We start from the raw sequence: 120,721 nt of genomic DNA on the forward strand, positions 1-120,721 counted from the left end.
CTATTTTCTGCACATTCCAGCACATAAAATAAAAATATTTTTTTTTGTGTTTACACTCACTCTTTCAAATAGATGCAAGGAAAATACAGCAGAAAATAAATAAAGTCAAAGACTAGCGGTCCTTTGGCTCTATTTTCACCTGTAAAGCAGGAGTAGCGTAGGCGGAGGTTTACCCTGGTGCAGGTGTGCTGCAGCGGTCAGTTGAAGAATCCGCGAGTTTCTCTGTGAATTTCACATTACGTCGTTGGGCACTCGGTGCTTGGGAAGTTAAGGGGTTTTTTTCGCTGTAAAAAGAAGTTTTCTTCCCACGCAGTGATCAGCGGACGCTAATGTTTTTGTCACTTTTTATGGAATCAAACTAAAAGTAAGGTCAGTACTTCCACGCTTTAAACGCTGCACGCTCATACTCTCTCCCGCACTCGATATATTATCCATTTTTGATCTGCACACAGCTGTTGCCACTAGTGATGGGATTTCCGGCTCTTTTTAGATTTCCGGCTCTTTTTAGAGATCCGGCTCTTTCGGTTCGGCTCACTAAAAAGAGCCGGCTCTTTCGGGTCCGAACCGGCTCTTCAGGTTATTTTGTTGCTTTAATTAATTTATTATTAACAATAATATAAAATTATGCACAAAAGGAATTACTAACGTAAAAAAAAGTGGTTTTATTTATATATGTTTATATATAAACACACCAAATCCGGTCGTTGGTACTTGCTGGCTTGTGTAGCCACTAGGTAACAAAAGCTCAACACTGCGCCCAGCATCCTGGAGCACTTCTGTTTCTTTTGTACGTGTTTTGAGTTTTTACGTGCTTCAGAGTTTGTACGTGCTTCGGAGTTTGTACGTGCTTCGGAGTTTGTACGTGCTTTGGAGTTTGTATGTGTTTTTACGTGTTTTGGAGTTTGTACGTGATTTGAAGTTTGTATGTGCTTTGTCTCTAGGGGCCACAGTAAATATACTTTTATTTATTCACTCCACATAAAATGTAATAAATAAATCATATAATCAAAAATCAACTATTCACATTTCAAATTTTAACTATTTAAATTTTCAGCTTTTTCCTTTTACAAATTTAAAGTGAAACAACACAAAACACTGCAAACCACAACACAATTAAATATAAATTAAAATATGAAAACAAAAAGAAGATGCATATTCTCTGTCATATGGGCTTGCATGAATAAACTTTCTGAATCCTTTATCATTTGCAACCGAAAATAGTTGTGGATGATTACTATACCTTTCTAATGTGACGTTGTTGTCCCTGGCTCTCTTTCTTTCTCTCTCCCTCCGGATCTGTTCCTGTGCTACTGAGTGTAACTACCGCCCCTCCCCCCTCTGCCCAGCGTAAAGCACAAGGCTTGCGTGCGGAGTGAAGCGGAAAAAAAGTGCGAGAGAGAGGCTGAGAGAAAGAAAAAAAAAAAACCCACGTGACGGCTCGCGATAAGGAGTCGGCTCTCGTCGTTCACGTCAAAGAGTCGGCTCTAAGAGTCATTTCGTTCGCGAACGACCCATCACTAGTTGCCACTAGGGTTGCCAACCGTCCCTTAAAAAACGGAATCGTCCCGTATTTAGAAACAAAAGTACACGTCCCGTATTGAGCTGAAAAGGGACGCACTTTGTCCCGTAATACAGTGAGAATCAAAAGTAGTCTATAAGTTTTAATGTAATTAACACTTTGTTTGAAAACATAATTCCCAGCCCCGCTCCTGCTTTGTGACCAATGAGCTGACAGCACACTTATGACAATTCGAGTATGACAATTCAGATTACCGCTCATCTCATTGGTTGAGGAAAGGTCGCTTGCAGAGAAAATACCGGAAGACAACAGATGACCACAACAAAAAGCATGGCCAACAGGGAAACAAACGCCGACACTGCGGTCTCAGACGACAGTACACCTGAAGCTGGGCAAACACTGTGCGATTTTCAAACTGCACGATTGGCTCGCATGGGTTATAAGTTCGTAGGTCACGATGCAGGGTCTCACACTATACCGCCCGATGCTCTGATGCGACCTGAGTGCTCACACTGTGCCTCCATAAAATGAAGGTTATAACAGAAAATCTGTCACACAGACACACACCACCATCAACTTTGCTAAATTGCTAATGAAAAACACTGATCAGGCAGCTGTGATTGAGCAGCAATGTAAATCCGACTATTTTCACGGTTGTTGTGGTCGTGATAATTTGGTGATGCCACTTCGAAAAGGCTCGGATGAGCTTTCCAAAGTTCTACAAGTTGTGCCTCCATCGCTTGTGTCCAGATCACACGCCGCACAGCCGTGCTGCTCCGTCTTTTTCACCGACGTTTACGTGTTTGCGTGTGAGCAGTGTGAGCGGCTGCGGTGACACCCTCACGAGCTATTGATGATCGGGAGCTGGTCGTGAGGTGTTAATCGCTTTTCGTTACCCCACGTATACTACACGATGCACGATGAAGGCCAAAATCGGGCCGATCACCAAATTGGTCGCACGACTCAAAAATCGGCTCAAAATGGGCCACAAATCGCACAGTGTAAGCCCAGCATTAGACCAGCAATGTTTGTTCCTCTCAGAGAAAGAAAAAAAGGCTACAAAAGTACAGGAAAGAATGGGAAAAGGAAAACACCTGGCTGGAAAAGTGCAAGATAACACCAATAAAGCGCACTGCACTGTGTGCCGGCGCACTTTTTCCATAGGCATGCTTGTAATGGTGGGCACATGAAGAACATGAGGGGCGTGAAAGCTCGGGGAACCCTTAACCAATTTTTGTCCACCAGGCCACGGCAGAAGCAGATATGGTATGTAAACACTGGTTTGTTTGTTTTTAAACCCTCTGGTTAAGGTTAAAATGGGCAGACTAGAGTCAGAGAGGCGGAAGTGACAGTCAAGGTAAGCGACTAATGTTGTAACTGACGTCAGACGCCGGAGATTTTGGCGGAAAATTAAAGCAAATGGTAGTTTAGATTTGAACAAATTTCTTTAAGCTTCAGTATTACCAAATACACTTATCAATTGTCTCATAACTAACAATATTTGTCTAAATTATCTCCAACACCCTGGAGAACAACGGGGAGAGTTTAGACGCTCTCCAAGATTATATTGATCAGTGCTTTCAGGATCTCGTGATGAAGAAGGCCCAGAGTACAGCTTCCCCGGCCAAATCTGAGACACCGTCGTCGAAAAGACAACGCCCGGCAGATTCCCCCGGCACAACATCGCCAGCTGGCAAAGATATTGCCGACATACTGGAGTCAATCGACAAGCGATTGTCCAGTTTCGACGCAAGGCTGTCCCTGGTGGAGATTCTTCACCGGGAATTTAAATGCTTGCGAGAATCCCTGGAGTTCAGCCAGCAGCAAGTGGAAACGCTCGCTGCTGAAAATGCCACGCTAAGGGAGTCGGTGAAATCTCTCACAGAAAATGTTACTCAGCTAAATAGAGAAAATAAAAAAATAAAAGAAACGGTTATTGATCTACAAGCTCGTAGCATGCGTGATAATCTAGTATTTTCTGGTATTCCAGAAGCCGCTGGAGAGGACGCGGAGACCACGGTAAAAAGCTTCATCAAAACCCACCTGAAGCTGCCGGAGGACATGGTGAAGAACATCGTCTTCGATAGGGTGCATCGCCTCGGCCCCATTCGGGCTACGGCCGGGAGACCACGTCCTATCGTGGCCAAATTCGGCCACTTCAAACAAAAACAACATGTGAAAAGCCGCGGCAGGGAATTAAAAGGAACGGACTTCAGCGTGAACGATCAGTTCCCCAAAGAGATCCTGGAACGACGCAGGGTCCTCTTCCCACTTCGACGCGGCTTCATCCAGAAAGGCTCCCGCGCTGTCATCGCTGTGGACCGGCTGTACGTGGACGGACAGCTCCACCGCGACCCCAACATCACTCCGTGGCTGTATTAACTTCAGACCAGATAAGAATCCGCTACACCCTTTCCCTATCCACTCACACTAACTTGGATTAACATTTGTTTAACTTACCGGTATCAAATCACATCTTAAGTGTGATTTCATAGCAATATTAACACCGTCACTCTCCGTCAGTGATTTAATTGGAATGTTTACGTTTTCTTTTCTCTCTTCTCGTTTTTTTTTTTTTTCCTCTCTTTTCCCCCTCTTGTTGTTATGCTGCTCACCCTCGTCCTTGGTTTCTTTCTTTATTTCTTTCACTGCTTCGATCACCTGCTTCCACACTCTTCCACAAACAACATCATTTATTTCGACACTTACTCACTGCACGATCACGCACAGTCATGCGCTCAACGGCAGCACATTTACATCAGTCAGACAGCGCACACAGACCTACAGGATACACACACTTAAGCCAAGCATACTCATATTAGTAAATATGCAAACACATAGTCAGACTCGGGGAGCATCTCGCCACACATTTTTTCTCTCTCTCCCTCTCCTTATTTATGAACAAGTGATATATTCTCTCCACCTGTCTAAGCGACACACACAGAGTACACCCCTAGTTATGCACAGACATCTATGGGTGCACTAAGATTCGTTACATGGAATGTAAATGGAGCTGGCTCCAGAGAAAAGAGGTTAAAAATATTTAACCAACTCAAAAAACTACAGGCAGATGTTGTCCTTTTACAAGAGACCCACAGACCTCTTAGAGGTTCGAATGAACTTAAAACACCTGAGTTTCCTAATGTGTTCTCAGCCTGTTATAATTCTAGACAAAGGGGAGTAGCAATTTTAATTCATAAAAAAATTAATTTCACAGTACTCGATACAGTTATAGATCCAGAGGGCAGATTCTTAATCATTAAACTATCTATACTTGATAAAAATCTATGTATTGTAAGTGTATATGGTCCAAATGTTGATGATCCCTCATTCTTTCACGGTTTTTTCAGTGCACTCTCTGAACACTTAGATGGCACACTTGTGCTTGGAGGCGACCTCAACCTTGGACTGAATGAAGAAATGGATAGGCTCAATACAGCAGGAACTCAGCGTAATTGGCAGTCCACAAATATAATCAAACAGTATATGAGCGACTTTGGTCTTTGCGATGCATGGCGCTCCCTTCACCCCACCAGTAAGGAATATACTTTTTTCTCACATGTTTATCACTCCTACTCTCGTCTGGATTATTTTTTGGTCAGCAGCTCACTGCTGAGCGACATTTCAGACATTGAGATTCATCCTATAGCTGTCAGCGATCATGCTCCTGTATCTCTAACACTAATGCACAAGAATAATACTATGCCAAGTAAAAACTGGAGATTTAATACATCACTGCTTAATGATGAAGACTTTATTAAATATTTTAAAAAAGAGTGGACTTCATATTTAGACTTTAATGACACTCCCGGAACATCAGCTTCTGTTTTATGGGAAGCAGGGAAAGCTGTGATGAGAGGTAAAATAATTTCTTTCTCATCACATAAAAAGAAAAAAGAAAACAAAAATATTCAGGAATTAGAAAAAAACATCAAATCACTAGAAGAAGCCTACGCGTCCCACCAAGATCAGGAAACATTGAACAAAATACGCAAAACAAAACTAGAATTAAATGAGATAATTGATAGAAAAACAAAATTCTTAGTACAAAGACTACGCTTACAAAATTATGAACATAGTAATAAATCCGGTAAATTTCTAGCAAACCAGTTAAAAATAAATAAAGAAAAAACAACTATATGTGCTGTTCAAGATTCATCTGGGAACACAATATATGAACCGAAACAAATAAACAACATTTTCAGGGATTTCTATAAAACGTTGTATTCACCACAAATAAACCCATCTAAAAAGGAAATTGATCAATTTTTAGACAACATAACTCTCCCAAAATTATTAGAATCTCAAGCAATGGCACTGGATTCGCCACTGACATCAGGTGAACTCCAGGAAGCCCTGATAAATATGTCCAATAATAAGGCTCCAGGTCCAGACGGCTTTCCTGCAGAATTCTACAAAGAATTCTGGACGATTCTAGCACCAGTTTTTTACAGAACGTTGTTAGAAATCAAAGAAAAGGGCAGACTTCCATCAAATATGAATTCTGCAAACATTAATCTCCTGCTAAAACCAGGCAAAGACCCTGTATATCCCTCAAGCTATCGTCCAATATCCCTTATTAATGTAGACCTCAAAATAATCTGCAAAGCTCTCTCGAAGAGACTAGAGAAAATAACCCCCCTCTTAATTCATCCTGACCAAACTGGTTTCATAAAAGGTAGGCACTCATCAACAAATACACGTAGATTACTTAATTTGATAGACTACTCATACAGTAAAAACCTTGAAACTACAATATTTTCCTTAGATGCAGAAAAAGCGTTTGACAGAGTTAACTGGAAATTTCTATTTGCAACTTTACACAAATTTGGTTTTGGATCTTCTTTCATCAACTGGTTAAAAATATTATATAATTCCCCAACAGCTTGTGTCAGAACAAATGACCAGACATCCTCCAGCTTATGTCTCCTGAGGGGCACCAGGCAGGGATGCCCACTCTCCCCTTCACTGTTTGCAATTTTTATCGAACCACTAGCAGCAGCAATTAGACAGAATTCAGCAATTAAGGGCATAAAATGCAAGAACGTAGAACATAAAATCAGCCTTTATGCTGATGATGTGTTACTCTTTCTCCAAAATTCACAAACCAATATCACTGGGGTGATTGAATTGATAAACTCTTTTGCAAGAATATCAGATTACTCAATTAACTGGTCAAAATCTACAGTCCTTCCTATTAATTGCTGCTTCCATAATTCCTCTTCTACTCCACTGCAATCGGGAAATATAAAATATTTAGGTATTAATATTTCTCCCAAGCTTGCAGATCTAACTAAATTAAACCATACCCCACTTTTAAAGAAAGTAGAAGGTGATCTGGCTAGATGGAAATGTCTACCCATATCACTCATGGGAAGGGTTGCTGCTATAAAAATGATGGTATTACCAAAAATAAATTATTTATTCTCAATGATCCCAACTAAACCGCCGCAAGATTGGTTCAGATCTCTAGATTCATATATGTCCAAATTCCTTTGGAAAAATAAGCCCCCACGTATAAGCTTAAAAACACTACAAAAGACCAAGGATAAAGGAGGATTAGAACTACCTAACTTTCAGCACTACTTCTTAGCCAACAGGCTTCAGTTTATCTCAGGATGGCTAAAACATACCCTCTTAGATGAACCTTGGCTAGATGTAGAACAAGCACTTTGCAATAATCTAGAGATTTCAGATCTACCATTTATCAGCTCAAACATCCAACGACATGAATGCTTCAAAAGCATCAACATCAGCTCTTCTCTGACAGCATGGTGGGAGTTTCTGAAGTTGACAGAGTCTTCATTAATCCCATGCAAACGTACACCTATCTGGAACAACCCTGACATATTACAAAACAATAATATGATAAACTTTTCAGATTGGAATGGTAAAGGAATCAAATATGTAGAACATATACTAGAAGGAACAGAATTTATTTCATTTGACAGACTAGTTACACAATATGGGATCAACAAGAAAAGATTTTTAGAATATCAACAAATTAAATCCATAATAAAAAAGAAATTTAAACTGGGTCAAGTTGAACTACAAACACCACCAAGTGTGGTTCACTTTTTTACTCTTAAAACCCCCAAATTACTATCCAAAATATACAGAATGCTTTCTAAAACAGATGAATCAATATCACTTCCTATTGCAAAATGGGAAGCGGATTTATCAGTTAACTTAGACCAAAACTTCTGGTCTCAGATTTGCTTAAAAACCTTTCATCTAATCAGAAATCCCAGTCTTCAATTGATTCAATACAAAATACTACATAGAGTGCACTATACAGGTCATCGGATGTTCAAGATGGGCTTTGCATCTACCAACAACTGCTCACACTGCCAAACCAATTCACCGGACAATTATATCCACGCTCTTTGGTTCTGTCCACCAGTTCAGAAGTTTTGGCGCGAGATATGTGAAGACTTATCAAAGTGTCTGAAATGTAACATTCCAACTTCCCCCTTAGTGTGTTTGTTGGGCAGCTTAGATAATGTCACTTCAGAAAAGAATATAGCCCATATGGTTTTCACTGCTCTATGCATAGCCAAGAAAACAGTCCTCATGAACTGGAAAAATAAAAACAATCTTAATTCTAACCAATATAGAAATTATCTATTAGATTACATTAGTCTTGATACAGCCTCTGCCACCACATCAGATCAATCGCTCTGGGCTCCTCTGATCAGCTCCATCACCTAGTGGGGGTGGGGGGTCATATTTTGGTCTCGCCTTCACTGTTGTGATTGGTGTGGGGGTAGGGTCAGGCTTGGGGCGTCGGGGGGTTCCCCGGGAGCATCTTCCTTGGGGGGCTCAACCCGGGGTAGCGGTCATGGCCAATTAGGGGCTCTGTTGGCTCTTAGGTGACGGCTTCCTCGTGGCTACGTGCAGCGGGGCTAGGGGAGGGTCTGTGCTGACGGACGGGGATTACTGACCTGGTAGCCTGGCTGCCCCTGGGTGGGTCCGGGACGGGCGTGAGGTTCTGGGGGCGCTCCGGCTCTGGCCTGGGGCCCTGGCCGGGCCTCGGGGGCCTGGGTCCTGGTTGGTGTGTTGCCGGGGTTGTGGGCCGGTGGGTATATGGGGGCCCGCCACTGGCGCAGGGTGCCGCCGGTGCGCCGAGCCAGCTGGGGGGCTCTTCAACTGGTGGGGGGGGGGTTGTCACATCTTGCAGGGGCTTTCCTCTCTCAGGAACTCTCTCTGCAAGAGGGGGAGATACAGGAGAGGTGGAGGAAGATCTCAGCCTGGGCGTCTATTGTCTTATGTAGTCTGGAAGATGAGTGGATGATGGGGTGGGTGCAGTTTTCTCTGTTGTGGGGTTGAGTGGACTGCCCCGGGCTCTGTGGGGCCGGGCGGCGCCGCTGCGCTGGGCCCCGGTTCGGATGGGCCTGGGCCCCCCTTCCCTGGTGGGTCGCGGAGTATGGGGGTGCCTACTGGGGTCAGCGGGGGAGCTGGCCCCAGGGAGGGGTCACTTGCTCCTCCCTTCCTTCCCTCCCCATCTCCAGCTGCCTCCCTCTTCCCGCTCCACCACAACCACCCACACATGCAGGGCCTTGGAGTGGGGGTGTGTCACCAGGGTGCAGAGGAGGTAACCCCCCCCCCTCTGTCCCCTTCTGGCTGCCTCTGCCTCAATTTTATCCCGCAACTTAGACATTCACATTACTCACATTCTCATTACACATAAATATAGGATCTTGGGGGTGGGCACGCTACACGGAATCCCAATTACCATCAGGGTGTACACCTCACCCCCGGCGTCGTTGCCCACCTCTCAATTTTAAATACACGTAGACATTGAGGGCTAGCAGGAGGGACTATGCGCTTACCTGCTGCTCTCTGGCAGGTAGCTCCATGCCCTCCTGGGTTTTAAACGCACCTTAGAACACACATACATCAACACTACAATGAGCGGGTGGAGGGAGGTTAGGAGTCTTCTCTCACCCTCGTTCTCTGCTTTCTGCTGGAGCAGGGGGGCTAGGAGGAGGAGTTGGCCGTCCGACTGGGGTCCGGAGTGTGGGGCCTCCCTGCTGCTGCGGAGTCGGGGCGGTCTGCTTCTCCCCACTGCAGGGAAAAGGGTAACACAACCTGGGTCTGGGTGCAGTTCCCCCCTCCAGGGGCAAGGGTACCTAGACCCGGTTCGTAGAGTACGCTTGGGGAGTGTGATTGTGTGTACAGCGTCTCTTTATGTCTGTCTCCACGTTGGTTGAGTGTGGAGTAAGTGCATATGAGAGCATGAGGGTGGGAATGGATGTTTGTATCTGTGTGTGCCTGTATGTCTGTGTCTGTATGTCAGGTTGGGTATCAGATGCCACCTCTCTGAGGACAGCTCAGGCCCTCCAAGGTTTGGAGGCCTATCTCCCCCCACCACTTCCCCTGCCGGGGGCGGACTCCCTCAGACGTCGGTGCGTTGGTGGTTCTTTGTGTCCGGGGGTGGGCGTCCGGGTACACACCGGCTCACTCCTTGGCGGCTGCTTATCGGGGCCTGGAGCCTGGGGCTCGCTTGGGCCACTTCGGAGGTGGGGTGCCCCCGGCCTCTCGGCCTGGGGCTCGGTCACTCAGGCACAGCTGGCTGCCGGCGGAGCTCACGGGCACGTCACTGCAGCCCCCCCTGGCTTCTGCTCCGTGGCTGCTGGGTGACCCCTCATCTGGGACTCTCCTCAGCTCTTTCTGGGACAGTGGCGCGGCTGCCCCTCTGTTGGTCTTCCTTGGTCTCTTGTGTTCTGGGGGCCTCTGGATGTCTGGGGTTTTGATCTCCTCCATACCTGCTTCATGCCCTGGAGGACGGGGCAGTGGCCCCCCACACCCTCTAGCAGATCATTACATGAGGGAACCTTTTAAGAAAACAAGCGCGTCCATGCTCACAGGTGTACACACGGGTGATCACACACACAAACTACACCCTTTTTGGCTCCTACCTCAATGCACACTGTGCTGTCGATCTTACGTGCTGCACAATAATGTTTAATATTTAGTATTTACTGTCATATTCCCATATATCATTGTGATGTGGTTTATTGTATTACTCTCGTTTTCTTCTGCTTGTTTTCTTTTTTCTTTCTCAACAGGTGATCCAGGTGATCGATATATGTATTTTTTTTTTTTTTTTTTCTTCTGCTTATTCTGTTGGTTTTTGTTTTTTGCCCTTCTCCCTCGTCCCTCTTCTCAACTGTTTTTCTTCCCCTCTTTCTTTCTCCCTTTTCTTTCCCCCAGTCAAGTCTGTCCCGTATTCAGCAAGTGAAAATAAAATAAAGAATAAAAGGTGAATCAAATGGACCATTACGGCAAAGCTGGGATGGTCAATTTGGTAAAGAAAATCCGTTGGGCATCTTTCTTCGCCTTTAGACAATAATTCTGATGGCAAAAGAACCAAACGGGACAGGCCAAAAAAAAAAAAAAAAAAAAAAAAAAAAAAAAAAAAAAAAGGTTAAAATGGGCATGTGCAGTGAATATCAGCGCTATGTGGCCAGAAGTGTGATAATATAATTTATTTTGTGTAATAAACAACTGCAAGGATAGATGATTACAACAAATAGATGTAATCTATTTGTTGTAATCATCTATCCAACAATGATTAGGGTTAGGGTTAGGGGTTAGGGGTTAGGGTTAGGGTTAGAAGTAATAAAAGTATAAAAGTAATAATAGATCATTATTCATACATAGATGAATAATGATGATGAGTTATGATGCGTAATCATGGGAACAAGTGGGTTTACAAACGGGAGCAAAAGCTGAAAAAATGCCTCTACTGAAGCCAATTGCACTAAATGCACTAAATGTGCACTGTTACAAGAATATTTTTCTTTCTATTGTTTTCTATTAATTTATATAATTTTAGGTTAAGCAGGACAGAGTTCTTTTAAAGAAAGATTTACTTTTATTCTCAAAAGTTAAGTATGACAGGCTTCTGTTTAAGAAAGAGACCTGTTTTATTGTGTTAATGTTGTCATTTTGAGCTAAAAAATAAATGGCTAAATGATTTTAGTTTCCCATGTGTTGATATCACAAAGAATATGCATCTACTTAAATCAAATTCAAGTCAAATGGTTAAAAAAATAATTTCACACACAAAAAAAGAGCTAAAAAATTCACCACACTGGGAAGGGTGAAGACAACTGGGTCGCCCGGCCCTGGCCACCAGGTGTCCCTTATTTATTTCTCAGGGAGTTGGCAACCCTAGTTGCCACCAACATGGCACTCGCTTGTCATTGTCATGAGACACTCGCAAGAAAATCATGGTTTTAGTAACGCAGTAACGCAGCGTGCTTACGGGAAAGTAACAGTAATCTAATTACCGTTTTTGCAATATTAATCCCTTATGTTCCTCAAAAAAAGTATTCGGATTACAGTAACGCATTACAAGTAACGCGTTACTGCCCATCTCTGGTTTTCACTGACAGTGGAATACTGTTTGGTTAGACAGACTTGGGGTAGATGAAATCCTCATGTGGAGCTCATGTCATGTCTGTACTGTGCTGGGAACCAGTGTTATTCAACAGTGAGCTTAAGTGTCCTTTGAAAGCCAAGGTCTTCAAATATAAATCCTCCACTGGCTGCTCGAGGAAACCAAGACAATCAGATAAGTCCTTAAAAGATTAGAGAAGAAGTTGCATAAAGCCCTGACTTTGAACCATCATTAAGAGCCCCAAAAAGGATTTAAAGTGAACTGACTCATGGGGTCAAAATTTCTCACACAGAGTCGAAATGAACTTTGGAAGCCAGACGCAGGCATACTTTAAATCTTAAAGTTAGTTCTATTATGTACAGGAAGTCAGTGGAGAGGAGCCAGGGCTGAAGTGATGTGATGCCATCTGCTGAAACCAGTTAAAATCATGCTTATTCCTCTGAAAAAAGAAAGGAAAGATGCTTAGGTCAGTGTGGCCTACACAAAAATGCAAGTTAGCCTAACCAAAGGAACGTTGGTAGGAACTGACTTGCCCATTCTCCCTGTGGTGTTTACCCAGTACATTTCTCTTTGCCAGAATAACAGATCTATAATTTCAATGTACACAAGAATATTAGGAAAGGCTTCATTTCAACTTAGCAGACAAGTGTACAATTATGCCCCTGTAATCCGAATGACACAGCATTCATTTTAAAGAATGCAGTGAGTGAGGGAGATGAGTGGGCGTATTCTTTGTGCTGGTTATGACAGGAAGAGGAAAAGTATAGAAAACATAAAAGAGAAGCAATCAAAATGCTTCTGAGCAATAACTAACACAAGGTCATACACATGCCTGCTCTCTCATTCACGTAAGCCTTTAATCAGACGAAGCCTCCTAACTTCAATCAAACTATGGCATTCCTCAACGGCCTACTCATGACGAGGTTCTCAGACCATCTGACCTCCAGTTTGGCTGCTAATAGAGAATAACTAAGGAGAGGTCATGATCTGGGTTAAAGACTGACTCTGGGCTCTCAAACCCCGGAGGAAGGTCCACAATGCTGCCCTTCTTCACAGACATTCTCTGGGCTCTCTGCCAGTCGATCATAATTCTTGTACTTCCAGAGTTTAGCAGGGCACGCCTGCCCTTGGGCCAGCAGCGGCAGGATGGGCCAAAGCTCTGTCGGAGCAGTAGGTAACCCTGACTCGGGTCATTTCCCTCTGATCTCAGTAGGCATAGAGCTCAGAGCAGGAAACCTTTGATGAGAAACTGAGCAAAGCCCCCAGAGAAAGGCACAGCAGCTCAAGCCAATGAATCGCTTTATTATGATGACCTGGCCTCAGAGGTCAAAGAGCAAAATGTGACACACTCCGATACAGCTTCAGAAGGGCTCAGATGTGTTTGGAATATATTGTGGATTCATTGTGGACACATGCTACGACAGTTTTGGGCTTAGATTTATTCACAGGAGCGCCATCGTAGTATAAAGAGTTTGAAATGATGGATATATTATTTTGCAGTTTGTTTAGTGACCTTAGTATTTATAGTATTGTATTTTATTAAATTATTTTTATAAACATTACATATGTTCATCTCACTGCCCTGATAATTAAATTAACCAGATGGAGAAACACATTTATAAGCCAGAAACACACTATATACACTGATCAGCTACAACATTAAAACCACTGATGGAAAAATCAGGGGGTCACCATCCAGGAATATCTAATTTCATGTCAGTCCCTAGTTGTTGGGATATTTGGCTGGGGATGATCCAACAATCCCACATTATTCTGAGTTTGGCCCATTGGTTTTTTTTTACCCCTCAGGGGCAAAAAATAGACATTTTATGTCAAATCTCAAATAATAAAAATCATGGCACACTATCTTGATCTTCCTCCATAAATAAAGTTTGTTTTCTAGTTCTAAATGGGCATCTACAGGGTGATGATGCACTGATGGAAGATTGGGCCACATATAGTTAAAGCAACAAATCTGTTTTACCTAAAGGTAATTTTGTAAAACCAGTTGTGCAAATTGTAAAATGATTCATGAATAATAAAATTACCCAAAGATAAGCTGCATGTAAAGAAATGGCATCCACAGTATCTGATGTGTGTGTGTATTACGTTGCAGAGTTATTACAGTCCTGGTGATTTTCTTTTGAGTCTAAAACTTTTTTGGGGGTGCCTAATGTGTTGTTTTTTTTTCTGTTTTTTTGAGTGGGAGTTTTTTTATGCAGGAAAATCCCTGCAAAGTAATCCTGGTCCAGATATCCTTCTGGATCCATGGACTCAATTCATGCATGGAGTGGAGGGAATTTTCTGCCTTCATGGAGGTATGCAGTCACAGGCTGATCTTGTTCCCTCAAGCCTCAACAGTTGTGTTGCTAAAAGAGAAGGACACGCTTTTATAAAACTGTCAAGTCCTTTAAAAACAATTCCTCTTCATTTCTTTAGGGATATATTATATTTAACTTATTTGTCATTAACCTTTACAGGGCATTGTAGACTGTTTGGCCCATACAGTCCCTGTAATTTACTGCTTTTTATGTTTGCAGCTCTGAGAAGTTATTTTAAGGCTTTATAGTTCCATTTGTTCCATGTGGGTCAACTGAGGGGATCCGTCTTTCATCCACTTGACCCTCTGCCCCTGTGATGGAAGTTGTTTTGTCTGGTATTGGCCACGGTGCAGGGTGTGAATACTACCAACAGCTGATTCCTAATTGCCTTCGACCTCATAAGCAGTTGTATCTTAGAGCAAAGAGTTTTTGTCCACCCTCAGAACAGCTGAGCCAAACAAAAATAATGTTTAGCAACTCTTTGCTTTCAGTCCCTCTTTTTCCTCTAAGAACTTGTTGACAAACCTGGCAGCAACAACCAACCCCCCTCAGTCTTTTCATCAAATTAAATTATTTTTAATAAAAATCATTGTGTTTGGGAGTGTAACTTCCCAGAAAGCTACTTATTTCCTCAAAAGAACACTTTCTGCTCATTTATAGAGTCAGAAATAATCCTTCTTTCTCTCATTCTGGGTCTTCCTGCAGCCCAGTTCATCAACTGTCTGAAACAAACAGCTTTCGTTTCCCCCTCTTTAAACCAATTTTCTACTGATTAGCTGCCCCTTACAAACAAGAGGTTTGACCAGCAGGTGGATGGGACATATTTGTTTGAGATATTAAGTAGAAAAAAAACAAGTATTAAAAAAGATGAGATTTAAGAGCTGAGCTTTTGGCTCACGTGGATTACTGCAGGTTTCATGCGAACATCATGCAATGGAACAGCAGAAAGCACAACAGGTGCACTTTAAAGCATCACTGGCTAATAATTTTATATGAACAGCTGGTGAAACGTTAACGTTGATTGATACTTGATGCTACGCTCGCTACCTTTTGGAGCATTATTATTTACAGCCTGTCCAACAAGTTTGTACGAGAGGGAAACTGAGTCTTTACTGTAAAACACAAATTTTGTGTGAATGAAACAGGCAGTATGTGTGTGTATGTGTGTGTCCTGGAGCCTGTTTATGATGTGAAGTCGTATGCTTCAGAACACACCATTTCTCCCCAGCTGTGTGCTTTGTCTGATCATCCGTTTCTGCCTCACTAACCTCTTGTTCTCCTCTCTGCTGAGGCTCCTTACCCCGGGGCTATTTTTCTCCCATCCTCTCTCTAAGAGAATAAGGAATTCCAGTGGCAAAAGCAATCAGTGGGCTCCACTTCGAAGCAGTCCCCAGCTGAATTCACTGTCAGATTAAAAGTGATTTCTTCGCTCTCTTTTCTGCATCTTTTCTTCTACCCCCGGCCCCTCATGTGGCATCTCTTTTCTGCTCTACACCTCTCACTGGCTTTGCTTTCTTCTCTGCAAGAGCCCCCTCTTCTTCTCTGATTTTCCTTTTCTTGTGCCACCTTTTCTCCCGCCTCCTCTTTCCTGCTTTATGTTGCCCCTCAGACCTGTTTCTTCAGGGCCGGCCTGCCACTGTTAATTTTGGCCAGTGTACCATCTAACTTTAGAAACTGCGCTGTATGCATTTTGCTGTATGGAGTATCCTTTTTCACCTAACTTTTCAGATGGGATTTTTCCCCCCTCTTTCTTTTGTTCTAAGGAAGGCTGGAGGATTGTGTGTAAAAGTGCAACTACTGAAATAATCCATTATCTTTTCATTAGCAGAGGGGCACACAGACAGTGATGTATGCAGAGGAAAGACAGGGCTTCAAAGCAAAACAAATGCTGCTCCTTTATTATTGAAGCATATTCACTGAAGCTATCACACAGCAGTCTAAAGACACCTTACTTAAAGGCAAAGGAAACAAGTGTGAAGGAAAATTGGTTTAATTTGACACCACATTAACTGTGATGTTATATTTATGCAGAAGAACCTCAGGAGTTTTTTTAACCTGACACAGAGTGTGAAATCTGAATTGAAACATAAGAAGAATAATTTCGAAGACAGAAAGCAGGAACATTTGCACAAGCATTTTCTTTACTTGGTGAAAGTTCTTAACAAAGCCCAGAGAAAATTTATGGATGAAGTACGCAGAAACCTTGAGTTTAATACAACTGTAGATGTAGACTGTCCTTGGGCTGCTTCATTCTCATGTTCTTAGTGTTTTTCCCTTTATGCTGTGTCTGTATCTCCTGTTTGTCTGCGTCGTTGTGCATTTGTGTGATGTCGAATAATTGGAAAACTGAGTTGCAAGCATAAACTATGTAAAATATATACCTTTAAGTACATATACAGTGGGGCAAAAAAGTATTTAGTCAGCCACCGATTGTGCAAGTTCCCCCACTTAAAATGATGACAGAGGTCAGTAATTTGCAATTTATTCGTAAATCAGGGTGGAAAATAAGTATTTGGTCAATAACAAAAATACAACTCAATACTTTGTAACATAACCTTTGTTGGCAATAACAGAGGTCAAACGTTTACTATAGGTCTTTACCAGGTTTGCACACACAGTAGCTGGTATTTTGGCCCATTCCTCCATGCAGATCTTCTCAAGAGCAGTGATGTTTTGGGGCTGTCGCCGAGCAACACGGACTTTCAACTCCCGCCACAGATTTTCTATGGGGTTGAGGTCTGGAGACTGGCTAGGCCACTCCAGGACAGATACAGATGATGAGGTCAAACAGGTGCCATTCATACAGGTAACGAGTGGGGGACAGAAAAGCATCTTACAGAAGACGTTACAGGTCTGTGAGAGCCAGGGATTTTCCTTGTTTGAGATGACCAAATACTTATTTTCCACCCTGATTTACGAATAAATTCTTTACAAATCCTACCATGTGAATTCATGGATTTTTTTTTCACATTCTGTCTCTCACAGTTGAAGTGTACCTCTGGTGCAAATTACTGACCTCTGCCATCATTTTAAGTGGGGGAACTTGCACAATCGGTGGCTGACTAAATACTTTTTTGCCCCACTGTAGCCACTGTGATGTTACCCATCGGTCTTGGACTCCACATTCACAAAGTTTTGGCTCGACCAAGTTGTTTCTTTATTTCTAAAAGTGACCATTTTGGATGAGAGAATGGAGTGCTAACTTACCAGCTAGCCTTGTTAGACAGAGATACCTGCTGATTACTGCTCAGTCGGTTCAAATCAGTTTATTTATATAGCATTTAAACATATAAGACATAAAAACACTGCACAGTAAGTAAAACAAACACAGGATGACAAATTGAAGAAAAATGAATACAATTACAGGCTGAAAATAATACTACAAAATAAAATAAATAAAAAGGATTAATAAAAAAAAAACAGTCAAAGTGGCCGTGCCCCTAATTAACAAACTTTAAACAGGTGGATTAAAGAATATTCTCCTCCATTCTTTGGTTTCTCATATAAACATGTTTAGTTTTGCTGTAAAGTTGGACTCTATGGGTTCTGGGTTTGGTGCATTTAACCGATGAAGATTTCTGAAAGCAAAGAAACTGAATGAAAACCTAGTTGCTGGTTTGCAACTGAGAAAATAGTTGACGTGCGCAAATAGTGAAGTAGACTGTAAGTAACCCTGAAAACCAGTCAGGTTAAAGGAATTACATGGTGGAAATAGTTATCAACATGGTTTAAATGCTGTTTTGTTTCCAGTAAGAATTAAAAGCAACTACATCCCAGGTCCTGGATTGTGACCATCTGAGGAGAAGTTAACTTCAGAGTTAGACTGTTTAAATTTGCTTCCTGTTTTTTGGTAGTGACTTTCTTTGGGCATTTTTTCCTCTTTTCTTTGCCTGTGTTTTTCTTTCTTTGTGATTGCGTGCCCCGTCTTCATTAGTTTTACCTGCGTCCAATCAGTTCTCTGATTGTTTCTCGGTCACTCTGTACTCTTTGCCTGTTTGTTCCTTAATTCTTCAACCTCCTTGTGGTTGTTCAAGTGCTTCCGTTTTGTATCATGAAGTAACCTTTTGGGTTAAAGTCACTGATTGTTCCTGTTGCTCGCTTGATCCTGTGTCTTGATTTGGGCCCTTTAGTGAAAAACCATCATGACTGCTTAAAAAAAAAATCAATCTGGTCTGTTTGGCATTTTGCATAACGTCATGGACAATAATTTAACATTGTATTTAGTAAAATTTATTGAATTTGTTTATTTTACTGAAGGTAGAATAAAAAAGAGAGCACACCAAATTCGATCCTGCCCGTTAAAATCCTTGCTGGATTATATGCTGGACTTCCAGGTTGGTGATGAAAACACCACCTGCAAAAAACTGATATCCTTTAAAACCAACAATTAAATCACTGACAATGAATCATTTTTAGCACAAATTCAACAGACTATGTGAAGTGTGTTAAAAAGTAAAGCTACAGGTCCATTTCTCTTCTTAATTAGTATTTACAGATGTCAAACATCAAATGACATATTTATGAAAATAGCTTAAACCCAATAACCATGTGAGGCATTTATTAAAATGCTCTCATATAGTCTGTATATAAAAGATAGATGCAGCCATGGTGAGGTCACCCATCTGCATGTGTTTGAAGCATCGAATTCATCTTTATAGCTGCCACTTTGGTTTCTAGAGCCAGACGTTGCTGTATTTAAAGATGAAGGTAGACGCAGAAAATAGACACATTAGAGTCTAATGTGTGTCACTTTTTGCACTGAGGGTAAGTATGGCACTGGGGGGTGATTTGTAGGCAGATTCAGGTCCAGCACTTATTCATGTTTCAGGAGATGAGTTGAAATTGCTAGCGAGCTTCACTCCTCTTTCCTTTATTAGTGTCTTCCTGTTTTTCAAATAAGCCGCAGCCCCTAATAATTAAATCTTAGTATGAGTTATACAGGTGACTTATTTACCCCCCCCCCCCCACCCCCAATTTAAGATATATCTGTTTTCAGTAACTTGTATGGATGAATATGTGATAGTGTTTGGTTTCAGGTTTTCTCAAGAACAGTCTGAGAAAATACACAATAAATGAGATGCAGTGTAGCATCACTTTCATGGTCTGTCTCCAGGGAACACAGATCATGTGATTTCAAAGAAGACACAGCAAGCAGATTTAAACAGAAAAAGAGGAGATAGTTTATTTGAAATGTACAAAAGCTATATACACATGCACACACACGCACGCACGCACACACACCCACACACACACACATACCAAGCATAGTAAAAGTGGATGGTAGCATACACACAAACATTTAAAAGGCTACTTTCAGCAATTTCAGCAAACATAATAAAACAGAGGAATTTGCAGACCTAGTTTGCCGATCCTGTCCGAAAACAGGATTTCATTATCAAAGTCTGAGTCCTTTCCTGGACTCTGCAGTTCATTGAGAACCCAGGGGAGAGACAGGGTGCAGTGACGGGGGTATGAATGTCTTAATTAGAGTTGGATCTCTACTGAGAACACACAGAGGTACTTGTATATTCTTTCAGAGAGTGCTCCTCATCAGATGCGCAGGGGTTCATGTGCCCTGATGGACTAACACTGATGCATATCCTTGTCCTTTTCAATCATTTACCCTTGTGAGATGGGACCATGGAGAATGAATGTCTCTGATCCAGAGGGCAAAGAAGGAAATCACATTTCACATCCTCACAATCTCAGATTATGATCAGAAAGCACTTCAGTTCTGTGGATCACATGCCTAACAACCATGTGTTTAAACTAGGGCTGTCAAATATGTTCACTTTGTAAACTGCATTCAGTGAAATTTTATGACACACACACATGTTGGTAACACATTTCAAAACATTTCAGATGGTAAACATTTAGTACCTAAAGACATGTTCCAGCAGACACAGCTTTTATTTCCTCTGCTGCAGGAAGTGCATATATGAACTACAACGGCAATTTATTTTTTTTCAATACTGGCATTTATCAGGGAGCAGAAATACGCTGATATTTACTGGAACTTATTCGACTCCCAGATTCAAATACTCAAATGAGTGCTCGCACATGTAGTAACATGCTAGCTTTACCTGACAACATCTGCACCGAACCTCATTTTTATTTTTGATTTTGTTTAAATTTTGGGATTTCTGTGGTTGTCTTTGGCTTTGCATGTTTCTCCTGTTTGTACAGCAGCATCTAACCTTGTTGTACTACACATGCTTCTGTTATCCAATTATTTTTCATAACTTATTTAACCTGTTTCCATTGTTTAATGGTTGTCAGCAAACAGTTTCTACTGTGGCTACATTACCATGACCTCTGGGAGTATTAGTGTGTTATATATCCACCCAGATTCTGGTAAAGCCAAAGGAAAATATAGTTTAGCATAACCAACTGATTAAAAAAAAGAAAAGAAAATGATAGAAGAAAAAATAATTTAATGACTATTGAAAATCATGACCATCCCTGGTGTATAATTTGGCCTCAGGCTTTTTTAAAAATTTATTTGGTCACTGTGTCAAAGTAGGACTAGACCCTGCCCCCTGATAAGTCATTCCTGTCAACAGGAAGGATGTGTTAGCTAGTTGGGTAGTGATTTTGTTTGGGCCTGCAGGTCCACTTCACACTTACAAACAAACAAAAATGAAAAAAAAAAGTGTTCTTTTTCTGTTCATCCTCCCAGAGATAAGAGAATGGTATGGTATAATACAGCCTGGCCCATTATCGCAATAATACCATATAATCTAGACTCTAAGCTACTGTAGTCCTTAGGCAGCCATTTATTTCTTTTAAGCTCTTTAAGAATGTTTTAAAGTGAGTTTACTCTGGACCACTGTAGTCAAAAAATATTATTTCCACATGCAGTCATTTGTATTTGGTGCTATGGTAGCTCAACATGCCCTCCCATCTACGCGTATTCATGGATGTGAGCAACAGGAAGAGGCACTGAGCATGACACTGATGAAGTCAGACAAAGTATTAGAAGCAATGAGCTGGGACTGGGGTGGGCTAAAAGCAACTTGCAGATGTGTTGAAAATGTAGAGGGTAGAGCTACTTAATCAGATCACCCTGTGTGAGGTTTGCCAGTTAGTCGTAGTAGAGAACCATAGCATGGGCTGAAGAAACTGCTCCACGCTTCCATAATCAGTTTTTGCAACTGCCTATTATCGTTTAGGTAAGTCAATACAAAAGGAATTTATCATTTATAAACTGTTTGACAGCTCTAGTTTAAACATCAAGTGTGTAACATATCTTAGACCAGGTACCATACAGTATCATCTACAAACATAACAGTCTATCCACATATTGTGTCCATTTCCTGATAATTCGGATTTTGTGTCATATTCAGATTCTCACACTTGATGACCTCATCAAGGCACTATGTGAACTGCTATCAGTGCACCACTTTTTAAAAGCCTATTACGCTGGCAAATACTGAATGGCAATTGTTCTTGATCTGTTTATATACCCTGGGCTATCATAGACTTGTAGCTAAAAAGTATGGCTTTTTAACAAATGATAGAAAATGGTCCTTAACCCTATCTATATTTACTATTAACCTTTTAATGTAACATATAATCTGAAACAAATATTACAGGATAAGCATATTACTATGAAGAGTGTAGAAAAAGTTTATGTAATGAGCAGTTTTACATTGTACAATCAGTGCTTTCTTGTATATTCTTGTATATTCCTGATATTCATGGTAAGAATGGATGGATGATGAGGTGTTTGATTGCTCTCAGCTAATCATGTTGAGGAACTTGCTTTCCTCAGCCAGGGCTGTGAGCATAGAGTTCATGTCACCGATGGCCATGTTGCCAATCCCTGCCGGTACAGAAGCGAGGGTGACAGAGTTGCGGGGGGTGGTGAGACGTGAGGAACTCTGAGAGAGGCTCTGCAGAAGGCCTGGACTCAGGGTGCCCGACATTAGGCTTGAGTGGTCTCCGTCATCGAGCATGGTATCAAAGTCGATCTGGGCGTGCTCTGCGGCCCCAGATCCACTGGTGGAAGAATCCACTGTGCTGCTGGAGACCTGGTTGACGCCTGGTGAAGCCATGTTGGCTGCAGAAGTGTTGTTGCTGGAAGGAGCCTGACTGGCACATGGGGACATGGGAGCATCAAAGCTGACAGAAAGTGGCTCAAACATGTGAATCTGACCTGTGTAGAACACAGCGGAGTTTGGATTTTCTGAGTTGCTGTCATGGGCTACTGACCCACTGGGCCGCTTTGGGCTTGCCTCGGAGGTATCATTACCTTGACCGGGGCTAACATCCGATGACTTGAGCAATCGGCTCGGTTGTGTCATGCTAGACCCTCCGTGTGGTCTGGCAGTAGACCTGGGCTCTGTGGGAGGCCTGGGTTGTAACATTCCTCTGCCTCCATTTTGGACATTGTGCTGCTGTTGGGAGATAACGTAATTTTGCTGAGGATCCACTTGGCTGACATAAGAATACACATCCGTCTGTGTCCTTGATCTGTAACTTTGCACCTCTTGATCTGCCATACTGTTGCGCGTAGGTCTCATGCTAGTGCTTCCAGATATAGAACTTGGGATTGCTTCTTGGCCAAACCCTTGCTGAGGACTCATTTGGTTACTAAAGTTCACGCTGTTGCATTGTCTCTGTTGTGGATGCTGCTGTAGAGAGATGTTCATCAGCCTCTGGTTGCTGTGGTTTGCATACCCCTGCATAGATATATTCTGACTCATAGGCACAACTTGCTGGTTGTTGCTCAAGCCCTGACCTTGCGTCTGGAAGGACCCAAAGTTCTGCCTCTGCTGTACAACAGCTAGGTTCCCCCTGAGAGGATGCTGCTGCTGTTTGGGAAGCTTGGCTGTGGTGTCCACTGTTCCTGAACTCACCTCATTCCACTGCACTGGCATGTTATTCTTGTTCATGTTTTCTGATGGTGTTGCAAAAGGCTGCTGAGCACCTCCCGGACCCATCTGGCAGGACTGCACATCCTGATTGGACTGAGCCATCATGGTATCCACCATGGCCATCCTCCTCTGCGCAAAAAATGATGCTGGTGGAGCCACGCCTGTCTGGTAGCCCTGAGTCTGACTGTTGGAATTATAGTCTGTTTGTCCCAAGTTGTGAGTAGAGGGGCCAGAATTCTGTGATCTGAGGTACTGCACCACATCGTCTGGAAGCACCATATCATCCTCTCCACCCTGCTCACCCCCAACCATCATTCCATCTACCGCCATGTTCTCCATGGCTACATTCTCAGAAATGCTTGGTGGTCTGGGGGCAAATGGGTAGCGTTGCAGGCTTCCATCAGAGCGAGTATAGCCCTGCGTAGCCAGTGTCTGGTGACGTTCTGCAGCTGGTGAAGCATTCATAGGGTTCATGCTGCTCATGCTGTTGTAGCGCTGGACCCTTGGAAGGGAGAGAGGGTCCAGTGTCGTACGACGCACTGGATCACTTGCACGGCGTGGCAGATTGGTGGGTACTTCATGGGGCATCATGCTCTGCGTGCCATATCCAATATCACTGCACCGTCTTGGTACAGTTCCAGAGGGTGGCTGATGGAAGGGATGCGATGAGCCTTCTTGGGAGTCGCTGTAGAGTGCCATGCGAGTCCTTAGGCTCATTCGTTCCATGTTGGGAAGAGGAGTAGGTGGTGCTCCACCAATGGCAGCAGCATACTTTGCCTTTAGCCGATAATGTTGTGCTGGTGTAAGACTGAGAAGGCTTGGAAGGCCAGCTCCACCTCCTCCACTGACACCGCCACCTCCGCAGTGGCTGGCCTCACTGGATCGACGAGACAGGTCAGTAGAGATTGGGTCATAGGAGTCAGCTGAACTGATATTGTTGTGGCGATTAGCGCCAAACTGGGATGTCCCACTGGAGCGACGGCTGGAATAGCACGGTGAAATACCGGAGGAGCGCCGGCTTAGGGTGTAAGCAGAGCTGATGGTGCTGGTGGTGCTGTCACGGCGCTCGTTCAGCTGGTTCAATAGCGTCACTTCACATGACAACAGGTCATCCATGCGTTGGGCAGGGTACGAACCAGTTAAGTTACTCATGTTGGAGTTCTCCAGCAGGGACCCTGGCAGATAGAAAGATTAGAATAAATATTATTATATTATAACATTATAAATGCACATGAGTTTATAATTACAGAGGAAGCATTTCTCAGCATCGCTGTCTTTGGTCTTTATAGCTTGTGTCCACCTTCATAACAACTGTACAGACACTGAAAGCTAGAGCACTATCCACTTTGTTACATGTACAGGGAGCTGTAGCTCCTAGCTGTCTGCAAGGCTTAACCTCACCTGATTAAACTCACCATCACTTTTGGAACAAATAATACGGCTGTTGTGTAGTTAACTGTACTGACAGACTGTCCAAGAAGTGTGTGCTCCAGTTTGGGTAGTAAAATTCTGGGATTTTACTGGAATGTACTGAGCATTTATTAGCAGGTTTCTGTGTGACAGACAAGTCTTTGGATGTTCCTTATTAGCGCTAGCATTAGCTTACTGCTCCAACCTTTAATTGAAATATGATCACTTATTTAAGAAAAAACTAAGCAGCACATATAACTAAAGCTTAGGCTTCAAGAATGGTTCATTCCATCTCCATCTCCATCTTCACAGCCTATGACAGTAAAGCCCAATATGAGATGTTTCTTCAACATGTAGTCCTTACCAACTGCAGGTATGGGAGGCAGCTTCATGCTAATGCGTTGGCCCTGCAGCGGCTGTGGCGCAGAGTTAACCCAGGGGCAGGGGTCCCTCACCGTCTTCAGCCTTTCCTTCTTGATGTTTTCCAGCTTGATGGTGACTGCACCACCGTGACCTGTGGCTTTCCTCAACTGAAGCCCCATCCCAGCCTGCTGGCCCCCAGTGGGAACAGTGGAGTCAACCATGGGGCACTCGTCCTGTGCGCTGAGGTCCCCGAAGCTGCCCCCGCTGTGCACGGCCATCTCTACCCCACTGTCGTTGTTGTTGGTGCTGCTGAGAGGCGATGGCTCGCTGCTACATGACGAGTGGCCACCAGGACTGGACTGATACGTCTGGAGGAGGACAGACGAAAGTGTCATGAATCAAAATCCAAGAGGTTAGTAGATCATAGAAATATTCACTTTGCTGTTTGAGTAAATGAAAAAGAAAATAAAAATGATTAAAAAGTAAAATTTAAAAATGAATATAAATGAAAGAAAAATAAAACACAGCCTTGTGCCAAGTTAAAAAAAATCCCATTAGATATTCTTTAATATTAAATAATTACCACAGTTAAAAAATTCTGATTGTGATGGTGTTTTGTAATAACTAATGTAGCCCTATAGCTTCATACTCTCATGAATTATAAAGGAGGTTTATTTATTTAAGAAAACAAGTGGATAATAGAAATGTTCTGTGAGCAGCACACATGCTACACAAGTCCCTGCCTTTCAGTATTAATGTGACAATGACTTTTATTGTTGGTTGAATATTGAGCTCGTAGATATATAAATCCAGTGTAATGGCAGCGTAAGACTGTCTTACATGCAAAGGAGCAAGAAAATATATGAACATGGATGATCATGCAATCTAGATACATTTCCACCATACAGGAATTTGAAAAAAAAAAAGACATTGAAACAGGCTGCGTGCTCACCTCAGTGAAGTCTGTCCATTAGCAGGGTTTCAAAGGAAAGAGAGAAGCAGGTTCAGACAACAAACAGAGAGTGAGTTTGAAAGGACGCATGCAGGTCCAGCAGGGAACCTCTCACTAACAATGTTAGTAAAAATGTAAGATAGCTGTTGTTCCCCTGTTTTAAAGCTCACCCAGAGCCACTGTGTCGTGTAACCGATAAACAGGACTCACCATAGAGTTCTCTGTCTTAATAGATTTGACTTGTAGACAGTCTTCCCCTCCCCTAGAGGTGCTGTTGGCCTCCACCTTGCCATCTACGGCTCTTGCGCTGTGCTTGGAGTTTGCCTCGTTCTCCCCATTGCCTTTGGGTGGCTGTAGCCTTGGGGAAGCGTCACTTCGTTGTTTCTTGGTCACGTGAGCTTCGGGTCCATGGACCGTCTTGACGTGCTTCCTGAGAGAGCTTGGATCCGTGTAGCGCTTGGTACAGCCCGGGATTTTACACACATATGGTTTCTGCCAAGATGGATTCAACATGATTTTTACTGTGGCAAATCTAAATATTAGCTGACCTTTCCGGCTTCTCAGATGACACAGATCCATGTGTGAACTTACCTCATTGGAGTGTGTGCGGTTCTGGTGCTTTGCTCTGTCTGAGGCATTTGAGAAAGCCTTGTTGCAGCCTTCGTGCTCACATACATAGGGTTTCTCCCCAGTGTGGGACCTGAGATGGGTCTTGAGATTCTCCAGGCGGGAGTAAGCTTTAGAACAGCCCTCAAACTGCAGAGAGACAGACAATGGGACAGACGGACAATGAGATTGATGCTTGAGTGCTGTTGTTTTGTCTGCAGCTGGCCAGAGAAAAGAGCCGGAACACAACAACAAAAACAACACGGAAAAGCTCTTTTTGTTCCAGTTTTTAAATGTCATTTACTCTTGGACTCTTGCCCACCTACTGTGGTGTGCCACACAAAAGCAAAGCTCTGCTACACTTTGGTAAAAAAAAAAAGGGCTATTACACAAAATATCCAAACTAAGTGTGAGGTGTGGTAGAGCTCTTTGTCTGGTGCACTTTGTTGAGACAAAGAGAAGTCTGTGTTTAGCCTTTGTATTCACTTATACTGTACAAGCTATAATTTGGTATTCCTTCTGAGCAGTCATTGTGAGTGTAATTGGCTCTGAAATTAAAAGAGAATCAAATTAGAGCAGCCCAGAAAGGGGATGAAAAAGTCAGAAGACTCATCCTTAAAAAGAAAAGACTAAAGGGGAGTTAGGAGAAGATGCATGTGGGATTTGTGTGCAGAATATACAGCTTGGTCTTAATAAGGACCCATGGCCCCCTGCTTGTCTGCAAATTTTAATTACACACCCACACTGTCAATCAGCTTTCTTAACTTTATCCTTCACAAGTGATCTGTTTTAATACATTCATGAGAGGCCCAGAGTGAGCTTTGAAGCCAAGCAAACAGGCCCCTCAATTTGATCTTCACACAGCAAATGAAGGCTTCAGTGAAAGCCCATGATTTATCAAACACGGGAAATATAGTGGTGGTACGCACAAAGAAAATCATATCAAGTTTTTTTGTAAGGCAGTTTTTTCCACAGGCGAAACTGACACACTAAAGGGCTGACATTCTTTGACTGCTAAAGCGGCGGAATAAATTCCAACTTCAACTAGTTGGTTGACATGTTAAAAAGAAGGTTAAAGGGCCTCTCCAGTGTTTTTACACAGATCAATGAACCAACTGTGAGAAGTCAGTGTGTATAACTAGTTGTATCATGTCTGCTGTGGCTCTGCAGGAACTTTAGTGAATCTGAGAGGAGATTTTGTGTCTGCCTTCTCATTGTCATGCACACACACATTGTTAAAAAGCATTTTTGCAGATCACACCTAGGTTTATGGTTTTGGAAACAAAGTTAATACATCATTGCTTGACAGGTGGGTGCCATAACCTATGCCAAATATGTTATGAAAGGAATTCTTCTTCCCCCCTGTTGCATTTTGCTGCTTATAGTGGATCGTTAGGTTTTCTCTGTATGTCTGTATTTCTCTGGATGTCACCAACTATGCCAAATAGCTTGCATTGCAATCCGAGCTGGAAAATGGTGCTGGCTGCATTATGGGAGATGATGGCTTGTGATACCAGTCAGCAAATTACCAAGAACACGAGGCGCTTACCGTGCACTTATGGGGCTTCTCCCCCGTGTGTCGCCTCATATGGACCACCAGCATGTACTGTGCCTTGAAGGGTTTTTGCTCCCGTGAACACTCCTCCCAGCGACACACAAACTCTTTCTTCTCACCGTGGATGTGGTCATTGTTGATATGCTGTAGATACAGATTGATTCCAGTCAATTGTCACAGTTCTATGATACTTTTCCCTAAAGATGAAAATAATGTAACAAAATGCTAAAGAAGAGTCAGCAAATTCTTGTCTTTTTCCCACCAGAATAGGCTTCCGCCTCATGTGTCCATGCATGTTTGACTCACTGACATCACTCTGGAATCCATTATAGCTGACAGTTATTATGCCTTTGTCAATAGGAGACAAAAGCTACAAAGGCTGTGTGTGTGTGTGTGTTTTTTCAGGCTGTGTTTGTGTTCACATTTCTCTCAGAAAAGGAACTACAGCGGATCCTTGTAAAAAGTGATCAAGAAGAGGATTTCCGACTGTATTCCTTCATTTCCTTCATTTTCATGGGTCATGAGGTCAATCGAAACAGTTTCTGTGTGATTTTTTTTTAACTTGCACTTTAAATATGCAGAAAGTCTTCAGACAAATTAGACAGTACTCAGCTTAAATTATCAAAGGCGTGAAGAGAAAAAAGAATGGCATGCTGGAGTCCAGCATACATACAGCCTAGAGCACTTCAAGGCAAAATGTCCTCAGCTACAGCATATTTAGTCAAATGACTTCTGCTGCAGTCAAACATGATTTCTCTGAACAGACACATTTCAAAACACTTGTCCTGTCCACCGCATTCAAATATCCACACACCCAGAGGAACCACCTCATTTCCTGAGGACATCCAAGCCTACAATGCTCCACTTATGTGGCCACTTCTTCACCAGCAGAAAAGGTCTGTGGTTAGCAATTCTACTGAGGGCTATTCTGGGAGGAAGGAGGAAGAGGAGGAGGAATGGAAAAAAGTGTGTGGCCCACGCAGAGGTCTCTATTTTCAGGTTACACACTACTGTGAATCCATAATTTGGAGGCTCTTGAAACAGGATTACTCTGGTCAAACAGAAACCACAAGAAACCCACAGGTGTGTGTGTGTGGTGTGTGTGTGTTTGTTTTGGTCTCTTTTCGCTGATGATGTTTGAACCTCATGTGAAACCCCAGATGTGCTCAGAGAGGTGGTGTTAGAGATCACACCCATGTATTTTATACTTTATAGAAAACAGGAACATAAACGCACTGTTGGCAGTTTGTCAGCACAGTCCTCTACTGGTCCACAGAGTTTGCAAAGTTGTTAAAGGTAACTCTGGTCCTGCATGTAGCAGCTTATAGCGACCTGTCCACCTCCTCCCATTGGTCTGTAGGTCTATGGACCTGACATATGAACCTCCTACTGCTACTCAGAGGTGACTTACTGCCAGTCAGAAAGTGTAGAGAAGAGAAGTTGGCCTGGAAAAAGCGAGGGTGCATAACCCCAAAGTTGCTGGCATGACGATGGATTTATGGCCGGCCCTTTGGGCTTCGGGGGTTGGGGGTGTTGCTGGGAGTAAGAGGTTAGGGGTTAGGGGTCTCTGGGCTTGTGGAGGGGTGGGCACAGCTGCAGGGCTTGGGCTTGAATTTGGCGAGAGCCAGCAGGCTCATTAACATTACGTGTGTCGACCCAACAGAAAGAGACCGGTCACTACTCAGCTTTCTGAGTGGACCCAGTCAGCATGGATTTAATTAGGAGCAGAAGAGGAATCTAAACTTTTAAGTTTTTACACAACAACAGTAGTCTATCCACTGTCATTGCAAACAAAACAGCAGATACTGACAACATAATGAGCAACACAACATAGAACCCTAACAACCACCAGGGATGAAGGAGGGTAGTATGTATTTCTTTAAAGGAATTTCTAGTTGAGCAGTTTTGGTGTTTCCCAACGTTAACTGAGTATTTTTTTTGCAACTCTAAACCATTTTAGAATATATTTTAAATTCATAGATAAGCCCCATGCTCTTATTTTGAAAAAGTTGGTTACTGCTAACAAGGTCCCAAAAAGTTGATTCTGTCCATCTAGACCAGGGGTGTCAAACTCAAATACACAGTGGGCCAAAATTCAAAACTGGAACAAAGTCGCGGGCTAACATTAATATTTATTGAAAAACAAAATCTTCCTCCAGATATGAGAATGAATCTTTTCTTATGGACTCAAACACGTTTTGCTGAAAAACTGAATATGGAACAAGCAAAGCTTAATACTAAACAATATATATATTAGCTGTATAATACCAGTAGGCCAGCTCTAATAGTAATTTGGTATGGCTTTGCGGGCCAAATGTAATTAGGCTGCGGGCCAAATTTGGCCCGCGGGCCAGAGTTTGACACCTATGATCTAGACAGTGTTTTCAGTGTGAGAACAGAATCAGCTTTTTAGGATTTCCTTTCCTTGATGATTAAGACATGCTAACAAGGTCGTTCTTGTTGTGGTCTGTGATGTCTCGTATTGGGACAGACTCTAACTCCATCTTTGGAGTTCCTGTTCTGCTTTTAAAATCTGTTTCTGGATGAGCAGTCCAGAACCTGCAGCAGGTGCAACTGGTTTAAACTGACTGAGGCTGCAGGGCCAGTTCCTGAAGTCTATATTACTTATTAATCTAATTAAGAAAGCTTGCACGTCCCCGTCCACCACTGCAATATAATCTAATCCTGTGGGAATCGCTGGATTTATGTCCTCTGTCTGCTAGCTGGCTGTCATTAAAAAACAAACAAAAAAATCCAGCTGAGTGAAAAAAAGCCATACAGACTCACATGAACGAGTTGGTCTTGGGTATCGTACTCTTTGGAGCAGCCATCCCAGTGGCAGTTGGTTTCATAGATGGCCTCTGGCTCCTGTTTACACTCATCTTTATCCAGATCTTCACTCAGGTCCAGGATCCCCCCACCGTGGTCCTGGAGACAAAGTGTATGATACTTCAGATGTCAAATACGTGCATCCAATTTAAATGAGGTAAAAAAAAAAAAAACTAAAAAAAAAACAAGACTTCAGCTTTCACAAGTCATTAAGAAGCATTCTGCACTATTTTGCATTTCTCTTATCTTATCAACCTCTTTATTACAGAGGAAGAGTTGTAAAAACACACCTCTTGTCACAGATTAAAGCTGCATTTTTATCCATTACTTATAATCAATTAGAGACTAATTAGCAACCTAACTTTAAGGTGCACCACTCTCCCACTTTAAGGAGCTTATTATTTTCTCACCTGAGACGATGGTGAAATGGGCAGTGGACCCTCTGCTTCGGTTTTCACCTTTGACCTCTTTGTGGTCAGTGGGTTGACAGTGCTGCTGACTGCTGGATCTCCACTGGCGTTCTGAAAGACATGAAGGAACAGAGGCATGTGTTTTTAACTGGTTGTCATTTCCTACATTTCTTTTTATTGAAGGAAAATTAGTTAGAATAATTGTTCTTAAAGGGACAGTACACCTAGAAATATTTTATATATATATATATCTTTATATATATATATATATATATATTTTATATATATATAAAAATATATTTACACATTTATCCTTGGGCCACTAGTTTTGCTTGTCAATCTTAATGCCCAGTTTACATCAAGCTTTTGATGTTTTGATGTTTGCCTTCTCTTGAATATAATGGAGCTTACTTTTTGGTGCTTAAAATACATTGATAAATAAACTCAGCAGCAATGTTTCATTTCAGAAATCATGGCCTAAACAAAACAAACAAAAAACACAAATCCCAAATCCTTATTTTTACAGGTTTTGATTTTAACATTTTGAGTTTGTCTCTTTAAATATTCAACCATCCCTTGACACTGGAAATATCTCATTCATAATTTATCAGCATCACCATTCCATTACTCGTAATACAAACCATCCCTAACCATTCATTCATTTGTGGACTATTAATCTTCTCACTCCCTCACCTTTTAATTAAACCAACGACTGAGCACCAGACTCTACTGCTTTCCACACCACAGGGAGCAGAGGGGAGTCACAAAGTTACACTGTGCCGCTGCAAAGAGATGTGACGAGTCCTGGTTGCACCAGGCACCACAGTTCATAAGTCAGACTAGGACCCGCCGCCGAGACTAAACAGTTTAGACTGCTTTATGATCGCCAAAGCCGCAAGGAAATATGAAAGAAGAGGAGTTATTACCCTCGCTACAGATTGGGGGAGGAGGCAGGGTCGGGGCTAGAGGAGTATGTGAGTATATGTGGGGGCGACGAGAGGGCTTTGATCTGCCGACTGATTCTGAAAAGACAAAGACTACGAAGGCCTGTTAAAGCTCTAATGGAGAAGAAAAGAAAGGATAGATATGTGTGTGTGTGTGTGTGTGTTTATTGAGGTTCGTTGGAGGAGGTCCAACAATGGAGAGGGGGGTCTTCTAATCCCACCCAGAACACTACAGTGCACTTCTAGGGGCCTCGATGATTCATTCAGTTGGCTGGAAACCAAGAGGGAAATATGGTTCTGATCACTACAGAAATAAAGCTGTGTGTGTGAGTGTGTGCAGAAAGGTGCAAATATACAGTACACTCCAGCACACTTGGATCCAGCAGACACAGTGCTGAAACAGAGCTGGAGGCAGTGGCGTGTAGTGTGAGATGGAGTGATTCACCAAGTGGGAAGTTTACATTACGAGGGGCTGCGGTGTTGACAGTGGGCTGATAAAGTGGAGCAGAGGAGACAGTGGGAAGTAAGACAGATGGAACTGGGAAGGAGCCTCAAACATTTTTCTGACCTGAGACATCATTTATAAAAATACTTCATGATAACTCATGCAATTAGGCTTTGTTCCAGCACCTCAAATCTATGTCTCGGTTCACTATCTTCTTTTTATGACTATTTGTTGGAGTTTTATAGCTTCTAAAATTATCTAAAAATATCAAAAGAATGTGGAGAAACAGCAGTTTTATTTATATATATTTTTATTTATATTTATATAATTATGTCCAAGATGTCTGCGTATCGTGTTGCAGAGATATCAACTTGTGTTTGGGTTATTTTACTTGTTATGGTTGCTATGTTAGTTTTTTTACATTTTATTTTCATGTGTAATTAAAATGTGTATGCTCTTACATTTGAAGAATTCTTTTCAAAGTATTATTTTACAATTTCTCTTAACTTTATCTACGGTCAAGTTCAAGAGACACTTAAACTCTTTGCAATGTTTTATGTATCAGGACAAAATAAAAACAATCATTTGCTCCTTATTAGGTCTTAAATTTATTTAAAGACAAAACATTAGATGAACAACAACATGTGAAAAATGAGACCGTGGCATTAGTAACAGCGTAAAAACTAAGTACAGCCCAGAAATTCCAAACAAGTCATATTTGTTCAGTCTTTTTCTAATTGTACTGTCATGAACATTAGCATAACAACTGAGGCCTGCAGAATCTGAGGTGTAGCTGCAGAGCATTGCACATTCTGAGCTCAGGGTGAACTTCCCTTCCCTGGGAAGACTGGCAACTGTCTAGGGCAGGGGTGCCAAACTCAAATACACAGTGGGCCAAAATTCAAAACTGGAACAAAGTCGCGGGCTAACATTAATATTTATTGAAAAACAAAATCTTCCTCCAGATATGAGAATGAATCTTTTCTTATGGACTCAAACACGTTTTGCTGAAAAACTGAATATGGAACAAGCAAAGCTTAATACTAAACAATATATATATTAGCTGTATAATACCAGTAGGCCAGCTCTGATAGTAATTTGGTATGGCTTCACGGGCCAAATGTAATTAGGCTGCGGGCCAAATTTGGCCCGCGGGCCAGAGTTTGACACCTATGGTCTAGGGGATAGTGTCCGGTGAATGTTATAAAGGTTTTGCTTGTTGGAGAACCACAAGACTTAAACTTTGTTTATTCTATTAATGTTTGTGTGACCTAGTGATCACAAAACATTAGAATCATGACATAAAAAGTGAAAATTTGGTAATCAGAGAAAATCTGTATTCAAGCTTACATATCCGTATAATGGAATCTGAGGTATAACCTTAAAATATAAAGACATGAATGTTACCTGGTTTGCTTCGGAGTTGGTGCTGTTGTGGGAGGACATAGGTGATGCAGTGAGGGGGTGTTGACGAGCAGAGAACGAAGATGGCGACTGTTGAATGAGAGGAGGCGTGTGGCCAAAGGCATTGAGACTCCTTTGCTGGGACAACAGCTGCTGGTAGGCAACGGGGTTGATGTGATGGGGGAAGCTGAATGTCGGGCTGAGTGAGGGGGTGAGAGGAAAAAAGATATTTTAAGGATAACATGGCTGGAGACTTTTGTCTACTAACATTAAAGCAACTGGAATCATGGTCGCATTGTCCCTCACTACCAAGTGAAAATAGATAAGCTAGCATTCTCCTTTAAAGCAAGGACTATGTAGTGTAACCTGGCACTGCAGGAAAGTCGATTTTACTCTGAATCTAAAATGAAGTCTAAAATGCCTCATGAAGACCAAGTCAACAACTACAGGATTGTTTTTTTGTGTGGTTTCACTCCAAATCCTGGACAAGCCCCCACTTACACTGCACCTTTACTTCCAGTGCAACCTCACACTTTAAGTGATGGTTGTAAAATGCTCACTGATGTATTTTTAATAGTTTTTGGAGAAGAATGTGTCATCTTTTCTTCAAAGCAATCCTGCTTAACTTGAAGCCACCCTGCATGTCTACTGGTTTGTTGTAACAGTATGAATACAATAAATTCGCTCCATTTGTTTTTAATAGCTGTGAATAGAAAATATATACATTTACTAGCCACCCAAAAAAGGAACTTGATTACAATGGATATTTCAAGAAAAAGAATGGTGATTTTTAAAAGTGTGACTAATTAATAACTGTGGTAGATCTGAATCAACAGACGCCCGCAGACTACAGTTGCAGGAAAATATAAATATTCCTGTCATACAGTATTCTTGTATGAACCGCAATTATACCTGATTCCGCCGACTGAAAGGTGCCCATAGGAGCTGCTAGCGGCTGAACTGGAGCGTGAATTGTTGATGTAGGCCACCAGGGAGTTGGGTGAGGTACGAATCATGGTCTGCAAGTCAATGCTAGCATCTGACAGTGGCGAGATGGACAGTGCCCTTTTTCTGCTGAGCCGGGGTGTCAACCTTGGGCTGGAAAAACGGGATACTGGGGGCAGACAACAAGAGACACAAATGCAGAAATGTCACCAATTTTGCCTTTTGATATTTGAGTTTTTTGCCACCAATAAATTAACTGCTTGCAAAATGGACAGCAAAATGCAGACTGTGAGGAAATGACAAAACCACCATTCCCCTAATATATACTGGTTCCTAAAGTGACCGGATCCACATACACGCCAATGTTAAAATTTCTGGCTTTGCAGCAAAAATAAATGCTGCAAAGCCAGAGCACTGAATACACCCAAGCTAGCTAACGGTATCTAACACTCCACACATATTGTCCCAATATGTTTTTTTGGATTTCACGTGGAATGCCTTTAATGTGCAAATTCCTTGTGTAAAAACTATGCACAGCCTCAATAGAAACCAGCAGTTATCCTAGACCATGTTCGAGGAAATGCTGAGCCGCGGGCATCCTAGTGGAGGTCACAGCCATGCTAAGCTAAACCCTATCTCCTGCATCTCTCTCACACAGCTCCCCTGTTTAACATTCGCATCCTCTTATGCATAATGAATCGGGGCCTAATCATTCTCAGTAATTACTCTGATAGGAATCTCTTTCAGCCGCTGTACTTGGGGAAGTTAAATAGAGGCAATTTGAACAAATTGATTTCAGAATCCCATTAAAAAAAGAACAAGGCTGACTCACAAAGGTAGAGTTCATGGCCTCCTGTTAGACCTGCTTCTTGTGCTGTTTTCTCATTCTTTTCAAAAAGAGCACAAGAAAATGACGGGGTTCACTACTTTCCCATGAACTTAAAGAAGGCAATTTGTTTTTCCACACATACTGATGTGTATTTATTTCTTTTAAAGGCATGCAACTCCCACTCCCACATAAGACGGAGACAAATCACTGGTGGGGACCAACAGGTGCTGGTCCCAGTGTGAGGGGACAGAGAGCTGAGTTGAGTGCGTTCAATTACAACTTACAACAGGCATCATCAGAGGTGTGAGAGGCAGGAAACTCATAATAGCCCCATCACGGCTCACCTAAGCACGTGCATAGTGACCTAACACACACACATTTCCTGCATGTCAGCTACACTGCTGGCAATATGTTGCCAATCCCGACTCTTTGCTGGTACAACTCACAACCCCTCCAGCCAAATTAATCCAGGCACCACCATAATCACCGCACCAGACCTGCAGCCATAAAGAAGGGGCTTACTTCCAAAGCTATTATGTTTGGAGGTGGCGAGTCGTAAAGCAGAGGCATATGCACTCAGTTAAAAGGCTCCCAGGAGCTTCAGATGGCAGACAACAGAAGTTAGGGGCCTGGAAAAGGAGAAAAAAGGCTGGTGGAGATGATATAGACATGTATCAAAGAGTTGGCAAAAACAACAAACGCTGCTCAGGAATGCGACTCCGTAGGGTTAATAAATAAACATGTCATCATCTCCCAGCCACACAGAGGAGTGGGAGTGGAGTAAAGGAGGGAGGCGGGAGGATTGAAGCAAAACTGGGATCATGAACGGGGACTTTTTTTTTTTTAAGGTGAACTTGCACCCTTGCCAACAGATTTAATGGGAGATACAGGTATTAATATTCCCCTTTATAAAGCAGGAAACAGGCCTCACAGCCTGGTGCCCTGGTAAGCTGGCGCCAGCCTCACCCTTCTGGGCACGGCGCCCACAGTGCCGCCCTCTACCCCCATCTTTAAACCGCCGCCTTCAATCTGTACATCTAATTCAGCTCAAAAGAATTCTCAGTGCCTCCAGCAACAAATTTTCAACAATGTTTGGTCAGCAAGCTCTTGTTTAGCTCAGTGATCTTTCCTAATTTTACCTGGAACAACTTTCATTTACTCTGAAACTCTCACCACTTGGTAAAGGAGCGTTTTATAGGTGGTGGTTATGACTGAAAGGGTGAACAGGTTCCGGCAGGGAGTGAGAAAACAGATGTTGCGCAGGCTGTGGCGACGCAGCAGTGTGTGGTAACGTGTGTGAGTGTGTTTGTGCGTACATATATGCGAGTGTCTGCATGTGCATCGGTGCTTTGTGGGCCTGAATCCCGGGCTGGTTGTAATTGTGGGATCTGGATTTATATAGAGGCATAATTACAGGCACACACTGATACAGTAAAGAAAAGGAATATTAAAAAAGAACCCGAGTGAGGAGTGTGCGTGATTATTTTAAGCATTTGCTTGTGCCGAAATAGTTTTGTGGAAAATTAAAATGGTCTAATTGGAGGGTTGTGCTGATCTCCAGAAGCTGCTAGCACTCGGTGTCGCTGCAGCCGGAGCCAATGGAGGGTCACTTTGCAGCCCTGCAAAGAATAGGTCTGCAGCTTTTCCTCGTGTAACACTGATAACAAAACAGCAGTGTTTGAAAAATATTTGTATTCATGGCCAATATGTGAGTGAAAACAGTTCTCTGAGAATCCACTGGCCTCTTGATAAGTTCATGGAGACAGTTAAGCTAATGCAGAGTTAGCCAACAGCAGAACGAGGAGTGGTGAGGATTGCAGCTGAGTTGGACCCACAAAGACTGCCAAGAAATTCAGCTCAGTGCCAATAAATCCTCAAACACGTAGTAAGAAATGCAAACCTTCTAACATCCTTGAACGTGTGAACAAACTGTCTCTGCTTTCGGAAAAAAAGGGTTAGCATCTGTTTTGAGTACAGGACAGCAAAGCTAAGCCAAGAACATGCATACTTCACTGTGTTTTACTGCAACTAACTCTGTGGGTCAAAGGTTTTCATTAAGAAATAACATTTATGTTCTCTAAACAATTCTTAAGGGATTTTAGTTTGCATAGTATTCTGCAGATATTCAGCTTTGGACAGTGAGCACCATCATACGAATCTGGAAGATCTATTCACATACACAAGGGAAAAATATCAAGTAAATATCAATTGATCATTGATCATTGATCTTTTTCCCACCATGTTTCTAGGGAAAATGGGGGAAAATAGATCAATGTAAAAACTTGGATTTTGATGGCTAATGGTAAAATAAAATGTGTTCAGTGCAGAGTGGCTTAACTTGTCAGTATTTAATGTGTATAAACAGTAACATCATACAAAAGTAACACAAATCTGCGAACCAAAGCATGCTAGTTTTTCCAAATAAGATTTTCTAATAATGTTTCTGTGCTTTGACAAATCAGCATCAAATTTAAAATCAGCAGATAATCTTGAGCTTACCCACCTTGACCTTGAATAGAGATATAACCACACCACCCACACCACCATTACACCAAAGCTAAGGTTTTGCCAGTCGGCCTCCTCATCTCCATCCACCCCCCAGTCCAGCCTGAGACAGGGACTGTTTATTTTTCCTGTTAAATCGCACTAATACGAACACTGTGAATTTTATTAGCGAGTGGGTTCGCACTGTATCCTCTACGAGCCCCCGGTGTCCAGCCCAAAGCCAGCGTTGTGTTTGCCATCGTGTTTATGCACACACTTCCAACCCATGTGCTCATGAACTAACATATAGTTAAGTGTTTGTGTAAGCAGTCTGAGGGGACCCCCCCCCCCCAATCAACTTCTTCTCTCCTCACCACCACATCGGTACACAAATCTATGGCCCCCACCCCCCACCCCGCTACATCAACACTGAAATCTTTTTCCTCAGGATGGCAGACATTTACTTTGGCTGCTGCTTTTGTCATGGGAGCTTCAAGGTTTTCCCGCAAACTACTCTGATATTTCTCTGCCCACCCACCCCTCACATACCTGTGCATACATATACAAACAGGCTTCTGAAAGCCTCCCAATGTGATACCATAATGTGACTTTATTTGCATCTATAGCAGTGGCGGTGTACCAATGCTAATAACACTTTAAAGTCTGTTCACTAACTAACTTTACTTTCCTTAGTCTTAATTCTACTGGGATTAAGAGGCTAAGTCCAGCTTGGGCAACTGGTTTTATGGGCCCTAGTTTATCTTTTGTAATTTTAATATATTTATTATTTTGTATATTTATTTATTTATTAGTAAGGCTGGGCCATATTATACCTTTCACAGTAATACTGGTACAATGTTAGGCAATGATAAGAAAATCAAATATTGTGATAGAATATGGGTAAAATGCGCATGCGCAGTGCCTTTCTTTTCATACGGACATGGCGGCGGCGGAGAATGAGAAGGGCAAAAGCAGATTGTTGAATGAAACAGATGAACCAGAATTGGTTTGTAAAAATGGTGCAACTTCAGTGACGTGAAACTGGTTTGGTTTTTGTCCGTCAGATAGGCACCAAAGCACAGTTTTTTTGTAGAACATGCAAGCGGGTCATCGTTATTACTGTATTTTTCGGAAGCTAAGGCACTCTTAACCCTGGAGAACACACCTGTTAAGAGACATGCGTATGAAGCGGATTTTAAACTCAAGGCTACCAGTCACGCAGTAGAACATGGGAACAGAGCAGCTGCGAGAGAATTCAGCAACAGCTGCTTGTTTAAGTGAAAATAAATTGATGGGTTTTTTTGCACTAATAACGTTGTGGAGTTGTAAAGGATGGCTTTTGAATTTGATGTCTCGCATCAGAATTGATGCGAGACATCAAATCAGTTCTATCGTTATCGCAAATTTGTAAATATATATCATGATAAATATTTTTGGCCATATTGTCCTGCCCTATTTATTAGTATTTATTTTTTGGTATATTTATTTGTAACTGTCTTTAGGTTTATTGAAAGGTGTTATACACATCTAAGTTGTTATTATTATTGTTTTTTTGTTTTTTTTTACCATTATCAAACCCTTAAAATACGCAAAGGGCATAAAATAATATTCATATACCCAGTATCACTTAAACCTCATTCAAGCTTAGGCCTCATTTACAACTAGATGCATCTGTACAGATCTGTACAGATTAAAAAATGCTAAATGTACTACTATTTTTATTTTAATGTCCTCCTGGTCTCCTTTACTTTCCTACTGTTACACATTACTTCATATTCATATTAGTTTCTTCTTTCCCAGGTCTCAGCCTCACTGCAAGTGCACCTCCACACACACACAGAGTGGAGCACAAAGAGACAGGCAAAGGAAAATAGTTGTTGTGGAAGCTGATAAAACTGTATATTACTATTATGCAATAAAATAGCTTCCTTACAAATATTACACTGAATATAACAAGAAAGAACGAGAAAGAGAGAAGCATCATGATTACCTGAGTTTTCCAGTTATGTTGACTCACATAGATCATACTGCTGATGGGATGTGACAATTAGCTGCACACATATTTAGGTTGGCAGGAGTAGCTCAGCGTAACAATAAAAATGTTTTTTGATTTATTCATTTTGGCTTATGAACTAGTGTAAAAATCTACTGAAAGTAGGTTAGTCGTGGGATTAGCTTTTCTTTAACTCTAAACCAGCCGAGCTATTTTAATTAAAGAAACTCTAGGAAACAATGCTAAATTAAACAAGCTGCCAAAAATGCACATTTTTCATGAATGTGTCTTTGGACTTGAATGTACTTTTGTTATTTCAGCCCAGTCAATTTCTCACCATATAACGACAGTGATTGATGCGTGAAAAACATACCACAAGCACCGATGCTAACTTACAGAAGCAGTTAAGCGTTGCAGCGAGGCCTTCACGGCCACTGCTAACACTGTTTGCTTAGGAGACCTGTCCATCACCCTGTCATATGGCAGTCCTGAGGGAAGGGAGAGTCTTAACAGTGAAAAAAGCAATCATTTTGCTGGTTAGGTTTGTGTTTTTAACAGTCTGTGCCACTTCAGTCAGCGCCACAGCAGTGTCTTTCAAATGCTGTCATCCTCATCGGGGAGAAATTGGTGTGTTTAAGTTTCTCGTCTGAGGTATACCCGACAGCAAATCCTATAAATTCTTAAGTGGACCAGCAAGACCTGCAGTCCTGCCAGAAATCCCGTGTGCTCACAACTTTTCCAGCAGCACCCTTCTCACAGCAGCACCCAGTGTTTGGGGCTCTACTCTGAGCCTTGCTGTTCACTCATCTAGAGGGAAAACATGGGCTGGACGAGCCATACTATAGGGTCACTGAGTGCTCCCAGTTCTTGCGGTGGGTCTGCTGAATATTAGTGCATAAATTGATTTTTAATATGGATTTTATCTGTGCTGCCTTCCAAAACTAACGGCAGGGGTGAAGCACATATTTGCCACGTCCTCCTCCTCCTCCTTCTCCCATGTTCTAGCAGTAAATAAGGCTATTGATTCAGGCTGAGGCTGCCCGCAATGACCATTAGTTGGCCGCCTCGGTCAATGTGGTCCCTGTGCCTCGAGACTGGCAGAGTCACCCAAACCTGACCACATCACTCCGAGGATGGTAGAACACTAAATAAAAGCTGGTAGCTAGTGCGGACGTTGCAGTGAAGCAGGCGGTGGGGGTGTTGGGGTGGGGGTTGTGGCTACACGAGTAAACAACCACCCAAACAAGTGTGGGCATGGCAGCACAGCGGCGGTCACTGAGGTGGTGGGAGAAGGAAGAGGGAGGAGGAAGAGGGCGGGAGAAAGCGGTGGTCTACAGTTTCTGAAACCCCGCCTCAGCCTGCAGCTCAGCTCAGCTCTGTTTGACTAAGTGATTGAGGTAATTTAAAAGATTAATGTTCAAGCCATCCTGTACCTGATTTTCTCCTCTCTGCTGAGTTTTCCTACCTGTGTGTGAGGACGGCAGCTTTAGTGTCTTCTGGAAGCGTGACAGTGCAGCAGGTTTTTTTCTTTTTTTCTGGGTGGGTGGTTGGATGGGATGAAAGGAAGAATGAGGGCTCCTGAAGGGGGTCAGTGCCAAGCAGGGTGTTTGATTATCAGGCATCGAAAAGGCCGACTTTCCTCTCTGTGAGCTTTCTCTTTCTCATTCTTGAGGGCTGAAGGTTTCTTGGAAGCGTTTCCTTGCTGAAGTCAAACGTCTGTTCTGGTGCCTGACTGTCACTTTGATAGAGGGCCGAGGTTCTGGCTGGCATCAAAGAACAGGCTGGCCTCTGTGAGTTTGTGTGCAAACACGTGTACGAGTTTGTGAGCATTAGCCTGGCGGTTAAATTTCTGCCTGCCACTGAGTGTGAGTGTGTGTGTCAGCAATACCCTCCCTGCTATTACATAGCAGTATATGCAGGATTGAGCCCTGCCTGATACAGAGCAGAGATGAAGGTATACCTCCATGCTGCCTCTTTATTGGCTACCCCGGACATTTTTCTTTTTTGTCGGCTGTTACTCATAACGACATCACAAACACACCTGAAACACAATCAGAATTAGAGACTTAAGGTAATGTGGTTTTATGAGATCCTGGCCTCTGGGGTTTCAGTGTTTACACACCCTCAACTAGCCTCGGCCCCCATACGTGTAAGTCTAAAAACCACTAGCTTTGATGTTGAAAGCACTGCCATGAAAAAGCCTCAAGAGGAAGAACAAGAGGACGGTATCAACATGCCTGGTGCTGAGAACAAAGGACAACGTGGCTGTTAAATTTGGCTCTTAGTGTTAAAGTGGTGATAAAAGACAAGCTTGGGTTTCCGTATCAAGATGGTTGATAATATTTTGACATATCATGCTGGAAGCGCCATGAGCTTCCACAGGTTCTGGTTTTGATTTGGTTGGTAAAAGTCTGCAGGCTGATTTTCAGCTGAACCAAACAGAACGATCTATCTTCTCCAGTGACTGATTTTCATGTCAGAATCTCCCGGTGAACCCAAACATTCTGTTAGATAAAATCTGGACAATAATTTGACGAATTGCTGTTGAAATTTGACCTCACAGTGGGAATCATGTTTTTTTTCTTCTCTCCATGCTACCCCCATGGTGTCACTTTCCAATGTGAGGCTCACACGGAGCTCCAAAAGTCCAGTCCTGAACATGCTTACTTTTGTCTTTGCCTTTTTCCATTGATGTCTGATTAGGTCAACACACTAAATTAAGCAGTTTAGGCACTAAAATGACTTAGTTACAATTAGAAGAAACCCTGGTTTGATATAAAATACACCTTTATGTAAAATTTGTTAAAAGTCTAGTACCTCATCATGTCCATTTATGACAGCCCTGGATGCTAGACAATGACCTTAAAGTGGTACATATATGACAATAGGCTCTGATCATGTGTCACTTTGTGTCAACTTGGGACTGGGACTTTGTGTTTCCCCTCCCTCTCCCTATCTTTGTAGGTTGTTATTTGCTCATCTTTTCAGTTTTCTTCCTGTTTTATTTTGAAGGTTATTTCCTCATGTGGCTTCCTGTCTCTGTTGAGTGTACTGGTTTACACAGTTTGGTTTCTTTTTTACCCCATTTTTCCTTTTTAGACTTTTTTCCACTATGGAAACTTGAAATTAAATATTATATTTTTTGAACATACCATTTAGCTTCCTTAAAATGACCCTGTCTTAAACTCAATGTATTCTTTCTCAGCTAAACTATTAATGCATACATTGATGGGTACAGTAAAAGTGTCAGTACATTCAACATTTCTCTCCTCACCATCCACAGGGCTGATGTAATCTGGAAGGTGGGCTGCGGCCGCTGCAGCTGCCGCCGCCGCACCACTTTGCATCAGCAGGTCACCGTAGGGGCTTCTCTGGCTGGCGCTGGCCATCAGGTAGTACTCTGCAGGGTTCGCTCCCGGAGGCGGTGGCGGGAGACTGAATAGGGCGCGGTCCTTCAAGTGTTCGTGGGTTACTGCGGCAGAGAAAAGAGACAAACGGAGAATAGATCAGCTTCTCTTTCGGGAAATAAAGATCAAAGCAAATACTCGCAACCAGTAAGAGAAATTGTTAGAATTCCCGCTCATCCCTCAGTGCAGAGGTCGTTGTAACTCTGTGAATTGATGCTAAAGTAATTCTGACAAGTCAGAAGGGCTGAGCAAAATGGATTTCCTGTAATGAAATGATATGTTCACAGAAGGTGTTTGACATATCCCTCGACAGAATGACAAAAACAAACAGGAGAACAGCAAAGGAATCGAGTGCCCTGCTTCACAGACTCAAGATTCGTCCCTGCATGTTCGCCCCAGGGCATGAAGCTTTCATTTTTTTTTTTTTTTTGATGAAACAAGTCTGATGTCTTTAAGGCTTGAAGGGTTTGGGGAAGAATCTCTGGGGACTAAAGGGAAGCAGAAGAAGAAGGGGAGCAGGGCAAATGGGGGAGGGGGGGGGGACCACATTCCTGCACCTCTTGTGTCTGACAGGCTGAAGTCATACACAGAGTGCAGGTGCTCACGGACCCGTGCAATGCTGAGGAAGCCTTAAACGCTGCATGAGCAAAAGTAATATTGACGTAAAAAGTGTTAACACCTGCATCCAGTAAAACAATGTTTAAAAATGTCATAAACTATAAGAGTGAGCGACAGATTGCTTTTACTTTTTGCTGCTCCTTCCCTCTTCCTCCAGTGGGTGTGGGTATTTGGAGGAGACAGGGGTGTGGGCTGAAAGTGGCTTAATATGCACCCTAATGGAAACACGGGGGAAGCTGGGGTTGTACCCTCTGCACGCACAGACGCATAAAGCAAAACTGTGGGTCCATCAGAAACTATTAGGCCATAGCTGTGGTAACAGCGCACAGGCAGCATGTTTGTGCTGCTGCAAGCATACTCCTGGTTTCTCCACGGCTGCCAGATCATGTTACCACCGCCGCACAGAAGCATTTTGTGTCTGGGTGTATGTGTGTGACCTCACATATGAACACAGAGGGATGAGGGGTAGCGGCTACGCTCCACGGCCCCAGTGAAAGCAGACAGAAAGTTACGCTGGTCAAAAGTTGAAATGTTTTCCAAACTCAGCTTCTACCCGTGCAGACCCAGGCTTTCTCCAGCTTTAGTTAAGTGAAAAAGTAGAAAACAAAGAACTGTAATTCTGCTGTGTACTCTTTAGTTTTAGTCTTTGTCAACAGATCAGCGTGAGAGGATTTTATTGAGTGTCTACATGAGTGTGAGTCACCTGTTTGTGTTGTTGTTGAAAGTGCTAAGAAAGCTTTCTGAAAGTGCTATATGAATAAATTGCAAACTCATATATTTCTTTTGACAAATAATACAGAAAATTATAATAATACTACAGAAAAAAACTCAAGCTACCACTCAAATTATTAGCAGCTGAAATAAACAAATGAATCATTTATTCTGGTAACTTTTAAAGGCATCATACATTTCCTGCACAGAACCAGTTCAATCCAATATTGTCAAGTAAAAACCCTACAATAAACCAGACTTAAAGAAGGTGTCAAAGGTAGAAAGTCATTTTGGAAACCGCTCCAAAGCTCAGCGAGTTATTGTCACATAGCTGCCATGTTTCCCATCTATATATCCAACAGACATTCAGAAATATTCTGGTGAAAAGCAAAAGTCTTCCAGTTCAGTGCTGAGCAAACATCCATGGATGTCTACAGGCAGTTTGCTTTATTCTCTGGAGACCAACCAATACTAGAGGAATGCTGCTAACACGGCTGAGGCTATTTTACATGCAGTCAGACGTTAGGACGTCCTTCCTTTTCTCCACACATACTGTGGAAATGTCAGAGATACATATCAGTGCAACTACCAGCTACTAATTACATTTGCGTTTGGCATTATGAGCACAGACTTTGTATCACACCAAAAGCAGTTTTACAAACAGTCTTTAACACATGCATTACACCTAGGTAACTGTATCTGGAGTTTACACATGCTCCACTGAGCTCCATGCTTCCACAGGCTTTATTTATGTTCTGCTGAGCTGCAGAGTGCCCTCCATTTGGTGCCATACTTCCCCGCCTGTTTATCAGTGACAGCATCTCTTCCGCATTGCTTCTCCTGAAAGGTGGGGAGGCTTTGCTTTGCCAGCAGCGTGTGCTCTGTGATTTATTGGAGCTCGTTGCAGGCCTTGGGCTCCTCTCCTCTCCGATCGGTTGTGGAGGATGGCTCTGTCACTGTGTGAACTCAATAGTTCAGGCGCACGGAGCGTTTGTGTCTGTGCTAATTTTCCACGGTCCCCCCCTTTCCAAACACACATACAAACGAGCGGGCACCGCAAAGCATGTGCCTGATACAACCACAAATTACCAGCATGCGCACACATGCAGAAACACCAGAGCATGCTTGATGAAAGGTGTGGGTCAGGACTTATGTAGGGGAGTGTATAAGGTGTAAGACTAATTATCACTGCTGGTGAAATAATCAGCTGTGTAAACTGCAGCCGAGCAGAAACACTTGGTTTATAGTTCACAGGATACATAAATTCTAAACCCGCTCAACTCTTGTCTCACCTCCTTAAGGCCGAGTTTCCAGTTTACTCTTCAGTCTGTGGTCATTACATACAGCAAAGAAGACTGAGTGTTTAAATCTTGCAGATACATGGTGGTGACTGTAATCCAACAGAAGGTAGTCTCATCTTATTTTACTTGAGCAGATTTTAGATATAAATGTTATAAAGGTGCAAAGAAATTGTTATAAGCTTCTGATTTAAGTTGCCAGAATTATAGCTTGCACTCTTAGAGGCTGAATTTACATAGAAGAGTGACTGGAGACTTTCAAACAAATCTCTTGTACTAGTATTCCTTTTTCTGCTCTGGAGACTCTAAAAGTTGGAGGTCCACTTTAACCAGAACCTGCACAAGGTGGCTGATGCTGCTCCCCTTGTAGCTCGCTAAGGCTGCAGATCAAAACAAAGTCAACAAGATGCAGTGCAAGATAGTGGAGGCACAGTTCATCCATGGGATAATGAAGTTATTATTGTGGTGATATTTATTGTTACAAATCTTAATTTGAGAAAGTGTGTACGTGCCTCCTTTCGTGTTCACACACACTCAGATGCACACATGCTCTCATCCTTTCCCTCTCCTTCCACACATATTGTCTAATTGTGCAGAAAACTACAATATAGTGATTTTTATGGATTGAAACAACTAGAAGTGCTTTAGATTTTTGACTTGGTGAGCAAACACCTTATGCAAGTTTATTCTAAATGGACCATAAACCTAATTCTGAATTGTACCAGAATGCAAGAAGGACAATCAGTGAAATCTGAGCCATTTTTAGACACAAACTCTAAACAATGTCCAACGTGTCCTTTCTTACAAACACAGCAGCAAAAATCTGACTATTATAAGAACTCTGGTTAGATTGTGATGGAGGGCACGGGATGAGCACACCACTTTGAGTCTGCAGGCTGATTACTCGCACATATTCTTCAAGTTATAAAAAGCATCACACAGACTTTGTCGGAATCCCGTTTAACTTCTTAGTCTACAGAATTACACATTTGCATCCTGACACACAGCTTCACAAGGTAATGCTGAGAAAAATGTACTCTGATAAACTTTAAAGCACAAGTTCTATTCAAATATACCAACATGGTTTAAGCTCCACTGCTCACTGACATTTTTGTGGTGGTGCATCAGATCCACTGAGGGGGGAAAATCTTACCGTCAGCAGGGCTCAGTCCTCGGGCCGCTGAGATCATGGAGAGGGTGGGACTGCTGTGTACTGAGCGTAGGTAGTGCTCCATGTGAGGGCTGACATACGGATGTGGAGGGCTGAATGGCGACTCGCCGGTCCCGGCTGCCGCGTGAGGAGACAGGCGAATCAGAGAAATATCTGAGATGACTGGACTGCCCGTCAGTCCAGGAGGCCTGTGGAAAGGAAGTAAAAATTGGACAAATATAAATAGAGGTAGAAAGAGTTAGAGGCAGAGTGGATTAAGGGAAGGCGCAAGACAGACTGCGAGAGATCAAGGGAGAGAAAATAGAGTGTGTTCATTTGAATATTAGCATTGTTGTTATCTCCTGAATGATCTCCAGTGGTATGTTCATAGACATGCCTTAACTTTTGTGTCTTCAGTCCAAATCCATTTACACCCTTTCCCCTCCCCAGTCACACAGCTAATACATAATAATCCCCATTTGTTCACCTTCTCCCATTAAGCCCTAAAGCTACAGACAAGTTGAGACCAGGACGTCAACTGCAACGCTACGATGAAGTGTGTTGTATCTGTTCGGATGGGCAAAACTGCTGGGTGTCTCAAATCAAGTATTACAAGGAGTGTTATAAGAGGACACAAGCAGATGCTTAAAACCTTAAGTGGTTCCCTGTAGCCACATTCGGCTCAAAGTTTGTCTGAAGTTCTCCGTCAGCCTGCCGGTCAAATTGGCCTATACAGTAAATTTGTTACCTGTGGCAGGTAATTGGCAGCTGTGCTAGCTAGAATGCAGACAAGTAGGTGTTGTAATCCTGAGCTAGATAAAACTGTCTGATAGCCGCTGGCAGTACGACACAGGCCTTTGAAGGGGCACTAGTATTTATGTCGGCCAAGTTTGCTTTAGGCATGACAAGTGCCTTGTTTTTCCCCTGAGTGTGTGGTACGAAAACCTGGCACAGATCCAGCCCTCAGAAACACACTTAAGCCTAAGCAGTGATTACTAAAATGCTAAATAAAAGAGGGTGGTTATGTTACTAGCTAGTAAATTGTCCATCAGTATGTTGCAGAAATCAAAGTGAGACCCTGTATCCACTTGTTTTCGTGAACGCCGAAGAAGACATTCGAAAAGTTTCATTCTCTGTGATCATGTGAGAGCATTGCAGCCATAGGTCATCAGTCATTCATACTACAGTCAGGACAGAAACAGGCACTGGGAGGAAGATGTGGGTAATAACTGTAAGACAGCCCTGAAGACAGCGGGGTCCTCCCTTTCTTAGAAATGACCAGACTAATGACTCACTAAAACTGTCAGCGAGTTTGAGGAGGGCCTTGCACAATGAATCGGAGCAAGAAATGATGAAAGTTTTGGCCACCGTAAGGCTGCTTTTAACCTTCTAACATCCCGCAGGTCTACAGCAACCTATCTGTGGTTAGAGTTGGGCTTTTTTGTTGCTGTTGTTTTAGCCACATGCTAAATAAGCAACTTTTGTTGGCTATAAACTATACAATGTTATATAAGATTTTCCATTTGGGTGGTCCGATTGAGCAAGTGTATAAAAAGGAGTGGTGTGTAACTGAACACTAACTCCAGATGAGTTGCCAATGACCTGTTGGATGTTAAGAGGATCAAACTGAATGTTCAAATGTTCCCATTTGGTCATTTTGTTCCCATATTAGGCCTTACTTTACATGTTCAAGTGTGTGATTGAAGTGATTTTATGCTGGCCTTGTTCAAATCTGTCAAACATTACACACTAAATGCCTCGAGTTAGCTCTCTCGTTCACATAATCTTCTCGTTTTCAGTTAAATGCGTCTGTCAGCAGCACTCACTAGAACAATACGAAGTAATAAAAATAACAGAAAAGCTCTCTTTATGAGTGACGCCAAGCAAACTCTGACACTTCAGCATCTCCATGGCTGTTGTGTGAACAAATGAGTGTTTATATGTGTGGTTTTGACTTTTGGCAGCATTGACTGCAGGCTGGGTACGCATCGTGTGTGTGTGTGTGTTATTAATGGTTAATCTTTTATAGAGGTATAACCTCATTTATCAAAAGTTCATGGCATAAATCAAAGTTAATGAGGAAAAAATCAAAAATCAGGCAGGATTTGATGAAATGAGTGTGACTGCTCCCGTTTGAAACTCCTTTCTGTGGCTATGAAAGCTGGGTCAGGGACCTGGTAAGGCTGAGACGTCCCCCTCACCCCATCCTCCCTTCAGAATTTCCCTGCTCAGTCTTTCTTTCAGTGTATCTGTGCGGCCGCCAACCTGCACCCGGGCCCAGCCCTGCCCAGGCCCTCGCTCCATTTCCAGTAAGCGCCTGCAGACTGCCGGCCTTGTATGAGGGCCAACTTTCTGCCGTCCCCTACAAACAACCATAAAGAGCCCTCTGTTCTGGACGGGAGGGGAGAAGTGAGAAGAAACAGACGCTCCATACACAAAAACACGCTTTGCCCGATCTGCCTGTAAACAGCATACAGAGAGGCTGGCACTGCCTCCTCAGATTAGTGTCTGGGTGCTTCACTGAAGGACTACCTGGGTAAGCTGGCACTGGTGCTGTCTCAGAGTGGAATCAAAGCCCATCATAGTAACTGGGAATCCCAGCGTTTAGCTAAATAAAAAGGCAATCCAATGTGTCCTGAATGAACAGAACAGTAGAAATACCTGCCTCAATGCAACAAAGGACTCTGCTGAGCATGTTGCATCTGTACCTCCATCCTTGATCAAAGCTGAGTCCATAATGAAACATAGTCAATTTCATTTAGGTTTCATGAAATCTTAAAATATAATAGTTTATATTCTATCTGCAATAGAGGGCAGATATCCAAGCCAAAATCTGCAGATATCTGACAGTTTTTGTTTATGGATACAAATGCATTAAATTAAAAACTACATAAAGATGATAACTGATGGTTTCAAACCCTTGTTTTACCTACTTACCTGCAACCAAAGAATGCAAACATGATCAGAACACGAAGAAAGCTAAAGCACAAAGCTTTTTAATACTAAATATCTCAGCCACTGATGCTGCACAGTCATTTGTAGGTGTGTCTTTATGTTTATAGACATAAGTCCAAATGAGCTGCCTTTAATTGTAACCACAGTGTGTTTTTACTGTTGTTCACTGAATGCAAAATCAGAGTTTCAAGTGTGAACTTCAACCCATCCTCTTCCACTTATCCAGTTCAAACTTGATTTGAAAATAAATGTATTTAATTCCGGTTATAATAAAAATGCCAAACTCTTTATGCTCACCTATTTTCCCACATTTTACTTTAAACCTTTATCCATCAGCAAAGTTATTTGTTTCTTGGCTGACAGCAAACCCGCGTGCTGACACACAATACTCGAGCTGCAGTAAATCACTCAAACAGCCAAAGAGTGTGTATGAGGCCATGATAATAAGGTGAAATTTACTGCCCCTGCCTGTCAAGTGGTTGCAAATAATAGTCCTGCTTGGCAGGTCCCATTATTGAAGCCTTGTCGGTCCACCCTTTTTCTGACAAGATGTTACTTGAAGTTTGTGTGTTTTCCCGAGGCTCCAATCACAGAGGCTTAATAGCAAGCTCCCCGAGGAGCTCTGAGCTCTGGAGGAGCCCTGCGTCTTAATCAGGAGCTGCCACTTAAAGAGATTTCCATCATACCTGAACACTATGGGTGGCTACCCAGTGGAAATAGACTAAGAAATGGAAAACACACCTAATACAGATGTCTTGTCATTTGTCCTGGTGATGATGATACTTGAGGAGAAAAAGAGACAGAGAGAGGGATAGGAAGCCAGTGTGAGCCGGTAGATGACATGCTTTCAAGCAGGTAATTGCTATTTGTCTCTGTGTTCTGTACTGTGTGATTACATGCTCTCTGTTGTTCCATTGTTAAAACGCTGCTGTGAGAAAAAGTGATTTGGACAAGGTACGGCTTGTTGAGCATATGAGTAAGTGCATACCACAGAGCATGTACATTACAGCGCTGGTGGTGGCAGATTTCACTACGATTAGTTATGAGGTAAAGAAAAGTGGATAGTTTTTACGGGCCAGAACAGTTCCAGTCCAATATCATACAGAAACAATAAGTTAAGCAGTTCTGTAATAAAGGCAAACATGCTCTTTTTGCTTTGGTCTCCCTTCAATTTCAGCCTTTAAACGCAAATGTGCAAAATTGATAGTTTTTATTAAGTTATGTCAGACTTTCACAAACCAACAACCCAACAGGTGCTGATTGGTCAAGTGTGCGGAGGTAAAAAGTGAAAAGATTAAACTGAACAGAAATATACTTGTTCTGCCTGTTAAAGGATTTAAAGGAAACCTTGTTTAATTAAGAGGACCCAGAACTCAAAAAGAGCCATTCAACCAATCTGATAAATCTCGAACAAGAATGAATGTCTCAATCTGGACTGTCTGAGCAAATAAAGATTCTGAAAATGATCAGTTTTCTTTACCAAAAGATGCTGCCCATTTCTGTGTTCCCGGGGAGGTCACATAGAGTCAGCTCCCCTTCTGACTCCCTGCCCTTTTAGCTGCCCAACAAGTTAGTGTTTGCCTCTCTGGCATTTTCCCTACTGGCTCAGGGTGGGATGAATTATGATGCACCACACTCCCTTCTGTACTTCTGGGCAGCCAAGGCGATCAAGATAAATCACCACGCTGCCCCACAGGGGATGTGGTGAGATCCTGCCTTGGATGTTTTTGGGGCCCTGATCAGGATGCTGAGGATTTGGAGCTGATGTGATACTGCACTCCCTGAGAAGCATGCACTGTGCACACAAAGGAGGGGCCTTGTGGAACTATGTCAGACGATTGGATAATAAACTAAAACGAGATGGGATTTTACAGTGGGTAATTATCCATTATTCGGCTCCGCTACTGTCACATACCATTTAGTCTTTTCCGAGTAAGAAAATTACACTGAAACCATGCGATAAACCGTGCAAATTTCAGCCTATTGATTCGCAGCATCCCGCTCTTTTGATTGATGGCTCTCTTGTCTTTTCAGCCGCACATTCCTGGCTGCAACTCAGGGGAGCCTCCGAATTCAAACATGAGCCGTGACAATGAGTAGGTCCTGGAGCCAACAAGAAACAACACAAGATACCAACATGTCTGTCAAAACCACCGAAAACTAATCGACGGAGTCGAAAATCCAAAGTCCACCCTACCCCGCCTCGCTCCATGTTACCCAAACCAAAACAATGAAGGGCAAAAAAACCAAAACAACAGCAGCCCAAATGGCTCATGCGTAAACTGTATTTAATCAACACATTCCGAGCTGCGGGGCTGCGGGCCGTCAGCAGGCTGATTGCCTGGTGAGCAGCACCACATCTGTTTGTGTACAGGGGCGGTGTAGGCCACAGCTCTGCCACACAAAAACCTTGGGCATATTTCAACTTTTCAGTGCTGCAATTTGCCCCCAACTGCTTCCCAAAAAGCATAAATACAGGCTGTGGAATGAGCGGGGGATCTGTTTTTCTCATCCACGGCGTTGTCATTGAGGTTCTGGGAACGGAAGGCTGGATTTCAGATGCTAATTACTCGGTCAAACGTACTGGCACGGTGGCTGGCTCTCCTGGCTTGTGGGTTTGCACAGAAGATGCACATATGCAGCAAACAGCACACAAGTACTGTATCAAAGTCCAAGTTCTACTGTCCTTCCACCAGAAGCTCTTCTTAATGTGTTTCAGAGCCAGCTCGGATATGGCACGGAGACCACAGTGTGACTGTTGCTACTTTTAAATTTTTGAACCAAGCCTTTAGAAATTTGCTGAAAAATGCACATGACATTGAAAGCCTGCATAATTCATAGAAAGTTGATACATACTTGGCCTAGATACTGTTTTATAACAGTCTTTTGTTCTCCGGAGATTCAAGCAAAGGATCACTTGTGTGATTCCAATGTAGCCAATATAGATCACAATACCAGCTTGCACAAATATCCTAAGTGACTGCAGCAAGGAGCAGGCAGTGTACTACAGAATCACAGGATGGAAGAAGTACTGCAGGAACTACATGATGGCAGCTTTTATAGAAAGGCCTTCAGACCTCATTATGTTATATGCAAACAGTAATGAAGGATCCATCAAAAAGGATGTGCAACGCTGACACTCGGGAACCATCGTGACCGACGAAGTTCCACCACCAGGTGCCCTGCGCCAACGGCCTGCTCCATTTCTCCAGTACGACACGCGGTAATTAGGTGAATTTGGTGCGGGCCGGGGCAAAGACAGCTAGATCAAGGCCTTGATGAATTAGCGGGAGCAGTCTGTCAGAGTCACATCACATTAATCACAACAAACCGGGTGCAGAGCCACACTCTTGCCCCCCCTCCTTTCTCTCGCTTTGCTGGTGATGAATAGCTCTGCCTGCACTGTGTATCACCTGATCTGGCTGAATTTAAATGTAACAGCACAATTCCCACAAAACCTCTATTGATCTTATTCTTGGGTTCCCTTCTAGGGTTCGAATATTTTAGATAAGGATATGAAGGCGTGGTATGTTAATGTTAAGCAGGCCAGAGTTTTATGGTACGCTACACTCATAAGTCACAAAATAAATGAATCTTTGTTTTTAGGTCAGGTTAGAATACATGTGGTAAAAGTGAGGAAAAAAAACTTCCACCCTGTTATAACAAACCATTCAATCAGTCAGTGCTCTTAGTTTCATATAAAGGATACAAAAAAGATGTTGCAGAAACACTTTCTTTCAATGCTTGAACCACTTTCTCGGTAGAGCTCACATTTATGTGATGCCATCACCAGAAAGCTTCCTAAGTCCTAAACCATGGTCCACAAGGGCAGATTGGGGCAACCGTGGCTCAAGGGCTTGGGAAGCGTATCTGTAACTGGAAGGTCGCCGGTTTGATCCCCGGGCTCTATGTCCTGGTCGTTGTGTCCTTGGGCAAGCACTTTACCCTACCGCCTATCATTATTATTATTATACAGAATGACACATTCACAATTTTGAAAGCCATCTAGTAGACTGGATTAGATTCTTTGATGGGGTGATTCTCTTGACCGTGTCTGCAGTGGCAGCTGGCTTTACTTTCAAATTGCTTGTGACGTCCCACGTGTTACGCATACATAACACCAAGATACCTACGGTATATTTTTTATTGCCACAGCTAGAGTGCTGGATGGAGTGGTGGTGAGATAAACCAACTGACATGTCACACAGAGACAACTTTACATTTCACCAAGTCCTCCAACTAAATCACACTAGTCGTTTGTTTAGGCTGGTAGCCTTTTACAACATGGAAAACTCTGAATGTGAGTTTTCCATGTTGAACTCCATCCACAGGTGATGACTTACTGAGCTAATGTAGTTGCACTGTGTAAAGAGTTATTACGGCTTGATGATTCATGTGATCTAAGATAACAAGCCTTGTTATGAGCAAGCGTTTGTGTTTGTTTCTTTTTGTTCTCTGCTTATTTTCAGCCCTCCTTAATGGTATGTATGTCTTGTATTTTTCTCTCTTTTTTTAAAAGAATATAAATATAAAATATATATAAAAGTCCTTTTTCATTTGGGTTTGTTACACAGCATGATTCCCAAACTTTATGACAAGCCCAGGGACATAAGCTATAACTGTGAACCATTAAGAGACAGAAAAATGTTATGACTTTACCCCTTTTTACCTGTTTAGCTGATATTCACTTACTAAGACTCTGCTACTAATGCCACACAGAATGTGTTGGATATTAGACATTGAATTAAACATTAAATTTCTCCCAACCCCCATAGTTGGCTGGAAATAAAGTGTTTCAGAGGACATCAATAGATACGTACCCGTGCATTGAATGGAGTGGGTGTGGCTCATAATGGTACCGCCCCTCGTGGTGCCGCATGTCAATCGGGATAGGTGTGTGAAAAGTGGGGAAAAGGTGGTGCGCCCCTGTAAACACAAAAGACAGAGAAGCGTTAGAGAACAGCATTTCTTAACGCTCGCCGAAAAACTGGAATACAGTTACTGATTAGTGGCTGTTCCATTTTACAGTTCCCATAATGCAGGAGTAATTAAAACCGACCCATATGTGCCTGAAGAACCTTCATTAACTGCTCCCGCTCCGCCCAACAAGACCAAAGCAAGTTTTACACAACAATGAATGCTGCTTTATGTGTCAGACCGAAAATGCATGAATCTGCCATTTCCTGCCATAAATGCTCTGATGGCTCAAGGGAAGTCTCATTAGAACAGCCGTTTTTCATTAATTACTGTCATTAGAGCAGCAGATCATAGGAAACTTTACCGTCATGATTAAAGGAGGAGGAGAGGTCTAATCACACATAAAGGCTGGCTAATTCTCTCCACTTTAAAATGTTTACATCTCAGATCTTTGATGGAGAAAAATACGCCGTATCTCAGCGGGACTTTTCGTGAATCTGACTGGCAAAATCAGTTGTTTGTTCACTATAAGAGGAAAAAGACAAAGTGCTGTGCAGCTCCACTGGGCTGATCCCAGGAAAAAAAGGAGTTCTGCCCTCACAAGGACAAGTAAGCCCAAGACCAGAAGGGTTAAAGGTCAAAGCAGATCATTATCTCAGCCTAAGAAAAACACTGGCATCAAATGTCAGGAAGAAACTGGTGTAGCACCAAAGCAATATTCATACATGTTCAGCCCAAATTAAACCAGTGCAAGAACGTCTTCCTCACTTTTTTTTTTAATTTCTGTCACCGGGCAGTTCTGCAGTTTCACCTGTTAGTGAAAAATGTTTTTTTAAACATTTAAGCAACAGTTGTGTGTATAGTGTACAAATATAATATCGTTTCATTTAGTGTTTGCATTGTTAACAACACCTTTCTCTATGAGATGTGCCTCAGGTGTGCTAATTCACTTTAGCCAGCACTGTGAAAACAAGGTGTGTAACAGGACTCTGTGCCTGCAGGCTATGGCTAAATACTGGATGTTGTTTTTAGGTGACGGCAGTTACAAAGACAGACATTAACCCTAATAGAGCCTTTTGTTAGTGTGACTGAGGCAATCATTGTGATGTTGCACCATCTTGTTCTTGGTTAATTTGGATTGGCTCACACATGACCGGTGGAGGACAGGTTCCCTGAAGGCAGCTCTGAACTGTATAACATTTGACAGGAGTGGAATTTTTTTAAGACCACGCATTAACGCTCAGCGATTATTTTACCCTTTGAAAACAGACTTTAGACAGGCCCGGTTTACTGAGGCATTGCCCTAATGACGCTGTTGAAACCATGAGATTAAGAGAAGAATTGTACAAAACAATTTAAATAGATTTTTAACTGCAATGCAGCACACCCATATCTCTAATTTTTATGACTCAGAAATTGTTTTAAAAAATGCTCAATTTTTGGTGAATTAAATTCTTGGATTTTATTTGGCTCTTACTTTGCACCAATTACGGTCTATGGATATGGCTTAATATCCAGGCTAGCTAGCAGTTGATAACACAGAACTCATCTCATCTGTCATCCAAATATAGTTAGTCCGGCTCAGAGAAACCAACATGGTGGCAGTCAGTAAAGCTAACGAGACTTTACCCTCTGGTTCTAACTCACATTTTATGTCCCGATGTCTATGCCATTGTAATAATGTAGTCAAAATAAAGCAGCCACACATATACACATGTTCTATACTCTGCTACAAGATTTTCATTTGTAAAAAATTAGCAAATTCTAAAAAAATACATAAATTATTAGTTCAGAGAGCTGTGAAAAAAAAAAACCCTGTAGGTTTTATTAATCGCTGAATGTGCCCGCCCATATGGAAAAGATATATATAAATCTTATAAAATTTGTATCTGTCTTGTGTGAAACTTGATGAAAAGTACACAAGAGTGAAAACACATATAAGATCCCTTGCAAAATTATATAATGAAACTTGTATGTTTTGGATACTTACTAAAACAATATATGAAAGTAATGAGAAAGTGGCCACTTTCATCAGTAAATCATATAAGTTTTTACTATTTCTTTTCCATATGGGCAGTACAGTGAGACCTGATCTAGAAGACAAATTGAGTTGTAAAAATCTGTCTGGTGCCTCTTCTCCTCCTTGAACTGTAAAGGCCAAGGGCTTGTTGTTTCTATTGAGACCTATGTTGCTGGTTCTCAGCCACTGACCTGCCCTCATTTTATTTATTTATTTATTTTTGAGCAAGACGGTCAGCCAAATCAAAGTCAGCTTCTGGTGACCAAGCCAAAACAGGCACCCAGTAAATGCGCGAGAGAAACGTAGAGCTGGGGAAAAGAAGTTTGAGCTTTGTTTCACAAGTGGAGCCAGAAGTTGGTGATTTGTGTGAGGGGTGCCCCCTGCTTGTGCTTCCTGGCACATCTCTGGTGAAGAGGATGATGAAGCTTACTTTTTTCTTTACTTATTATATATTGTGCGGTTGTGCAAAGCTAATGTACAGTGATTAAGTCTTTTTGGATAATGTATCACATTCTACAGGAAGAAGTCTTGGTGTTTCTTCTGTAAGGACTAATGCCCAGGACATTAGAGAAAATACATGCACAAACACTAAAAGAACCAGCACCAAGCAGAAGCTCCAGAGGCTGCATGAAGCCTCTCCCCACCCCCTCCCAGGATGGTGCTGCTGGATGTGGGGGTTATAAGGGCTGAGCAGGACCTTCCATCACCCAGACAGCTGCATTGTTTGCTGGGCTGCAGGGACAACTACCGACAGGTACACGGCTGGGACGATTCACACGCCTCAGCTTCTTGATTTACCGTCCGTCTGTCCCCTTTGGGCGTGCTGGCATGTGGGGTTACTCCACCCTGGGCTTCATATAGACAAAACTGTGTGGATGGCATTAGCACAGTGTCCCAAAAGCAATCAGTGTGCCAGAGACATGGAGGATAAAATAATCACAGTGACAACTTTAGATTTACTTACACAGCAAGATTGTACCATGGATTTACTGCTTAAAATGTGATTTATTCACATTTATTTTTTCAGATAGAAGCCTTTGTGTATTTTAACTGCATTGTGGTTTCTGAGTCTTTGCACAAACACACATTTAGTGGATCTCTGACATCACAAGTGTTTTGCTTCTGCTGTGTCATTGCAAACAGTTTAGAACTCAGCATCTAACATTATATCTAAAAGCACATACCATGGAATAGCTGTAGGATTGTGTGTCAACTATTTTTATTATAGCATTCATTATCATTCTCAATATGCAGTTAAGCGTGTCGTGCACAGAGCACTGAGGGACTTTTGTTTCTGCACAGTCTTATGCAACACAGTCCCACTGGAGACTGGAAAATAGTTAGGACATTTGAAATATTAAGTTGTGTTCCCCTTTTTATTTTTACTCACCTGAATATAATCTTTTATCAGATCGGTCTAATATCTACTTATTCACTGTTTGACAGTTTTCCACTGTTAAGGATATAACAGTAACACGAGTGACAACATGATTTATTAATAGAATTGTATGATTAAGTTTTAAAAAGATCATGTGTGTTAAAATGCAATCGTTGCCAGTTTAGAGTTGTTTGCCAGGATTTACATGTCCCACTGAACCCCTCACAAACAAACACTAAACAAACTTCCTATTGAAATACATAAGTTACAAACTATCGTGAACAAACATCCATTTCATGCCGTGAGACCCGGCTGTCTTATCTCATGAATCAAACCCGGCCACAGGGACTTTTGACCTGGAGTCGTTTTCAGTCTTCACATCTGCTCTGAACTCTGGTAACATGTTTGTTTTAAAACTGAACAAATCTTTGCTCCCCCATGACCCCCATAAGAAGGCTCCAGACATGCTAAACATCCTGCCAAGCAGCAGGAAGAGCCCCACATCCACCCCTTCTTTTTAGTTTGCATCTTGAATCCTCGGTTTGATCTCTCACTAAAGACAATGGCAGGTGTTCGATGTCAACAAAGGCTACTTCGAGTCTCATAACTCAGGGGAGGAAGAAGGAAAAGCACTTTTGCATTATGAAGTCCCAGATCAGGACTACGCTGAAGTGGAGAGCGGAGTGGGTTCATATCTTTGAGGAAGTACTCAATGATAATAATAATAATAATACCCTGAAAGGCCAGAGCAGGCCAGGAATAATTTTCAGGAAAAAGGCTTCTGTTGTGCTTTGATAGAAAGAGGCGGGGAGAAAGATGGGGGGAGAAAGCAGAGGAGTAGGAGCGGTGGGGGTGCGCGATTCAGACAGGAAATTCCACTAGAAAAAGTTGGCCCGAGTCCTAACTACACAGCACCGTGCCAACGGCTATACACAAACGCTCATGTGCTTGCATACACACTCACATTCACAATTACACAGACAGATACTGATTTGTTCTGCAGTTCGATCTCCGTAAGCAGACGTCCAGAAAGTGACTGAGACAAACGTGTCGCTCGGAGCTTCAACAGAACTGCCCTTTTCAAACACACACACACTGCAGCAAGTGCTATGCTCAAGGTTAATAAAAAAAGTGTGTGTTTAGCCTAATCCGGGAATCCTGCAGTACACACACAACATGAAACCTGCAGGTTTAATTTGCAAGACTTCGCTTCCTCTAGGGCAGTACATGGGCGAGTGATGGCGACAGAAGGATTAGAGGCTTACATGAGAGCACGAAAACCACTGCCATGTTTGAAAGGAAGTCTTAACAGGGTGGCTCTTTACTTTTAACAACCCTCAGGGAAGGTAAAATGATACCTTTTTTATTGATAGGGGGATTCTGGGCAGAAGGTAAGTGGATTAGGCCAGTGGTCTCCGTAATGACACAAGATGGTTTGAGCGGAAATTCATTAGTCCCTGTGAACTCCTGCTAAGTCTGTAGATGTTATGGTGTACACACCAAAACGCTCGCAGCCTGGAAGCACTGACACAATTGTTTTCCAGAGGTTTTGAATCATCAGTGTAACTATGTTATGGAACATCAGGATATTGGATATTTCAAACATAATAATGTCCAGTACAGGTTAGATTTGGTGCTGGATCCCAATATTTCTGTACTGTAGACTAAAGTTTTTTTTGGTTGGACAATTTAGTCAGTTTTGCTTCTTGGGATCAGATAATATGCAGCATTTAAAAACTTCTGCTAATAGTATGGTTTGTTTGTAATCCTTAAAGCTGGTTATAAAAAAAGAGGAGGGATGTAATAATAGGTTGGTCAAATTACATTATCAGCTTTTATAGTAGGTTCCTGTTTGTTGGACTGAAACTGAACCGAATCAGGGGAACTGCAGTACTGACCAGCACAGCTAGAACTGCTCTACATATGAATCATGCGCATCCATCAGAAATCTCTCAAGTTGAAGCTGAAGGATCCTTAGGTAGACTTGACAAAAACTGTTGAGCTGGGTCCTAAACTTTGCTGATCAGGGTAGTGACACAAGAAAAAGCTGGTGAAGCTCAGCGAAGAGCTGCTACAAACGGAGCCAACTGAGGTGGTGCAGCATCTGAGCAGGATGATTCCTGGATGGCTCCCAGGAATTTCAGTGGTACTGGGAGGAGGCGTGGAGCATACTGGGTGATTATGTTTCTCAGCTGCCTTGGTAATGCCTCAGTGTCCATCCCACCAGAAGAAGAACTGGAGGAAGTGTCTGAGGAGAGAGACGTGTAGGTACTGTGTTGATACTGTTGCCCCCATGACCCAAACCAAGATAAACAATAGACAGTTGGATAATTGTTTATATTAAAATGTCTGTAAATAGGCTGACATCTATTGATATTTTTTTTTTATGATGTACTGTGTGCATGTCAGTGAGTGATTAAAATCTTAACAAGTCTGTTGCTGATCCTGTGTTTATGTCTCATTGCCATGACACCCCCACCCCCACATATGCTGAATCTACTCGCCCAGACCTCTGCTGCCTCCGATCCTGTCCCGGCGTGTTTACAGATCCCTCTCAGGCCCAGCTGGCTCCTCTCTGCTGTGATTAGTCTCTGTCAGTTCAGCACGTCTGCTTCGGCCAATCACTCCTCAGTCTTAGCTTTAACCCCACGAACCCACCACCAGTATGATCCATCACCTGGGCTACAAGGTGCTGCACCGCCTCCCCTAATTGTTCTAAAGACTGAGCTCTACCAAGACCTTATCTCACCTGGGTTGCCATTAGCTACTGAGCTAATATCTCTCTTTGGTGTAAAAGAGGTGCTGAGGGAAACAGGAGCAATTTTGTCAGTTTTACCTCCAGACTTTTTCCAAATTTCCATTTTTAGCTCTTTTTCTAAAGAACACTGGCTACATTTTTGGTTCTCCACCCACTGAGACTTATAATGGACTAAAAACACAAATATGATATGCACCACTAAGCCTGAATCGTGAGATTTAGCAGGATTTGGTGTATCCTGTGCTAACATTCAGGTAGCCTACAGCAGGCCTCTCTCTGAAGACTGATGGGGTGTCGGGATAATCAGCTTCCTGTACAGACTTCTGATTTATTGCCTGGTCACTTTAGAGCACAGGTGTGAAGCAGATCAGGTAATTAACACACTGGGTTTGTCACCGTTGTGGAGGTCAGGAGGATGTAAGGAAAAACCGGAAGGCCGCCTGTAAATGTGTTTAACATCCAATGGAGTGATACTTGACATAATGAGGTGTCGCGACCACATTTTCTGCTTTTCCTACTTATCAAAAACTGGGTTTATGCACGACCTCTGTCCGGTCCAAACAGTGTTAGCAAGCACCAATCAAGCCAAGTAACCTCAAATGGCAAGAGCTGGCAGGAAAGCTTTGTCTGTCTCCCATGAGCCCTTTAACCTCTCATGCACAGCTGATGAAGAGGCTGCCAGTTCACACAAAGAGCATCCTCAGCGGTTCTATGACAGCATCCTTTACCCAAAAGCAGCCACCCGACCCCCCTGAATTACAAACTGGGCTTTTTTCTTTAAAGGAAAGAAGGGGAAGGACAGAGGAAGTGCCCAAAATGGCATACAATGTGTGGGAGAAGGAGGCAGCGGACATCAATCTAAAGCTGTCCCAGCTGGGGTTCACCCCGAGGTGAGGTGTCCCCCATGGGTAAGCTGCTCTTACCCATGGGGTATCTTTTGGACAGACCTGGTCTCCATCAGATTGCCTGTCTTTGGTCTTCCAGAAGGATACACACTTCCCCTTACTGAAGACACAGGCTTAGAAAGGCCAGAGGTAAATTGCTTCAGAGGAAAAATAATTTATGTTTAGAATAATTTATACTGCTGAAAATGTTTATATCCATCAGCGTGGAAGTTATATTAAATAAACGACTGATGTCCATTAGTTTCATTGAGACATTAATAGCAGCAAAGTTTACAACAGCTCTAAAAGCAGGTGGGCCATTTCAGCCTCAACTGCAGGACACAGCCAACATCCTTCCACTTTGCTTAAATGCATGTTTGCATTAGAAAGCTACACAGTATAAAGAATTCACTGTACTGTACTTATTTGTTAGGGTTAAGTTTTGTTTTAGTCACATGTTTAAATCGACAAATTTCATGAAGCCGTAAGGCATTTTCCTTCAAATGAAGTCTCACAGATGTTCCAAAGAGGCAGGATGTTAACTTAAACCCTCAGTACCTAACCTTAGATGAGTTGCTGGTGGATGCTAAAGGGTTTAAACAAAACGATTTTAGCGTTAGGGTTAGAGAGCTCAAAAGCAACAGCTGACTGCTGGTGGTTCATAACACAGGGATGAGCATCTTAAGTGCTAGCCCCTGCACTCTCAGGTCAGCTATCCTGATAAGATAAAACATTAAGACTGCGCTGTTTATATACACACAGACAAGCCGGATCTCACAAACCCCTCTCTTGTCTGGCCTCTTTCTTCGGGGCAGGATTCAGCGTGGAAACTCTGTGAATTGGTTTTAAAGCACTAACAAGAAACAGCTGTGAAGGAGGTCAGAGGGCTTCCAACGATCGGCTCGCAGGTGATCCACAGTCTGATAATGCTGCCCTTCTCGTTCTCTTTTTGTGATGTGGCTCTTGTTTCAGTCTTACATAAAAATGTAGCAGACAGGGTTTAGAAGATTATTCATTGTATTTCTCAAAAAGTGTAACCGGATAGGCTTATCAGCGAAGCACAAACACTCAGAATCAAATGAACAATCATCAGGTCAACAGTGAACCCTGCTAGGGTTAGGGGTTTATGCCTATTGGGAACCTCTAAATTAAAAAGCTCTTACAAGGAAAATTGAAATGCTAAAATATTAGACATTTTCTACTTTCTGAATATTTGCCCAGTTAACATGTGGCTACAACAAAACCCAATCCTATCCCCAGAATGAGCCACTGGTTACCTGCCTTTGTATGACAAGGGGCCTGCAGGTGCCTCCTCATTCCTCAGGCACTGTTAGAGATCTGATGTGTGTGTGTTTTGTTTCCTTAAGCATTTCTTTGTGCGAACCATTCTCCATGTGCAAACACTTTTGGATTTTAGAAGTGCACAAGAGGCATTACGCTATCAGTGTTAGATATCAATCAGTGGTTCAGATCTCGTCCCAATAGTGAAAGTGATCAAACAGCGTAACAGTGCTTGACATCTCTCCAGTTGTTCTTCCGCCTAAAGGCCAGTTTACTTGGCCTTAATGCAAGTATGGAAGCCAAATAAACAAGAATCCCTATGAGTAACACATGTCCCTTTCATCAGGGCCTCGCTGCCAACGGGGTCTAACCATTTACAAAGGAAAGAGGAGGAGGTTGATCCGTGTTACACTACAAGTCTGTCTTCTGTAGATTATACACGGGCAAATGTGAAGGGCATGAAGCCGAGCGGTGGAAAGCTTAAATCAGAGAGGAAAAAGCGAACATAGAAAGCAATCCTCCCATGGGGGAAATGACACTTGAGTTTGTCTACATATCAAAGAAAGTTTCTGCAGAGCGCTACTGGAGCATTTTCGATTGTGTCGCTGTTTGTGTGTGTGCGCGCACGTGACTGCGGTTTGTGGCAATTGACAGGCGAGCAGATGAAAGCTCCAGAGATGGGAGCGAGTGGCTAGGACATTACTCAGCAACAACAAACAACAGCCCTCAAGATAAGGCGTCATTTGTCACCGGAGCTGCAATGACAGCAGCGTGCATTGTGTGATAAAATTAGCTAACACGATACTTCCCTTGTGTGACACTCTGAGAGTTGAGTCACGGCGGGGTGAGCCTGCAGGGGAATCTCCTTTATCTGACAAACACCTTTATGGATACAGACAGGAAGGGCTCTCAATCATGAGGAAGTGGCTCTAGAGTTTTGTAACTTTTACATACTAGGAGCTTTCCTTTGGAACGGGAAGTATCAATTCTATTTCAGTCTAAATTATTTTGATGGAACAATAATAATAATGATAATGATAATAAATGATGAAATGTAACAAACAGGAAGATAAATTAACCACTTATTTTGTGCCATTTAAAGATTTTTTTGCATGTGTAAAAAATGTTTTTCACACTTCCTTGTTTATAGTAACACTGAGAATCTGCCCAGTTTAACCACAGACCTCCACTGAGCCGCCTGACCCGAGCGACCAGCGTTCAGCTGATGCCTTGCTCAAACCCACTTCAGTACCAGCTGCTGAATGAGGACTTACTTTGCAACAGATTTTCCCAGAACTCAAATATGAAAATGGGGGATAATCCTGTTAATTTGTATTTCTACAAAAAATACGTCATAAGAAAAGCAACGGCCCCACCCAAAGCCCAGCTGCAACTGCCAGTAGGACTGCACACCGAGGCCTTTGCGCGCTATTTTTGGAGCACAGCCAACTGTGACTCTATCGCTAAATTCTGCTCACACACTCCTCAAAGCAATCTTAACAGCATAGTAAACATGTCAGGGGGTCAAAGCGAGCTGTACACGTGTCTTCAGCTCACCTCCTTTAAACACAACGCCATGGTGGCAAAGAGAAATATTGATTCAAGGCAGGCTGGACAAACATCACGCATGGGTCTGAAACACTTTTGCACCACCTGAACTTATAACTTGACAGAACTTTAATATGACACAGACTGTATCATAAAATACTGTATAGATCTGTATATATAAAATGTCATAAAATGTCCTATTTTTGACTCTATATGATGGCATAGAGAGAGAGGAACTTCTTAATATGGTCATCTCAGGCTAAGAATACCACTGATTTGCTGCTCAAGCATTCAGATTACTTTCAGAACACGAGTGGCTTAAAGGGAAAGTGGATTTAAAGGGGGATATCTAGTTTGCACCATCTAGAAAAAAGGAATTGACTTCTAAATTGATCCACCAGATTCCTATTGGCATTCTTCACCCAGCATCTGGACTGCATTGTGGTTTCATTGACTCTACACTGGACATATGTAGCCTTACAGTGTTTCAGTGAATATGTCAAAACATGCAAATGTCAAAATAAAATAAGCATTTTCACAGTGAGTGGAAACTTCAAGGCTGCTTTGGTGGAGAACTGGCGACGACAGCCATACAATCAGCTAGTTGACAATGAAGAAAAAGCATGTGTGTTCTGAACTTTCTAAAGCCCTGATGTGTGTAACTTGAAACTACAAGAGATCCAGGCAGCAGAGCAGTGATTGCAGAAATTTGTCTCGTATAGGAAATTCATCTGAGAGTGACAGACCTTACATTCTGAGGATAAAGGACTAAATTAAAAAGCTACATTTAATTTAAAATTCTGTTTTAAACTATTTTTCCTCTTAAAGGATCCCATGTCTATAACATATTTGTCATTTCTTTCAGCTCATGGTTGTGGTAAGAACTCGTCATCCAATGTTAGCATAATGACTTCATTATGACATTAATCCCCCGATGTCATACTCATCAGAATTTGTGCACAGAGCATGCGATCGGGACGGCTATAAAGTACACTTTTATGTATTCTTTTAGGACTCTTGCCCATATAAGAGATTGAGGATGGGCATTTGGAAGAATACGATGTCTTTTGGCTAATTTTCATTTTCTGTGTGTGCATTTTTTAACGTTGCTAATTTGGTGGAATGAACCTCATAAACAAGCACTTCACAATACTGACATATTTAAAATACAACGTTTTTAGATCTTGTTTAAGCTCTGAGACTGTCTCCACCACAAGCTCCTGAGAAAAATACCCAAACTTTACTTGTTCATCAACGAGCTGGCAACTTATAAAGTTAATAATGCCATGAAGTGGAGTGTCCGAGCTAACAGCTGTACACACAAATTTCCAGGGATTCTCAGCAGTATGATTTGGGCATGTTGTGCCGTGAAAACCTGGCATTTTGTGCTGAATGTTGAGTGCCATACAACAAAATACAGAAGTCTCCATTCATGTATTTTTTCAAGCTAACAAGCTATCCTATGCCACTAAGCTGGGTGCACATTGCTAGTTTTACTTTTATACTTACTAAGATTGTCAGTCTTTTATTGGTAGACACCCTATTACTATTGGTGATTCAAAGTCAGGACAACTTGGCCTCCGCTTCTTGAATTTTTGACACTTTTCGTTGTGTTTTTTCTTGAGAAGGAATACTTCATTCTGGGTGTACCATGTTGAAGCCTGACATCATTATTTGTGACACAGATGTTTGAAGTTGTGTCATCATATCGTAAAACTCTGTCATTTTTATACTGTAATTTAAAATCTCTACTGCATTGTTAAATTGCAAACCAAATGATTTTGCATACAAACATTGGGTTAGCCATACTTGACTGGACTGTATGCGCACTCTGTCATTGAGCCCACATGTAGACTGAATCAGTGCTGGAGAGCTTCCATCAACATAGAAAATGAAACATTTGGAGAACAAATTTAAGAGTCTGGCAGTCAAATGTTTTTACTGAGAGCACAACGTGGTGATAACAGTGGCATTTCATCAGACCTTGATGTTTTGGAGGGCTAAAATAAGACGCCCTAATGTCTTAGTGATTGTGCAACTGACTAGCGACATAGTGAAACAATTACAGTGTGGTCTCATGCCAAACTCCAGACCTAATGTAGGGCAAACTCTTGTATGCTTATCTTGACTCGATCCAAAAAGGGAGGGCCTGCTAAATTGTATTTACCGTCTGTTTCCAGATATGAATTCCATTTATCGTAATGAGAAAGTGTTATTTGATGCCTTCTTAAGGAATTTTCCAGAACGAGTTACTGAACAAAACAAATAGTAAATACAGATGGACCTGTTTTATCAATCTTTTACTATTTAGTTTGGGTTTTCCTTCAGTAAACATGACTGGCGTCTTGAGCTGGAGATGGGTCTTTCTACAGTTTGATCACTGTGGCATTTGTTTTTCCGGGCCCTTGATTAGAAAGTATTTTTCCTTTGCTCTGCTTCAAAGCACTAATATAAAAGCACATTGAAGTTTTAACAATCCCTGCCTGGCTCTCGTAATGATCCACATGTGGCACAGTTGTGATGTTCAACAACCAACCCATGCTCTTTCTGTGGAGAAAAGGGTGCCACATGCTGCCACTGTATTATTTTTAATCTACTTTTATAGGCTCCACATTAAAGTTCACAACAAACACTGTGAGAGGTGACGCCATATGCTGAGGTTTGGGTGCTGGGGAATGAATCATGACTGCGGCAAAAAACCATAAAGACGATGGTGAATTTGGCAGCTCCACTAATAGCCAGTGTTTTTCTTTCCAGTGCCTACTAGTTCACACCCCGGATTGTGTTTGGCCCAAATGTTGCCTATATTTGCAGTTTTTTGGACCACATTTGTTTTTTACTGCTAAGTTAGAGACTCACTGCTTCAACTCAGCCATACATCCACTTCATATGGGCCAAATGCCAGCTGTGTTGCTGGATTTGGGCAACAGAGAATTTTGGGGGCATATCTTGACCGTACAACTCTTCTCAGTGGTATAAGTAGCACAAATCTGTCTCCTGTCCATGTTCTCTCTAAACCCATTAATGCTTCTATACTTTTATGCATGTCTCAGGTAGCTAGTTAGGTTTTTCTCTGTCATCTACTCCCAGACTGGTAGCTAAAGGGTCACTCCCAGCTTTGCGGGGCATACAGTATTCATTATATCTAAAATCCATTCTGCTTTTTTCAGTGTGAGCCCGCACACCAGTGGCGCTGAGGCATGCATTCATTCCTGAGACATACTGTGTCACGAAAAACACCACTGTCCTATTTCTGTCCATCTAGCATTAGTACCATTTGACACTCCAGCAGAGCTGTGAATTTTGTATATTCCCCCATGAATTGGTGATAGCTCTTCTTCTTGTGCGGTGTTATGAGCGTCACAGCAGACAAGGAGGAACATTTACTAGAGTTAGCATGAAGATAACTTTTCAGTACACAACACAGCCTGGTAAGAAAGACAGACTGTGTTTCAAGACACATTAGATCTTAAGGGTAATGTCCTGCAAAGAAATAAAAGCACAAGTCTCTGGGTATTTTACCTGAACTCAAACCCTGCTACTAACCTGAATGCACCTGACGACTTGGTGGACGTTAAGAGACTGGCAGTGAGACTGGGCTCATAGTTTTGATAACTAGTGGAACAAATAAACTTCGATTTTGACTGACCCAACAGGTTGTGGAACACATTTTATTTACACTGTCTGCCAAACCCGGGGAGACCAAGCAATCCATAAGCTCAGTTTTTCTACCATACAAAGACTTTATTTTAAGCAAGCCTGCCGCCACAGGTCTTATTGAAACAGGGTTATGTTTCTATAGCAGTCTCCCCCCCATCAGACCGCCACTTGTCAGCTACTATTAGGGCTAGCGGTTGCCTTTGCTTACATGTGGTACCCATCACCCCAGACCACGAGGTAGTGATCGGGTTCAACTGCTACAGCTCTAGGCCCCCAGGGACACTTGGTTCAGTGAGACCTCGGATCACCTCCGGTTATATGTGCCGTGTTATGACAGGCTAATAGTGCTAGTCACTATGTGGCAGCCGAGTGAAAGAGAGAAAGTTAGACAGTGGACAAGAAGGATGAAGGTGAATGTGCATACAGATGTTGGTCTTCATAAAAAACAGAGTTTAGTGGTGCTTAAAGAAATAAAGCCCGTATGTGTTTAGAAGTTTTGATATTAATAAGATTTGGAACGTCAAGAATACCTTAAATGTCAGTGTTTGACATGTCATTGAGGATGTTCAGCGTGGTTTGAGTTTTATCTGTAACTTTTTGAAGGAAAATATTTTTCAGAGCATTTTTGGTGAACATAAGACCACAAAAACACCCAGCGAGGCCAACAAAAACCACTGTATGTAATAGGTATGAAATTTCTAGTGTTAAGACTTGAGCTAATGTGCTCCATACTTTCTCACAAATTCTTTAAAATTACAGAAAATAATTCATAAATTTTCAGGTTAGTATGGTAAGCTGTTCTGATATCCTGTCCTTATAGGAGCGTGAGAGTCACCCAAAATAAAAGTTGTGTATTATTGTTTTTTCTCCATCTGCCCCGTGGAGAAGTTCAGGGGCAATTACACCGTCTCGATTACTGTGACAAACTGCCAAAGCTAAACTTTAACCAGTCAGGACAACACACACATACACACACACACACAATTTCCCACAAGACCCATTGAACAGAATCAGCAACAGCCTGGTACATTAATGCACACCTGCACAAACAGCTTCGCTGCTGGTGAATGAGCTAGTCAGCGTATCCTAACAAAGTCATAATTTACCTTGAAATATACTAAGAAAAGCGTTTACAAATGGGTTTAACATGGCCTGATTAGCAGCACTAGCTAGTAGCTTAAAAATCTCATCCACTAATCAGTAGCAGTAACAACCAGATCACAAACACTAGACTAAACTACATGTGAGGACTAAAATAACAATGTGGATTCATAATTGATTTTGCTAGTGAGGAGGCTAGCTAAGTATGCCAGCTTGGTGCTATGTTTGACATCTAGAAAGTCATATATATCTTAAGAGTAGGAAAATGTTAGCTGATGTTAATAAAAAAAAAGCCAGTGTTAATTAGTGAAACCCTTTTCCCAAACATGAATATGAATGATGTACTGGAAAAACTAGGGTCTGCATCAGCTGCGGGTTTTAGTCATGGAGGGAGCTTCATTTGGTTTCAGCGATCAAAACCTCAGTTTATATGAGAGGGATGGAAAAAGCCTGAAATCTGATTTCTTCATAACATCAGTGATTTCTTTTCTGACGAGTTTATGATCTCTTTTGAAGTTGTATTGAAATAAACGTAAATTAAAACGCTAAAGCAGGGGATGAGCTAGCCTATAAGTGCACTTTTCAGCTAGCTAGCCTTCGCAACTAATAGTTTAAAATCAACCCATCCTGAAACTCCAACTTCACCTGATGTACACAATTGATTAAGTCATGTTCTAATTATTTCAGCTCCAGTCTGTTGAGGTACTGTGATCCCTGCTGTCTTTCAGGGACTTTGGAACTTGTGTGAAAATGTGTTGAGATTAATCAGCTTCCATAAAAAGGTTGGACACTTGTCACTTCAACTTAAACCGCACTGAAAATATATGAAAACATAAACCATGTGCAGATTTTTTCAGACTAAATACACAACTTAATGACGTGTTGATGGATAGCTCTGCAGTATCCATATATTTTACCCTTCTTGAAACATTTAGGTTAGGTCAATATTTGCTCACGTCTGTCATTACAGCTTAAGGTTCAGGCACCCAGTCTGGATGTTAATTGGCTTGCTTGTCATGTAATGGCTTTTGCATTCAATTTTCCAAAAGTTGGGATGATTTTATTAAGTGATTTCCAGTCTGTAAATGGTAAGGGACCCCATGGTTTTGGCAACCTGAACCGTCCCGTCCCCCCCCCTCACCCCTCATTCTTTGGTCCACGACGCCTATGAGTCTGCACCAGTGTAGCTCGCCTGGCCTCACAGGAAGGAAATATTACCTGGAGCGGAGCGTTAATTGGAAAGTGCCCAGATACCGTTGAGTGCTAATGAACAGCCAAAATGGCCACAGAAATGAAAAAGTAAAACATTCAGATTGAGAGCAAGGGAAGAAGAGGGGGTCAAAAACTCACTGAGGCTCTCTGTGAGCCCTCAGCCTCTGTCCGAGGCTTACGGCTACTTCCTCCTCTATAATAAGGGGTTATCCCCCTGCACAATGGAGAAATTAAAGTGTAAAACCTCGCAAGGCAAATTACAGCTTTTCCTCGGCGTTAGAGGAAGTGTCTTGATATGTAAACAATACCCCCTCTTCAGCTGAGTACCCTCTCCTTCTCTCTTTCTCTCTTCCTCTCAGTCGCCCCCCTCACCCCTTCCCCCCTTCCCTCCTTCTTTGTTCCGTGGGAATTTCAGATGGGCCAGATTCTCCCTAAGACTACAACTCTGTTGAATAAAGAGGATTTACAGTACCTTTATCGCTTAAGCATCTCAAACCTGTTTCGCCAAAGCTAACACTTAAAGAATGTGCACAGCACTCATGCAAAGAGCATAGACACAGTTTAAACTATCTGACGTTAACTAGATCTTCTCCAAAACTTCTTTTTCACACAGTTTAAATCATGTATGCATTCAAAAAGCAGTGCGTATTTTCTGCTGTGTACCTGGAAAGAAAGTGCCTCAGTCTGCACAACAATATCACACAGCCTTTCAGCAAGACAGCTTGTACCCAAGGACAAACAAAGAGCAGAGCCAAACCTCTACTAAACACAAGGTTGTCACAAAATCCACTGATTTACAAGCAACCTAAACTGAAGCAATACAAAGAAGATGCAGTTGTGAAACCAAGGGCTAAGCTAACGGACCAACAACAACACAAACGCACAGAACTGTAAAGAAGCTACCAAAGATGAGTTAATACTAGAACATAAAAATGATGTGGGATATCAACGACTGGTAACTATCCAGTTATGGAAACTTGTCTTTTACAGAACATAATAAAAAGGAAAAGATGATTGAGGCAATTTCATTTTATAATTACACAGCTTGCCCAGCAGTGCAGTTCAAACTCCTCTGTTTAATCGTGTCAATACTGTGTGCAGCACATGTTGCAGAGCTGAGCAGCCAGTATATGTGCTGTTGTTCTGGAGGAATATTGAATTCTTGCTTATAATTCCTGCAAAAACCCCAGAACATATACTAAATACTTACCACTATGAACACTTCCAAACACTACCTTATATACCATTTTTACATTTTACATAATGTTTTCCATTCATGTTTACACTTCTTTATACTTTCTTAAATTTCTTTGTTTTTCTCTTTTGCTAACAGTTAAGCATCACATACCAAGCCCAATTCTTTGACTGTGTGAATTTTCTGATTTTGACAATAAAAGTCTGGATGTCTGGATCATGGAAACAAAAAGTGCTACTTTGTAATTCTGCAGTGTTGCTAAAGTTTAGACCGGTTTAGAGTGGATGTGCTATATTTACTGAATGACCTCTTCAAAAAAAAGCCCTCTCTCTCTCTCGTTTGTTTGATTTCAAAGTGTAATGAATTTCTAAAGTTAAAGCAGGAGGAAAGAATAAAATTATCCAGTGTAAACAAATGGTCTTGGCAAATATCTGAGTCTGTGTTTGTGAGGCAGCACTGGACTCGTGACTGGTTTTCAGTTGAAGCATTGCAGTTTCTTTGTGAAATAGTTTATACAAATCTTCAGGCCCGTGCAAAGTGCGATGAAAGCGGTCAAACAGACAGACGGGATATTTTTCAGATCTGCGTCTGCCCTGAACATGTCTGTATTTGTTGCTGTCAGGGGATGACCCCAGTATCCTTTGAAGCCCAAACCAGGAATTCTCAGGCTTAGCTGACACCATCAGGGGAAATCACCTGGCAAGCAAAACACAACAAGCTTACACACTATACTAACACAAATGCCTAACACACACAGCCTTCAGCTAAATAAACGCTCATTTGCAGACTATTGATTAGATGTAGCGGGAAAAAAAGTGGGAAACTTCACTGTACAAGTGTAATTATAGCTTTGCATAAGAAAACATTATCTTTACTTGGCAGAGGTAAGTCTGGGAATATGCTTGGTATTTTCTAAGAATGTAAAAGTTGAATTTGTACAACACCATTCATGTGTTGTACATGTACCAAAGCATCCCAAGCAGCTTATAGGGCTGGACGGTATAGAAAGAAATTCTATCTTAATATTTTTAGGATGATTTACATGATGCATTTATCTCTGTACTTTCTACTAAAGCAACAAGTGAGAAGTCACAGCAGTGATTAATGTGATTTACGTTAAAGATTTACATTTAGTTGCAATGACTAAACAGTTTTCACTCAGTTGAGGATCGAGTTTCTTTCAGTATGTTACGTGTAATAAAAAGCAGAAACACAAACTAAAGCCATGGACTGCTTGGACAGAGACTCTAGACATCTATCACTGTTTTTACCTGATGTCAGACAGGAAGTGAAGCCATTATATTTACACTTCATTGCACTTTATGTAACAAGACATGTTCACTTTTATGATAACAGCTGGCTATATATGAGAGGAGATATCTCGGTGGACACACTGAGAAGCATATGAATGAATGATGAATGAAGAACATGAATGATGGTTAGTTTTGTGTCTTGAGTGTTTCAGTTCAGACCCAAATGGACCCAGTAAACACCAATGCTCACAAAGTAGAAAAGCTACTCTTTTTTTTGTCAGCAAAGTCTAAAGGCTTTACAAAGAGGGCGTTATTTTCCCCAAATGAACAAATTTCATTGACAAGTCTAAATTTTAACATTAAGTTATTATGAGAAGCGTGTTATTCAGTGATGTATTGGCACTGTGTCCCCCTCCACGCTCTTCACATAAAATGCAAAACAATAAATGAAACCACCAGCACGACTTTACTGACAAAACACTGAAAGCAGAAACATTATGGAGGATAATTTCTAACCACTTTAAAAATTGGTTGTATTTTAAAATATCTATATACTGCTTAGTCCTTGCTGCTTGTGTTGCCTTGGGAAGATACTTTTCTACTTTTTCCATCAATTTTAAGTTCATGTGCAACTTAGTAGTGGTCATTTCTTTAGGTTCTCTGAGTTTGCCAAATGAGATTGAATATCTAGTGAGTCTCAGGTTGCATTCCTAATCTGCACAGCTGCCTCGCTGGTGTGTAGTGTATTCAGAAACCCAATAAACAATACAATGGCAGCTTAGCTAAGATCTGTTTGCTATACATATGAACACTAAGGCAATTCAAGCGTAAAGTGATAGGTTAACAGACCAAAAGCAGGGACGTGTCATGTTAGGATGAGTCAAAATGAGGAGAATTTACGATTCAGATCTCAGACATCCTGTTTCTAGAAACAGGGTGGATGCTTTTAGCCAGGAATACCACTCAATCATGTGTTGCTACCCAGCTGTTAGAACGACTGACTTTATTCCTGCATTTTTCTTGCAGCTGGATGATGAATGACATTACAAATTAGTTTTCCATATGGCAGCATTTTGTTTGCTTTTTTTCTTTTCGAAGGGCCATGACAACCATCCAGGGGCCTCATGACAGGCTTAGCTGTGATTACAGAGCGGTGTAACTAATAGAAACAAAGTCCTGAAGAATTTTCTCACAAAGAAGAAGAGGATGTAGCAAATGGATACTTATAGCTGGTAGAATACATTTCCAAATTATAGCAATTTTTTTTGTTTGTTTGTTTTAATCCTGGAGTAAAGAAGGCGACATAAAGAACTGTACAGGAAAACCAGTCCCCAACTGGAATTTATCTTCTATTCTACATATGAAAAAATTGAATGAGATTCAGCTTATTGCCTTTTTTGTTTCATATGACAAGACACCTCAAATGTTATGATAGCAGGTGGCTATATATGATTCCATATGATATATGGTGATATATCAGTGGAGTGATCTTACAGAAGTAGGTGGGCAATTGGGAAACTTTTGCTTTTTTCCCCTGTGTGGGATGAAAAGATGGAGCTCATGGCTCAAGTTGAGACTTGTTTCACTTAGCTTAGCTTAGCTTAAAAACAGAAGGTAGTGAGGAACTGGGGATATATTTTTAAGTGTATCCTAGCTTGGATGGAAAAATATGGAAAAAGATTTACTCCTCAACTGGTTGGTGAATGCAGGACATTTCTTGCTGTTACTAGATGAAACTGTTTGCAAAGAGGAATACAGCACTACACCAGTCCCCTGTAGTTTGTATGTAAGATGCCGACTGGATGAAAACTCTCAACAACTATTTGCCAAACAACAAGCTGTGAGGAGAGTAGCTCAAACCAAAAATGGAGATCCTTTGGCTTGAGAGAAAAAGTTGTGCCTTTTGAGACAGCTAATGGGCTGGTTTCATGACTTGGGCATTACTTATATCCTTTGCATGTAATGTAATTACAAGATACTCTGTTTTTTTTATGTAATTAGAAAAATATGAAAGTCATTAAATTAATAACACTGTGTTAAATCTATGCTGTGGCCTCACAGACACCTCCCCAAAAATGTGCATGTGTACCTCAACAGCTGTCTGTTTGGTAGTAATATACAGTGTAAAGACAATCCCCATCCACTTCTCACTAGAGTTGAAAACTTCATCAATTAAAAACTAATTCTGCCAATAATTCTCTTAAGGTTTAAGGTTTAGTGCACAAGTTTCCCTTTTTATTTAATAAAATAAAATGGGACTACTACTTCCAGGCCCAGAAGTAAGAAATTGTTTATATGGTATATAGCTTTAGAAACTTGTCTTTATTCTGAACTTTGAATCCCACACACAGTGAATATTCATCAGTGAAAATATTTTTTTTAATGAAAATTGTATCCACTCTTGACTCAGATATCTACTTATTTTGCTGGTTGCCCAAACGAGGCCACTGGGGGCGGCCGGACTCATGGCTGGATGCTCCGTCTGGAGGAAGATTTCTCCCTCCTGGGGATGTGACTACGAAAAATAATGTAAAAGTTTATTTTTTCATAAATGTTTATGGAATTCCTCCGCCTCCGCTGCAAACCCAGCTGCTGCTGACAGGGCAGGATGGTCTGAGATTGTTTCCATCCATGACCGTTTTATTTAAAAGTTTGAACCAAAGGCTGGCAGGTGATGTGTATGAACAAGTGTGACTGTTCCCCAGAGCTGTGGGTGATTAGGCTAATTGCTAAATGCTACCAGAGGCGAGAGACTGAGGTGTTGAAACCTTATAGCTGTAATTAAAAGAACCAGTATGTCTCCCAGGAGGAATTTCACTGATGGTAAAAATCAATTTCCTCCTCTTGCTTTCAGCTACAACACAATTACACCAGGCATTAATTTTAAAGACACCTTTTGTCCAGCGGCTTACTGTGGCTGGCACATACCTTATCTGTTGGGCGGCCGGAGTCGAGGGGGTCTTGTGTGAAACATTTGAGAACATTATCCCCAGAGAGCTGTATGTGGATGCAGACGTTCTGAGGTCCTATATTCTCTTAACCACAGACATGCTTGTCTCATCATGGGTCAGTGGGCTTTCTTCCCCCTTAATCCTTTTCCTCCAGCAGTGTTTCTACGAGGGCGGACCACAGCTGTGCCTGCAGTCAAGGGGGAGGTTAGGGGATAAGAACCGGAAGAGCCTGACCACAAACTGTCCGCCCCGAGACCAACTCAGCCATATGAACTGGGCCTGTTTATATAAGCACCTCCCGCCTGTGTTTACAGCTAGCACACATTTTTGTTTTACCACGTCTAAACTCCTCGGACGTTTATTTGGCTTCACTTGAACTGTGAGTGTTAGGGCTACATTAGCGGATGAAAGTAGCCGAGGCTGGCAGACTGCGAACTCTAGTCTGACGGATACTGGGGACTACGCTGGGGCGGAGAGGTCGAAAAGCGCAGTCGCTGACTTTCAACAAGTTCTTTGATAACATGGAGCATCTTCCCATGGCAAAAAAAAAAAAAAAAAAGCGGTTGCTTGAGCCGACACCTTAGAGAAGAGTTATAGGCACCTTCTTGGGCTGATTTCCATCAGTCCACAAACAAAACAGGCAGGAAGTGTCTGAGAGGTGGGGGCATGGATTACACTCTGCATGCTGGGAAAGGGCTTTCTGCTTAAGAGAGGATGAAGCACAAAAAGAAAAAGGGAAGTGCAAGGAAGGGACTTGAAGGATAGGGAGAGAAAGCTGGTTGACGGGGTGTTGGCTAATCCCCTAAAGCATCCATATATTGCCTCCACCTCCTCTCCCGCTACTTGTAAACTGCGAGGAATGTAGCATGTTGTCTTTGGTGCTTGTGCGTGTAGACGCCTCTGGTACAGAGAGATTTATATCCACAGACATTGCCCAAAGCATACCACATTGCTTTTTTAATTCTGGAGGCTTTGAAGCAGAGGCGGAGCTCCAAAGAAACAACCAGTATCAGAATTGTCCTCTCATTTGAGCCTGATTTATGTTTCCTAACCACATTAGAGAGCTGCCAAAGGCTGTTAGCCCTCCATTGAGTTGGCATACAATAGATTCAGAAAATACAGTGTTAACATTGGGCTGTTTAATATTTTTCTCTACGGCTGTCTTCTAAGCAATCTGTAAAATAAACATTTGTCTTGTGATATTCTTTTTCAAAAAGTAGTAGAAAGTAGAAAGAAATGTCTCTGTGGTGCTTTGAGCTCGTTAGGAATTCCTCTGAACTCCTTGGTTGGACTCAAGTTGGGGTTTCTTTGCTATAAACATAAAAAAGAATACTGGGAATGTATTCATAATTCAGTTTTACATAAAATACCCAAATGTTTGATTATATACCATACATTAGACTGGAAACCCTTGTAGCCAATTGATCCCCGTCTCTGGAGGACAGCCACACCATTGCTTCTTATTGCCTCCTCTTGTACTTATTTTGTAGGCCAGCCACTCTGTGATGAGAACTGCCTCTAATAACTAATGATAAAGGCTTCAGCAAAAGCTCAGGGATCAGAAATGAGTGTTTTTGGCTACAGCACAGCAATCAGCAAGGCCAAAAAACAAAACAAGATGTCCTCCTTCTGCTTTCACTTAGCATATCTAATCTTTGAATTCTGTCTTAGCCAGCCAGAGGCCTAAAGTGAAACACTAGATAAGACACAGAGGCAGACATAGACATCAGGATTACTTAACTGTTCATAAGAGCCACATGAATTAACTTAAGCGCCCAGTAAGTAGTCAACTGTTCAAGTATTGTAAGAATGCTAGCTGGTGGGAAGATGTGAATATGAGATGCGATCAAAAAAGCTACTGAAAAAATCAAAAGATAAACCAAATTTAAATTTGGCTGATCACCAGCTCAAGATCATCTTCACACCAACCTCTGGACCCTTTTCAGTGTGGTTGCTATGTTTAGATCGCTTCACAGAAGTCATTTTATGACCTCTGCAAATTTTTATTTTTCGAAACAACATAGTCTAAAGCTCTGCTAACAGTCTCAACTTAGGGGATGAATTCATGGCTCAAAATGTTGCAATCCACTTGTCACACATTGCTTTGAAGCTTACACCTAGGAGCTTCTGGACATTCCAACATCTTCATTGCCTAGGTAACCCTCTAATGTGTTTACCATGAGATCATATCATATTATCAATGACTTGAACTGAAAATTGGCAAAATAGATTTTGACTAGCTTCTTTCTGAAGATGCTTCATGTCCATGTCCATGTGTAAAAAGACAAATTCAGTGTTTCCAGCCTGAGCTTGCGCAGACTTAAGACAGGTTCTTAACCTAATATTTCTTTAATACACACTTTCTAATGTGCCTTGAAAGATTCTAAGTGATGTTAAATTCAGTTTAAATGCTTTATGTCATTTCACGTGAAGCACACAGTGCTAGTGTTTTTGACCTCTGCAGACAATCAGATCACTTGTTTTGATGTTGAACTGACATCAGTCTGTTTACTTGAAAAATATACATTTTTTAAATTTCATCTATTTCCATTGCACTTTTGGTAAAGTAGCATCAGAAGTCTTGAATTTAACTTGTTTCTGCCTGTAGTCACTTGGTTGAAACACATACTGGAGCTATCAGGTATGAAATCTAAACAGGTATAAGCCGATCCTGCAGACGACGAAGCTATAAATCTGGAAATAAAAGCTGTAAATTGAAAGTCTTTCCGGGACAGAAACAATATCGGCATCTCTTGAAGTCATTCTTGGAGGACAGCAGTGAGTTCCTGATAGTGTGCTGCTATAGACCCTGACAGGAAAATAAACACTGGGACTTGGTCAATAGGCCTTCCTGTAAGCTTGTTGCTTGCAAGTCTTCTCAAGTATCAGGGAAGGCATTATTGATATGTTACAAAATGTTACTGTAAATGACAACTGATAAGAGTCGATTTCCTCTCCTCAGTGGGGATATATACTGTTAAAAATGAAACCCGTGACATGTTTGGTGGCTTTCAGACCCAGGGGAGGTGGGTTTTTTTGTTTGTGTAGCCATGTAATTCGATCTACAGCACCTCTTTAAACAGGACACATAACATAAGGTTGAATTTTTACTGCCAACTTAACTTGCCTCCTTCAAAGAATAATTCAGGAAGAATTGTGAGGAACTGCATTTTTCTTTTTTTAGTTGAGTACTTCAGGCATCACAAGATGAATTCTGTGATTCTTTCAACCAAGGTGGAGGGCCAAGGAGTTGAACCCCAAGGGGGGCACAGGGGTATAGCATGAATGGAGTCATCCCTGCATAACTCTGGCCAGTGAGTGCCCCCACCCCCTCCTCCACCTCTGAACTGTTCGGTGGAACCACAGCAGTGTAAGAGCCTCATTTAGGAGCACAGAAAGAAAAGCAGAAATCTCTTTCTCAGGAAGATTAGTGGCTGTCCCTTTGGTGTAGCCCTGTGGACGGGGAGGGATGGGGGGAGGTCTATTTTTCTCGGGGACATTTTTCTCTGCCAGGGAGGGCCGTGACCCACTCCAGAGCACCATCCAGAGAAAGGCCCCGTGCATAAGGCAGAGACCTCAGCAGAGACCCTCAGACTCAAGTTCTGAGACTCACCCAATGATAACCATGATTAACACCCCGTTCCTTATCGCAAATCCACCCTCCACTCCCAGAAAGACTAATTATACTACACACCATGTCTTCATCCATCTATGCTACGCTTTCGGTACCTTTATGTGTAAAACAGCTTATCACATGGGTGGTAACCTCTATGGTACTACAGCTGTACCCTTGTGGAGACCAGAAACCAGTCTTGAACCTTTGGTGACAATTTTGATCTTTAATGTCAAGATACAAAGATCTTGACATTAAAGATCTTTGTATCTTCTAGTTTCTGAAACTGTGTTCAGCATAGGGCTAAAAAGCAAGAGATTCACCTGCTGACAGGTACCTGATTCAGAATGAAATTTTCTTAGTCCAATAAAATGGACTCAAATTTAGTAATCAGATAATTCCAGCATCTTCATGAGATTATTCCAGGAAAACGTGGCAGCGTATTGAAAATCTTTAAGATGCAGAGTAAAAGTAATATTTTACCCTATTTCACTTTGTATTCAGGGTCTCTTGCATTTTAAATCTAGAAGAAAAGTTGCTGATGCAATTTGTTTTCTGCTTATTGTAATATATGATCCATTTTTAGCCTTCAGAAAGTTACTCATAGTTACCCTAATAAAAGGCCCCAAGGAGTTACATTCAAATACCCGTAGGAACAGAAACAGACATTTTTTGGATTTCTGTTTCAGAGATATTTCGAGTTAGAGTAGTAAGACTTATTTCTGATCTATTTTCATGAGGAAAGACTGGAAGAAGTGATTTAATGCTTTTGCAGTAAGGGCTCTCGAAAGTGAGGTCATTTTTCTCCTATTGGCACTCTCCTTAGATACATCAGTGCTGAGAATAACTATCTGTGGACATTACGTTTTATATGCTAAGGATCATCGATCTTTGCAAAGGCTTCACGAGCCTCTGGCAAATTCTAAGAAAGATGAAGACAACACTGTGGTTAGGCAGAAATAATCAGCATTACCCAGCTTGTCTGCTCCACTGGCCTCGTACAGTCAACATAAAAATGAGCGATGATGGAAAAATTCTCTCTGGCAAACTTTTTCTGAATATAACGGGCGTCGTAAAACAACTCTGGCAGGTCTGTGTTTGAAACCGTCACTCTTCGTCAGTCGAGGTCAGAGGAGAGTAGCACATCTGAGCGCATGTACACTTTGGTGCAAAGTGGGGAGGGGGGTGTATCAATCACAGGTTTCCCTTTGAAATTGTGAGGTGTTTTACAGTCCTGGAAGTGGGCACCTAATCTGAACACATGTTATTCTGACATGCTGAAGCACTCATAAATCCCTGGGCCTGGGAATCAGGTTGCGGGAGGCGAGCCTGTGGAAGCACGCCCTGCATCGAGACAGATGCAGGCTGTCACACAGAATGTGGGTGCCCATTTAAAACCATTAACAAGACCCTGAGAAACAAGTCTGATTCTTATCATATGGACTCAATCTGATCTGGGCGTTTGTGCCAGCATTCCCCTTTCCCTTTATCCTCATCCTACTTCTTCTTTCCCCTTGGATCCTAACACACTCTCTTTATTAGAAACCAGACACAAACTTCCATTATGTTTCCACACTCAGAGACACAGACAAGTTCAACAAGGCAATGCAAGTCTCCGTGAAACACAAGCAAAGTGATGAGATTCGTGACCAGCTGACAGAAGGGATTATGGAGAACAAGCTGTTCACGGGTTGTTTCTCCTTGAGTTACACTATTCCATTGTGGAGTTATATTTTCAAAAATAACCTCACTGCATATGGACTATACAGGGAACCATTTGGTGTCACCGTTAAAGCTCAGAGTAATCATCCTTTTTCAACTTGCAGGGACACTGTTTGTCCTTTATTTATCCAGGTAAAAAATCTCATTGAGATTAAAAATCTAATTTTCAAGAGAGACCTGGCATCGTGGCAACAAAAGTCAAAATACACATACCACATAAGTATATAACATTTAAAACAAATACAATATCCCATACCAACATGTGTAAAATATACAATAACAGATCAAATTATGAGTACATTAAAAACAATCACACTGAGTAAAAGAGTTATTCTCTCGTTCCTTTAAGGCAGACTTAAACTCTCCCAAGGTAACCAATTCTGATAATTGGTTTTAAAGCGAAACAAGGCTCCTAAACAGTCTGAAGGCTGATAAACCTGCGACTTATCACAACAAGAAACCTGTAGCTCTTTTAAAATTGAACTATTATCCTTGTGCATCCAATAGTGTCACAGGCAGTGAGTGAAGCTACTCACTCTAAAACACAACATGTGCTGTCATGGTATTGTGGAAGACTGGCAGCATTTTATGTCCTGCGATGAGACCACATCGGTAATTTTTCTTTAAAAAGCATTTCCATTTTTCCTAAGAGGAAGAAATTCTTTAAGAAGAGTGGATCTAAACCTAAACCTAAACCTTACACCCACTCGGTCAATGGAAAACCATCTGGGGTTAGGATTAGGAGTAGGACGCGGGTACTTTTAAATGTAGTTTGAGTACTTAAAAATTCAATTTCAAATACGAGTAAGCAGAACAAACAAGGCCTTAAGTTTACCAGTACAAAACTACTTGATGTATTCACAATCGTCCTATATTTTTTGTTTGAATCTGCATACTAATATAAGAAACGAAAAGGAGGCATAATCCAAATTGAAAGCAAAAGCCTTAAAACTATCTAATGACATACTAATGTCCTACTTTAAAGGTTCCCCTGTGTGACAAAGTGAGCTTTGTGATGGCAGGGCATCAGGCACTTCATTAAACAGTAAAACAACTTGAATTCGCTGCAGTGGCCTCTCACTTGATGCCAGAGCATCTTTCTGAGGGGGTTCAGTGTCCACCAGCCGGCGTTAGTAATTTATAACACTTGTACCTCAGAGGCCCCAACAAGGTCCTCCAACCTCGTTATGATGAGTTTTCATCACACACTCACTAATGAAAACACGAGCTCTCATCTTTTAATTATGAGACGGAGTCTTGGACACCCAGCACCCTCACTGTTACCTCACAAGCACAAATAACCCCTGATGGTTGCAGCCTGCTGCTTTTCAATGGGGCAAGGTTATGAAAATTCAACCCCCACAGCCTCCGTGACACACAATGGTCACAACTGTGTAAACGACTGAATAATTCATGTTATGGCAAGTGCAATATTTTCTTATCGCTGGTTTGAAAAACTTTTGGACCCTTTGTGGAGGTGCCAGAGAGGACGCATTGAAACGCCCTAGTTTCTCATCACGCATCCCTAAACAATTAATGCTCATGGCTCCTCTCGTGGCAGGCCACCAAGCCCATCATTAAGCAGAAATAGCGCTAACGCCACAATGTCATACGACATCTTGTTAGCATTTCAAAGGTGCTTCCCTCCTCCCTCCTCTTTATCCACGGCCTCTGATACACCATGTCGTCCACTGCTGTGCCAGCCTTTTTTAGTAATTCATGAAATTTACACTCGGGAGGTGAGAACAAGGTCTTTCGACCTCATTATAACATTTTTTCATCACTCATTCTCTGACATCTCTGAAACACGCAGCCCCCATCTTTGAGCATTTTCATGTGCCACCCAACTATTAGTGAGCAGCAGTTCACTGCAGTGCAGAGTGCAGAAACCTAAAGACAAAGGTCCAGATTCTGGTGTTTGAAGGCGCCAAAGAGAAGCTGATTTTTTTTTAACAAATTACTTTGACAAGTATAATCTCAAAGCTCTAATCTGTCATGTCTTCTGCTGTACTTCCACCTTACAATGAGGAAAGAGCAAACGGATACGGATGTACCTCTGGTCAGAGTGGTGGGCGAGGGTTTCTTCGGGAGTTCTGAGAAGCTGCTTCCATCCAGACCAGAACTCTTACACTCCTTCTTGTCAGTTGCTGTTGGAGCTGAAGTTTCCATGCTGCTCTTCAATTTCTGTCACAAGCTGCAGAGGCAAGACACACATAAGAACATAAGGTCAAAAAACTGATCAAGGAAAACATCATGTGGTGAAGGAAGTACTGCGCTGAACTCAAAGTCCTGCAAAAGCAAAAACAGCGTAATAATAATAATAATGATACAGAACAGTCAGACAGTTGTATTAATGTATTGTAGTAATGTATTAGTGTTCTGTCATTCTGGGAAATCAACTCAAAAAAACAATTTTCTTGCATTGAAAAATATTTAAACATTGTCCTTTTCTTCTAACGAGCAAAAAAGATTCTCATCATTCTCACATCTAGCGCACCAGTTCTCAAACTTTTTCTTGCACGCCCCACTTCAGAAACTCAAACTAATTCCCACTTTACAGTCCACATTTATCTTCAATTATTAACATGAACAGTAACAAAAAAATAAAAGCAAAGAACAAAAAACTGACCCCTTACAGTGGGTCAAATACCCCAACAGAGGGGCCCACCCCACAGTTTGAGAACCACTAGACTAACAATAACAGAGCTAAGTTTAACAAAGCACAAATGTTTCCATTCACAAGCCAAACAAATTTCAACAATCTTTAAGCTACAAAATAGAATTTAAGTTGGAAAAAGACCCAACATTAAAATCTGGAGATTGTAGACTTGCACAGTTGGGCTTTCAGGAAGCCAAACATTAAATAAGTAAATTACTCTCAGTAATTACTGCTGACATAACCGACGGCACAGGAAGCAAGAGAGGTGGGGTTTTTTTCATATTGAACTAACAAAAACTGTCTTGCTATAGTGTGTTTGTAGCATATCTCCATAGGTGTGCATATGTGTTTATTGGGCCAGTGTAACCGAAAAGCCTTGAACACACCCACACCCACACACACACCCTCAGGTTTCTCAGTTTGATGTAATGAGTTCATGGAGCCCCTTCTGTTCCAATTGTAAATGTGAGTGGCCCTCAGCGCTGAGGTTTTAGCCTCACGCACTGTGTCAATACCTCCTCATGTCTGTGTGAAAGGCTCGATGACTTGGCAACCTGCCACTTGTTTGACTTGGTGGGACCTACAAGATCATCCTCTGCTGAGAGCAAATAAGACCCAGTCGCTCCATCCACCTCCCACACCAGCCCCCCACCACCGGGCTGGCCTAGAAGGGAAAAGTCATTCTCCGCGCTCTGGCTAGCTTGTGGTCGTTGCTTTTCCACATGGTTTCAGACACTGGTGAGAAAACGTTTGTCACAATGCTGAAAAGACAAGAGAATGAACAACTGCATGTAATCACAGGCGGGTGTTGGGTCTGCAGGTTTCTGTCCTCTCCTCACACCTGTTTGCAGCTAGCTGATTAAAACAACCTCAGATCTTATAAACCAAATGTGTTTATGACCTAATGTGTGCCCAAAGAACACAAACAACATCCAGAGGATATTAATTGTTGCTTATATACAAGAAACAAATGTGATTTTTGGCTGCAAAGAAACCACAAAATAATTCAGTTATACACAACAACACTCCGCTCACTTTGTGTTAGGGAGGGTCACCCGATCCATCCCAAACTATAAGCTTTTTTAGAAAGCTTATATCTTAAAGTTTGAAGTCTAATCTTAAAAGCAGAGAGGGTGTCTGTCTTCTGAATCCAAACTGGGAGCTGGTTCAACAGAAGAGAGGCCTGATAGCTGAAGTCTCTAACTCCCATTCTACTTTTAGAATCTCAAGGAACCACAACTAAGCCAGTGCTCTGTTGGGATTATATGATACTGTGAGGTCTTCAAGATAAGATGGGGCCTAATCAAGAGGAGAAGTATTTTAAAATTCAATTCTGGATTTTAAATTGCGCCAAAAAAGAGACGTTAATATAGAAGAAAACGGATCTCTCTTTCTAGTCCCAGTTAGTCGTCTCATAGTGTATTTTGGATCGACTGAAGGCTTTTCAGGGAGCTGATGATAATAAATTACATTAGTGGAGCCTAGACGTTGTAACATATTAAAACACGGGATGGTGTGACACCAGGTAAATACACAATTAGGAATGTGGAGAATGATACTGTCATTCAAATGGAAACCTAATTGTTCAGTGATTCCTGCCAGGCAAACGTGTGAAGCGTTGTTTTCGGTTTCATGTGGATTTCCAACATGTCATGCTTTATTGTGAGGTGTGCGTACTAGCAGCCATGTCTGTTGCCCTTCGGAGGTGCCAGTCGCCTGTCAGTGAGCCAATGTAAGCCGATTAGAGGTGGGCGACTAACAGGTTTAGGCTACATCTGTTTCTTTTTTTCTGCTGCCAAAAATGTCGTTGAGCTCGCCAGCGAGCCATCTCGTCTCTGAGAAGTCCGTCACTCTGACATCACCTTAGTGATAGAATCTAATTTGCTCTTTCATGGGCCTTTATCGTGTTTAGACTTGGCCAAAAAGCCGACTAGTTTTTGGTGGTGATCCCTGTTGGCTCGGATAAGATGTGCCCATGAACAGACCAGAGCTCGGAGCAACCGTGTTCGCCTTTCAAGCAGCCTGACTGAGAATCCTCCCCTTAACATTGCCGCCTGATGAACATCTGGCATCGCATTAATGGCCGTTTCCATGCTTTTACAGCAAGCCAACTATTTGGTTTCCAGTTGCCTCTGAACCTCGAGCCAATACTCAGATTAAGAGGGGTTTGGGGGTGCAAACACCTTTAAAGGTCGTTTACCAAGAAATAAAAAAAAAATGAATAAATAAAAAAACAGGTGCAAAAACTGTCAATAACTGCAAAATTTGAGCACATTTTTGAAAAAGTGGCCCCAACTTCACCCTCACTCATCCTTCCTTAATACCTTGGAGCTGTTACATTACACCCTCCACCCCCCTTAACCAATCTCTCCCTACAGGCAAGACCCTGTTGCCCCCGATGACAGGGGAGCCCAGTTCTGACGGGCTGGTACAGGTGTCAGGAACTAAGCGGACAGATGGCAGGGGCCAAAGGCGAACAAACAACAAGGGTGCACTTCTTTACTCATCTTCTGGTTGGCTGGGCAGCCTGTCGCAGGATGAGCAGGGTCCCCCCCCATCCACCCTCTGGTGTCATGTGACCACAGGCTCAGAGACTTCAGAGGGCAGAGCAGGCATCTGATTGAGTCTTCTTTTTTTATGTTACACCTGAGCAGAACCCAGGCTTTTAAATTTATCTGGTCTCTTACAGGAGACCAGATAACACTGGAGGCGATGTTCTACAGAACTCAAAATTCTGATGATCGAGTGATTTCTAGGAAGTGCAGAGCTAAAAACACCACAGCAATGTCAGTCTAACAACAAAATCCCAAAACAAGACTTGCGCAGATTGCAGTTCTAAATGATTTATTTTGTTCATCTGAATGCAAAGCTGCTTTTCTTTGCCTGTGGTTAAGGCCAGACTAACCATATCCGAAACCTTAAGCTTCACAGCTTCACTTTCATCTTTGTTTTTGCTCCTTCCTGCCACAAAAAACTGGATGATTTTCCCCACTTTAGTGAATTATCTTGCAACCATTCAAAACTGCTATTTAGAAGTGAGCACAGACACAAAGAAACATCTTATATTTATTTAAGTACCCAAATCCTTCCTTTCCTGTCACACGCAGTCTGCTGAACATATTCTAGATTTATAATACATTATTGTATTTGATGATTCATAAAAAAGGAGTAGTTTATAGGAGAGATTGCACATCTTGATTTTCCTTCCCCAGGACTTTGCTATGATGGACGGTCCAGGCGTGCCAGTAACCGCACAAGGCACCAGAAAAAGACTGAGGTAATGGGGAGTTGTCACTGATATGTTTTCAGCTTCGAGGCTTAACCTCTTAGCATCCATCAGGTCACCTAGGATTAGCGTTCAGTTAATGTCCCCCCATTTTCATTGACGTTTTGCCTGTTTGGAAGATCAAAGGGAAAACTTTAACACAAAAAAACTAACCCCAAAATGTCTGACACCTCATTTGAAATGTATCATCTTCTACTTTATATATTTAAAAAAAGGCTAGATGAGCTGCCAGTGATCTAAGATCATAGGAGAGCCATATCATTCCATTTATTTCTGAGCAAAATCATTTGTTTTGGGAGCAACGATGAAAGCAGTAGTGAGAAAAATCGCCTGCTTAATGAATTTGCTCTTCACGTCAGGATTGATTTTCCCCTGGTCTCGCCTGCTTTTGTCTGAACTCCTCTTCCGCTCTCTGTTAATTTACCTTCTGCCCCCTTCGTCTCAGACTTGCAGGACTTTTGTTATGAGACCCGGTGTGTGTTTTTCTTAGCGCCTCGTTCAGTTTCAAGTGTTCCTCTCCTCCACTACCGTTCAACAGCTCCCCTTTCACCAACACTGAAAGGAATGCAAACACACATCAAAAGAGGCCCTCTCATTTTGAAGATTTCCAGGCTTTGCTCTTCTTACTTTCTTCCTTCCTATCTTTCAGTGAATGCGATCCGTATGCTGGTAGGCTCTCTTTCCTGGCAGCGCGCACACACACACAGTCAGTTTCTCACACCAACTGCTGTCCCACACTCTGCTCACTTGGCAAACAAGGGACAGACGGATAAGTGAGGTCTCCAGCCCCTATGCCACCTGCAGACCTCTCTGCTCAGGTTTCTGACGATGACACTCATGCAGGTTAACAAAACAACTAAAATGAGCCAAAATATGGTTTTGTTTTACATATTTTTGGAGCTTCATCACACATTTTGTTTTGGAGCCATGACTAAGATTAAAGACTTTTGATCTTTTTTTTGAGGTATTGTAGACTTTGGATTGTCTACTACTCTTCATATTTTCTTATTTGTCACCTTTGAACATCTTTAATCCTTATGAGTACCTCCTGATCTGCCATCTTTTTGGTTCAGGTTTGGTTACATTTAGGTGACTAAGCCTGTTAGATTAAAGTTGTCCTATGACAGGGATTATTCACATAAGATGAAAAAACTGCTAAACTATTTTAAGTTTGCTTAACTAAAAAACATGAAGTCTGCTCCATAGCGTGACCAGTGGTGGATAGCTCCCACATTTGTATTGGCTCTACTTTACAGAAGTCAGTATACTTGGCTCTAACAAGAAACATGCCGCTCAAAAAGAGACTTACAGATGTACGGATGTATTCCTATTGAAACCTAAAGATGGTTACACGTATGCTTACTGTATTTACTTAATAGTCAATCTGGGGGAAAAAAGAATCCATTCGTTTTTTAGTTATGACCTTTTTGACCAATCTATATTCTGCATAGTTTGTTAATTACATTACATATAACCTTTTACCATATTAGGGTGTTTCACATTGTCCCACCCACATTTGGTTTGTTGGAATCTGATCACCACACCACACACCGTATGCTAGCATGCTTCAATAAAGCTGGCTAGCCTGGATCGAACTCACAATCTTTTAAAATGCAGTGACACACAATGACCATTAAACCATCTAACTGATGCCTTGATAATTGTATAATTTATATTTTTACTTATTTACTCTCCGTAGGAACGGAATAAGTTTCATGTTATTTTTAGGTTACGTAGGAATTCTTCAGCTGTCAGATCTAATTTACAGGTAGACAGGTGTACGGTGCATGGAGGGGAAGTGCTGGTGACAGGTTCACCGCAAGTTTCTTTTTTTTTACTGTGCTTTAGTTGCATCCCCTCTGTATTCAGAGAGCTCACGGCAAAATGTGGACATAAAAACATATGGTTTCCCCCTCTCATGGCCAGCTCTAACCACCTTGGCTGAACTTTCTCCTTGACTCTGTGACAGTTTCATAAGTAACCTTTAATTTAACTTCCCAGATGTTCTCTCCATGAGAGCATTTTTCACTTACCAAATGCTTCCTTCCTGAGACTATTCAGCTCATTTTTGGTCTTGGCTGCAACACTACCTAACAGTAAAATGGCAGTACTTTTTAAACCACACTCTAAAACTTTCACCTTTGGTTCACCACATTTGAGACTGTATTCAGACAAATGTCCATTACTTAAATGTTTTAACTTTTTGATTTCTGCATGTTGTTTTGGGTGCCAGAGTAAAGAACATAGGTCATGGTCATGTAAAAGTAAAGTCATGGGGTAATGACCCACCATAGATATGCTTGTTAGGTACTAAATCTTGAGATTATGTGGAAAACTTAGAGTTTTTTGACCAAGTATTATACCTTTATAGTCATAATAACCAATACCAATAAAATGGGTCACTCAACTGTGTTGGCCCTCTTTCTCCCAAGAGTTTATTTCACTTGAATTTATAGTTTTGGCTGGGTTTGCAGCCATGGCAGCATGCTATTTTCAGTGATAAATCTCTAAAAACCCAACAACAGTTCATCATTTAAGAACTAAAAAGCCAACATTTCCCTTAAAAGTTGGTGGAGACCGAAGATCAAAGGTAAACAGGATATAACTGAACTTTGGGATGACCACTGAATGGTAACGTGGCTCAATCTGTTATCTGTATAAGAAGGCAACTGTAGTCCACCATATAAAATTAAAAATACAAAAACATGTCAGAGTTGTTTTTTCTTTATTCTTCCCCTATGTAGCTACAAATCTGTTACAAACGAAAAAACAAAACAAAAAAACCTCTTGGGATACAATATTACAAATATTTGACATCATGCAAAATGCAGATGTCTTGTAAAACAGAAGATGTGCGCTTGGTACCTTTAAAAAAACCCTCAACTCCTTTCATAACTCCATAAAACTACTTAATGTGGTTGATGTTGTTGTGGCAAAATCTGTACCCCATCAGTGCAAAACAGTCTGTATCAGACTAGGAATGTTTTTGTTGACAGATGATATGCCAAAATGGACGGCGACTACAAAGACCTTTGGGAAAAGACAAGTTTAGACTAGGACAGGACACATTCTCCATGGGTGAATCACTTCTGTGTGGAGAAATGTCTCCCTTTGAGGATTTGAAGCTCAGGTCTGAAGGATCGTGAAAGCAGTTGAGACGTGAGAGGCCTGACAGCAGCACGTTATCCATTAGTTTGATTCAGAGGTCGAAATTACCACAGGCTGCCTCACATGTAGAGTTCAGGTCAGCCAAGCAGAAAGGAGACGATTGCCACAATATGCTTTCTCATTGCCAGGGTGAAGGTTGTTTTAAGGGTTAAGCACTTAACTTGGCTGAGCTACTTTAAGATCTTTGCTTTAAGAGCAATTTAATGTGCAGTAAATCAAAGGAAGCCTGCAAATAATTTCTTATATCAATTAAAACCACCATGGCTCATATGTGTGAGCCCTGTTTTCAATCACAGACATGTAAATCGGGGATTACTGAACTATTTTCTCCATTGCATTCCATGTTTGTATGAATCTACTATCCATTCCAAATGTTTACAATGTGCACAACACACTGGGGGAACCAAATCCCTCACCAAAGACCAAGTATCCAGTGGATTGCAGATCATACAGAGTAATGAGAAGCTAACAACTGATGTAATATAAAAGGCATCTAAAACAGCAGAGAGAAAAAAGCCCTGTGGATGAGTTCTTACTCCACCCCTGAACCTGACCTTTCCTTCTAGTAAAGGCAATATCCTGTGGTTGATCTCTTTGTCTCTCTCAACCAACAGAAAACAGATGTGGAGCTCGTGGCCTATATAGTACACGGTCACCAGCTGGAGGGGAAGATACATGAATGTGATTTTTTTTTTTTTTTTTTGCAATGGTGCTAACACTGTCAAAGGCAAAAAAAAAGAGTTTGGCGCAAATTTAGGTGTCACTCACATTCTTACATTTTCTTCCTGTTAAAATAGAGTTTTTCTTTCCCACTGTCACCAAATGCATTCTCAAAGTCAGCCTTTGATCGCTGGGCTTTTCACCATATTATTTTATAAAATATATAGTATGTAAAACATCTTGAGGTGACTGCTGTTGTGATTTGGCGCTATATTAAAAAACTGAATTGAACTGTTTTGATCTCTATTGAGTGAGTACATGAAAAAGGGACAAAAAAATATTTTCCACACATTCTTCTGCTGTGCAACTTTACACCTTAGCTGCAAAGTGGGAATGCTTTTATTTTTGCAAGTATTTACTTTTTTGCAAGAAGAAATGTCACAGGACTGCCGAATTTATCACAATTCACGGAACAACTATGCTCGCGCCAAACTTCACAGCAAGTTATTTTTTTAACATTTTCAAGTTATTTTAGCCAGTGTGGCCCCACCACACTGGTCTACAACAAGCATGCAAATCATTAATCAAACCATTAACTGATAAGCTGACGAGTTAGAAAGTTCTCATTGCTTACATATCTCAGCTGAATGAAGCTGAGCTGAGTCTGTATCCATGTAATGTGTGTTTTAAGTCCCAGCTGTCACTGGTGCCACCATGCACACTGCTGAGTCGTGCCTCACTCTCTGAAGCATTTGGGGGTCATTCATCCTAAACGTGCTGTTAGCACTCACTCTCGACCACTCCAGCTGTCACTGACCTCCACCACGACATCAGCTAAACTGCCACTCTGCACGTCTGTGTTCGGACGCTCCAATGAGCCAATGTTGGCATTTGCTACACTCAGGTTTCACTGTGGTGTGGCTTCCACATCGTTGTGGTGAGTTTAGTAGAAGTGTCTGATAGCTGACAGTCTGCATGTGTCTGCATCGGCCACTCGTGCCAGCTGCTGCCAATTCACAGTCAAAGCTTTAGTCACAGCAGAGGGACTCCCATTGAAGTTTGCTGTGTATGTGTGTTTATGCAGGCATCCAAAGCAGCTGTCAAAGCGCATCTTCAGATGAGATCCTAGTTGACCGGTAACAGTTATCAGGACCTAAAGTGCATTTTAATTTTTTTTAAAAATATTTTCACTAAAACTAATAATTACACCATTAGCTGCTAATTTCCACACTCCCAGCTTGTATTGCAGATTTCAGGTAGTTACTCAGACATCTCTTCTACTCCAGAAAGAGCCTCAAAACTTTCCAACTGTTCAGAAGCTGAGCTGTGGTTCTCGATTGATCCTTATGTGTAGAAATGGTAGACCGGCCCTTTTCCCGTGTGCTTTTATGTGGCTGCTTCAAACTCTAAAAGTACTAAATGTGTAGCTCAAGGTGAGCCAAATGGCACCGTCCTCTAAATGCAAGGATTAGATTTAGTGTTAGAAAAACCACTTTAATGAAGCTGCATTCTTTAACCTAGAGCGTGACCTTCTTATGTCAGGCCCGTATGAACAGTAACATGCGCTTTGCTGTTAAACAACCTTTTTCTGCCGTCTTCACCTGAATTTTTTCACCCTGGAATCCACTGCTGCCCTGCGACCATGTTTTGGCATTACCGAGTTCACGCTCAGAGCAGCCTGACATTACAGAAGTTTTGCATGTGAAACAAATTAGAACAAAAATGGGCCCTGAAGATAACACGGCGAGGTTTTCATCCTACTTTCTCTCTAATGAGCTGATTACAAAACACAAGCAGACCTCTTTTTGGACCCACGCCACAGAGAGAGAGGAGAGGATGGCAGCAACAGAAACGCCATGAGGGAGGAGGGGGAAGGTTTGGAGGAACTTGCTGAAGACAACCACATGTCTCTATATCCTAGCTCAACTCTGAGCTCCGACTCTTGTCTCCAGCTTCTATCTGAGAGGAGACTGTGGCCTGGCACTGAGTCAGCGTGATGTGGAATCTAATATTTCCCATCATATGGAAATGTAAGAAAAGGAGCCCAGCTGCCCTGCCCTTAAGGCTGCGTTGACTTTGTAGCTATGGGAGGGCCTGGTGTAAATCACAACTTACAAACTCCCTGCCCTCTCCCCTTCCCAACACAAACCCCAGAGTTAGGAGCACAAACAGATCCCCCTCCTCTCTCTCTTTGAGCACGATGGCTGCATTTTGCTGCGAGTGGCCTCTGCGCAAACCCCGATCTCTGCCTCTGCATCAGATTAGGGCCAACGGCAAACATCACAGACAATACTGCATTGTCTGTCAGCCTGTGTCAGTCTATCTCACAGCTCTCAACCACACAGAAAAAGCCTGCTGGGTGTTTAATGAGGAAGTGACAATGATACAGTGAAGGGAAATCAGAAATCCTCCTCATCAATGGCACTAACAGCTGATTCCACAGCCACTCAGGGGGGCAACATGGACTGAAGAAAGCATGCATGAGCTTGGAAACATTACTCTGCCTTCCCATGTGGTTTCCATTTATTCACAATAAACAGGACACCATCATCACTTTCTACAGACTCAAATATTTTAGAAAGACAGTTCGACTTAGTCTAAAGATGTGTATTTGCAATACGCACAGTATGAGAATGCAAATGTCCAATTTTAGTCTGGATATTAAACACCTCGACAACATTTGATTGTGTCTGTGTAAAAAAAAACCTATTTCCTAAAGTGCGAACAGGTCAAAGGTCGACTATTTCTGTGTGCTGTGTGCTACATTTAATAAAAAGCAACTGTGGACAATATCTGAAGCTGATTCTCTGTAAGGGCTACATGTGCAGAAGAGTGCAGTGCAGTTTAGGTGCCAACTTTCTGTTTACATCTATAAATGCTAGCTACAACAGGAAGTGACCATATCTGAATGAAGTGGTAAGTTTTCATCTGATCATAGCTGAAATGCTTTGCAGTCTGCCTCTGTAGACTGTTGGACTTCTTTGATATCAGTTAGTACAAATAACCGCACAGCAGACATATTATTGGTCCGATAATTTCATTAAAAATGCTTCAAAAGGCTCAGGCAGCATAAACGCAATCCAGAGGTCCAGGTCAGGGACGAGGTGAAGCCTAGCAGACAGCTATCAACTACAGCCATCTGTCAGTCAAAGAGGACACGCCCCCTAATGATGCAAAATATGCAAAACAATTTAAACAGGTGAGTTAAAAATATCACACCAATAAAGCTGTTGCGAAGGGGAAAATTAGCTATAGAGACGGAAAATAATTTGCTGCTCTCATGTGAAGTTGGACATCACATGGACGTCTATGGGCTCTAACAGACTGCTGGAGCCTCAAGTGGATGTTAAAGGAACTGCACCTGTTGATGTTTCCATGTTGGTTTTATTTTTCAGCTCTTGAGGTTACTGCTTGTAGCTGATACAGGCTAATATGGTCTGGTAATCTACCATTTTTCTAACGGTCCAAGCCAGAGACAAACACTTCATCACTTAGTCACAGGACTAAATTAAAAATATTCAGTGTTCGGCTTAAAAAAATACATCCAACCTGTCACTTTCCTTTGTCCACAGAGTTTATCTTGCGGTGAGATAATAGAATAAGTTTCACCACCCCACCCCCCCTCCCTCCCTTCCTGCAAATGAACTGACCTGTGGTGACCTGGGTAGGGTTTCCCCGCAAGACCCCCGCTCCGTGACCACCATTGTTCCTTTGTAAGCTGATAGACAATGATGATGTTAGACCTGAAACACTTTTGGGAAACCAGGCTTGAGATGAGTCAGTGGAGAAGCGTCTGTGAAGAGTTTGACCGGGCTGTGTGTTTGTCCACCGCTGCTGCTGATGACATATCGTGCATCACACCAAGTACAGTGTATACAAGAGTGGATGTGTTTAAGTTTTCCTCCTTTTGGAGAGTCTCGAGCTGACTGAGGTAGAATTACATGACAGGGGAAGGCGATCGTTAGACCCTCAGTTTGGCTCAGTTTCCCTGAAACAACTTATTTCCGCTGCAATCGTGTTGAAGATGAAGGAGAAAGGCTGCAGTGATTGACGAGGTCAATCGGCCTGTAATGAGCTTGTCAGTTGTTTTACTACACAGCCCTTAAAACGGCTTGTTAAAACTACATTATCCTGCATTTTCACATGTGTTCTCACAGGCCATGTGTGCTCCTTTTGAATGTGGTGTGACCTCTGTTTCTGTGCCGGGATTCGAGTGGCCACTCGTACTCGGTCTAGTGTAAAGAGGAGGGACCCCAGCCCGGATATGATGTGAGCCTCTTTAACCTCACACACTTGAGTCAGAATTGAACGGGACGCCTCGAGGGGAGAGAAACAACAAGTGTTAAAACAAGCGGGGATTGTCCTGCGCCACCCGCCATGCCAGAAGCAAAGGAGACGGGATTGAGTGAAGGACTCTACACATGAATGTAAGCGGCCATCTCTCTCTTTCGCTCGCACACTTTCCCCTCCGTCTGAAGTGCAGGCTGACTGTGAAAGATGGCGGTTGCACGCCGCCTTTTACTGCCGCTCTAAACGCCCATTAAAGTCTCATCAATTCCCTGCACATTTTAGTCCTCAGCACACCTCCCCACCCCGTCTGTCTGTGTGCTGCGGGTCTCACAGTGAGTCTCATCATCACCAAATCAGAGTGTCTAACAGATTTCGTTAATACAATATCAGATATTTCTCACTTGGTCCACATGTCAGCTTTGAGCTACACATTTCATTGTGTTTTATTTTCTAAATCATAATCATTAACTTCGGGTTCAGCAAATTGAAATAAAACAAACCAAATTAATTATTTTACAGCATTTTTTTTGTGATGGTGAAAATCAGTCGTTATATATTTAATCCCTGCATACAAACCTATACTAACACACAAACACACATCGTGCTATGTAAGAGATGTGTGATCGCACTTATCATCCCCTCAATAATGTGAATATTTAACAATTATGGGTTTTTTTGTCTTTTAAAAGAGAAAGAGAAACTGATAATGAAACTGATGATATCATGTTTTCTATATTTTTAAAAAAGCACAATGGCTGTGACAGACGTGAAGACAGAATTGTGAGTTTCCTGATCTTTTTGAACCCTCAAATTTCAAGTCAAAACCCTTTTTTTAAAAAAGCACACAACACAGCGTGAAAAAGAGGGAGAAATAAAACCATAACAGCCATGTTGATATGATAAGCAGAAGAACTCAAAGAAAATATATAAGTGGAAATGGCATAAAAAAAAAAACATTAAAGACTCAGAATGGACAAAAATCCTGAGACACCACAGCCTGAAGTGAAAACAAATTAAAGCAGAAAGTCATCTTAAGTTGTCAGTTATGGGACTCTCACAGAGACGGTCGGGTTTTAAGGCGTGCTCAGAGAAGATTTTAGCAGGATAACTAAAAGCTGGTTTCAAACCGAGCTTCTCCAGAACCTTACAGAGCATCATGCGTGCTGCCTCCTCCACGCTCTGTTCAGGCAGCTCACTCACCTAAAGCACATGGAGTGTGAATGCATCTGAAGCTGAGTATTTCCTGCTTTACGCTCAGACTGGTCGATTATTCATATATTAAAATTTCACTTAGATTTGTCTTCCAATCATAATGAAACTCATGTAATCAACAAAAAATCTGTTTGATTAAATTTCTCTTTAAAGATTCAATCTTTTTTGTGCACCTTAGCGCACCTACAGTAGTGCGCTTTCACCTCTCCCTAAAAGCTTAAATCTAATCACTGTTTAGTTCAGCTCAAGCCAAAATGGTTCAAAACACCCTTTGGTCAATGAGATCAACAAGAAAAAAAAGTTTTAGAAGGAAGGATGTTGTCTCCAGCAGATTAGGTTTTAGCTTCAGCTCTTACATTTTAGGTTCCTGGGCCTAAAGTTCAATTTAAAAATTTGAACTTGAACTGAAAATATCTCACCCTGACTCGGTCCAAAATTAATGTGTGAAAAACAACTTTGCAAAGCTAAGCAGGGAGAACATGACTCACAATTTTCTATTTACATTTAGTTCATCAGTCAGGGAAAAGAGCTGCAGCTGGTGACGGACTGCCTGTGAGGAGCCTGGAGAACATTTCCCGGTAGCCCGAGGCTCATTTTGGCTCGCTACAAACTCGAACGGTAATAAAGCAACAGGCAGGCAGGAGTTAACAGGCCTTTCACGACCGACTCATCAAGATCGACTCCCGCTCTCGCACACAGACTCTCTCACGACGCTCAGGCGTGCACATGCTTCTGCTCCTCTGCCAGTAATGTTTAAGTTTTTCAAAAGAAAATGAAGGGAGGGGGAGGAGAGAGAGAAAAGAAGAAGAAGAAGAAGATGAAAAAGGCCCAAAGATGCAGTTACAGACTGAAATATAGACAGTCTGAGGCAAGCTCAGTGAAAACAGGAGCAAAAACACACACACTCTGAATATATGGGTGTCGTTCTCAACTATTTTTCATAATCCTTTAATATAATCATTTAGCTCACTTTTGTATTTTCATCTGCTTTTAAAAATAAATTAAAATCAAGTAATTGTTTTGTGTCGATTAGCTAATATCGCCAGATTCCTCTTGACTCTTTTTATTGGTGCCTCCACAGCCTTGGAATTGAGTTTTCTAATCCACATAACTTTCCAAAAGAGGTGTCTAGTGCCTGTTCGATCAGCATACTGTTATTACATATCATATGCTGTAACAGCAAAAAACAACATTTTTGAAATATTGTCATTTTAGAAAATGTGACATGTATTGAAGTATTAATTTATTAACACTCACAATACAGCCTTTCCCTGGAACTCCCTACACTTGTTTTTTTTTCAGTGCAGATCGGGGGGGACAAAAGGCATAATAAACATAAAGATGAATTGGACACCTATTTTCTGTTCCACGTCCCAATTCCCATGGCTATTCTAAAAATTGTAGCCTAAATGGAGTCAGATTGTCAGCCTAAATTGCTTTTTCATTATTTATTTTTCAAGCATCCACGCATTCATCTTCTGGAGGTTCTGTACACTTTCTGGATTATAATCTGGATTACAATCAACTAACTGAAGTGATTGAAGGCACACATTCAAAGATTTGATGGCCAAGTGCTCATCAGTACGTCTGCAAAGTGTTGTCTGACGCTCCCTGCAGCAGTTCAGGGGTTTACACGGCACTTAAGGGAGCAAGCAGCCGCTATCCTTCATCCACAGCAGCTAAATTCCAGTGCAAACATTTTTCCGCTCAACCGCAGAGGCCTCAGAAGCCCCCCCACACACACACACACACACCCCACAGCTACTGCATCCCGACGCTGGCCGCACTTTGTGCCATCACAAGGTGACAGGCCGCTGAATGGCTTCATTGGTACAGTGCAGACTGTGAGAGGCATTCTCTCTCTGTCTTTCAACTTTTGAGTTTACTCAGCAGGAGTGAGTGGTTGTGGTGTTGGAAGAGGAGGAGGAGGAGGGTGGTGGTGGTACAGGGGTGCTCCTCCCCCTCCTCAGAGTCACTTCACCCTCCAAACCCTCCTTTCTGCCCCTGTACGCTAGACTTCATCGGTATTTGCTTTAAAAAAAAAAAAGAAAAGAAAAAAGAAAAGTACCCCCTCCTCCTCTTCTTCTTCTTCCAACACACACACACACCTACGCACACACACACACACACATTGACTCCTTTACCAGTATGTGGTTCATTAAATTTTCTGCAGACTTCCAGAAAAGACACACACACACACAGACACACACACACACACACACACACACAAAACAAAACAAGACAAAACAAAACAAAAAAACAAGAAGTAGATCAATAAAATAGGGCCTGTGTGAAACGGGGGGCTTCAGCAGCACACGGGGGCTGTGGAGATGAAAGTGACATGGCCACTATAGGGTCTATGAACGGCACAGAGCAGAGCCCCCAAACTGAGGCTGAATGAGCTGAATAGGCTCATCCATTCTTCCCTCCTTTCACTCTCCATAGGCCTGAACTGTTGGAACTCTTCATTCCTCACAATGGCCAAACGCACTAAAACTTTTTCTTTTTTCTTGTCATGCAAATCACCTCAGCCCTGACCGCCAGTGTCATCATGTGCAGCGGAAAACACACATGAACCTTCTCAGTTTTTAAAAAAGGATCACAAATGCTGGCATCATCTGAACCTTTAAAAAAATCTAAAAATTCTTTAAAAAAAGCTTCATTTTGGCCTTAAAGTCCAACAATTTCCCAATTTTCCTAAATCTGTGTCTCATTAACATACAAATAAATAAATAAATAAATTATAATAATAAAGCAGATTTTCAAATGTGACTTAGAAAAATTCCCACCAAAGACGGGGCTTCTTTCCCACTAACATTTAGGCCAAAGCAAGTAAGAAAAAAGGGGGACTCATAAAAGTCCACCCATGACTTTGGAGATCATTAGCAGCGCCTGTTAGATAGGAGGGAAAGCCAACAGCAAATATAGCTGCTAAAGGGCCCCACAAAGGCGTGAAGTGTTTGTTGACTGCTCAGGCTGCAGAGCAAACAGTAAACTTTGAATCTTTCAACAATAAGTACACATCTCCCACAGTCCCAGGCACTGATGTGTCCACGCTGCTGCTGCATTCCTCAGCTCGCTGTTTGATTTTTGCTCCTTTGTACCATTACAGGATTAGAAAAGTGGAGCGTGTGGCTGACATCAGAATAACTACAATGAAGCAGGAAAAAAGATATATATCAAAGGTTATTTTTGCTTGAAATGAAACAAATGAAAAGAAGATAAAAATACAGTCGACTTTGGGTACGTTAGTGCTAAACTGTGAAAAGTGAAGCAGGAGGATTGGCGCCGGGTATTCTGATCACATCTCTTCCCATATGGATCAAGTTGCAGGAGCAAAAATTTTTTGGATTCCTGTGTCAGATAAGTTCAAAGTGCAAATGAGATGTGAAGCTGCTCTAAAAGCTTCATCTGCCGCTGACACGCAAGGCAGCCGAAACAGAGGAAGAAGAGGAGGAAGGAGAACAGCAGTGAAACACTTTCTAACACAAGAGAGAGAAAAAAAACAGCAACATTAAAGCGACTCCAGTTAGCATCAGCACGAACTTCTCCTACCTTCACTGACGTCTCTTTTTCTCCTCAAAGCTCTTCCAGCTCCGTGTTTTTGCCGGGGGTGGGGGACTGTGCCAGGAGTCGAGATTCCCGTAAACTAGAACCGAGCTGGCACCAGCACTGAGCGACGCTCTCCAGGCTGGACGCAAAACTCCATGAACCGAGTTAAGAAAAGTTTGGAAAGCCGCAAAGTTTGCGCGACATTACACTCCTCTCTCTCTCGATTGCTCTCTCTCTTTCGTCTCCTCTGTCCCGATTCAGAGCGCAGTGTCTAACTTTTTCTTACAATCCATCTTCCCGAAGAAGTGCGCTTGTGCGTGCGTGCTGTGCTGTGCGCGCTCTCAGCTAACTAACCTCATGCTTAAGTTTCTTCCCTGATGCGCGTAAAAGTTTGGAAGCAAACGCGGTTTGTGTGCGTCTCACGGCAGTTGTTGCAGAGACATGCGGTGCTGTTGAGATCTTCAGACTGCTGATCTGTTTTCAATCCGACCCCCCTCCCTCTCTCCCTCTCTCTCTCTCTCTCTCTCTCTCTGTCTCTCTTCCCCCCCTCACCATCCCTCCTCTCACTCCCCGTGCTCCCTGGTGAGTTGGGCCATTTGCTGCACCAGATGGGCCGGGCTAACTCAATCCAGCAGTTGCAGAAAGCAGGGGAAAAAAGTTAGCTTAAGTTTCAGTTATTGCCCGGTTTTTCACAGGCTTCATCTTTAAGCGTGTCTATCTGAGCCGGGTTTAGACTTCACGCTTAAAATGCGCAAATCTGCATCAGCTGGAGCGTTGATGTTGGAAAAGAAATAAGCGCCTGGTAATTTTCCCTTTTGGGAGCAGTGATTTCTTTGAGTGGGTGGACACATTATCAAAGCGCTCTTTTATCATGAACAAACCAAACGCGCATTCAGCAACAGATACATCCACGGCCTGTAGTTCCAGTCACAGCTTGTTGATTTAAAAAGTAGACAACAGGCAATCTTCATAATTCATGCTTTGTTTACTTCCATGTAGGCTTTTTCATCTTGGTTGGAACCTTTTATTGAGCGGTGCAGCGGGGGCAGCACGGTGCGGACAAACGGCATTTATGATGTGATGCATGTACAGTAGATTTCACCTCACATAACCCAGCCAGTGGCAGAGCGTTCAAAGGCTCATTTTGTGGTTCTTTTTTCAAAATATTAGATGTTTTTTTTAAGGAAAGTGATGATGTGGAAAGAGGAGAAGGGAAGCCAGGTCCACTCTGCACAAGTGTGCGAAGTTTACTTTTAATCAAATCTGAATTTAGCTGAAGAGTAAAAAGACTGAACTCTAAATCCTGCTTAAGTACAGATTCATGATAAAATAAATAAATAAAAAATACCCATAGTATCCAAAGTTGAAGGCCTCGATCTTAGAATATATACCCCAGCAGATGTTTTTCCATGTGAGCACCACTTTAATGCTGAAGTGCCTCACGGTGAAGCTGATTTACTGACTTTATCAGCCACAAAATGCCAAGGCAGCATCTTATTTGTTAAAAAAAGAGGAACATGGCTCCCATGAAGGTGTCACAAGTCTCTAAAACATTTAGATTTACAGAAAGATGAATGCAGGACCTAGTGCATCCTTTCCCCAAGTTCATACCATGCAGCACCTGACCATCCACATAATGCAAAAGAAAATGAGAACCGTGCTCCAGCTCGCCTCCTCACGTTCCGGTCTTAAGTGAATTTGCGTTTAACACAGGCTTACCAAAAGCTGCAGAGCTCTGTGCATTCTGACTCTTTCACACATGGAGCATGGAAAATTTCAGGAGAATCAGTAGTCCTTTTTCACAGGCAGGACATAGTCTTACTACAGTAAGTGCCTGTGTGGTTTAGGTGAAGCTGTCTGATGGAGCACTTAATGAAACAGGTTATTAGCTGCTTTATTTGCACATCAGTGCACAGACTTTGTACCAGGTATCTGAACACTCGATCCATCAGCATCGGCCTTGTCAACATTTCTAAAAGTCCTGTTTTTAAAAAGCTGGGTGCTGCAGTGAATGTGTGAAAACAGAAATTATATATATAAACTCATCAGTTTTCCATTTCAAATAAAATATAATAATAACTGAGTTTTCATGTCCTCTCTGCAGGACTGTCTCCACCAGTCTGCATTTGGAAACGTCCCCTAGCAAGATACTGAACCCCAAAGCTCCTGATGCATGCTTTGCGTCAGAATGTGAGTGGCAGTTAAAAAGTACTAGAAGTGCAGCGCGTGTGTAAAGTAAAGTCTGAGTGGATAGTAAGAGTAGAAAAGTGTTACATAAATACCAGTTTACCAATGAGCTGTCCCCACTCATGACACAGTCACATACAACACTGCACAAATGTCTTGAGCTGTCACTCATTTCTTCATATTTCACTCAGTAAATGGAAAATAAGTCCAGCAGTTTATCACATGCTTATATGTTTGTATGTGTTTCCACTTTGAAACATGTGCAAACACACATGGAAATACAGCATACGAGGCAAAAACAGAGTGTGTACAATCCTAATGAGCCTGAAAGTCAATATTTAGTATGACTGCCTTTACAACACAGCCTGAACTCTCTTAGGTAGCTTTCTTGCAATTTCTGTAAGTGGTCTTCAGGAATGGTTGTCTAGTTTTCTCGAAGAAAATCTAAAGCGATTTTATCAGTGTTGACTGCCTTTTATTTTGTTTTCTGTCAAAATGGTTCCACAAAGAGACCCTCAAATTAGAAGAGTTGCTTAAGTGGGGTCCAGAATGCGGGATTGTCATGTGGTTCATATATATTTCAGATAGTTCCCAGAAGTGCTGTGCAGGGATTTGGAATATGTGAATATAGGGAGGCAGAGCTCTTCTTACAGGAATTAGTCGTGAATAAAAACATTGAAATACAATAGTTGGTAATGCCAAAGTGAAGTGCATGTAGTTAGATCTCTGTAATATTAAAGCTCTAACATTAACTGCAAGTGTTAACAAACCTTTAACTGCAGTTTTGACATAGTTGAGCTGATCATTAAAGTGAGAAATCTGGCTGCTTTTCATTAATGTAACAGAATAAACATTTAAAAATGATTACTTACCTAGCTACCAGTTTTTTTCATGGTGGTTTAAGTAATCCCGTGATAACTAACAAGACGATAAGTGTGTCTACAAGTTAATATTTAACAATGAATTTTTACTGATTCCATTATGTTAGATGAAATAATATTAACATAAATTAATTCATAATTAATTATATGCTCCTGGTTATTATTATGTTTGCTAACCTAATCTGGCATCAACTATCATGCCCAAAATCTACAAGTGAATTTTATTTTATTTATTAAACATTAACATTAAACATTTTTTAAAAGTGCACTTTAAACTTCTGTGTCACTATCTCTATGGCATGGGTTGCATATAGTGCTAACTTCTGGGAGCCATTGCAAGATTTTTGAGCCGCCATTGCTGTATATTAACAAAACAACTAAATACCTGGATGCAATCACTCATTGTGGTGACTTCTTGACTGTGAGCTGACTGCAGGTTTCTGCAGCCTTATAAACAGTACAGCTGCATAATGACTGAAACTTGCAGTGCTGCCTAACAATAAGCCACAAACTCAGTTTCATGATTGTTAATTTGCAACCTGTAAATAAAATGCACTCATATGGCCAAAAACTGCAGCTCTCATTATTGGATGTCGTTGGATTGAAGTGGTTTTAGTCCGGTCGATTTAGACAACTTAAATGAAATATGGCAGGAAAATAACTATAGAGCAGTTGAGTAAACAGAGACTCAACGCTGAATGACTGGTGATGTTAGACACTGACTCACAGATGCATTCATTCTTCATCGGCTTTTCATCCCTGCGAGGCTTTCTTGTTTTTTGAGGGCCTGTCAATCACAGAGCCCCCTCACACACACACACACACACACACGCAGTCCATAAAAGAGGCCTTTTAGCATGTTTTCGTGATCCTGCCCTGCCATTCATGTGTGGGAGAAACAAGCACTAACCCAGGTAACCCTGACCGCACATGTTCAGCTCCAGAGCAAAGAGAACCAGGAGAGACGGAGTCACAGGAGGGCCTAGCTAGTTTTGGGGCTCAAGGTGCTGCCACCTTTGGTGGCATTCTCTCTTTGCGCCTGCATCATGCCTGAGTGGTCACTGTGAAAACCAGCCTGTGCACATGAGCGTCCTCTGTGCCTGTATGTGTCCTCAAAAGAGGGTGAATGCCAGTGTCAGGCCTCTCTCCCGTGCTACTACACTCTCACAGGCAGGAATTTTAATGAGTGTTTTTTTCCCCTGATTACAGCAGAAGAATGTAACGGCAGAGATCGAACACCAAAGCTTTTGGACAGAGAATCAAAGAGGGAACAAGTATAAAAGGAAGGAGGTGAGGTGAAGACATGCAAAGGATTCAAAGTCTGACCACAAGATCATAGTTTGATCGTATTAGCTCATGCATTCTTTAGTGATGACCCCTGCAGCCCGTGATGGTGCAGCTTATTATTTGCCCGTGTTTATAGGTCACATGTTGCTTTAAATGAAATTGTTGGCCAATCTGGTGGATTTCAGTTTGATCTGAAGGTCAGTGTCTGCGTAATAGAAACTCAGCGTTTGTCTTTATAGCATACTTCTTACTGATAACTTGGCAGGTCGGTGAGCCATTGCTCAATCATGCTGCTATTTTGATTTCACTTTTAGAAAAAAAATCACTCCGAGATGTTTTGCAGCATTATATATTTAAGATTATTCATCATTACGTCAACTTTTCTGCATTATTTTACATAATGAAGAAAAAAGTAATAAGCGTGAGATCTGTGAAACAAGTCAAGTTAATGTTTTTTAAATACACAGTAAAAGTTGTGGCTAAAACACATTGTCTGATAAATATACAAATTGTTAGAAATCTATGTCGTATCAAAGGCAAAGTTAAAATGTCATTATTAAAGAATATTAATAATTCTTGTAAAATTATTATTTGAAAGAAGGTTTCTAATGGTTACCCGTCAGCTCAGTATTAAAGCAGCATAAATTCTGTCCCAGTGCTGAGTTAAAGGATGCTTGAATAACACTGCCATGACTCACTGCACCACCCTGTGGTTCCAAGTGACATTACACGGGGAGTACATCTCTGCAACACAACAAACCAGCGCAGTCTCACAGCAGTTTGTTAAATAGTTAAGACCGCAAATCTATTGATTTGTATCTCTGAACATACATTTTTTCATCTCCCTGAACATGACTTCTCATCTATTCAGTCACATATGAACTATTTTGTGTTTATGTGCCCAAAATATTTTTCCCTTTTTAATGGCCAAAAGGTCGTAGGGGGTTGAGTCACACATTTGACCGATTTTCATTCATCCTTTATTATTCTTTTTTTAATATGTTATTAAAAATTAATAACTTTTTAATGGTAAACACATGTTGCTTGGTGTAGCCTTTAAAAATTACTTGGTTCGGATTACGCGCTGTAACAATGTGGTTAGGTTTAGAAATTTATCACAGTTGCCACTCCTTTTAAAGGTCTGTTTTCTTGGCTATATGTTGTTGAAATGCATCAGTTAGAAAGTATCTGTCCATGGACAATTTGTGTCACTGAACATGAACAAATAGACTCACTTTTTATGTCTGTTTCTTGTTTTGTGGGCTGAATTCAGCCCAAATGCACAAATCTTACCTTTACATAACATCATAGGTGTTGTCTCTTCTTATTGATAGTTGATAAAACTGGTAGCTGAACCAATGAGCTAAATTGGTTTTAATTCATGGGCAAAATACTAAAAAAATTAATCCCAATAGGGCTGGACTATATTGTTTTATATTACATTATTCTGAATCATTTTATTGCATTTATTTATTGTTCACCTTTTATTTTAGAATAAAATGAGTCATTCTACGTTAATGAGCTCTTTTGTTTTGTCATATTGTGTTTTCATTTATTTAACGCTTCTACTTTATCCTGTTTCACATCGTGTTTTGTCTCCTTTAACAATGAATTTATAAAATTTCGGGATAACAAAAGTGTCTCTTATTTGTCTCATCCAATCTAAGCGTGTTACATGCAGTCTGAAGAACAGAGAAAGTGTAATTTTTCAGATATTTACAGTGTGGTCTCCTCACTTTTCTGCTATCACTGAAGCCCATTTTCAGCAGACATATCTTTACAGAATATTCAGCATAGTTCACGAAAATGAAAGCAAATAGAAAGGTATGCGTTTAATGTTGCATTTAAAATCAGTTTATTGCCTTCACTAACAGAGAAGGCTTTAAAATCTGTGCAACATGTGACATGTTCAATCCTCCCAGCTCCATAAAACAAGGTGGACTTCATGAGGTACTGGCTTTAAGTGAGGCAGCCCTCTGCTGGAGTACAGGGGCCGCTTTGTCCTCTTATCTGCCATCGCTGAGCTCCTCCTTCAGTCACTGGACCTCCTCCAGTGTCATCTGTGCACAGTCGGAAGGTTCAGGTTATTATGAATACACTAATGATGCAAATAAGCTGAGAAAAAGAAATTAAAAATAACACATATTTAACACGTATTTTAAAATAGTTTCTTACTCTGATCATTTTGCTTATGATAGAAGAAATTTGATTAGATTAGTAGGACTACATTACATAACACTGTTTTAAAACCATATAACACAGTATCATATATTTTCTTGACCTTTTGACCTATGTTTAAATATTCAGCCCTTAATGTGGATGTGTAGTTTTCTTTCTTTTACTGGAACATTTGATGGGTTTTTAGAGGCAAAAAGAGCTGGCCAGTATCTCTCACACACACACACACACACACACACACACACACACACACACACACACACACACACACACACACACACACACACACATATGTGTAATGCATTCAGTGAGTCACAATAGATGTAGGGAAACTGTGCCTTGAATTAATAGGAAAGTGCTTCCCTCTAGTGGTCCTCCAAAGTGTTGCAATGTTTTTGGTTAAAAATCAGTAGAAATCTTTGAAGAGCTTGACATCAGATTGGAAACAAAACCTATGTCTCAACTGATTCAGACTGAAAATAGTCTTTTCCTAATTGTTGATATATTTTGTGAGCCCATGGGCTGTAGTTAAACTGAGGGTTTCTAAAACCTGAGCTTGAAGACTTGCTGCACATGAACGGAGCTGATAAAAAGTGGGAGAGTCTGAGAATCATGGCAAGATACAAGAAACAAAGAACTGTAACACATTGAAAACAAGTGCTTGACAAGTGCTTCATCCAGCACAGGAGATACATCATCACTGTAAAATTTGAAGTAAATCTGATGTTTTCAGTTTTGCGAGTCAGTGTTTCTTCCTTTTGTTTTAAAAAATCAACAAGCACAAACCTGAACGCATAGACAAGAGCTTAATGATTGCCCACCCACAGGTACAGCTGGATCAGAGTCCTGGTAATCTTCCAGTGCCACGGCATGATCGACGGAACGTGCTACCTGTACCCAGTTCCTTCGCTGAAGTAAAGTTTAGAGCGTTTATGTTGTCCTTGTTATTTTGGGTGTACTCCATAGCGTTTAGTTAGTTAACTAACTGTTGTGGAGTACAAAGTACACCTTATACTTCTGCTAGAGGTACACAATTGTTTATACTTCAATTTTAAGTGAAAATTGTGGTGTAAAAATATATCTAGTTCTTTGCAGCATCCATCGGGACTGTTAGTAAATCAGCTCTGGATTTCACATGTGGGTGAACCTTGAACCTGAAGAAGCAGCAGTTAACTGCAGTATTTTGGAGGTGTCAAGCACAGCGGTGAGAGTGTGTGTATTTATCTGTGACAAAACTGTCCCGAAGCTACATTGAGGCACCTGGAGAGGTCATTTCTCGCAGTCCCTCTTTGGGAATCCTCATTACCACAGATCTCAAAGTGGCTGTGACAAAGGAGAGTCCGTCCGGAGGTACGAAAGCTACAAAACAACCCTATAAACTGAATGGATCTGTCTCAGTGGCCATTTCCTTGCCTTGGGTGGTAAATCGCAGGGTTTGTCGCAGGGAGGTTTATGTTGTTTGTGCACAATCTGCCACCACTTCAAAGCTGTGGGAGGGGAGTGAGAGACGGGGGAGGGAGGGTGTTGCCCCATTTCAGTGAGTCACGGTCAACCTCAAAGGACCCGGTCTCTAACATCCGGCCCAGGGATTTTGTTGGCTCAACTGGGAGAAGTGGTGAAGAAGATGTCATTGTTTGAGGCCATGCAAGTTCAGCAGGTGGAGACAAGTCATCTTTATGTTTTAAGACTTCAAATGCTAAGCGAGCTGCCACAGGAACAATCACTTTCGGATATGACTCTGTCTGGGACTTTCCTTCACATCCCCTTTGAGCACCATGAGAAAGTAGTTCTGGCCACTTGAGGTCCAGACTGGTAACCACAGATTGCTGCTGATACAATAACTGTAACTGTAAGTGAAGCTAATTCTGTGAATCACGACCCGGTCTGGCCACCCGAGTCACGGTAGCGTGCAGCGCAGAGCCTGTGAAAGAGCACCAACATACACGCTGACCACTAATCACACATGAACAGTCACTCTCATGGGAGGAATCGGTGAGGGAGTTCTGTGATGTCGCCAAATGATCCAGTAAAAAGTCCCACTGCTGTTACGGTAAAGAGGAAAATCACACATTAGAGGAGGGTTTACAGCTGGAGCCAGAGTTTTTTATAGAAGTAATAAACGTCATTTTACTGCTGTAGCTTGGTTTAGGTTCTCACTTAAGGGTTGTGTTCAAGTGTGAGCTGCACTATGAGCGGTCAACACAAGGAGGCATTGGTGATCAGTTTTTGCAATAGTTGTTTTAGTCACTGATTCAGAAAATTATCTGCCAGTTGATTTTTATGTTTTGATGGTTGTAGGCCATAAAAAACATACTATTGGTTTTTAACAGATAATTATAAAACTACTAAAAAAAGTATTTTTATACACCAACTCTGGATGTGTGAAAATTTTCTGTTTTTCCAATCTTGGAACTGTGTTGCTGCTCTATGCACACACATAAGTGTTTCTATTCTGAGTCGTTGCCGCTGTAGACAATCGGGAGAGAAATATGAAGTTAAACCTTTTATTTTTGGAAGGTATTTGCTCCTTTTTTGTTATTAATGAGGTGTCGGCGGTTGACATCTTTTAGGTTCTGAAGTGGGGCATACATGGAAAGTTTGAGACGCACTGCTGCAACTCTCCAAGATCCACAACCAGACCAGCATGCCTCTGTAGTTTGAACTTTTTCTCCTTTTTATAGAATTTTTGCCATACTTTGTAAATTAAAAAGCTTTTATTTATCAGAATAACTGTAATGCCAAACTGTATTAGATTTCATTTAAAATGTCCTAGTTTTGAAAAATTGGCCCATTCATTAGATAGCTAAAACTAAACCCAACCCTAACTCAGATGGGCATCAATAACCTGGTTGATTTTACCTCTGTGAGATCTAAGCCTTCACTGGTTCTGACCCTAACCCTGTGTTATACAGAACATTTTTTTATTTATTTAACTTTTACTTATACAGCTACTCCCATTGAGACTCAATGTCTAGTTTACAAGAGAGATCTGTGTCAGACAAATGTATTAAAATTACAAAAATAATAAATTAGCTATAAAAAAATGAAAATAAAAATTGTCTAAATAAAAAAATATGTATTTTTTCATCTTTAGAAATTGTTCCCCTAAGACTATTATCCCAGGGACAAAAAAAATATAATAATATTGGTGCCTCACAACAAGAAGATCTTGGGTTTGAGTCCAAGTGTCCCCTGGGGTCTTTCTTTGTGGAGTTTGTATGTTCTCCCTGTGCCTGTGTAGGTTCTCCGCAGGCACTTCAACTTCCTCCCACACTCTAAAGACATGCATGTTAAGTTTAAAGTGGGTATAGGTGTGAATATGACAGTGAATGATAGCCTGTCTCTCTTCATCTGACTGGTGACCTGCCCAGGATGCACCCTGCCTCTTGACTTAGGACAGCTGGAATTGGATAAGCCAAAAGAGATGGATAGATTGCATTAATCATAATGATAATTGTAACTGACATCCCTGAATGACTTTTTACAGTTTTTCCAAAAAGGTCCTTGTCTTTTTTCAGTGTTAGGTTTGGGTAAGAGCTATTACCAATGATGGCTTTGATCTCACAGGGTTAAGAGGTCAAGTGTGGCTGTTCATCTGTTCATAACAGGTATCAGGACTGACCCCCTTAAGGCACGGTCAGACTACACATGTATGAACAAGTTAGTTTTGAGTGCACCCAAGTTAATATGGATGGATTTCTAAATGCTTACATGATCGCTCAGCTTCACTTTCAGCCCAAAGGGGATGAAAATAAGCTCAAAGAGACAATAAACAAGTGCAGAGATAGAAAATGATCGCATCGAGTGGCTAAAAATACATGAAATAACAAAAAAAACCCAACCAAACAAAAAAAAAAAAAGCCAAAAACAAACAGTGTCCAAGTGATTCAAAGTGATTAAAATGTGATGAAATAAAAATGATTAAAAAGGGAATCAAAATGAATTAAAAAATACACAATGACCAAGAATACAAGTAGAAGCAAGTAGAAGTAACATATAAAACATCACAAAATAAATGATAATATTGCTGAATGACTTCTGTGCGTATCTAACCAGCGAAAACACTGCTTAGAAAAACTTCAGTAAAAGGAACAATCATCTGCCTTGTATGTGAAAGACCTCCCCGCAGTTCTTACTGATCTGTGGTGCTGATATGAGTGAGGCACATCTTTACCAGAGGCCTTTTTTTTTCAGGCATATCCGCTGAGTTTTTCCATTCTGTGTGGTGCTAGTTGTGCTAACAATAAAGCAGGAAAACGTCCTGGTTGGTCTAACCTTGCATCCTGTTGTTCTCCGACTAGAGCAGTCTGCTTGAAATTAGACCAACCACATGGGCACATTAGCATAATGAATTTATCAGCTGGTTGCTTCTTAAGGCTTTCTGCAAGACTTGGGGATTTTATCTCTCTATGTATCCATGGCTCAGGGGTATGACTGAGATGCAACTGATAATATTTCAGGACCTCCAAGGCATCTGTTCAGGTGACATGGCACACTGTGTTGTCATTGTGCGGTACTTCACTGTCTCATAAATCACCTAGCCATTGACCTATGAAGGGCCTTTCATGGTCTGTCTTGCATTTGGGATCGCTGCTGAAGAAATGTGAGACGGCGGGCATGCGTTGGGACTCCACTTGCAGCTGCCGATGACGAGATAACGCTCTGTGGCTGTGTGCGTCACTCTCTTGTCAAGACACTTTGAATACTATCAGCGCTCTTTCAAGCTTGCCCAAACACAGAGGGTTGGTTTGAGGAACTCCGGCGAGGGATCAGTCCAAAAAGATGCAGATCAGATCCAGATACACATCTGTGGTCTGAGCCTCAGAGAATAAAAGGACAGCAGAGGAGGGGAGAGGAATAAACTCTCCCTCATCTCTACATCGCTCTCCCATATCGGCCGCTTTTTGACTTCCTTTTTGTAACTCTTTCAGTTCTCTGGTGGCCTCGTGACTTTTCTTCTTCTGCCCATCTTTATGATTTGTCCCAGATAATTCATATTTTGACTACTTAAAATTAGATTGTTTTATTAGTCATCCAATTCATTCTGTTGGCTGAGGAGATGCCAATCACTTCAAATTGCTCTTGGCGTCCTTAATGGTGAAGAATCTGTTATAATCTGTTATAACAAAGGTTCACCATAAGTTAGGGTACTGTGGTGATTCATGTCCATATGTCTGTTGAATTAGGCAACTTCTAGTGGACCCTAGGCAGGACCTAGGCACTGAAAATTGTTGTGCCCAGTATTTCGAAGCACTGATACCTACACACACCTTGTGTGTATCTCTGTGACACTAGCCACTTCTGACGCAATAGAAGCATCACACACTGCTGGAAAGGCCTCTGTAATCAATTATATTTATATTAGAAAATGTTAAACAGTATCTTTACACAACATTCATGATAATATTTTCAATTTGTTTGTGAGTTGTACATATTACAGAAAAATCTTCCTGTTACAGGGACTGCTAGCCTTAAACTGTAGTTGTGCTGTTAGTTTTCTACTTTTCCAATCTGAACTTCATGCAAGAGCTCTCAGACACCTGTCCGAATGGCGGTACCTAAACACTTTGCAGACGTATGATCAAGGCTATTCTTTTTGACATGTCTTTCCTCCTTTATTATAACCAGCTTGTGATATATTACATAGTAAACCTCTATGAGTAGCTAGCTTGGTGCTTCCTCTCAAATCAAAGACCCGGCTGTTTTTCCATATGACCAAACCGTCTGGGAACCTCGGGTGTCCAGACAGACAAGGAAATTGGACTTGGACTTAATGCCTTTGACTTCTTTCTGAAATCTGTGCCTTGTGGTCTCCAGAGGTCCACTTGTTCTCTCTCAGATATGATCCAGTTGCCATGACTGCCCCCTCCTTGGTTCCATCTGCAGCCCTTGTCATATAGGGAGGTTACAGTTAAATTCAAGAAAAGCTCACAGGCTTGGGTTTGGGGGATGGGGACAGAAATAAGGGGTTCATATGTGCCACATCTGAGAGGTTTAATTCCTCATATGGAGTCTCATAAGGGAAAAGGTCAGAGGTTGGGGAGTTTCCCCACTGTTTCCTGCTTTTGTTGTGGGCTCTCGCTTTAGGTTTGGTGATTAAGTAAAGGTGCTTTGAAGTACCATTAGATGAGCTTAAAAGTGACAGAGTATTGGGTGACTGGTATCATTCTCAGACGGGCGAGTGATGATGACAGACAACAGGCCTTGTATTGTCAACAGTTGCAGGTCTACTGTAAAAACACCCTTTAGCATCTGATGGAGTAACAAATGGGATTTGCTTAAAGAGTGCACTTAAAACCTCCTGAGTCAAAGCCCAAATGACCATGCTTTGAGTCTTATGTACACCTGTGCAGACAGCCATTCAACTAATGATGTTTGGGGAACATTTCCATTTGAAGTATGTAGGTGAAAAAATATCTTGAGGGATTATTTTGAGTGATGGCAGAGAGATCAGCCTGCAGTGACTTAAGCACGCGGTATTGGTGTCTGATACGAATACACAAAGCAAACACAAGCCCCTGATCACATTACCCACATGTGGCATTTTGTGTGTTACCAGGTACTTTAAGTACAAAAGATCTTTTAATAAAAGATCTTTTATAGTGAGAAATCAGTTGCTTTGAAGCAAGCAAGTTATTCCCCTTACAGCAAGAAGCCAGAGTGAAGGGGCAGTTTTGAAATCCTCAAACAACTTGACATGTGGGCCGCAGACATCTTTAAGACCAGGAGCATTGTCTAGGGCATCGTCTGGAACTTCATGTAATTTCTGACTTAACAGTTTCCACTGTCCTAACCCTGTTTACCTCATCACTGTAGTTACCGACAGGCTGTCCAATCAGCATGCAGGAGGGCCACGGGAAGCTGGACGACCTCATTTAGGAATCTTAAGACCGTTGCTTGGCAAGAGTCACTGTAAGTCGCTCACCTGAGTGTCATGTGTCTGTGTGTGTTTGTGAGAAAGTGGCTTCACGCTAGCTTTAGCTGTTGTGTTTACTTTAGCCTTAAAGGGTCAGAGGGTATTTCTCACTTACCTCTTATGGTATCCAAGCAGCAACCTCCAGGGCTGGAAAATTCAGTGACATTACTCCAATGTCCAGAAGTGACCTAGTGCTTATGGACATAACAGCTCAGTATATTTGTGGATATTGCTAAAGCTTAAAGTTTAGCTAACAGCTGGATGATGGCAGAGGCAGCTATAGCGGCTAGCTGTTTGCTAGGCTTCCTCTCAACAACTCAGGGTCGCTGAGGAACTGGACCTCTGTGGTGATCTTAGTATATTTTGGGGCAATGTGCTAATGACATAAAAATAAATAAAACAAATAAATTAATTATATAAACAGTATTGGTATTAGGCTTTAGACATTAAGGCTTCAAAATGTGATGCGTCCATTTTTATATACACTCTATGGGGATGTCTAACCATGCTGATTTCATTACATGGGTGTCCCAGAAAATTCTTCCACCTGCTCAAATCAGTGGAGGTAAACACCTAATTTATGGATAGATGGATTTATCAATTGTTAATTTTAAAAAAAAAAACAATTTCAAATGAAATGGGTATTGATAGCAAGTTTTGTGGATAATCTGAAGAAGTTTTTGCATTGCTTTGTTAAATGTTTCCTAAGTAACTATATGACACTTTTTTCCCTACAGCTTTAGAAGACTGGATTGACACTTAGCATATTTCACCAGAGCTCACATTTTCCACTGTGTTTTTCAGCTGGAACTGAATATTGTGTTACAGTAGAAAACGTAGAGGCAAGTCAAAATGTCAACACATTGACTCAATATTAGTTGCGTAGGAATATTCATCTAAACACGAGCCACCTCAAGCTGCTCGTTGACTGTGGCAGGAAACTAAATCATGGAAAATAAAATGAGAGGAATCCAGAAGGCCTGGCTGAGAGAGACAGAGAGAGAGATTTAGTCCTTCATGCCTTTATGGAACCCTGCTCAGATGTGTGAGCAGAGGACCCTCCCAGCTCCAACTCAATTTCTAGTGCCTGGAAAACAAACAGTGGTAACAGTAAGATTAAAGGTAGACAGAGTGGGAGGGGTCACCGCAGTATTAAAAATGAACATCTACATTCAAACATATTGGAAGCGTGGTTTTGGATCCAATCATGGAACTTAAAATTCATGTGCAGCTAATAGAGGATGCAGGAAAAAGATTAAAGTTTAACAAGCACAATTTGAAGCTTAAATAAGCTCAGTTTCGAAGACATTCTGATATTTTTTCACAAGTTGAGTGACCATAAATGATATCAAAGATAGACGATTTTAGAATTGCAAACTGGATGAATTTTTCAAGGTGCATCCATTCACTGTATGAGAGTATCATGTAGACAAAGATACTTGGTAAGTAACATGCAAATAAAATCTTTGAATTTCATTAAGCAAAACTGGAGCTCAGAATTCTGATGGCTTGTTAGAACAATTAACCACCACCAAAAGGCTCCAACAGCATAAACATGGTCCTAATTATCTGAAGTGAAGCCTAACAGATAGCTAGCAGCTACAGCCTGAGCCATTTAAAGAGGTTACAGCCCTAATAATGCAAACTTTAAGTGTTAACGCAGTTTATACAGGTGAGTAATAAAAATACTCTCCCACTGTACATTTATTATGAAGGGGCAGATTAGCTATAGGGGCTACAACAGTTTTATGTAGCTGGCTGTAAACATTGGCATCAGATACCAAGATGCATCAAATGTTTTCTAACAAGTCTGATTATGTGAAGAAACACCTTTTTCATTGTTTAAGGGAAGTCCTCCTTGTAGTATGTGCCTTCGCCATTGAGGAATTCAACTTGGCTCATCAGTGAATGAAACTGGAACCTTCTGGCTACCCAGAAAGCCGCCCTGCTTTACAACTACAAGTGTAATCACAGTAATCTGCCTGAATCCCATTATAGCACTACCAGTCTAGACAGCATGATCTCTGCAGTGTCCTAAACTCTGCAGTCATAATGGCATCAGTGAATACTGTACCATTTCTCACACACTTCCAAACAGACGGCCCTCCATTAGCACACCCACCGCCAGCTCCCAGTCCAGTAATCCACCTAAATCAAACTGCAGAGTAACCCTGCCTGATATCATTCAGAGGGGACAGAGGATTTACAGTCTTTCTAAAAATATCGAGCTGAATGAGGGGAATCCATCGCACTAAGCTGTATTATACTTTTGTCTGTGATCATGCTTTGCCTTCATTTCGCCAACTCTGTTTTCTTTCTTCAGCTTTTCACCTTCCATCTTCCCTCACTATGCTTTCTGTTTTTTCAGCAAAGTAGAATGATTGTGCCTGAATAGTCTGATTTATGAGGCGGGACATGTTCCAGACAAACACGTGGATTAGAGAGCACAAGGACACATTGTAACCCGAGCACAGGCAGATGGAAATGTTGTTTTGGATTTCCTCCGTCGAGCTGAAGTGAACTGTCCCCATGAACACGGCCTTCTGTTTTCACTAATGATGATGATGATGATGGTGATGCAGTTCTTATATTGAGGGCATCACCACCCTGACGATGACGAGTGTTGAATGTCCTCAGAAGGAAGTTCAAATATGTGATCTGACTAAGTCCATTTCAGGACTCAGCTACTCTTTTATAATGCTGCTGTAATACTGCAGATTGAATGTCTGTGTAATTCAGGTGATTTCATAAGGTCAAAAAATGCAATCCGGCAAACACTTTGGCCTAGTCACACTCCCATTCAGATTTAACCATTCCAGTTATCCACACATCCATCAATTTTTTTGCCTCTTGTCTGGATCCGGAGAAGCTGATGTCAACCACTTAGATACACAAATGTATTCTTTCAGCCACTAGCTCATGGTCATAGGAAAAGACATACAGCAGGGCAATAGATGGACCATAATCCACAGTTTCCATAGATCAGTACAACACCCACATCACTGCAGATGCTGCACCAGTCCAGATCAGAAAGGCTCTGAGTCAGCAGTCTTGTTTGCCGGGTTTTGCTTCAGGTAGTTCAGGTCTTTAAACCACTTCTCTCACATTCGAAACTTCATGAGAAACAAGTGTTAACTATTCCAGTCCTTGATATGCATCATGTAACGCACTAAAGCAAATTGTTTCATCTTGGAATGTTCGGTGTATCACATACATGGGTCTAACTGTGCTCAGAGAGAGGAATGGCAGTACAGCAACCATATTTTAAGATGGAAATGAAAATTTAGATGTGAAGCCCTGATAGTGGATGGAAAAGGACACCAAGGTTTGTGATTCTAGCTAAATGTAGCAGCCCAGTTTTAAGATAAGCTTAGTGGACACTGTTAAACACAACATTTGAAACAGACTTTTACTGCTCACTATTCTTTCCATATTTTTATTCTAGAACTCTAACTTTGTATGATTCACAGCTCAAAATAATGATAATTTATTTTAGATCTTGATGCCATCTATTATCCTGTTCATCCTGTTTGAAGGAACCTCCTTCCACTTTTAGGCAACTTTCTCCTGGCTAGCTGCCCTTCATTGTCAAACCAGTGGGTGGAGTTTCTGTGCCTGAGATCATCAAACTTGGGTCATCCCATCTCTTTGACATCATGTTAAGCCAGAGTAAAACAAACAAACAAACAAACAAACAAAACCCCAACCCAGCACTTAGAGCAGTCTGAAGCTTGAGGAATTTAAAGAAAATTAATAATCCATTGCTAAATACAGGCAGCAGTGTAGTGTAGTGTAGCAAGCACGTATAGCACAGTCTTATTGTCTCACAGTGTGACTTTATGCCCGGTGATTATGGACCGCTTATTACGAGGGAAGTCTTGGACAGAAATGAATGGAAGACGTATGAAACACATGAGCCTGCCTGCACAGTGTGGTCCGGCTCCATGAAATTTGATCAGGTGATCTCCTGACTGCTATCACTTCTGATGTTATGTTAAAAAAAACAAAAAAAACCCCCAATCACTCATCATCCAAAATAAACTCACGTCTCAGTTTCACTTCTACGTTTCTTTCTACATGCAAGCTTGCTTTGTCTTAACGTGTGTCTCTCTCTTTGTCTGCCTGTCGCCGCTGGCGATCCTGTCATGTTCATCATGCCAGCTGTACTAGAAACACTGGACTAACAACAAGCTCGCACTACCAATTAAGTATAATTAAATGGATGTTTTGTTTTGTTTCTTATATCACCTTATGACTAATTCCAGGAGTTGCTGTCTGTTGCTTTATCTTTCTTCAGTTATTGGATAAAACAAATTACTGCTTAACTGAAACATTGTCATCTCTGCACCTTAATTCAAATAAACAAGACCAAACTTGCATCTTTGCAAAAACTTTGCAAAGATGCAACCTTTTTAACAAAAGGTTGTCCAAAATTATGTTGCTTTCTGACCATCATCACTCATGAAGACCCGGGTCTCCAGCTACAAGCCAGCAACCAAAGAGCAGTTTACAATTGGAGTTGTATCAAAAGCTCAAAGGTGCCACGACTCATGAAGAGCTGTGCTCGTTTTTTTTTCTTGTGTGTCATAAAATGGGCTGAAACTTTACCAGACAATCTGTGTAGCTGCTACTATTTAAAAAAATCCACAAGACATACCTCCAATTAGTGAATACTGGATATTATATGAATATTAATTATTAGTTAGTAGTTCACAGAACACACAAGCACGTTTGTTGTTCATCACCTGTTCAATCCACCACACTGGGCTGCCTGTGCTTCCCTTCTTTTTTCCCTAAAATGAAATTCAAACTGAAGTATCAGTTATCAGTTTTGACATATTGGAGAAGATCCAGTTCATATCACACGCTACAGTGATATATTACTCCTTGTCATAACTGCAGTCTTTCTACAAAGCTGCTTTCTGCTAAAGCTGGATGTTAAAGGTCAGTCATGAGCCTTCTGCAGAAGAGGCTTTTTGTTCCTCTAAATCATCTAAATTGCTGTGTTTGAGCCACCATGAATATTTATGCCTCTGCTAGAGGGCCTTTTATTATATAAACTCTTTCCTTAGTGATCCTTATTCATTCTAGTCTCCTTGGCATGTTTTCAGATTACACTAGCTTCACCTCTAAGAAATTTGAGAGCTTTTTAAAGTCTAAACTATTTGGATTCCCGTCATATGCCAAGATCTTTTGAATGTTTCCCTGAATGCCGCATGATGATACTTCTTGGCATCCTTTGTATTTTTGAAAGTCCTTTTACAAACACTAGGGTTACAATAGACTGAAAACTGAATGGAGTGACCCATAGGTATCTGCAGCCATAGCTGGAGCTGGTTGAAATCTGTTACACTACATGAAAGTGCTTCAGTGGTGCCCTTATTAACTCCTTAAATCTGGGATACACTAGAACATCCTGATCTGAATGTTAAATAGTTTGTAAAATCCACAAGCATTACTTTGTAACACTTTCTTCTCATAACCACTTTTTTTTTTTGCTGCTGACAGAGTAGGGGGTGGATGTGGCCACTGTGACATCACCCATTGGCTAATGAATTATTGAAGTCCTGTTATGAAACTTCAGTGTGAGCATGGAGACCATCTTTTAGCCCTTTTCCTTTAGTATCTACTTGGTTTGGTTTGGTTTGGCTTGGCTCGACTCAGTTTTTAGGGTTTGCCAGTAGGTGGGAGGACCTGATTCCAGGTACTTTTATAAGACCTACTTGACCGGGGTTTCAAGCGATCTGAGTTGATCCGAAAATGTGTCAGTTGACTAGTCATTGGCGTCAATTGATGAGTCATGAGAGTGTCTCCTTCACAAAATTCAAATCTGCAAAACGCAGCACAGAGGGAAATGGCTCCACAAAAACCACCACAATGTGCATGCTCATGTGCATCTTCTGGATAATAATTTAGAAAATCAACTTCATCTTTTAATCATTATGAACTGAAACTAGCAGCTGAGGCTGTAAATTCATCAGTAAAGTATCGAGTGTGGTCACAGAGCAAGTGAGCTGAGGATAGTTTCCAAATAGACTTCTGTACAAGTAACCCTGGACTTCTGTACGCCTGGAGTCACCCCCTGCTGGCTGTTAAAAAGAATACAAGCTTCGGGCACTTCCACGTTGCCTTCACTTCTCAGACCATGAAAAAATGTCTTTTATACCTTATACATGCTTTTAACTTGGATTCAGAAATACTACAAAAAAGATAATAACCTATAAAAAAATCACCAAAGTTAAGTGAAGGTTGGAGCATAACTGCTGTATTGTTTTTTTTTATTCCAGCACTGATAATGAAGTGGAATTTTTTTTTTTTTTACTAAGTGCAGACTCTGCAGCAGGTTATGTTTCCACATGTAAATAGCTTTCAGGCAGCATGAAGCAGCACCTTGGCTACTTAACTGTGAAAGATTTAATATCTGCAAATAATTAGATTCATGTCATGGTGTGTTCTGTTTATAAACAGGCCAGTTGTCCAAATGTAGATATTCAATTTCAAATGAATTGACTTGAAT

General features: G+C 41.7%; 1 protein-coding gene and 1 long non-coding RNA gene across 2 annotated transcripts; both read right to left on the minus strand.

Moving 5' to 3' along the window:
- Positions 1 to 20,463: 20,463 nt before the first annotated feature.
- On the minus strand, positions 20,464 to 101,272 carry gli2a (GLI family zinc finger 2a). Its single transcript, XM_085135557.1, has 14 exons — positions 100,759 to 101,272; positions 83,983 to 84,122; positions 55,256 to 55,361; positions 47,484 to 47,689; positions 43,571 to 43,768; positions 34,958 to 35,159; positions 34,049 to 34,244; positions 31,253 to 31,363; positions 30,801 to 30,941; positions 28,008 to 28,157; positions 26,444 to 26,608; positions 26,063 to 26,344; positions 24,902 to 25,268; positions 20,464 to 24,302 (listed from the first exon to the last, which is right to left on the minus strand). The coding sequence occupies exons 2-14, from the start codon at positions 84,095 to 84,097 to the stop codon at positions 21,988 to 21,990; spliced, it is 4,554 nt and encodes a 1,517-aa protein (XP_084991683.1). The 5' UTR covers positions 84,098 to 84,122; positions 100,759 to 101,272; the 3' UTR covers positions 20,464 to 21,987.
- LOC146500945 (uncharacterized) lies at positions 28,688 to 30,794 on the minus strand. The gene is made up of 2 exons (XR_014869815.1): positions 30,378 to 30,794; positions 28,688 to 30,057 (listed from the first exon to the last, which is right to left on the minus strand). It is a non-coding gene; the product is annotated as an uncharacterized LOC146500945 (long non-coding RNA).
- Positions 101,273 to 120,721: the final 19,449 nt, after the last annotated feature.

This window comes from Neolamprologus multifasciatus, chromosome 16 (assembly GCF_963576455.1).
Source record: "Neolamprologus multifasciatus chromosome 16, fNeoMul1.2, whole genome shotgun sequence".
In the NCBI taxonomy this organism is placed as follows: domain Eukaryota; kingdom Metazoa; phylum Chordata; class Actinopteri; order Cichliformes; family Cichlidae; genus Neolamprologus; species Neolamprologus multifasciatus.

Coding starts and splice junctions, on each gene's coding strand:
- gli2a (XM_085135557.1), bottom strand. CDS start 84,097: ATGGAAACTTCAGCTCCAACAGCAACTGACAAGAAGGAGTGTAAGAGT. Junction 47,690..55,255: donor CCACTCCATTCAATGCACGG/GTACGTATCTAT, acceptor TCCTTTCCACAG/GCCTCCTGGACTGACGGGCA. Junction 43,769..47,483: donor AGGACTGAGCCCTGCTGACG/GTAAGATTTTCC, acceptor TCTCTGCCGCAG/TAACCCACGAACACTTGAAG.